Source organism: Colletotrichum abscissum (genome assembly GCF_030869225.1).
Source record: "Colletotrichum abscissum strain IMI 504890 chromosome Unknown Scaffold_6.1, whole genome shotgun sequence".
Lineage (NCBI taxonomy): Eukaryota > Fungi > Ascomycota > Sordariomycetes > Glomerellales > Glomerellaceae > Colletotrichum > Colletotrichum abscissum.
In genome coordinates, this window is record NW_026850503.1 from 520,733 (window position 1) to 642,314 (window position 121,582).

Genomic DNA, 121,582 nt, shown 5'->3' on the forward strand with positions numbered 1-121,582 from the left:
CCACCTCCGCCACGTTGATTAGATTAATGAGAACAGACATCGAGCGACCAGACAAGACCCTTCTTCTTAAGCCTCTTCTCTTCCCTGCCCGGGCGACTGCTTGGTGGAAACGTCTTGTCTTTCCTACCGAGGGATATGTTTTACGGCGCGAGGATGATCTAACGCATACTTATTCTCGATATTCTCAATAGGCGATGCCTAGGACGTCATGTCGGGAGTAACGGCCGAGACATGTTGAACAAATTTACCGTAAATCGGATGACACCCCCCAAAAAGGGTGTTCATCTTCGTATATGCCGATTGTCTTACAGGACAATTAGTAAGCGGCCGGCGTACATGCAGCAAGGAGATACATCGATGTCAACTTCCTCCGTGATCGCTCGTTGATAGTGACCCTTTGCCTTTACGAGCATGAACAAGTCCTCAAACGTCCTTCATTGGCGGCGGTCAGTCTCCTCCTGATCAGCTAGCCAATCCGATCGTTGGAAGACCTTGCAGCCGGTGAGCGAAAGAAGAAATATGGACTCTCAGTCGGTGTCCAGTCAACTGAATCAAACATGCATTGCTTTTCGACGGGAGGCGAAGAATCCGCGAAGCTGGGTAATGCAAGGAACAGGGCCTCAATCGAGAGTTGAAGTGAGACGAAAGGCTGCGCCTCAGAAATCCATGGCTCAAACCACAGATTTATAGCCGTATCGTGGGTTTCTTCTTATGACTTGCTCAATGTATATTCAGTAGACAGCGGGTCGAAGACCTTTAATTTGAATAACACCTCTCTCTGCCCCCCAATACCTTTGTGTGTTACTGACCGCTACTGACGCGGCCCTTTCCGAGATGTCGAAATATGATAGATTGAGTGGATTTGAGACCAGCAGTCGACCTCTTGCAGTCGATACTGCCGTGTTGGTTTGTCTTTAAGTCTTCCCAAAAGCAATGCTGCGTCTCAGGCATTATCTTGGCCGATGCCGGTATCAAGAGGAGCGTCATGATGCGAGAGTACACATGATGGCACATACGACAACAAACTCGGCACTATTCAATGGAGCACAGTCGTTGAAACATGCAATCCATGTGTTCAAAGGTGTTCGTTGGTACAGTGGATGTGGTTCCTGAGACAGCAGACGTAGTCGTCAACATTCACAGCAAGATGGGTTTCTGCCGGTCGACCTCATGGGGTCAGTGGTGCCATGGTATAGTTGTAGCAGAGACATAGGTGGCACCAGAGATCAATACAACAAGTCATCGGTAATGTGAGATGAGAAGCCGAACTTTGTCATTCTGCTCTGGCCTTTGCTCAGCAGAGGCATACTTTCGAAAAACACATAGTTGCGAGTCGACGGATATTCAGGTCTCGATATATAACAAGTAGCTGAAGAAAATTTGTGGCGTTGGTAATTGAAATCTCGGGCATTCAAGAAAAGACCAAAGACCAAAGACCAGAGGCTAGAGATCATAGTCCAAAGTATGATTATATAATTAGAGTAAGTATCTGGCTGAGCTGGGGACATGATACAAAGCCTCGAGGCTGTGATGCGCATGCTGTGACAGTAAAGTCAAAAGCCATCTCGTATGGCAGAGGTATCAGAACGCATTAGATAGGAAATGTATGCCGACTTATCGACGATGTAAGCTTCAAATAGGTGAGCTTTCCTGAAATTGGGTCATTTTTGAGAAACTCAAGAAGCTCAGGTGCCTTAGCTTGTTGGGACCCAGGTTCATCTATCACAGAAAGTTATTTCAGCCCAAGTCAAGTAAATCTTTTGGAGGACAATGTGGCCCACTTCTTTCATCTCATTTTGATGATGAGATATCGTGTACGACACAGTAAAGGAGCCAGAGAATTGCGTGTCGAGGATGAAACGCAAGAAGTAATTAGCCAACTTGGTAGAGAATCGAGTTTTCATGGCGAAACTTCTTTAACGCCGTTGACTCGTGTCTTTGCGAGTGCGTGGCCCGATGAAAATCTATGGACGATGACACTGACAGACCTAAAGAGACATCTCTCCAAGAAGACAGAAATTGGGGGCTTCAAACGAGAACAAGGGTCAGGCCAGAAGAATCGCGTCACAGATGGCAATGTATTCGTTCCTTCAGCTACTTGCAAGGTCATGGATGTAATGAATCATCCTGGATGGAGTTTAGGTAACTGTAGCAGTGTAGGATCCCCAGCCAAGACCGAACGGTTGATATAGCTCTTCTCTTTTGACCAGACGATGCCAAGCAGAGGGAGCACTTTGACCATTCGGTCATAAAATCATCCTATAGAGTCAATGTGAGAGGCTGCTGCCATGTCACAGACAAAGCACTTCAAGCTCAGTTCTGCTCATTCGCGTCGATCCCGCTACATGCAAAACTGACGATGATAGCTAATAGTTGAGACAAGATCTATGGTTTTAAGCCATTCTTGTTCCATCAAGGTAAAGCTATGAGCAAAGGAGGCAGTCGTTGCGTTTGGTAACTTGTCTGGATTAAAAAGCCATGGCTGAGGTCCTTGGCAATGAACTTTAACAGAATAGATATGAGGCGAATAGGGCTGAGGAGTATGAACACCGTACTAGCTGCATCAAAGTTTTTGGGCGCATTAATAGGTAGGCAATCGCCAGATTTGCGGCGCAATAAAGTAGTAGGTTTGAGGTCTGACGGCGGCCACGATTGCGGCGGCAGCGCCGTTGAGTTGGTGGCGCTCATGCGAGCTTGCGGTCTATATTGTCTCTCATTTTCCTGTGTGGATGCAGACCACTTGGGATTCAACAAGGACTTCTCGCTCTCAGAGACCGAGAGGCATGGCATTTAGTATTGTCGACGTAGGTGGCAGAGTTGACTATGCCATGGTCAACTGCGTGACTGGCACGAATGGATATGATGGTGTTGGATAGCTTCATGAGAGAGGCGATTGTGATCAGGGCAAGGGGGGAGAGGTGTGAGCAGTTGAAAACCGCATTGGGTAATTCTCCGATAGACAGGCACGGGAAGGTAGAGTGGATGGTCTTTGATGGGACGAACAATCAGGGCAAAGCAAGGGAGGTTAGCTTGTTGGTGCTAAGGGGATTGAATGAGGTCGAAACACGTACGGGCGGCCTGAGTGTGCTGGAATGGGCGATGGCAGACGGGATGGGGTGGATCGCGGCGAAGCTGACCGAGCGGCTTAGGTCGTCTGGTGGAGTGTAAAAGGCAAAAGCCGTTTCTGCGTTGGGCCAAGTTTGATGAAAGCAAACGCTTCACGGATAGTTCCTGTAACCTGCAAGGTAAGGTTGTTTTCACTCGTTAGTCGTTGGTCATGGTAGGCGATTTTGTGATCCATCCATTGCGTGACCTTCAGCCTGAGGCGCCGTGCTCACTCAACCCGACAGCTGGGTCACTAGCGGAGTTGGCCCGGGAAAGGTGCAACCTCAAGATGAGATGGCAGGCGGCCGCCGCAGCACGGGGCGTCAGGAGGCGTCGGATCCTCGAGGGGTCCAATGGCTCGGGTCGAGTGGCTTGCTTCAGCGTCTGCCCTCCGGAAAGTGACAGTCTAATGTCAGAACCAGCTCTTTCTATCTAAGGCAAGAAGACCCATTTAGTCCGGTCCAACGGTAGCCTCTCTTGGAAAGGTATGGCGAGGAGCGAGAAGCGGGGGGGGGGGGGGGGGGCCGCGGGGAAAGGGTTTTTCACCCCGGGGGGGGGGCTCCCTGGGGGGGGGGGGAAGGGGAGGGGGGAAAAAAGGGGGTAAGAGAAAAAAAGACAGGCGGAAAAAACAAAAAAAAGGGGGGGGGGAGGGGGGGGGGGGGGGGGGGGGGGGGGGGGGGGGGGGGGGGGGCCTCGGGCAATGAGCTATTCACTCCTGGTGCGGGCGTCTCCTTGGATGGTCAGAAAGGAGAGGATGAACAAAACGGTACTAGACTATAGATCAGCAGGCAAAACGCAACAAGTACGGGTAGGCATTGGCTGATGTAGGCGTAGGATTCGCGTTGGGCGGGACCGGACCCTGAGATGATGGCGGGCTGGCAGTTTTGCCATGTATCCGTAAAAGGTGTCGATGAGTGGCCGCCCGCAAATGCCAAATTGGCCTGCGTCAGTGCGGCCTACCGGGTCATGGAAGCCGGAGGTTTGTGCAGTGCATTTCAGGAGGTTAGGTTGGGCCTCCTTTCTGGCTCAATGAGACAATTACGGGCGCTTGTGGTCAGTATGAGTGAATTGGGACTGGAAGGGGGGGAGTAAGTGAAAGAGTGAAAGAGGAAACGCAAACAAACGTGATGGAAGCCAAGGTGAAGAGCCATCGATGATTGAGGAGGGTTTTGCCTGCCCCAGACATGGCGCCCAGATGAATGGTCAAAGAAAGGACCTCCTGTCACAGGTGATGCTGGACGGGGAGTGGGCCGGGGTTTTCCATGCTCGGATTTAGAGTTGAAGCCATGACTCCTGGTTCGTCTGGACTGCCCCACAAGCACGCCCTTCCTTGCCTTGGGCAGTGGGCGCTGAGTGGTGCCTTCCGTGCTTGCCTCCATCCGTTGGGTACGAACTTACCTTGAGATACCTGAGGTACGTCCTCCGGATTGCCTTATGTAAGAAGTCGTGATCTGATACGAACCCTTCCAATGGGATGGGTTGAGGATGTTTGAGGGCAATGGAAGATTCCCGCCTCACGGAGTACCTTACTCAAATGCCTCCTTACCTACCTATGCTGCAGGTGCACGCTTCCATTCCGGGTGCGGCTTGCCTGGGCCACTGAGCCAGTACCTTATTGATCTTCAGGTTGACCTCGACCTTCTTCAAACACTTGCTTGAGGCGCGACCTATTCTGTTTCTTTCCCACCTCCCTGCCCGTGCCTCATCGGTGGAGAAACCGCCTCTTGGGTTGAACCGCCTCCAACATGATGGCACATTTGCATCAATGGCTTGTTGACCGTTGCAGCCTCGACCAAACTCTCGGATCTCGATTCCATCCGCCTGGATAGTGTACCCTGGCAAGTCTGCCTTTCAATCGCCCCCAACTCAACTCTATCAAGCCTCCGACCACCATTCTTGAGCTTGTTCTGCCCTCCACATTGTGACACGCATCGACTGGCCACCACATCCATGCGACACGACACCCTTCACGGAGTACTGATCAGGAACCTCGTTGTTAAAGATTCCCTTCGTCTACCCGAGGAGACAGCATTACCTAGGTACTCCTGTCCACGCCATGGTTCCCGGGAGGGATTAGTCAGCCCTCTGTTCTGAATGAGCATCAACTCATCGTAGCAGTCAGGTCGTCTGTTAACTTACGCCATGCCAAGATCCCACACGTTCGATATGACAAAATCGTTCCCGATCTCGTCCGTCCCGCGTCTGGTCAAGCGTCACGACTTGCTGTAGCTGAAAGAAGTCTGCCGCCCAACCAGTAATCACCTGCCACTACCCGACGGCCCTGATCTGTCGCACTCGCCGATAACTCGCAGCAAATATTGCAGCTGCTATTCCAAGCTACCAGGTGTACCACGTACCAAGTACACACCACCTTGACGCTTAACTATCGTCTTTGCCAGCCCGGTCGAGACCCCCCGGCTTTCCGGTAACGCAGGCTACGTCCTATCACACCTCGCGTCTTGGCCTGGTTTGCATCCTGCTTCCGATACCAACCCACTCGCTTCTGCCATCCGGCCACGGCTTTGCCTTTCCACTGGTCATTATTCAGAGGAATGCCGCGCAGCCAGGTTGTCACGGAGCTAGCCCAGAAGCCATCCCGTTTGACCCCTGGAAAACGCCATCCTTGAGCACGGTCTATCGGGCGTCCTTGGTGGCGTTGATCCTCCACCCGCGAAGCCGAACCGCCTCCCAGGCGCCGCATCTTATTCTGCGTCTGTGGCCTGCGACTTTGCAGCCTACATGCTCCGCTATCCAACACTCAGTCTTTGTTGCGGCCGAAAACAGCTTGAACGGCTCTCTGTCATACCAGGAAACATTTCCAGTTGTCGCCAACCGCCTACATCACCCAGCAGTCAGTCTTCTATGCACATCGACACGCAGGGGGCACAAAACGTCCGATACACAGTGTTCGTATGTGCAAGGTCAAGAGCAAAACAAGAACCATTCAATGGGTGCCCGAAAGGTCGGGAACCCTCTCATGGCATCCCCTGCCTGTGGCAGCTCGGAACCGCCATACGCCCGTATCCCTGATGGGTGGTTGCCTACAGGTCAATGGCACCTCCCGCCAGGGTCTACCCCTTCAACTGGATACGCCCACGCCCGACTTGAATCGTCTAATTCTCGCCCGCTTGGGTGCCCTCGTTTCTATAATGTAGCATCTGTTGTACAGGCGTCTCTCAGCAGCAGTCGTGAACACACAAAGGATCGAGATCATGAAACTGGTTTCGTAGCCGTCACGAAGTTTACCAATCTTCAGAACATGTGGACCACAGCCTTGGTCTACCTAGAGCTCTGCGCCTTGGACGACCAACAGCCAGCGCCTGAAAGATCCATGGCATATCACAACGCCCGTTCTAGATTAGTCGGATGAGCGACGCGAGTCTCAATCTCCCGCTTCATTCCCCGAATACGCCGTCTGTTCGAGGTTGCCGGCTGACAAGTCGATCCGAGAGACTGGTCCGAGCAATCATCACTCGAATTTTCAGATGCTGTCCCGCAGACCTGCACATCATCCCAAACCACTTTGCCTTCTTTCAGAAAAAGAAGAATTCGACAGCTTCGAAGGCTTCGGGCTGCTCAGTTGCTCTTTCGAAAGCGATTGCCACAAGTCTCACATTTTCTTTTCGCCTCTCAACCTCGGAGCGGTGAGAAGTTCGCTAGAAGACACTCCCATGCCGCTCTTGGAGGCTCAGCCAAAGTAAACTCTTGCAGGATAAGGGGTTGGCTTCTTGACCCGGTACACTAGGTATTGCTCCAAGCAAGGAAGCAGACCTCTTGGACGTGGCGCCCATCGCGGAGCGGTTGGTGGCGGATGGATTCCGCAGACTAGGACGCCGCGAAAGTGATAGGGATCATTAGCCTCACGGTCATGACGATCAGCTTGGTCTCAGAGTTGGTGTGGCTCTCTTTTGAGAATCGAAACCCTGCCTCTCGAGCCATGACGGCCAGGAAGTTGTCAGTACTGATTTGCAGCCTTGTCGATCTGCATAGAATCCACCAAATGCATTGTTTCAGGCTCAACGCGTTGGCGCCAGATCATGGCACCAGATGATGGAACTCCGCCTTCCGGAGTTCTTGATGCGACAACAGGTATTGCGGGAATCGCAGGTGCAAGCTGGCCAGACAGCAAGTTTCCCTCGTGACTACCCTTCAGCTTTGCACAGAACAGAATTTTGCGGGCTTGAGTGACCTATCGACGATAATGTGCGGAAGATGAAGCGCGGCTTTGACCTCATTCGTCGTCTCGCCCGTCCATCCCGTTCAGCATGCTGTCCAACTGGCATCCGAGCCTGGGTTACACAAGACGGGGCACCAGACCAAAGTAACAAGATGGTTTGCTGCTGGTAGGTAGAAGGATTCCCAGGATCAGTCTACATCAGCATTACGCTAAAATTGGAAACAACACCGATATATCGACTGCAATATCGGCTTTGAAGGTGCTATCAAACGAAGCTCAACCAGTGCCGGCTTTTGCGGTGATCTTCGCATGTTCGGATACACAACCTAACATGAGAATGCCTAGCAGGCAATTCTTATGGCTCGTCAAAAATTCCCGAATAAAGTCAAGGCCATAGTCCGGCTCGAGACTAAGTACGATTTGGGACTAGGCTTCGAATACGCGACTTGCAATGGTTGATAATCTACTAGCTTGACGAGACGTGGGGAGTTGAGCATGGAGAGGAGGAAAAAGCGTGAAAAGCACGCGGCGCCGTGGCAGCCCCAGTGCGGAACTGACACCCTGCACATGCAACCCCCGTCTCCCTCCCGTCTGGGAGAGCAGTGCGACTGGGAAGCTGGTCCAGGGATGATGCATGAGCCTGCCTTGCACAACCCACTGGCGCCACGCCGCGCGCGTGAAAAGCTAGGGACGAGTGAGAATCCCGATGACAGTGAGATGTTGACGCCTCCCGCTTTGGATCTGCGGTAACATCGACGAGGTTTTATAGCTTCAAATAGGGCATGCGAGATGATGGCATACAGCGCGCTTGGTGATGCTCAAGCACAAGGAAAGACTTGGAAAGTATTAGCAACGGCGTTTTCGAGTATATTGTCTCGGAAGAGCGACTTCTGCTTCAGAGAATCACAACGACCTGAGGAGCAACCCCTGCATACTGGGCAACGGGCTGCAGGCATAATCTGAGCCTCGAGTACTGGCTGATGACTGGTCAACTCGCTTTTAGACCGACCACGGCACAGTTAAGGTATGGACTGTCGGTTGGTGCAGGCCCGAAGCATGCATTCAATGGACCGCTTACGCAACCTCCTTCTTTGTTCTCGAGACGCTTCCTGATGGAGGGCGTGATACATCGTAAGTATGTTCCAAACAAGATCATCACACAGGTCCCCCTCGGAACGGAAGCATATCGATAGAATCCCATTCCCGGCTGGCACGACAAGGTGAGGTCTCGCCCTGGCATGCCCTACACAGCAGTCACAGACACGCAGACGCTGTTCCCCCTTCCGCTGGCATCGTGGCACCGTGGCACATCCTTCAAAATGCTAAGCTGTATGCGTTCCCATGCAGCCGGACCATGCAGTAGTGGCGTACTTAGGTATCGGCTAGTGGATGCACCTGGAAGAGAGGCTAGCGGAGCGAGACACGGCTGGACCCAGTGCAAGGAGATCCCTGGACGCTGCCAATGGAGCGCAGCACTCGCATCTTCGAAAGAGTTGCAGTGAAATGGTTGATGGTTCAGCTGAGGGGTATGGCGGTCTGGGACGCAATGGGCGGTCACCCTCTGGCACGGCTTGGCTTCAGAGAAATCGACGAATTGACCTAACCGAGTCGAAAGGAAGAAGAACAAGAAATTCTAACAGACAAGCGACGACCACGTTTTGGGAGGAAAGCTCAATGCAACCCAGGTCCAAGGGCAGAGAGGGAGATAACAGCTTGGCCCAACACAGCACAGCACAGCACGTCAAACAATATCCAGCAGATGACATCGGTTGGGTCTGGACGGCAGCAGAACAAGCACGAGCAAGTTTGGCGGCAGGTAACAAATGTCGGGGAGGAAATTCGTCGAGGGCAAATAATAAGGAAGTGGTGAGGTTGTAAGGATTGCAACCGAAAGTCTAGACCGACAATCCCACAGCTCAGCCTTCCTCTAGTATCCGAACTCTTTCTTTTTCCGATTTTGGCAAATGAAGCCAGCGTCTGTGCCAATCGGCAGTCGTTGAAGAGGTGTTTACAGATACCTAGTTGCTCAACTGGGTGCGAATGCAGACACCAAGCAGCACAGGAGAGACTACTGCGTAACTTGGGCCCTATATCACACGCGACGGTGCATGGAACACATTGCGCGTCGTGCCATTGCGGTGGAAAGAGTGAAAAAGCTGCAGCTCGCAGCGGGTGAACGGGCTTGACAACCTGTCATGGACACATGTACATGGCCACGAGCCATTGCGCGCCCAGATCAGATGGCACCGGACTGGGGGTTCGTAAGAATTGTCCGAGCTCTCGATCAGGAACGGAACTGTGGGCCATCTTCGACCCTTGGGAACGGCGAACTTGGGTCACTGGGGACTGGGTGAGCAACCCATAAGAAACTAAACAGACCAGAGATCCGACTCTAGGTGTTCCTACGCGCACAACGGATGGGCACTGGGCAGGTAGCATGGGCAAACAAGCCTGGTACCCTGGCGCGAGCGCCCTGGAAGATTCTTAGATGTTTGGTACGCAGCATTCGTACGGATACAGAGCCGGGGGTTCGAGGCAAGGATGCTCTTGCACAATGCACAGGATTGCTGCTAGACCTCGTCCCCGGCACGTTGGCGGGGAATTTGATTAACCACGGCTTCAATGGAGGTACGGATACGGACTCACAGATACGGAGTCTCTGACAGGACCCGTATCACTTCCGCGCCGGTCTGCTCGGTGCTCGTCAATAGCCAAGTGCGTGAACGGATACACTCTCCCCATTCATTGGTAAGTCAGGTCAGTTAGGCTGGTGCTGGGATTGCCTGCATAGAGATGATGTATGGGGGTTTGTCACACGGCACGAACACATTAGACCAGTCGGAATGTCATGCTACTGACAACTCTGTGCACAAGCTTCCTTCTTCACGAAGACTGGCTCCCAGCAGCGATGAGCCTGTCCGAGATACTCGTTGAAGCCCAGCAGTATACAGGTACGACACCCTTCATGCTCTCCTCCCCCCTCACCTCTCTACAGATAGATGAAAGGGAGATTTTCCCCTCACGTCACGCGCCCTGAAAACCTATCATGAACAAGCAAGCCATTGGACTGCGATGTCCAAATTGGAGGGACGCTGGACCACAAGCAAGTAGAGCACATCCGTACACCCATGCACCAGAGTTTGGATGATCATTTCATGTTGGTCCCAGCCGCACGGACGATCTTCAGCGTCACAGACTCCATAACCGCGTCTCAACGGCGTCCTTCCCCGGAGGCCCTTTCGTGGCCATCTGCAAGAAGCACAGATGGCATTTTGAAGACGTGCCTGGGCGTTCGCCATGCCAAGTGCAGCAAGGTTCATCGTCCGTCGTGTCAATTCATACCGTCTCTTCTGGTGGTGGGGGCTCACGGGGGGCTCGCATATGGGACTGTTGCCCATTGACAAGTACACGAGATCGTGGCGGACAGCATCTAGAGTCTCGACTTGCCGCCAAGATGGCCCTCATCGGGTAGCACGCTACTACGCTCGGAATGCACACACACACACACACACAGACAAAGAAAAGCTCATTCACTCAGTCGGGAACCAGTAAGCATTGCATGAATTTCTGGGGGTGGGAGGGGGGGAAAGCAGTGGGATACTAACGGGAGAGCAACGCCGCAGTACAGATAGGCATCTGTTGGAGGCAAGCATCAACCACTGATCTCAAGTGGTAGGTATTCTGGTGGAGGGAATAAAAGGGTTGAGCTGATGCAGGACCAGGGTTTGAGCTAGCCCTGAGAAAGATGAGAGCGAGCACACAGTTTCGAGTACTCAATCCACACCCCCCTTGCCATGTCCGAGCTCTTTCATACTGCAGTAGAGAGAGAGAGAGAGGAAGACAGACGCACGCTATTCGTACACACCCGAACAGACCCAACACTGGGCTGGGCTGACTATATCCTTGTTCGAAGCAGAAAAGCACATACGTACCGTACTATATGCACTGGCGAACCCGCGCAGACACGACACCACGCTCCTCTTGGATGGTCGCGCGCCCGGAGACAATAGCTCAGGGTGGAGCCCTGCCATAACATGAGCCCAAAGTGCGAATAAGCTGGAGGAGCCGCCGGAACAGCAACAACAGGGTTGTGCTGAGTCCTGACCGTAGCTGACGGGGTTTCCCTCCCAGCTCTCGCCAACCCACAGTTCGGCACGAGGGTACAGCTACCGCTCACTTATTGCTTATGCATAAGCTGCGCAAAGGGGACAGCTCACCTAGAAGAGTGAGGGAAGGGAGGTCTCGGCACCGGGATCAAGGAACCCTCTGGCGAGCGACAAACCATTTGGATGAGAATTGCGAGTCCTAACCAAACGAACGCGACGTCGTCGCGATTCTGCGAACCGTGGATCCGTCCCGCAAGGCCGACGTCAGTGCCAATCTCCAGCAGATCATCCCAAGTCTAGCGGTTCCCGGGGGAGAGGGTAAGAACCAGAAAGGTTCGGCTGAAGCACTTCGTCCTGAAAGGATAGGTCCAAGCATTACGTCGCTTGGACAGGATAGACTAACCTCACTATCCTTAATCTGGCCCGCCGCGGGATGGGGTGTGGGTGAGCAAGGACCAGAAGCAGATGGTAGCAGGCAAGCCAAATCTTCCAAGCAAAGCAGGCAGGGCAACGAAAAGCACATGCGACTCGTTGTTGCTCGACTTGGGAAGAAGCCAATCTCAGGGGACAAGGAACACGGGACCCAAGTGTCTGGTGCTGGTGCAAGGATGGAGATGGGATAGGATGGGATGGAGTGCGGTTTGGGGACTCTCACCTGTGCAGCAACGGAGGAAGAACCAGACAGAGAGACGGGCCAGACAGGGTTCCAGCCTCTAGCCAAGTAGCCTCCCCGTTTCTGTATCTCTCATCCTCTTTCAGTTTCTCGCTCTCACAGTTCTCACTCACTTCAGTCTTCCAGTGTCTCTCTGAGTTCTGTCTCTCCGTCTCGGGGCTCTGTCTCTCAATTCACTGCCTCACCCGCCCTGACTACTTGGTACCTGGAACTGTCTCCAAGGCATACCTACCATACCTACATCATCCGTCGTCTCTCTTTCGCCCACGCCACCAATTGCTTCTTTCATCGTTTCTTTTCCGGCTGGCAGGTTGGCCCCTCCTCTCTGTCCTCCTGTCCTTTCCACCCCCTAAGCTGGTTGAAAAATGGCCGACTGAACGATGACAGACCTGGCTGGAACACCAGACGACTTCTCACCCCCAATCGCCATCCCCAATCCAGCTCGGGCTTCTACGCTTATGACCACACCCACGCCCCTGGATCGAGGATTTCTCTGTTTCTCTGCCCACTCATCTTCCCTCACACCCTCACCCCCTTCTTGTCCTCACACCTCCTCGTCTGTGTGTTTCCCCAAAGCAAGGAGCCTCGCGCGCTCCTGATACCTACTTGATCCACGCCGGCAAGAGAGGCTGCTGTCTTCAGTCTGGCTCATCCATCAATGAAGTAGGTATTGACTTTTAATCTCCAGAGAGGAGAGAGCGAGGGAGCCAGCCAGCGGCTACCTTTGAGCACCCGCACCCCCTTCTTCAGGAGCCCCAAGCTCACCCGTCCCGGCAGCCTGCTTGTGTTCCTTGGACCTTTAACGCCCAGACCTCGTTGTCCCAAGCCCCAGGAGGGACAGTCAAAAGACGCCACTGTTGCCCTTCTCCCAGGCAGGGTAAGACCCTACAGTACATGCTCGGGGTACCTCAACTATCTCACTGCCTTACAGACAAACCAAGTGAGCGAGCGAGCGAGTGACTACTGCTCTCCTCTTCTGCATCTTAACTCTTCTTCCGGCTGGGACTTGACGAAAGTCGGGCGGGTACGGACTGGCACAGAGACAACAGAGAGAAGACAGAGACAGGCTCTCAGGAGAGACACTGGAAGCACGAGTTTCTGTCACATCTCCCATCCTGCTTCTTTCTCTCACACTCACACACTATCTCGAGACCGACCGTCTCTACTCCCTTTTGGCTCATCAGACATTCCAACAGAGTCACTCTTGTTGCAACTAGCAGCATAGCAGAGCAAAGAGGAGCAGCAGACCAGACAGGACAGGACAGGACGGGGACGGTTCAACCTGAGCATCCATCTGTCCATTCTCGCCGTGTCGTAGGGCAGGCGCTACTCCGTACTTCATAGACCATCTCTTCTCCTGGATTGTCAGACACACAACCCACCCCCGGTACTTGGAGCTGAGGCGCCCAGGGTCCTCCGGTAGCATTTGGTGTTGGACTTTACCCATTCACAAGCCCCCTTCAGCCCTCCCGAGCTAGAGGGCTGGCTGGCCTTGACCTAAGCGCACCTGGTCTAGTGTCCCAAGTCCAAGTCCCGCACCATCAACGAGCTACATATATTCGACAGCCGCCTCTCCACACTGGCAAGGTAGACGGGACTGGACTGGCAACTAAGGCGATCGACGCACGATAACTCCTTTCGACATCTCGCTCGAAGGATAGCTTAAAACCTGCACACAAAGCCTCCTTCCGACCCCGTCCGCCGGGCCTGCCATCTATTTACTCCGAACCCAATCCACCTTTTCCATCAAGCCTTACTCCCAGGGCAGCGTTCCTCTCCTCATCTCAGGGCCCGACAGTCCGTACAATACTTGTATACCTGACACTACCTTTCCTGGTTACCTACCTATCCACCTTACCTACCTACCTTGGCTACCTGAGCCGTCCTTCTCACTTTCGTCAGCTTTGTCTAGTCTTGTCTTGTCTTGCCTTCTTCTCTCATTCCTGCCCCCAAGCCCAAGGTCACGACATTCCATCACCCACCAAATTCAGACACCTGATTGCGCCGTGTTGGACTGTCACCGGTCATCATCGTTGTCGAATCCAGTAGCGGCGGAAGCCTCTCATCTGTGGCATTCCTAAACACCGCGTTGAAGTTCCAGCTTTTTTCAGCTCCGACGCCGCATCCCTAGAACGGGACCCGCCAACAGCAGCTGTTTCCGAGCTGTCTTGAGAAGGACAGAAAGAGAGAGAGAAGAGAAAAAGAGACCCGGGTGCCTTACTTTGCTTGACATCCGCCGCGCCCCATTACCGTCAAGGTTGGTAGCTCAGTCACGTCACTTCAGACTCTGTGCTCCCGCTTCTCCTGCTCCTGCCGCTCCTGCTCCACCAATCTTCCGGTCAGGCACAAGTACCGACAGGTCCAGTGTGCCTGCTGGATTAGTCCGCCCGGCAGCAACTATCCAAAAACAACCAGTCAAAAAAGCAAGAGCTCGCCCGTGGCAGGAAAGAACGAGGAGGATTCGAAAAATCACCAAAACCTCAAACACCGCAACCCCCTACCCAAAATGGCAATGGAGACTTCTTCGAGCTTCACGGCTCGAAGACAAGCAACACAGGCTTTGCCCCCATTCCATCTTCCGTCGACAAACCAAGATATACCGAGTATGAGTAGACATTCTCATCAGTACCCTTTCAGTTTTCACAATCAGCCTCTGCAGTCGCCATCATCGTGGCAAGCCCCCGCGATGGCTACGCCGTCGGCTCCCTCCTCCTCCTCCGCTGCCTCAAATACTCAACATTCTCCTGTAACCGCCAGCTCTGGTCTAACATCGCCTTCAGGAGTGCCAGGTGAAGGGCTTAGCCCGCTCTCTTCCGGTGTCAACACCACGAGTTCCCAGAGCTCCTACTATCCTGGAGGTAACGGCCACGGATCATGGCCCACACCCTCGAGTTCCTACCAGCTCAGCTCTGGGACACCCCAGGGGCTCGTTCAGACCTCTCAGTATGCCTCCCGCGGGAGCACCTACGATCAGCAATCTCCAATGTCCTACTCTCGCACTTCGCAATCACCCGCAACTGGCGAGGGTCTTCCTCCACCGCCCTATGGGCAAACGCACCAGTCCTTCCAGGCTTATTCTCATGGAGGAGCGGGATCTACACCAGTCAGTTTGCCATCTCAAGGCCCACCAACACCTCAGGGTGGTATTCTTGGATCTCACGGTGCTGTCTCGACGCAACCTCCAACGCCTGGCGGTCTACACTCCCATCTTGATTCCTACACCCAGTCACGACCACCAGCGACACCCGGCTACTACTCCACATCATCGGCCCCCCAGCAATCGTTCAACAGCTACCAACAATCCCACACATCGCCCACCGCTCCTTCTCCGACGACTTCGGCGGGTCCAGGGAGAGGACTTGCTGCGCTCCAGCACCCTTCCGCGATGGCACCCCCTGGCTCTTACCGCTACCCCGGTTATCATGTTCCATCGATGGGAGGACCGATCATGTCCAACCTTACTTCCCCTGGGCACCAGATGTCACTCGTGACTGGTATGGGTGTCCCCAGCGGTTATGGAGCACACCATCTTGCACCGTCAATGTACGGCCACACCCACGGGGGGCAGCCCAACCCGCAGGCCGAACGGCCGTTCAAGTGTGATCAGTGCCCACAGTCATTCAACCGAAACCACGACCTGAAGAGACATAAGAGAATTCATCTTGCAGTCAAGCCCTTCCCTTGCAACTTCTGCGATAAGAGTTTCTCTCGCAAGGACGCGTTGAAGGTCGGTTCCTAACACCCCGAGACAGTTGCACGGCAGATCTTTTGGGAGATGAACAATAGCTGACGAACATCACAGAGGCACCGACTAGTCAAGGGCTGTGGTTCAAAGGAGGGTGATGGCCAGAACGAGAACGGACGACGCTCCTCGCAAGATCACTCTGACGACGGAACTCCTCCACTCAAGCGAGAGTAGATGGTCACAGATTGCCGCTCACGACCTTCAATATTCGACTCGCTTTATCGAATATACGGCTTAGATCATCTGCGGTCTCTTGGACATCCCGAGGGTGGTCATCGTCAACTTAGGTAGCCAGGCGTCAACGTGGCTTACGACCGCGATGACAATACCTCTGCACATGAAACCGCCAAAACCACAACATGGGGGATCCACGGACGTAACGAAAATTCGAAAGACACGGTTGGCATTCGAGGAAGAATGCCTAGCAACAGACGCTTCGGAGAAAACCTTTCTTGAAAACTTATTTTTAATTCGATCACCGGCCGTACATCGTATCATTTCTTTTCTACACGCACGGTTATACACGAAAACCCCGGCGTTATACTGACACCACGGAACATTAATGGAAAGAGACTACCAGGGTCATAGAGGGGGCCAGTTGGGACTGTGGTCACTTTCGTTCCCAAAGCTTTCGTTCGCTACATGCTTTTTCGGGAAAATCACTCGTGGGCACGAGGACCAGTTGGACAGGACACACGGGGTCGGGTTTGTTTTTACGGCGAATGGTTGCGGCATCGTCCTCGCTACACACGGATGCGGGATAGGGCGATGCCAAATTGGGTACGGCTCCACGGAACACCTATATATCGGGAAAATGGAAACTGGCGCAGGCACTCACGAATCGAATGGGTCACGATGACGGAGGATGGCCTAAAACGACAGTCAAGGTTGAGTCATTGATTCTGTCAAAGTTTGGACGGGCATCTGGAACGGTCGGGTTTTGTACGCAAGAGGTCGCAGGTTATCAAGGTGGTATAGTGGAGTTGGGCATCAGGGACTGCTTTGGGAGATACCAAGATTATCAAAGAGACAGGTGACTGTACATTATTACAAACGCAAGAGAGCGTTCCCTGGGTAATCGACCCGATATGAAAATTTCGAGAGAAATGAGTAATGCTCTACACATATATCGAAGTCTCGCGAACGGTAATGGGCCCGTTGCTTCATACAGTGTCATAACGGTACTCCAGAGCTACGAGAGAAGCACAATAATGACAATTGATTGGCATGTGAAGGACAATGAATCTTCGCCCCTATTCTCAAAGATCTAAGCTCGATCGATAATATTGACCGTAGTGGTGTTTAGGATGGTTCACGGAGGAACATCCTAGAATAGTAGACATCCGCACAGCATGGCATCTCTACACTCTCGACCGGAGAATTCCAGAGACTGAACCGGCAAGAAATCACCATTTGAGACAGAGCTGTATGAATCCATCGAAACAGAAGTCTATAGATGCTCGAAACTGGTCGAATCACTTTCTCATCCTTTTCCTCCTCCTCATCCGAACCAAAGGCAGATTAGAGCCAGAGCCTAGCGATGATTACGTGCAGAGACTAGCGGATAGGAAAGGATGGCGTGAACGGAACGGACAAGGCTGGCGGGCAGGGCGTATGGGGGTGTACATTATAGTTTTTGGCTTTTTTTTGGGGCTGCTTCTCCTCCTCACCTCTCGTTTTGCTCTTGGGGAGCTTGGGGCTTTGGGCGTAAGGGAACGTGCTGGCGTGCGTGAACGGCCGCATGAGATCAGTGCGAGGGGGGGGGGGGGGGGGGGGGGGAGGGGGGGGTTGCGTTTTGGGGTTTTCCCCTTTTCGGGAGAAAAAAAAAAAAAGTAAAAAAAGGGGCCTGGGGCGCCGCCCCCCGCCCCCAAACCAAAAACCACAAAGGCGGTGGGGGGGGGGGCAGGGTGGTGGGGGGGGGGGGGGGGGGGGGGGAGGATGGGATGGCAGGTGTCTGTCTGTCGGTCTTCTCGCTCTCTGCAGGAAAACAAAACAGATGAAAAAAGAGGCGCTGGGCGCCGCCGCCGCGCGCCATACTCAAAACATCAGATGGCATTGGGGGGAGGAACATAACACGCAGTAAATCAGACTTGCCCACCCTCACCCCCCTTCCATGCTCTTTTGGGCCAAGTTTGCTCTTCGGGAGTCTCCTCCTTCAAAGGGGATTGAGAAAGATGGGATGCTTCTGACGAAAGAAGGACGTTGCTTGTGTGACCGCGTTGGGGATTCCTTAGTCGATCGCCGGGGAAGCAAACCACATGTTCGTCAGCCAGCCCTCTGCTTCTGTATTAACCTCGTTCCGGCAAGAGAAAAAAAAAACTGTCCGAGGAGAGGCTGTTAAGTTGGAATGGATAGAAGGGGAAACACGGTGCGGTTGTGATACGAGCAGCCTCTGCAACTTTTTTCTTCCTTTCGTATGTCATGTCGCACATGAGTCGCCCACCGTATTCCAAGACTGCAGTCACGAAGCTTAAGTCAGTATCTTAATAACAGTGGGTATAGGTGTACAGTGATCAGAGCGTCGTAGACGATGATCATTTCACTGACCCGGTGAGCGGAGAGTCCGTGAGAGTTCGCTACGCGTTATCCCGCTGCTGGACAGCACGCTGGGGATTCGTCAAAGATACGCGAAGTTGATCAAGAAGCGATATGCGATCAATACGGAAGAGTCTAGACTCCCTTGCATGTCGGTTATCTGCGGAGAGTGTGCAGCTTGATGGGCTCGGCCCCATCGCGCAAACGAAGATTCAATGTACCAGAGAGGTCGCCCCAGTCCGGAGCTGGTAAGGTCTTCGTCTGGTCATACACAGCCGTGATGGCCAGTTCGAAATGCTCCGGTCTGATGGAGAACAAAGCCAAGCCAGCGGGGGGGGGAGGATAGAGTAGCGGGGCAAGTGAAAGCGATCCGGCTGCGGAGCTGAATCGAGAACCTGACGTGAGCTGAGACACACACACGCGAGAGGGTGGAATGAGAAGGGGGGGAGAGGGAAAAGCTAGAGTAAGGTAGGTGGTAGGGCGGAGACCAACCCATGGACAAGCATTCCTGTCACTCCCACGCGATGGGCTGGCGAAGGTGTGCGAGGCGCCTCCTCCCGGGGAACCTCTAGCCCTTCCCCTTTTCCCCCTTTCTCTCAGAGCCGGCGGCACCACTAGTGTATGGGTCTGAGAAGCCATGCCATTTTGAGCGTGCGGATTCGACAAGAGTCGGTCGTCGAGCTGCAGCTGGGTAACACACCTGAGAGCACTGGTTACCCTTATGGAGTGCACAGATTGTTTGACAATGCCTGGCATCAACGCTACTGAAGATAGACCATCAATTCATTTGACGCTTTGGAGAGGGTGGGAAACACCCCTCAACGGAAACTGTTGGATCGGAAGTGGCAAGGACTCTCGCCGACCAACCGCATTGACTCTTTCTACCTTGTCTTGTCGTACTCACCAAGAAACGTGAGGGTGGGTGTACGGGATGACATAGGCATCATCTTGCCCAGCTTCCAGTGATCTGACCATATGACTGGCCCAGCTTGTTATCCCATATGTGCGTTTTCCTTGGCAATTGAGTCACTTGCTTCATTGCACCAAAGACGCAAGCATCATTCAGCCGTAGATAATTTCTCCACTCGGATAGAGATAGAGGGGAAGAGAGTCGGTAAGTCAAAGCCGTTCAGCATGTCGGTAGGATGGCGCACGTTGATGGCGTAAGTTCTTCGTGCTTTCTTCAATCGTTCTTTCGCCCATCAATGTAGAAGAATAAAAGGCTTGTCTTCGTCGGCTGCAACGAAATTCGACAGAGTGGGATGAACCAGGGCGTTGTCAGCCTTCTTGGTAAAGAGGGCATGTCTAGCCGCGCCACGTAAGCAATGCTCATGTGGTAGGATGTAAATAGGAGGAGGTATCAGCGGGCTGAGGTGTAATCTCGTTTCCAATGGTCCCAAGATGGTTGTTCTTTTGAATGCTCCTGTGCAGATCAGCGCCCGAGCAGGAAGCCTCAAGGCTGGTCCTCCGGTTCCTCTTCGAGCCTAGCGGCAGCCTCGAAGCGGCAGCGGCTGAACGTCTGGACGCAAACTAACGAATCCCACGACGACAATCTTACATACCGGTTTGCAGACACAATATGTCGCTTTCCTAATCTTGTCAATGGTTGGTCAGAAGAAGTTGATCTGGGGTCATTGGAATGATGAGAAAATATCGTTGTGGAGTCTTTTAAACGAGGGTTCGGGGTGAAAAGGTTGTGCAATAAGTCTTAATCTGACACCTCGAGATCGTTTGATGTTGACGTCCCTACCATGAGTGGCATCCATCGTAAAGGCGGAAGGCGACATCTACTGTGCCTCTGGTCCAGAATTCGACTCTTGTACTATGGTTTGACTTGTAGGTTGATCATGCGAAAAACTATACTGAGGTAAAGACCCATATACCTGGGCTCGTGCCGATTCGCGGAAGAGAACGCGGTTGCTGCAAGAACGTTGCCGTTAATGTTACGCGACATTGAGTACATATGTATCATTGCCAGGCCCCTGGATCCAAAAGTAGGATAAATGCTCGGCGTCTATGCTGCGCAGACAACAGACACAGTGTCGAAGTAGCCTCACTGATCAAAGCTTGCGCCGGTGCTTTTGCCGTCGGCAATGGTCAAGGTCGTCTGGAATCATGTACTAGATGGTCGAGCTCCGTGCGAACTCATGCGACCGAAGGCAACCATGCTCAAGCAGGTGAGCCAGACACAACATGAGCTATATTTGTTCTTCAGTTCAAATATCTCGAATTGCTGCAGGCGCAGGTAGATTAGCGGTTGCCATTGCTGGACGTTTCTGACGTCACCTGTTTTTGCTAAACGTTTCCACGGTGAAGCGTGATTGCGAGTGTAGAATGCCGTTGGTCAGAGGTCAGCTCCTGATTGCTAGGTTGCGATTGATAACAAGGCAGACGCGTACTTTGGATGAGTTAGCAAGGTCGTTCGTTGTAAGTCGTCGAATTAGGCTCGGCAAGATGCGAAGTCGCCCCTTGATCCCGGTCCGGCCCCGCGATTTGGGTTGGATGCAGCTTAGGGAATGCCCTGTGTTCTGTCCCGGACCAACCTTGCCATCAACCATTCAATTCCCGTGGATGGTTCTGCGGCTTGTTGCAGATCATTTCCCCTTGGCCAGGGGCAGATAGCCACGGAAGCGCCCAACCGAAGCATACCAGCCAGTCCGCATGTCGGCCAGGCCTCGAAATCAACTTAGGCCGTAAACTTGGCGAGACATATCTCAGCGTTTGCTGGAATCGTCAGACGCTCACGGGCAGCTGCATGCTATCGGGGGACATGAACGCATATCCTCGAAGGAGAAATAGGCGCAATTCAAAGTAATCAGTGCTGGCGAGCGAGAACCATGGCAAGACTTCAACTAATCTCAGTGTCGCTAGGGTTGCATCAGACTCGGGTCACTGATCACCGGTGATCCCTGCCTGTGAAGTTGCGGTCTCCACGCGTCCCCGCAGTTCTCATGTTCGGGCAAGCGTTCAAAGAATCAAGGATAGAACTGAGCGAAGCCTCTCTCTCTCTCTCCGCGATTCTGTCTCCGGGGAGTACAGGCTGGTATTCAGGGCTTGCTCGAAAACTAGCCTGGACCCAAGCGCTCGAAATCAAGCGTGTGCGATTTCTTCTATCATCATCCGAGACTCGGGCTGCGACCATGCCGACATCATCAAATAGACAAGACTTGAGGCGTAAGCAATTGCTCTTGCGCTGGTAGCAAATCAGCTGGACAGAGTGTCTGTATATATCAGAAGCTTCCTTGGTCCAGGAAAAGCAATCTCTGTGGTAAAGTCGAAGCTTCATGAACGTGCTAATTGCCACCATTTGAACTAAAAAAACTCGAACATTTCCGAGAACCTTGGTTGCATTTAAACCCCAATATAGCAGATTGGAACAATGCAGACAGTTGCGTAGTGCGAAAACCTGGCAATTCCCGTTGTCACATAGTGGCGCGGTCTACCTTGAAGTGACAGCGGGAGGCGGTTGAGTTGTGTTCAGACTTTTCACACACCCTCTCCTCTGAGACGCAACTCTCGGATCTCCAGGCTCGAAAGCATTGACATCCTGACAGACGTCGTCCATGCCAAGGATCATTGCAGATCAACCCGCGAGTCGCCGCCTAGATTTGTGCCTGACATCAATGGCAATGTATAGAAGCAGGCCGCCCCCAGGAGAAAGCCTTTGCGGGAAACCGCAATCCCCTAACATCCATTGTGTGCTGGCGATGCCGTGTTTTATGTCGTCGTGAGTTTCTGTTCCGTTTGTCAAACACTCGACGAATCATTTCATTGAGGACGGAATAATCTGTGAACGAACTCTCGGATTCGTAAGCGTTACTGAGCTGATTCGCCAGTCAATCAAGTTTTCAGAACGTCGGGCCATGCTAATTTTTGGCCTCTAGGAATTCTTTGGTTCATCACAAATCAGTCAATGCAGCATCTACACGGGGGCATCGACGTTTGACGGGGCTGGCTTACTGAAGATGACTCAAGGCTCCCGGAACTCGGCCGAATAGTGGTGGACTCGGAAGAATCGTCGGTCATCGTTCTCAGGGAGCGGTAGGGACATAATCGCACGCGAGAAGTGGGGCGTGACGGTGTGTCGGGGCGATGATGCGTAGGTTGAGCGCCAAACGTGCTCGCCCATCGGTGGATCAACCACATTTTAGGAGACGGAAGAGCAGAGATCGAAAGGCTGTGATTGCGATTGGCGGGCTTAGGGCGAGATTGTGGGACGAGCTCCCCTGGTGGTGCTTTGGGATGGCCGAGAATAGGGTGGCCCGAGACTTCGGACGAATGTGATGAAATACCAAACTCTGGGCTCGGCAGCGACATTTGAGACAGCGTATCAGCTCTTGTGAACAACGTAGGCCGTATGAGTCGTTTCGAACAGTCTTGGAGGCGTATGGGGCTGAAGTCTTTTCTACCAAGCACCATAGTTGAAGTGGTCGGCAAGGAGCTCCAGACCGTCGAACCATCAACCCCTGTTCAGGAACTGCGATTGATAGCAGAGCCACGGCTGGCCTGGAACTTTCTCCCTAAGTGGCCCATGCTGCTGTCTCCAAATAATTACAGATATTTTGTCGTAGAGCTATATTTGGAAATAGAGGCGTGAGGCTGTCATAGAATTTCGTGCTGGTATGGCTGAAGGTTCGATTGACGGACATAACGTCCAGATAAGGTAGGAAATTGCATTGGGCACAGGGTAGCCAATAAACAACGTTCAACTCAACAACATCATTTCTTCTTTCGTCTCGTGATTCATTCGAAGTTTTGTGGGAGACCGATGAAAAAAAAGGCGAGCAACGGGGGAGAAAATGGCCGATGTCGAGACACGCCGTGAGCAGTTTGTTTGAGAGCAGAATGGATGGAGGTTGAGTTTGGGTGTGACGGTGTCACTAGAGAAAAGAATTGTTAGCAGGAGAAGGTATCGGTACTTCTTGCTCTTTTAGGCTACCGAAGCTAAGAGGGCCCACAAGCCAATGAGAACGAACATAGTGGAGAAGACCCCGCCTTGGCATCGTCGCAAACTCCACCCATGCGCAAGTTGCCGAAGGGGCGTTCCCTGATATTCCGTATCAGCTCCTTCTCCTGGCCTTAGCAGAATGCCTCGCGTGATACCGCAACCTTCTGCTAACGCAGTCTTAGGCCAGAATGTGGCCGGTTGCCCGTCTCACCAGGGTGTAACCAGGCTTTCAGGCCCTCCGGAAGGCGCAACAAAAAGTCACGGCCGTCCCCCTCCTACACCTTGGCACGAGCCAAGTCTACTTCCCATTCATGCACAACATGCTCTCGTTTCGCCGCAGTATCGCGAAGACTTATTCGTAACACCCTCCCTGCTTGAAGCGTCTGAAGATCCCACGCAAACCTTCTCGCTGCCTGTCTATAACATCGCCCGTGCCGCCTTGATCCCCTCATCTTGGCAAATCCATCTGAAGGACCAGGACGCTCTATCTCTCACTTCCCATCTTAAATAATAACTGACTCCACGGCCGGGACTGGAGCCTGGTAAAACCGTACATAATACACACCGTCACTCTCTTAATATTCGATTGTTTACCAGTTCTCGTACGCCAGCGTCGACCGCTTCGCCACGATATTCGCAAAAATGGACAGCTTTCTCATGGCAAGACACGGTGGCGATGACCACGGAGCGACAGGAACAGCAACTGCTTCGGATGCTATGCCGGGAATGGATATGGGATCCGGCACGATGAACGATACCCACGGCTCGACTGGCTCAAGCATGAGCATGATGATGATGACCATCTTCCAGACCAGTCTGAAGACTCCTCTCTACACCGAGGCCTGGACCCCGAACAGCGTTGGCACTTACGCCGCCACGTGCATCTTCCTCATCTTCTTGGCCTTCGGTCTTCGCAGCATGCTCGCTCTCAAGTCTATTCAGGAGAAGCGATGGTTGGACAAGGACTTCAAGCGCCGCTACGTGAGCGTTAACGGCAAGCTCGGCATGGCAGGAAAGATGTCAACGGACAGCATGGCAAAGCAAATGGTACTTTCCGAGAACGGCCTCGAGGAGAACGTCACTGTCGTTCAGAAGGGACATGGCATTTGGAGGCCCTGGAGATTCTCCGTTGACCCTGTTCGTGCTGTGATTGACACTGCCATTGCCGGAGTTGGGTATCTTCTGTACGTGTTCTTTTTCTCGCTGCTTACTTTTGAAACATCTACTAACAATTCATAGGATGTTGGCTGTCATGACAATGAACGTTGGTTACTTGCTGTCAGTTCTCGGCGGCGTCTTCCTGGGCAGTCTCGCTGTTGGCCGTTTTGCCACTATGGGCGAGCACTAGTGAATTATCAGCAGCAGTTATGGAGACAATACCGACTAGAACGATCTCCTCAATTCACTTGCTGTTGTATGATGCGGTGACTCTAGTGATGGACGGATGCTGGATCATGGCAAATAGACACGAGGAATGCGACCACGACGGAATGGACACCGCGACAATCAACAAACTTTTTTTTTTCTGTCCTTTTTTTTTCTTCTTCTTTTTTTGGAACCGCATGCGAAGGAAACTACCAGGCTACTTCCGGCTGGAGATTACGCTCGCTGTGTTGTGCTGCACGAAGCAACGTTTGTACACTCAGTGGCAGCCTGCGGTTGTCAAACTCAAGCAGCTACGATCGATAGTAGTGAAGCTATGTGTACAGATTCGGTACTCAATATGGGGTTCCCTCCTTCTCGTCTCTTGTGGTCTCGTGGTGATAGCGCGGCAAGTACATATACAAGGGTGCCTAGTGCCGTTCCTGGCTCGTGCAGAAACCTTCTCAAACTCCCTCAGCCCGTCGCCTCCGTCCCCCGCTTCCTGCGAGGTTCAAGTGAGACATACCAAGCCACCAAGCAAGTCTTCCTTACCGTCGCTGCCTTCGTTGCTGTGCCACATCACCTAAGCCGTCTACTCGACCTCTTCCCCTTTCGTCCAAGTCAAGCCTTCGAATACCAAATGAGTCGAGCCCAAAAGGAGCCGCATGTCGACCTGTCCGCCACGCTCGGCCAGAGATGCAACTGGAGGTGGCTATAGCCTATCAGCCCTCAGATTCTACCCCTACGAAAGTGTATCACTAAGCAGCCAGACAGGCTCACATGCTGGCAGGGTCCAATTCGAGGGGATGCAACCCAGGACGAACGATAAGATCAGCAGCCCGACCATGTTTTCTGGGACTGCACCAATAGTCGACTGTACACCCAATCACATGTTTTGCGAGTACGGATACGTTCTTATTGTTGATCAACAGGCATCCTCCCTTCGCGCCCTGGCGTCTCGAGTCGCGGTGCCAGATGCGACGTCACCCAGCGTGGCATGGCAGCCCTGAGCATGTGGAGTGTTTGCCCCAATTCCGCACTCTTCGAAGAACCCGTCCTTCCACGAAGCTTGTTTCTGCCCGTTTCATCTGAACAGCTCCCCTCCAGACTGACCTCGAAGTTTCACTGCTCCGATGCTCCGTTCCAGTCAAATTTGGTTCCTGGCCATCTTGCAGAGGGGTACGGCAACTTCCACATGGGACGGACAAAATGAATCGATGCTCTACCTCGACGAACTCTTCTCTACAGCAGAGCTTTGAATGGCCAAGACAATGACGAGGTTGCCGCATGTCCACCGGCGTTACTAGCACCAGTGTCAGAAACCGAGAGACAAGCAAGATATATTTGCACCACCAACTCCGACTGAAGGCTGTGTTTGGATGTCACAACACAAACTTGAATTGTCCGATACAACATAAGTCAGTTGAACCCTGCCATCCGTTGCATCTTAACCACCACGCTCCAATCGGGTCATGATTCACTACAAAGACGACAACAGACGACGGGAGCGCCGTGGCTGTGCGGGGCTTTCGCTTTACCCGGAGTCCACGATATCTGTGCCTGAACCCGGAGATGGGGAATCATTAGCAAGGAGACGCGGCTCAACTCCGAGCACTGTGCAATACAAAGCGACCATCCTCGAGCCTCGGGACTTTGTGGGTGTCACTTCTTTCTGAACGTCTCGAAGAGGAGTAGTTAGGACGATGTAAAGTTCTTGATTGTCCGGACTAACGAGAGCTCAGCCTAGGCTCACTACCAGAGGACGAGTACTATCAAGAACGGGACTCCGAGTAGAGGAGGGCGCGGAGACAATCCTGGACACCATTTTCTCAAACGCCAGCAGAATCAGTCCATCATTTGCAGTGTCCGACGATACCACAGAGCCCTAGACCACCAGGAAACGAACGTGGCGAGTCCATATATCAGCCGGAAGCTTGCCACACCTCTTACTGGCCCAACCGCCGGCGAAGTCTCCCGTAATCCTGGAAATGACCTCGGGACCGGCATCCAGTCCAGTCGAGGTAACGGGCCCTTGGGACTCGGCATTCAACCCTGTATGCAGCGTCCTAGAGGTCGCCGACCCTGTCAATTCAAAATCAATCTCTTCCTCGTCCATCCTTGTCGACGGACTACAGAGACAGAGGGCTGGGCTGATATCCAAGTTTGACCCATGTACAGCCTTCTGTGCCGTTGCCGAGATTACGGAGACGATCAAGCCAGTTGCATAGCTGCTCGGCCAAGGTCGCAAGAGCTTCAGAAAATGGTCTACCTAAATCTAGATCCGATCACGTCTGACCACATTGAAACCGCAGCGGACCGGTTCGCCGCAAATCCCGTTAAGGTCGCCAGTCCCAAAAAGGCAACGAGCTGTCCCTGCTCACGTCCAAATCTAGACAGGACCTTCTCCACCAAAAACAACAGAGATACATTTGCCGGAAAACCTCACAGCTAGATACGCGTCTTTCCAAATATGTCAACTTTACCCCGCTGTAAAAAGGTCAAAAGAAAAGAGTTGAAGCACGCAGATGCGCATGTGACACATCAAAGACTTGATGAGTCTCACTCTCCCGATCAGTCGAATACAACTCCTCCGATCGACCCCGCTAGTTGCACACTGTATCCCCAGAAACGATTCAAGTCAAGTTTGCCAGATGAGAGAGACCGACAACGATGATGAGATGACTGTGAACCTCATCTTCATCAACAGTCCAGCCAAGAGGGTTGTGCATCGTCCTTCGTGCCAAGTCTACGGGCTGCTCTCCTCTTCGACTCCCCGCTGGACCCCCGCTACTGGCGCTGTCGCCAAAGCCGCGCTGAGGACGTGCACCACCTTATTAGTAACAACGAGCGGAACATGAGGGCGGGCAATGCAGGCAGTACCCGTAGGTCCACAACCACTGTCAGTCCGCGCCCAGCAGTTAGGTTGCGCCGGCCGTGCCACGGGCGGGTCTATCGTTCACCGAATCACAACACGCGAGAAGGCCAAAAGCAGCATACAAATCTCTCACTCTGCCCCTTGCATCCCGAGTTCCCGCCATCCATGAGTCTGCAGTGAGTTTAGTCGCCCGTGAATGGAACCAGAGATCCGCTGTTCGACCTAATCAGGCAAAAGTTGTCGGCGGGCTATTTCAACCGCATACCAATGCGACGACAACATCCACAGTTTTGCAATGACAAGAACAAGAATAAGAGAGTGCATGTCGACAAATTAACCTCTGTCAATCAAGTGCGGTCTGGAACCTACTACCCTACATCTTCCACCCCTCCCCTCGGACGTCAAACTGTCAACAAGTTTACCAAGCAAGCAAGCAACCGGACGGTAGGGGTTGGCTCGTTCGTACTCGATGCCTGCCCGAGCTTGAATTAATTAGGAAATTCCAAGGAGAAATGACACAACCATTTGTATGGACAGGACAGAAGCCAAAATCTGTTGCGAAAACCTTGCCCACCGCTTGACAACCAAGCTTCGCGCGACCTTATGCTGTCGGGCAGCTGTCAAAAAACGACCCGGGCTTTCTTCCTCCCCCCCCCCCCCCCCCCTTCCTCCTCACCACCACCATCGTGGTAGGTAGTGTAGCTTGTTTGCCAGCGCCTCTTTATGCCTGTTTTTTTTTTTTTTTGTCTTTCTCCTTCTTTCGTGTGTCTCGCATTCCAGCTTTAGAGTTCAGTCACTTGTCATGTCACCATGACGGCACACCACACACTTTTACGTATGCCGCCACGGACAACTGCGCACTGCCGAACCAAACCAAACCAAAGCCGAGTCTAAATTTTTGTTTGCTTGTTCGAGTCCGCAAACGGAATCGTTCGAGGACGGACGGACGGACGCGGGGAACGGAGGAAGGAAAAGTCGAAAGATCTGAAAATGTGTAAGCAACGGACAGGAAAAGTCTCTCCTGGTCTCGACGGAAACAACCCACCACCTTTCACTTCGGATCAATCCTCGCATGATTGGTCAATAGTACGACGACCTATCTGCGCCTTCTCCTTCGACTACCTAGGATTCGATGCTCTAGGAGTATAGTGCATAGATATTGTAGACCTTTCAGATAAGCATCACTTCACAGAACTCGGCGCGTAAATTACAATTCTTCTTATAACGTTTTCACAACATTAGCAATTCGTCAGGTCCTGTCTTTCTAGTCGTGGTGATTTCTGGTACGAAGACGGGGGGGAAGGAGGAGGAATAATAATCGCAAAAGGGGGGCGCGCACGCGGATATAACTATCATACAAGGTGTATAGAGACATTTCATCCTCTCCATATTCTTAAAACTCATCTTGCGTTCTTCATCACTTCCTTTTCCCCATGAATCGGTGCATCCCCGGGCTCTCGGTGCCTGCTTATTCCCCTATATCCCAGACTGAGACCGCGCCTGACAACAACGACAACGATGACAGCGAACAGGAACGGAAAGTGTACGGTGTGAATGTAGCTTTTTGTTGATTTGCCCAGGGCCGGGGGGTATCGTGCCGAGTCCTACGGAGAAAAAGAGCCCAAAAGACATTTCCTCGCAGAGCAGCGTAGTGAGAGATTACGGGTTCTGGAGCGGACCGAGTTGGTCGCGCGACGTCTCTCTGTTCCCTCGTTGATCCTCGACTTTAATGAAATCATCACAGTCCATTCCAAAAAGATGTGCCTGCCCCAGCCGTGAGAATGTCGTGCTCTCGTGCTGAAAAAGGACCTTCCCCCTCCCGCGCCGGAAATTCCCCCACCCTGCTTCCGCAAGACATAGCTTTCTCCAACCACACAACTCTCCCCTACCGCCACTGGAGAAGAAGGAAAAAAGAACGAAAACGATAAATGGCCAACGATGCCATACAAACTCGCGTCCACAGACGGCAAGCCGCCTGTCGCGAGGCACAGACGTGTCGCGCTCAATGAGACCGCCGCCGTCGTAATGCCACCCATACCCCATGTCTCCTGATCGCATGCTCCTCAGTGTCTCCATGTCTCTCGTTATGTTCCCCCGTGTTTTCCCCAGCTAGACAGCATTAAAATCCGCTCCGCGATAACGGTATCGCACAATAACTGTTTTCCTTGAAAATTAAATTCCAAGGACGGCCAAGTTGTGAGATGCCGGCGGAGTCGTAATAGCAAAAGGGAAATTGGGATCAAGAGAAATAAAAAGAAAACGTAGTGGAACGAGATGCAGCAATTATTCACACCGAATTGTAACGCCAAACTACCAGAGCCTCATCGCCGGGTGAAGAAATGACGAATGCCGGCGACTGAGGTCTGGGAGATGCAGGATGTGTGTCTGGTATCAACGGGAAATGCAAAAGTCACGATGAACTTGGCGATCATGACTGATGCGACGTGTGCTGGGGAAGACCAGACTGCGGCGGCATAGCGTAGCCACCACCCCGTTGTTGTTGCTGGACGTAACTCTGGTAGGCGAGCGCCTGAGAAGGGTCCATGCCGACGTTGGACATGTAGTTAGGAGGCATGTGAGGTTGAGGCATACCCTGGCGTCCAGCCTGAGGGGGCAGGTGCTGTTGAGGAGGCTCTTCGGGCGAGTCAACCTGGTTCGAGTCGTCGACGCCGTTCTCGCCGCCTTGGGATGGCTCGGGTGCATTCAGGCATGCCTGTATCGAGAGTCAGAATTGTCTTTTTTTCTTTTCCTTTGTAATTTTGCGTTGGTTGAAGCAGAAAGCGCATACCTGAATCAAGTTCTTGCCCTCAGCCTTAGTGACAAGAGGTTGCAACTTTGGTGTCGTGAAGGTGTAGACGAGACCTGTCTCGGAAACAACGAGGAGGAGCACTTGGGTGCCAGTGAGGACAGAAAGCTCATAAGCCTAGTGGACATTCTGGTCAGCATTTTGAACAAGTGAAAATCGGGCTGGTGCAGGCAGCAGCAAGTTTCCGTGGAGGATTGCTTCGACTCGGTTGGAGATAGAGGAACGATTGGAATTGTCAACGTACCTTCTTCATGATACCAGCCTTGCGCTTGGAAAATGTAATGTGACGACGAGACTTGTCGTTGATGAACTTAATCTCAATCTTGCGACGCTCGCGGCCGCCCTTCTCGTCATCATCATCGTCGTCGTCGGCGGTGCTGGGACGTTGGCGCTTGACGCCTCTGTTCTCGGCGACGCTGCCGTTGCCAACCTGCGACTCGTCGAGGTCGGTAGGCGAGGTCTGGTCGTGTTGATCGGTGATGTCGGCCATTGTGGACAAGTGCGCGGGTGTTGGATGGTATCACAAGGCAGTAAAAGGTAAAAAAACGGTGGAGAAACTGCTTTGAGCGTGGTGCCGATTGATCTATACTTGATCAGGGTGGATGAGCTCTTGCTGTGTGTAGCTTGAATGTTGTCGCAGAAGGAGGCAGGTCGGAACGGGAGGTAACCTGTATTGAGTCTGGTGCGGAGCGGATGCGGTGCCTTGCGTGTGGTGGAGGTGGGAAGGCAGGTAAGGTTGACTGATTGAGAAAGATGGCAGGTAGGAGAGTTGAGTTGGTAGGGTAGGTGGTAGGTAGGTGGTAGGTAGGTGGGTAGGTTACGCGGGCGACTGATAGCGCGGTTGCGTGTGTAGTAGTACCTTTTTTGTTTTTTTTTTCCCCTGCCGACCAACGGAAGCGAGGAATTTGCTGATTTAATTTTTTATTTGCTTTGTTTGACTTTTGGAGCTTCCGTGCCTGACATGCACTTGTTGCTTGTCGGTAGCCACAGCGGATAGCGGACAGGCTGAATGAAGATTTGTCCCAAATAGTCAATAGTCGACGGCGACTATTTTTTTTGACAGGCGGCGCGGGCGCGGTGGATGGATGGTTTGGTGGTAGAAGGAAGCTGGTCTTTTTTGGAGACAAGCACAAGGTAGCGTGGCGGCAGCAGGTGGGTGGTGGTGGTGGTGGTGGTTGTGGTTTGTTCGCAGCGGAAAGCGGGAAGGCTTGGCCTGGCGAAACGAACTGGCTGCGGTGCGGGTTATGAGCCGAGCGGATTTGTGTAGGTATTTCTGCGGAGATGCGTGGTGCGATGGGGTGGCCGCGCAGAAAAAGGAAAAAACGCGACTCGAGTGAGAAACTTGGGTCGGGGGTAGTGGGAGAAAGAGTCGAGGTCACTCGGCGGTTTTTGGGGGGATCCCTTTTTTGACGGGGGGAGAAGGCCGAGAAGAGAGACTGGGGGTAACCTGAGAGGGGGGGGGGGGGCAGGAGGGAAAGGTAAGGCCGAGAGTCCAGAGCCAGAGAGAGACGTTGGACCAAGGGTCAGTTGTCAGGCAAGACCGGGTCAGGTCAGGTACCGAGTGGATGAGGGTGAGGGTGAAGGGTGAGATGGTTGGGATGTCGTATCTCTCTCGTCCGGATTTCAATGGAATCCACGGAGCCGAAGAACGGGTTCTTGGACGCCCCCCAGAAAAGAAAAGAAGAAGAAAAGAAGGGGATAAGAGGAGACGGGTATGGGTATGGATACAGATAGGTTCTCGATGAGGTATCGGGGCGGCTTGACGTACGTCGTTGGTGGTTCAAGCGATTTCCCCTGCTCTCGAAAACAAGCAACAAGTGTCAGTTGGGGAAAAGCAGCTCGATTGAGGATAAGGTGAAAGGGAACTGCGGAGTGAATGAAAAGAGGATAGCGAGGTGGTAGCACGGGCTGCGGCCATAACCAGACAGTTTAAGGAAAAACGAAAGGCGGGGGGTGGCGGTCTTGGGCTGCCCTCTTCTACTCGAGTACATAGTACGGACTTCTCAGAGACGCGACGGGGGCCCTTGGGGGTGCGACCAGGGTGTCAAGTGCTAGCTGGGTTGTAGAGTACAGTGCGCGCTACAAAGATACAAAGATACCTTTCCATCTTTTCTAACCTCGACTTCCATTCCCGGGGCATGCCGCTATGGAGCGAAGGGGGGAGGAAGAGGGAGAAGAAGAAGAAGACGAAGAAGGATGACCGGGGTGTAGAGGTACCTTTGAGGGGGTGTGTGCGTGGTTGGTGGGTGGGAGTGCCAATGTCGCGGTGCGCGTACGGAGTATGGTAGGTACGGATTACCAAAGGTGCCTACGGATACCTCAGTTGTTTGGAGCTCTGAAATGTGAGGTGTTCCATGGATGGATGCCGACGGAGACTCCCTCAGGTGGAGCGGAGAGAGAAAAAGCAGATATGTGGGCTATTCTCTTGGGATTCTACTCTGAACGGAACATCAATTGATGATATCTGGTTGTGCGGGTACCCGAGTAAATTGATACGCGCTCTCTTTTTCTGCCTCTCCCAATGGAAGGCAGGATGCAAGTGCTGATGCCTTTCTTACATTTCGATGAGAAAATTTGACCAAGTGGAATAAAGGGTGTGGATGTATGCCAAGGTACTTCATTACATCTTACATAGTATGTGCGTGTGTGTGTGAGAGAGAGTTGTCGAGAGGAAAGAGCACAAAAGTTAAACGGGCGGGTGAAGAATAGACAGGCAGCGGGAAGACTGGACGGGAACTGTGTTGACGGAAGTCAAGCATGAGGCGACAACCAACGACACCGGTTTGTACCATAGACGCCTCAGGAAGAGAAGTCCCACCAAGGTACCTTATCTTACATCTCTCGGAAACCCGAGTTACATTGCAAGAACGATGGTCCACGGGGACAGAAAGAAACAATCACACTCCAGAGGAAGTCCATAGGAAGGAACGAGGAACAACGGGGTTAGCAATCACAGGCAGGCACAGGCTTCCGCAACTACCTTGCTCTTTCCATCGGCGGGGTTGGTCCACTGACTTCTGGTTTCCTTCCTGCTCAAGATGTGAGCCTGGTGGTGACTGCTAAAGTGAGGTGGTGGGTGGTGCCTGTTCGAAGAGGAGGAAAGTGGAGCCGTCCAAAGTGACTTCCACCCTCTCCTTCTGTTTCCCTTCCTCCTCCTTCTTGGTCCTGCCCCAAAACCTCATTTCTATCTTTCCCTCTCTCTCTTCCTCTCTCCATCTGATTACCTCATGTAACGTACCTTACCTTCCCATTCAATACTCCCAAGGTCACGTAAGCGCAATTGAACCCGGGCAACATGCTCGCCCCTTCCTTCGTTTTTCTCTCTTCTTGCTTCATATCACCCTTCTACGGAACTTGTACCATGATGCCCGAAAAAGGCGCAGAGTGACGACAATTAGAGGATCCAATCCCCTTTCCATGTACTCCTAGGACCCCCAGTAGATAACTAAGGCACACGAGATGAGAAAGATATACTAGCACACACCCACCTGCAGCCGACCAGGGAAGAAGGTTTGGCTTCCAGCAGCACAAGCGCAACTACGGATACACTACGACGCTTGCACCATCCTCGACCTCCGCCATACCATTGGGAGATGAGAGGTACATATCCCGATACCTTGCCTACCTTACCTTGAGGTACCCAAGTATTACCGACTGCATCAACCCTCCCCGCCCATCTACTCAATGACCTTGACAGGCTTCCCCTTCTCTCAGCAACATGCCATCGTTCATCGCCATCGTCCACCCTCTAGCTCCTCTATCTGTACATGTGAACAGGAGACTTGGATATCGTCCACTAGGACAATGCTAGCGACAGATATCCTTTTACGCCAAGAGATAGCCCTGCTTGCAAGCCATACTGCTAGGTTGCGTCCCGCCCACGGCCATGGGTCCTGTCGGTCAGGACGCGGCCGACCGGACCAGTCCAGTCCAGTCCAGTGAGAACCTGGACTGCCATGCCTCGAGAGCTACAGTATGTGAGCCTGTAAGGTCTACGGCGGCGCGGCCTGCCAGCTCTTCCAATCCCATGGTTAGTTTCTGCACCTCGTGACTTGACTTTGCCAGTATCTCCATGTCTCTCCTCAAGCCCTCTTCCCTCGGTACGTACACTCGACAAATGTCGGGCTACGGCGGCTTTGCATCGTTGTGATGACTACCTAGCATGCGACACTGCAGAAGTGCAGATTGACATCTCTCTTCTTGGGTCCTGGCTTGCCTGTGTAATAACGGGTAGGCGATCCAGAACCAGGGCCAACATCGACGCCGTTGTCGTAGCCATTGCCGCAATAACCAACCGCCTGGTTCAATTGCTGAATCTGCTGGCGATCCCTTCTCTCTTCAATCTCGCGCCAAAACGTCTGCAGCTCATGTACCTGACTTGTCCGGTTTGGGATACGCTGCTGTTCCCTACCGACGGCTCGTTGGATTGTTCTTTCGAGGGCCGAGCTAACGCATAGCAGAGCCTAGGCGTCGCCGTGGACGTCCTGTCAGAACTTAGAACCTTCGCACCGACGCTGTCAAAGCCTTCTTCGCTGCCTTCGATCGCTTGCGGCTTGGTTCTCACGGCTTTGGGGCTTGAGCCATTGCGTTCCTCCTCCTCCTCATGCCTCGGGTGCACACACTGCTGCCTTCATCTGGCGACTATCAGCCTTTCTGGGCCAGTCCCTGCAGAATGAAGAATCATGTCAGCAAACACCAGCCATTTCTTTGGACCCTCGATTGCTAACGCCTTTCCTTTTCTCACTGCACTGTGCCCCTCAATTTTAGCTCCCTCATCCTAGGTCCGGGCTGCCAGTGGAATCCATGGGAAATAAGCGATCCAGGTATTCCACATTGTAGCACAGTCGGCGGCGCCATGGCTGTCTAAACGGTGGTCAAAGCATCGTGGTTTGCGGCTTTCGGCTGCATTGCGAGATAGGGCGGGAGGAGAAGCAGGGGAAAAGGGGCGAAATGTTGCTTACAACGTGCCAAACGACGGGACTCAGGGAGAGCCTAGGAAAGACCCTCTTTCGACATGAACTCCCGCCCTCGATTGTCAAGACACGAGAAAGCACCACGCGTGCTGCGTGCAGCGTGCAATATTGAATGAGCGCGCCAACGAAAAATAATTAATGATTCTTGGGTCCTGTGGGGTGGCTCCTGCCTTGATGATTGGGACCCGTGGAGAATTGAGGGATCGGGAAAAGCGCCCAGTGCGACGAGTGTGCAGGGTACAAGATCGAATCCCTGCTGCTTACCGCGACTAGCGGTATCAAGGACCTCGGCTGGTCTTGGTTCTGTCTCCCGTCGCTTTTTGGCATCTTCGATCGGCCCGCCTGTTGTTTGGCTGCGTTCAGCTGGTGAAGATACCTACGGTGCCGGCTCATCGATGAGAATGAATGCCAACGTCGAGTTGTCATGCCCACAGTCAGCCGGCCTGTCGAACTACAACCTGCGCGTAAGGCTTCCGAGCGGCCCTTGGTGCAGCTGGCAACGACGCTGGAGTCGTTGAAATACGCAGTACACAACGCTTGCGCTGCACTGCACTCGGTTTGGAGGCGGGAGCATGTGGAACATTGCGACGCGGTTTGGCTTAGCGTCTTCCTGCTGCGCTCGGTGTAGGGGTGTTCCTAGATGGCCGCTGGAAGCTGATTTCCTGGTTTGGAGAGCTGCAAGCCTGCGAATCGACCGAGCTCATCTACGCCCATTCTTGAGCAGCGCTCTAGAAGCCTGCCTCAATCAGCACTGGCATGCCGTCCATAAAAGGAAAGTAGCTCATAGTTCTTTGACCTCAAGACAGACCGTCACGCGCGCGCCCGAGAGAGGTTGCTGCTCAGCGGCGACGGCACCGTGAAGCGCAGCATAGTACATTAGCCGAGTGAGAGATGACAACTCAAGCAACCGTGAGGTCTCGCAGGATCTCAATAGACTATTGACGTCGATTGCTACCCCCCAAGGCTGGCCTCCTGTGAGTACTGGCCACAAAGACATCCGATGCGCGCCATGAGACGACTTTCATCATCTACCTAAGTTAGCAGTGCAAGGCCAACCTGACCAATCAGTGATTGGCGGAAATTGGCAATGGATTGGTATTGTGTGCGTGTATTACTCGACGGTGGGCTTCCATTCTCCTGGAAATCGATAGTGCTGGCCAGACCCAGCCGCGACTGGGACTTGGGGACTTCGATGTGGTTGTCCTGTCTCTCTTTCTCTCTGGACAGGTGGGTGTTCGTTCGTTCGCTTGCTCGGTCCAGGTGGATGCCCCACGCCGTCGCCGACCGAAATCAAACGACACGACACGGCGCGGGCATGGTAGTTGGGACAAGGGTCTGGTTGGTGGTTTGCTGGGAGGTGGATGGCAAAAAGACGCCGTCACGCTGCGGCACAGCACACAGTGCTTCAGGCGCAGGCGTTCAATATGGGACGTGCTGTTGAGAACGTGGCCCCAGAGCGGAGACACACAGGGCAAGCTAAGGATGGATAGCGTGTGATTGCAGCGGCCACGGGTACGGAGCAAATGTCGTGAGCGTGGAGTCGAGGGTACTTTGTAGACTGTATCCGTCCATACTGCGGAGGATAGAAAGTACGAGCAGATATGTTACAGTCCCTGTCTGCTTGTTGATGGCTGCAACTCGAGACAAGAAAACACTGGGTCGATGCTGGTAGAGATTTCGGGGCTTCGGAGCGGATCTTGGAGGAGCACATGTTTGATGGGCAGACCGGGTTGTCAGGGCAGGCAAATGACAGGTCGAAGATGCGATTCTTTGCTCTGCTGCCGCGGCTATTGTACGGGTCCAAAGTGTTTCTTTGTACAAAGTCTAGTGGCACTGGAGCTTTGTGCCCGCCTCAAGTTGGAGAGCGGCGATTCCGTTGTGTATGTCTCGGAGTCGGAGAAGAGCGTATTAAGGTATTCGTGAGGTTGCATTGCGTTGCGCTGGGTCACGGACCTGAAGGCGGCAGCCGAGACAGGCGTGAGAACGAGAGCCGCGATTCTTTCCTGGAAGATGGATGGATCAACTGCCGTCGCAGACGTACGAGACAACGCGTGCTTATTCACACGTGGAGAGTATTCGGTAGGCATTCAGCTCGAATTGGTTGACGACAAAGAGATCTCAAAGCAACGCCCCAAGATGGCCAAGAGTCGAGCGGTGGGGAGAAAAGAAACGATGGCAGACGGGTTGAATCTTGATATGCGAGCTTTGACAGGGGCCGTCGTTCACCGGTCTGGCTCCCTGCTTGGGGCCTGGGGCAGGCCGCAGGGTGGTGGGATACGGCTGCTGGACATGGTCTCGTAATACATTGCTGTCCGTCGTCGTTCTTGACGAAAGGCGAAGTACGCGGCCATTGTTGAGTCTAGAATGCCGAGGTGCGAAGTCAAATCTCGGTACTAATCAAGCCTTTTTTCGACGTTGGATTGGAGTTGAAGAGGCTGACACGGGAAAGAAATCCAAGGAGGTCAAGACCAAGAACAAGGTGGGATGTCAGGCCTGACAAGGAAAGGCGCGCTGAAATTGACTTTTGTGCTCCCGAAGGAGAGATCTGGACGTTGCTCGATTCGTCCTGACAGCTTTGATGACAGCCTTTGGAGGACCAAGGACCTGGGGCAGATGGCTGGGCTTGCAAGGCTCGGCGGCGCGTGCTATGCTGGACGCGGCTTGGGCTGGGCTGAGCTGGGTCGGATTTACCGGTTTGCCGGGGGCCCATGACGAATGGAAGGTGATGGGGGGATTGGGACGCGGAGGGCCGGTGCGTCGTGCTCGAAGCCGTCCATTCAGAGTCAAGCCTACCACGCTTTGGTCCATGACTTGAGAAGTTGTAACCTTGGACTCTTCGAGTGTCAAGACTCCAAAAGTCGATGTAAAAAAGAGTGCAGCTGCAGGCTGCAGCAGCGGGCGAGCCCCTCCCCTTCCCCTCCGCTCTCCCATGTTCCAATGTGCCCCCATGAAGTGTGGGGCTGTGGAACGAAGCGGGGAGCAAGGGGGCCGAGATTGGTCCAAACCCATCCAAAAGAGCAGAGAAATCGATACGGACGGGGACATGGAGACACAAGCGTGGTCCGGAACAGGGGATATACGTATCTTTACCTACCTGACTGGGCAGGCAGGAGCTGCGGGTTTGCACGAAGAAAGGCAAGTGTCCACGGGAGGAGCAAGGCAGTGGCAGGGTACGTATCCGCCACCTCGCACTTAAGGTACCTATGGTTCATCGTGCAACTCCGGGCTCACTCTCACTCATGGCGACATCAGGTCGGATACAAGGTACATTTTAACCCCCATGAGGTCGATGGCGTTTTGAACACGCGATGAGAAGCTGGGCAACACGACAATCGGCCATGGGTCTACACTACGGGCTACGGATAATGTGGCTACCCAATTGGCTGTCATTACCTTTTCCCAGGACTCGACTAATACTACATAGTCAGTAATTGCTCATGAGCATTTGCTGGAGGATCGAGTACCTCAGGTAGAGCGAAGCAAGAGTGGACGCTATTCCCTATAAGGAAGTTAAGTCTAGATGTCTCCACACAGTGTACAGTGTCTCAGAGGGTACTTCGTCAGCTACCCGTACGGGTACCCGAGCGAGACGAGGAAAAAATGCAGGGTAAATGAGAGAATCAATGTTCAATGTATTGTGTGCCGGGCTGCAGTCTGCATGTAAGGTATCGCTCGCTCTGCCTGCAGATGCATGCGGGCTAAGCTACTGGATTGATTCGCCTTTGCGACTTACCATGGAACTTACCGTCATAGCCCATCAGTAAGGTGAGAGCAGAGGCCACCAACATGTTTGGGAAAATGACATTCGAAGGGATGCCTCAAGACATGGCCAGATTATTTCCTTCACTAACAGCAGAGTCTCTATGAACACAATCTGCCAGGATCACGAGCAGGAGCTGCTTGCTCTTCCTGTTGCTTTCTTCTACCCCTGGCACATCACACGCGAGCATGCTGACTTGGTCCACTGGATCGGTTTCTTTGATCAAACGAACTCGGACTCCGGAGCGAGCAACAGAAGATGCGTGTTTGGTGTCAAGTCAGGGGGGACTTGGTCTGCTCCGTGGCCCGTTCATCATCGGGCCCGTTTCTTATCGAAAGTTGTTGTTCTGCAGCATCTCGCGGCAGTACGACTTCACACAAGACAAGCAAGCCCTAGGTACACTGGGAAGCCACACAAGATGAAGAGGAGCGGTGGTGGCGGCGGCGGCGGCGGCGGCGGCAACACAGCATCGTGCAGAAAACGAATAATGTACTTCTCGGTCGTTGTCAACGATTTCCTTTCTCTTTCACGAAGCATCGCGACAGCAGACACCAGAACATGCGCACGGAGTACCATGCAGCTTAGATGCCTCACGCCCAGCATCGGCGTCAGTCAGCAATGGAAATGCCAGAGTGAGAGTCAGATCCAGGTCCCGGAGAGAACTGGCGAGCGGTTGCCGATCGAAGAACGCCTCCCCTTACCCTACCGCTCCTTCCCTGCAATTCCCCAGTCATAGTAAGTCTGTGTCTCTATGTCGCACCCCGTTGAGCCCAGTTCAACCGGATCTTTTCCGTGCACGTGACGATATGATCCTCCACCCCGGTCTAACACTTGTCAGAGAAAACGGTGGCTCTTGCTTCGCCTGATTCACTCACCACTTGCCTGCGGCCTGCCTGCTTTCCAGACTCCAGTATCCTCTTTCCCTTCCTGCACCGTGTATGTTCGTGGTTTCCGAGGCTTCGACCGACCTTGCCTGCTCCACACCACCAAACCGCTCTGCCCGATGCACTCGGGGAGTCGGGGCTGCAACTGACACGGCGTTTCGTTTCGTTCGACAAATTATCTGACCTCAACCGTCTTTCCTACCGACCTGTTGGCGCTTGTCGCTCAAGTCCGGCTCTACCCTCTTCTTTGTACTCTCGCAAGCGGATAACCCGTACGTACTCGTTCGCATCCCGCCAGACTTGTCCGCAGGACGTTAGAGACCGTGCGTGTGTGATGAGTTCGCGGCGCCTCGAACCGCGGTTCACACCCTCAACAACCTGGGGCACATGGGATCACTGCCGCTTTCGGTCTCCACGCAATATGACGGGATGGTTCGCAAGAGTCGCGTTCAACGGGGCAAGCGATACAGTCCAGCCTTGCGCTCGGTCGATGCTCTGAGCCCAAGTCAAGTTCGTTTCCGAATTCAGTGTACCTAAATGGGCGCGACTTTTATTGGTGTCGCTCGGAAGTCAACGGCTTGACGTAAATTGTATTTTGAGGGGTCGCACTCAAGTCTTTCAAGCCTGTTAGTCTGCGTAGACCAGATCTCGCAGCATTCCTCGGCCAAGGAATGGCTCTTGGTCTCTAGACTATCAAGGGCCAAATTCGGGAGGTAGCAGGCGGCTTCCATGGCGGATTCTCGTTTTCCCGCCTGGCAGTCGATGCAAGAGGAAGTCGTCCAGAAGCAGAAGCTATTCGACGGCATGCCATCTCGCCGGTACCCCGGCCATAGATGGGACGGTAGCTTCGTAACGACATGCTGACCATGTTGTGCCTAGGCTCCTACGATTCGCCGTTCCATGTACAAAACGGCTTGAACCAACAGTTCCCGGTTGAAGCAAATGCAATGGGATTTGGATTCCCATGTGATATTTCCAAGCAGTCAAGTGAATTGGAAAATGAAGGGGACTAAACTGATAGCACTGAAGAAAAGTGTCAGTGCAGTTTCCGGGGGCTTCACCGTTGTTGTTTCCCATCTAGAAGGACAACATCCCTTCTACTTCGTTTCCAGAGTATTACTCCATGATTGCAACGCGAACACGGCTGAGAGCTCCACGGGGGTAGTGAAAACGATAACGCCTATAATGCAGATCTCATCCAGCCGCAATACGACATCGTCAGAATTTCATAGGCGTGCTAGACGTGTTGGGCTGCCAAAGCTAGGCGACAAGAGTTTCGAGGGCATTTACTACTAGACCGGATACTAGGCATGGGTTCCGTATTGCTCTCGAATTCGACTCTGGAGCTCGACAAATCCAAGCGGCCGATGAGCCCCGCGAAGCATCGCCATCCACTGACCATTGGATGATTTCTGCCCAGCGATGACGCTCTCGATGTCGTTGATTGCACAGCGTCCAATTCCAAAATGGTTAGTGGCCGATCTCACGAGCCCGGAATTCAGCGTTTATCGGCCGAACCACGTTCTTCGGCTCTAGCAAGTTCAAGCTTGGCATTCTGCCCTGTCAAACGTCTTTTGACTCCAAGGCTAGACGTCTTTGGGAAGCAGAGTGGAAGAGCTAGTAAAGTGTGTGCACTGTCGTCCTCGAGAGCTTGCTACTAGCGAGGGTGCCCCAAAAAAGGGATGTCAGCAAGGATATGCTATTTTTCTTTCTTTTCAAGAATGCCATGCTGCTTGTAATAAAAAACCGACTCGGACAGTCCTCCTCATTACAGTCCATGGGTATGAACGACTGTTCGGCGAAATTACCGCGGTATCTAGACCAATCTTCGCAGGAACGACGAAGTGGGATTGTAATTCTGGGCATCTAGATCGCTGCCACCATCATACATAGCCCACATCACGAAGCACGTCCTGTCACCCCGGCTGTCTAGGGACGAACAGCGCCCGCTCCACAAAGCTTCCTTCCTGCTCCAGCCTCCGAGCTTCAGCAGCCCCTCTCTCCTCTGAGTTCCCGCCCGCCCCGGTGTGACAAGAGAGATCCTGCTCAAGCTGCACCATATCACAAAGCCTTGGCTCGGCCTTCGCCTTCCGGCTTGCGGAGGTAAAATTGCCGCGAAGAAGTGAAAAGGCCGGCTGGTTCCACGTCCACGTCCATGTTCTACGTGCTGACAAACGTGATTTTGCTGGTTGGAAGGGGAGCTTTTTTGGCTTTCAGGGGAGAGGGGCCGGCCCACGGTTGGTGCTGGGACTAGAGGAAGACGCGTTTCTTTCGTGAAGTTGCTTAAACGCGCTTCGCGTCGCGTCAGGATTTCCTACAGCAAAGCCCAAGCCGATCTGAGGATATTCTGTCTGGACGTGGATTATCTACTAGATGAAGCCGTTGTAGAAGTAATGGTAAGAACTTGCGAGGCAGAAGAGGCATTGGATTTGGGGAGTCGCTTTATTGGTCTTGTCTTGCGGCCACTTTGGGGGGAAATATCGAATCAATCATTCCGGAATTGCCATTCTGCTCAGACACATAAATGCCTTTGAGCTACCCTCTCTTGTTGTCATTATAGTCACCTTAGTTCTCACCGGTCTTGCCAAACTCATCCTACTTGCAGTGACAGTCTACTTCGGATTCGAGACCAGGCAGACTGTGATGAAGATTTGACTCGGGGCAGCAACACATCCTCCCCTCCCAATTGCCCCAGAATGCTACAATGTCATCGGTGTCTCTCAGAAACGCATGAGAAGTGCGGTCCAGACTCCAGGGGGGCGACATGGTATCCTCGAGCCAGATCTCCCCGGGCTGATGCCCCTCGTTCCCGGCGTCAGTCTTTGAGTTTGACCTAGTTCCGCCTCGGATCCAACGTCAAATCCGAGGAACACCGCGGATCGCGTGTGCCGGGGACAGGAGAGACTTCGCCACGCGGTATGCTGTTTGACTTTTCCATGGTGTGATGTCGCTGGATGTATGTTGTCGACTATCATTTTTCTTTGTCTTTGTTGCCCTTTTTCTCCGGTTGAGAGAGGTGCCCTCTTGCGGACTCGATATAGTTCAATCTCGCTCGGGACGAACCGTTCGTACATGTATGCATTCAGCTGTCGGCCTCACACACATCCTTGACTGGAGCCAAGTCGGGTGGGATAACCCGCAGTCTAGGGATTGGAAACAAGTGCGCGTGGGAAGACTTAGTAATACTACGGTATATACGACTTGTGGTATTTGGCGCTCCAATGAGAATTTTCCTTTCATCTACCGGAAGATCCTGAGTTTGCATATTCAAGTGGGAATAAAGTCAAATCTCGAACCTTCTTGGTAACCTTATTTGAGTGCCATCGACCTATCCCCCACATGTGGTGCGAAGAACAAGGTAATCCTAAGCGGCGAGTGATTCCGATTACAGCTCATGAGAGTTGAGCATTATGAGATATACAAAAACTGTTTACTCAAAGGCTGTGGGTGATGTGTCGATTTGCTTGGCCAATATTCTGAGGGCTGCCAGCCTTCGGATTCTCTCGTGTACAGTCTCTCGTCGAGTCTAACAGTATGGCAGAGACGTGTCAGAGCAGCTCCCAGCAATGAACTTCTGGTCGACCTTGGGCTTATCTGCTTCAAAGAGTTGCGCCGATGGATCAAGAACACGATTGATGATATGAACGACGCCCTAGGACCCAAACTCCCGTTAGCACGATTGGTTCCGAACAGTTCGAATCGACACAAGTTGGAGATCTTGTTTCTTTTTGCAGAAAAACAGAACGCACATTGGTAACCCTCAAATCTCCCTCCGTCACCGCCGCAACATCGTTCAACCACACCTGTCCATCCTTGACCTGCATGCCAACGTACAAGTACGACCCCGTCTGGATCCTGGTCGCAGTCTCGTTGAAGACGCTCGTGAGAAGCTGCGAATTGGGCACGTAGTGGTGCTGCACCAGATTGCCGAGCCACCACTTACCCTTTGGCGTCGGCAAAAAGGTGTTGAAGTACTGTCCCGTGTTTTTCTCAAAGGCGGCGTTCGAGGGCGCGAAGAAGGTGAAGTTCCAGGTGGGGACGGTGTCGAACGCTTCCGTGAAGCCCGCGGATTCGTCGAGAACCTCGGCGAGCGTTGTCAGGTCGCTCCTAGATTTGATAAAGTCTAGGAGCGTTGTCGTGTCGGAGGTCTTTGGGGGCACGTAGGTACCCGCCGGTTTGGATATGTAAGAGAGCGGTTTCCTCTCTGCGGCGGTCACCGCTGATATCGTTCCGAGAGTGAAGATTCTCAACAAATTGATAAGCTTCATGTTTTATGTGAATAACAAGGTTTGTCAAAGTAGTGCCGGGAGGAAAAGAAGTAAGATTCAACGACATGGGAAGTGGCAGTCTTTTACCGGCAGATTCACATGGACCAATATACCATGCTAAGTGGACTACAACACTCGTTGTATTCAATTCATTCCAAGTTCACCGCGACTAACCAATGGTCACCGGGTCAGTCTCCCGGGCCGGATCCATGCCCCGATAGTTGTCCCGGAATGCGGGGAACACGATGGAAAGATGATCCCCCGCAGATCGGGTCTTTCCCGGACGGGAAAGCTGCAGCGGAAATATCCTCCGGATGAAGTCGTATCTCTCTAGATGACAAGAGTTCATCGTTTTCTCGAAAGGCCCCTCATGAGTGTAGACCTTGGTTTAAAAGGGAGACATAGCTTCCATGGCGTCTTGATTCAGTCAACGTGCATGGATCCCATACTTCCCTACGAGAGTCCACACCATGCGATTTTTGACGTTCCTCGCTATCTTTACCGCAGTTCCCTCTACCCTAGGGGCCAGCAAGCCACAAATGGGTGAGAAAATTACCCGTCTCATAGAACTTGCAATCCAAAACTCAAAGTCAATGTCCTACTCACTTACATGTCCTCTGTTCCGAGATAGGTTGGAACTCGTGGAACACGTTCAAGCAGAATATCAACCAAACCCTGATTGAAGACACAGCAACAGCAATGGTAGAAAAGGGCCTAGCAAAGGCGGGATACAGCTACGTCGTCATGGATGAGGGCTGGCAGGCTCTCGAACGAGACGTCGAGGGCCGGCAGCAGCATAATGCTACCCGCTTCCCGTCTGGTATCTCGACACTCGCGGAGCACGTTCATACCCTAGACCTCAAGATTGGTCTCTACAGGTACTGTTCTTACTTCCATGGATGCTTCTCACTCTGCCTCCCTCTACTGCTTCTTTCCACTGGAAGAGGTCGAGCTGAAGAGCAGAAAGCGACTCGCGAAAACGAATGCTAACGAAAACCTAGTGACTCGGGGATCTTTGGCTGCGGCTTTACACCCGGCTCCTGGGGCTACGAAGAGCTCGATGCCCAAACCTACGCCGCCTGGGGCATCGACTATCTAAAGTACGACAACTGCGGCGGCTTCCACGCGGGCACGCACACCCAGCAGGAACGCTTCCAGACAATGTCGTCCGCCCTCCTGGCAACCGGTCACAAAATACTCTACAGTCTATGCCAGTGGGGCCACCAGTTCCCCTGGTACTGGGCGGACCAGGTCGGCGCTGCCTCATACCGTATGTCCGGCGACATTCACGCGCGGTTCGCGGAGGACAAGGCCAATATCTGCAAGACGGCGTACTGTCTTAACACCGGGTACGCCGGGGTGAGCGTGCTGACTATGATCCGGAAGATGAGAGAGATCTCGCCGTTCCAGGCAAAGGAGAGGGGTAGTTGGGCGGACATGGATATGTTGGAAGTAGGAGTCGGGTATAATCTCAGCGGAAAGATCGTGTACATGTCCGAGGTGGAGGAGCAGACGCACTTTTCGTTTTGGGCGGCGCTCAAGTCACCTCTCATCATCGGTGCCGACGTCACGAAGATTCGGGATTCATCGTTAAGGATTCTACTCAATGAGGACATCATCGCCATCTCTCAGGATGAGAGGGGCGAAGCTGTGAAGTACTTGCCTAGGTTGTCGAGGGAGGACGAGGTGCAGGTATGGGGAGGCGCCATCGAGACGGGAGCGTACCGGTACGTTGTCCTCGCCTTGAACTATGGGAGGAACAAGACGAGCATCGAGGTGCCATGGAAGGAGGTTGAAGGGTTGGAGGAGTGTCCCGGTGGAGGGTTGAAAGTGAAGGATGTATGGGCTGATGAGGATTCGGGGATCGTCAAGGAGAAGATCACTTTGGAAGGGGTGGCGGTCGGGCAGACCAAGGTTCTCTTGCTGTCTTGCTAGATATGCAGGAGGGTATCCTGGTAATTACATATCCGGCAGAGCTGCAACCAGTCCAAAATGAGCATCTGTGAGCCAACTCGTAGTTTAAACAATTAGATGGAGGTCTTCGGATGGGGCTTCATAGAAAGGAACAGAGTGTAAGTTTCTCATGTGTGTCTAGCCTTATTGATGCTTGTTTCATGTCTATATCTCGCTTGGACCGGATTGTCTTGAACTTGATAAAATCTAAGGCTTACAAGAAACAAACCAATCTCGAAGGTTGATGGAAAGAGGCGTGATCACAGACGGGTGAAAAAAATCAGATTGAATTTGGTGACTGTATTAATCTCATGGTAGTAAGTCCCAGCCATGATCTTTGGTCTCCATGGAGAAAGCCTCAGTAATCGGCTTCCAACATGTTCGGGGAGCTAGAGGCCGAGAAACGGCTATAGGACTGGCATCAGCGGCAAGCCTCAGTGTCTATTTCGTGGAACATTACACTAGTCTTTGTGTAATCCAATAGATTGATCCTTCCAAGCGAGGTCCTCGTTCATCCTTGCATCCCGGGTGGCTCGGCACTCTCAACTCTCCTATACCGGAGTGCGGAGCAAGTTCCGGACAATCCTCCGGCATCATCAACACAACGCAGAACATCCCACCGAGCACAACAAACCGCTTTTCATCAATAGGCTATGCGGCCCGAAAGCTCTACCGCCGGGAGCCGATGGGTGGTCTGTCAACTTGCGAGCCCATGTTTCTATTGGGAAGGTTTGTCCGCGGGGACGTATCCCATGACTAAGGCGTCGTGTCTCTTGGCCGTAATTCCCATGGAGCCAGAGGTCTGGGAGGCGAATAGGATGAATAGGAAAGTGATTACTTGAATGCGGTGCCCCAAAAGATGAGTTCCTAGTGAGTACGTTCCATCAGTCTCTTATGTCCTTTGAGAAAGCGGGCACTACAACTTGCTATCGATTACTCCAAGCCTGCCCACTTCGAAAGGAATCACAGGACAGAAAAACTTCAACCAAGTCAGAACTAGCAACATGACTCCTGAAGCCATCATAACAGAGAAAGTCCCAGTCACGAACAGCCTCAATAAGAGGTTAGTTGACGATGGCACGGACTTCAAGATGGGCGGCAACGCTTGTGTAAGTAAAATCGTGCTCTTAGTGCTCTTAACGCCCTCATCACTATCGTCACCACCGCGGCCCCTCCATGCTAACGCAGAGTGTTTTCACCTCAACAACAGAAGCGCAGCAAACACTGCCAGGAGAATATGGAAACAGTAGCCGGTCTCACGACTCCTCCGTTCTCTTCAGCAGAGATCATCAAGCAGGGAGAAAAGTCTCTGGCGGCCTCGCTCTTCTCCCCCAAGGTCACAGCCAAGATCTGGGGCGTGGCAAAACAAAGCTTCTCATCGGTATGAGCAACTCCCCTATGAGCTGCCGTAAGAATAGAAAGCTCCTTCATCTGCTAACAAATTTTTTTTTTCGGTGCAAAGTCTTCGCCACCGACCCTTTTCCCGGAGTACACCAAACCAGGCGGCACAAAGTACGTCTACCGCGAACTGGACTTTTAGACCTCGGGCTTCTTCCCCGGGTGTCTCTATCTCCTCCTCGAGCGAAGGCGTAGGCACCCCCATCTCTTGAAACGGCTAGGCTGGTCAGCAGAGGATGAGCCCAACTTACTACATCTCGAGTAACTCCCCCAGATGCCAATATTCCAAAACTTCAATCGACTGACCCGTGCACCAAGGTTCGCCTGTAAGTGGTGGACAGAAACCCTCCACCCCAACGCAGAGCTCAAGACGACACATGACCTGGGCTTCATGATCTTTCCCTGGGCACGACCCGCGTGGGAGCTTTCGGGTGACCGCAGATCCTTCGAGACGGCTTTAACGGCAGCTAGGTCGCTGTATAGCCGGTTTGACGCCACCGTGGGATCCATCCGGTCGTGGGACATCTGTGTAACGAAGCGATACAAGTTCCTGGACCCGAGTAAAGACTTTCTCGTGATCATTGTAAGCACCACCTCGCGACTACAGTCAACACTCTGTGAATTATATTATTAAACGGAAGCCAGGACAACATGATGAACCTCGACGTGATCTTCTGGGCTGCTTCCCAGCTTGGAGACGATGACATGTGGAACGCGGCTGTCAAGCACGCCGAAACGACGAGGGAGCACCACATTCGCCCGGACTCTTCCACCTTCCACGTTGTCAACTTTGACCAGGCGACCGGCGTGCCAAAGGAAAAGATTACAAATCAGGGATATTCTGACACGTCCTCATGGTCGAGGGGACAGGCGTGGGCTGTCGCCGGATTCGCGCAGACTTATGGCTGGACACGGGACACATCTTTCCTCGATACAGCCATCTCGTGTGCGGACTATTTTCTTGAGCAGCTCCCTTCGAGCGGGATCCCGCCGTGGGACTTTGCTGCGCCCAAAGACATGGCACAACCTCCGGATGTCAGTGCCTCCATGATTGCGGCGTATGGCATGTTGCTCATTCACGAGGCTCTGACGGCGCTTGGAAGGCCATCAACGTACCTGAGAAGCGCTATCGGTCTCACTCGCGCTACCTGTAACAACCACATCAATAGTGGCGGATTCTATGTGAAGTCTCAAAGGTCGATCGATACGGTCGAGCACGGCACGGTGGTTGAAGAAGTAGGTTGGGAAGTGGAAATGGGGGATGAGCCGGAGACCATATTGAATGGGGCAACCATCAACAACTACGAATTTGCGCCGCGAAGGTGGGCAAACCACGGACTGGTGTATGCTGACTACTTCTTTCTGCTGGTGGGGAACAAGCTTCTGGAAATGGGCGTCCCAGAGTTGTTTGACGAGAACCGGTCTTGAGCATTTGAACGCAGAGAATGACTGAAGTATATTTAGAGAGTCTTGTCTGATGAATTATTCGTAAATGATGTAAATATGCATCTTTAAGTCTGAGCTTATAGAGCCAATGGATTATGTTTATCGTCATCATTCGCCTGCAGATGCGTTAACTACTCTTTCTCTGCTGCCCCCGAGAACATACTGATTCGCTGGTTCGGCAAGAAGGAGTAGTCCAAGTAAGCGTTGAGATCCTCAAAATCTCCAACTGGGTGATGTATGTTGTCATGGTTATTTACAACGCCGACGTCGAAGTGATCGTATCCATTCGCGTGGCTTGGCATTATCGCACCGCCAGGCACTGGTGACGGCATGGCCGTCGGGCCTCTGCTCGTACTTTGCGCATGGAACGCTATCGGAAGCGGAGGAAATGCCAGAGATATACTGTCAGGGGATGCCTCTTGTTCAAAGTCCATGGTAGAAGTTCCAAGGCCGCCGACGAAGGACTCTTGGCCGGTGCCTTGACTCGGCGAGAATGCAATATCTCGATGATTCGATCTAACACGAGACACCCCAGGAGTCCTTGGGTTATCTCCAGTCGGCAGGGAGATTGTGTCTGGACGGGCATCATCCGAGTAGACTGCCTGCCGTATGTCGAGCATTCCCCTGCCCTGATGCCGCGCTTGAACCAGCCGGCCGGCAAATTTGGATGCTAGGTTGTCGGACACATCGCCAAGACCGTTCCATCTTTGAGCTATGATGTTAAGACTGTTTACTAGTGAATCAAAGCCATCCGGAAGAGCAACGTTGTAGTAGGTTGAATGGGCCAGAAACATTCGTCCACAGATGAAGAGGCAAAACGCGAATTGTGGGCTGATGACTTGCTGCGAATCTTGTAGAAATTTCTCTGCAATGATAGCCACCTCTGTTGCGGCAGCCATGCACGTTTCGGCACTAGATGCTGAAGGTAGTCGTATTCCAGTAGCTTGCCATTCGGGCAATGGATAGGCGACGCCCTGATGAAGCAGCACTACGCTCGAATTGTGCGTCAGGTGAGCGAGAGTGAGATTGGGGTCCATGATGCCGTCCACGTTGAGAACGCATGCCTCCCGCCACTGTTCGGGAAGGAATATTTTCCACCTGTAGGGTGTCAGTGTCTCTCTCGAAATCAATGATTACTGGAAGACTCACTGTACGAGACGCAAGTCAAGTTGTTTGAACTTCATCAACCAGACTTGAATCTCGTGTGGCTTGGAGACATCAATAGCTTGCTGAAGAAAGAAGGACGTCACCAGACTAAGACTCTCGGTGGCTTCGATGCAATACGCAAAACCTCCGAGTGAATCCTGAGCTGCCTCTTCTAAACGCGCGGTAGGAAGGGTTCCACTGGAACCGCTGGACTGATCAGCTACACCGAAATATGGTGTTGGGGTTTGGAGCGGTTCTCCATTCTCCCAAAGCGCCCCTTCGCAGGGTAGACGTCGTTTCACGTCCGCGCTGGTGAGAGAAAAGTTCCAACCTGTTGCGACACTGCAGAACCTGTCCATCAGAAAGATATTCCAGAAAACTCGACGCCTCTCTTCTCGTTCGCTCCAGCTTCGACATAGCGGCAGGAATGCCATACGCTTTATGAGATGCTTCGCAGCCGGTGGTTGGTCTTCATCTTCGACACTGAGCTGTAGCTGCTCAACTGTTCGGGTCATGCTACCAACGATAGACTAGCAACACGTAAGTATGGACCAAATGTGAGGCGACGTGCCACTAACCCAAGCGGATGGACCTCTGCCACTGCCGATCTGTGTTCATTGATCAGCTAAGTTATTTGAACTTAACTTGAATACATATTCGGGACTGTACTCACGGTGTCAAAGGCAATTATTGTCAGAGCTTGAAGATTCTCCACTGAGAAGGACTCCATGCTGTTCAGTATCACAAATTGCCGACATCTTCGTGCCCTGCGTGTCTTTTCCTCATGCAGCCCTAGGCGGGGATCTTGGGAGAACCTTGCACACAAAGAAACTATGGCATGAAAGATGGTGTTGAGATGGGGACGTTGGGCTGGGTCCTGCATCCTCTCCCGAAATTGGCGCACGTGAAGCATAGGAATCCAGGGGTGAATGTTGGAAAAGTAAATATCGACAAGAGCGTCCATGAGGTCCAGCTCTGGCAGTAGGTCTGCTTCGATCATGGGATCGAAATTGAGACTTGTTCGCGCTGGCTTTTCCGTCGCCTTTTCCGGAGTGGCAGTGTCTTTCGTCGGAATGGTTGCAAGTGTTGTCAACGCAGGCTCTCCACCTTCGGCCAGGGTTGCGAGAGTGTTTTTGAGCGCAGTCGTTCTCTCGTTGAGCGACACATTCGAAGAGTCGTCTTGGCTCGGACTGGGGGCATTACGGCTGGCTGCCGAATTCAAGCAGTTGAAGACCTGTTGCCACAGGACTCCTTGACCTAGGAACATGTTTTCGAGCGTGGCTTTAAGCAGATATCAGCTTCATGATAACATTTCTAAAGACTCGCCAGACGCATACCGACTCTCTGGCTGAGGTTCTCAACGGCACCAGTGCGCAGTCCCGGTTTTGATCTTCTGTCATCGTATACACATTCTACATCTGGATATGGAATTAGGTGAGCTCCTCATTGGCGTCAGAGCAGAGACTGACTGTATCGTACACATGCCGAGCAAGGCTGCCGCCTTGAGCATCTAGCCTTCTTCTTTCGACAGGATTGACAGCTTAAGACGTCGTATCAGCATGAATTGGTCGATTGCGCCGTGGTCAATTCGGGGAGTATCTCACGCGGGGCCTTCAGTATCCACGCCATTCGCTTGCGCACTTGAGTTTGTCCGCCTCTTCTTGGGTCGGGGCTGGCTGTCTTCCTCGCCGCCTGAGCGACCGGACAGCACCTCGTCGTCGTCTTCGAAGACCATCGCGCATGCAGGAACCGCGGAAGGAAAAAAGAGTCAAGAATGAGGAGGGAAATTGAAGGATGCAACGACGGGAATTTCCTTCCCTCACATTCTTTTCCAGATCATGGCAGGAGCTATCTAATTGATTCGTCCATCTCCCGTCACTATCCAAACCAAGCGAAAACGCCGCTGTCGCAAGCCACTTTTGGGGATCATGTCGGGGTAAGACCTGAACGTGGAGAAGGTGCATGCGGGGAAGAACTAGGCATCCCTCACAATAACATGCCACTGGACCGCTAAAAGAAGCCACTATGGAGGGGATCCTTGACTTGCGAGCCTGTTGATCGTCGCTGTAACCGTTACTTTTCCTCGTCTGAACGCTTCTGAGACTGTGATACTACAGCCGTAGAGGCCGGATGAACGACTTGACCATGAGCATTTGAGGGTTTGAAAGAGACATTATATCCTTAGATCTTGACTCTAGCTTCACATGGTATGAATTGTCCTTTTTCAGATCAAAATTTCTCACTTAATTCTCATGGTAGTAACAGCAATTGACCGGGAGTCAACATAGGCGCGAGGTATGGAAGATGCCTCCTTAAAAAGACGGATAAGCAAGTAATCTCGATAACCTCGGATAGTCAAAATGACAAGAGGAGGCCGGGGAGCTTAGCGTAACCCCGAATCTTGATCTGTCTAGTCTCAATCAGAGCCTTCTGCCCTTACACTAATGCATAGCAACGCCCCCGGTCTCTGAACTGACGATCTGCCCGCCAACCCCAGCTCCGGGCGCGGGCGAGGTCCCGGAGACTGCCCCGAGGAGACATTCCGCCCGCAACATTTGCCCCGGATCACCATCAGTCCACGTTTTTGTTCTCTAGGAGCGTCTCTGACTCCGTCGTTCCGGGCTCGTGAAAGCTGGGGTCCCCAGAGTTTCAATATTGGTTGCATATAGAGGCTTACGATCCAGGGAAATCCGGGGTAAGCCATGAGACAATATCAAGCAGCCTCAGTTACAATAGGTCTGAAGAAGAACAACTCCATTGCACTGCAGCAACCTGAGCGCCGTACATCATGAAGCAGGGTCATACCGACAAGGAAAGTGGCGACAATGCCATCGCGCCGGCACCTTCTCATGTGGCTTATGAGCACCAGGAGGGAGACAAGTCGGTGAGTTTACTCCTTCAGTATCGCAGAACCATGGCTCAGTCGTAGAAGAGGAGGGTTGAAGGTGACGTAGGGGTTGGGGAGCTTTCGACTACCATGCATTTCATATGGAGATAGTATTCGGCTAATACACCCCACAGGCCAACGGATATGCTGATGCTCAAGCGATCTATGTTGACGACAAGACAAGCAAGGAGCTTTTCTGGACGATTAACAGACGAATCCTGGCTTGTATGCTGGGCACATACTTCTGCCAGTCCCTCGACAAAGGCACCCTTGGCTTTGCCTCCATCATGAACATCAAACAAGATGCCAACCTCGTGGGCCAACAGTTCAGGTAAAACAATACCTTCTATCCGTAACCGGGAAAAGAAGGTTTCGAAGAGCAACAGCTTACTTTCTGTTAACTAGCTGGCTCGGAACCATTCTGTATATGGGTGTTCTCGTTGGAGAGTACCCGACCAATTTGCTTCTGCAGAAACTCCCCGTCGCAAAATATCTCGCCGCCAATGTTTTCTGCTGGGGCATTGTAATTGCATGCTCGGCTGCCGCCAAGAACTTCACAGCCTTGATGATTGTCAGATTCCTGCTCGGAGTATTTGAGTCTTGCGTTCAGCCGGCTTTCATCATCATGTTTGTCAACCCTAGCCGCCTGAATGGTAGACAATCCTGCTGACACAAAACTTATAGGACTTCAATGTGGGTATGTAGTTACCCTGTCTCTAGCTCCAGTATTCCTCCTGTCTTGCTAACAAAGAAACTGCAATTTAGTACACAAAAAGAGAACAGTCAATTCTGACTTCCCTGTGGTACTGTATGAGCGGAGTCCAACTAATGGCACGTCTACATCCTTCCAAAGGCCTGAAGCCTCCACAACACTCGACTAACACAAGCAACGTAGATCGGTGGCATCATCGCCTGGGGAGCCTCTCACTACAACGGTCATGAGATCAAGTCATGGCAGCTTTTGTTCCTCGTCCTTGGCGTGGCGACCTGCGCCTGGGGCCTCTTCATTGGCTGGTGGCTGCCCGACTCGCCCATGGCGGCCAAGTGCTTCAACGAGGACCAGAAGCGCCTCATGGTTGAGCGTGTGCGGGCCAACGAGACGGGCATTCAGAACAAGACGTACAAGCGCTACCAGATGATCGAGACCGTCACCGACCCCGTCGTGTGGTGCTACGTCATGCTTCAGGTCACTTCCACCCTCATCATTGGCGGGCTTGGCGTCTTCTCCAACCTCATCATCTCCTCGTTCGGATTCACGTACCTGCAGACGCAGCTCTTGAACATTGCACAGGGTGCCGTCACCATCATTGTCATGGTTGGCAGCGCGACCTTGGCTACTTGGTCGAGACAGACTGCCTGGGTCATGCATGTGAGTAAAAGCCAAGAATTACTGACTGTAAAGAGACGAAGCTAACCCTTCTCGCATGCAGGGATGCACAATGTTAGTAAATAACCGTTCGAAAGGAAATACGACGCAATATGCTAACATCTAGAATAAAGTCCCGCCATCATCGGCACGGCCATCATCTACAGCATCCCACCCAGCACTAGCAATCGCATCGGTCTCCTCATCGCCTTCTACTGCACCCAATTCTATCTGGCCGAGGGCAACCTCATCTTCTCCCTCATCTCGCGCAATGTCGCGGGCCAGACCAAGAAGTCGACGACGCTGGCCATGACCTTCATCGGCTGGGCCGCGGGTAACATGACGGCGCCCCAAATCTTCCAGGCCGCCGACGCCCCCCGCTACCGCAAGGGCTTCACGGCTCATTTCTGCCTCTACGTCCTCTTCAACATCTTCCTCGTCCTCCTGCGCTTCCTCCTCGTCCGTCGCAATATGGCCAAGCGCAAGGCCGCTGCTGCCGCGGACCCGGCGAACATGGCGGCCGAGGAAGTTGAACAGGACGTCGGCAAGGCCGGGGCTGTCGGGGCTAATGACGAGAAAATTGAGCACTCGAACGCGTTTGCTGATATGACGGATAAGGAGAACCCTGACTTCAGATATGACTTCTGAGCAGTGTATCTAGGCTTGAGTGATCTGGCCTTACATCGGCCTTAGTTCCGGATGGCATGGTGCAGTTGAGGAGAATACCGTAAAGTGCGTGGTTCGAGACGCAAAAGCGTGTGGAGGTGTGGTGGATTGCACAATGATTTGCCATTTAATATATAACTCTCATTTCTACTACTGCTACCATAGCCATGTTGGCTTTCCCATTAGCTTAAGGTATTTCGCTCTCTATATTTCCTCAAATACCATCCTTTGAGAGGTTTTGTAATGGGACAACTGATGTAGTAATTATAAGGACGACGATTGTGTGTTGACCGACAACCTATTCTTCCAGCTTAGCTGGTTAAGATGTGTTGACACGGGGCAGACAACGCTGGCATTGCGGACTTGATGCTCAGTGTTCAATATTAGTCACCCAGTTAGATAAATTACAAAATAGTCATATCTATCTACATCCAATGCAACTCGTAGTTGAAGCGCCACAAGCCGTTGAAATGTCTCACCATCGGTTCCCGCTTTTTGCGCCTCATCACACCCCTGTCTCGTGTCAGTTGCCCTTAGTCGAGAAAATATCGCGGCCCTCCACACCTCACCCACGAACTTGAGCACAATTTCCGCCACCGCTCACATCCAAGGACATCCACTTGGAATACGATCTGCCCTGATGGTCTAGCGGTATGATTCTCCCTTAGGGTCTTTACGACACGTCTGGGAGAGGTCCCAGGTTCGAATCCTGGTTAGGGCCCAATCCTTTTGCCGATTTGAGAACGACGCTTTTTGTAGTGACGGAAATCGAAGAGAGGGCATTTGGGACAATTTTGGCAACGTTGTGGTTGTCGGTGTGTGACCGGAAGTGGTACGTGCGCATGCTGTTGTTGACTTTTGAACTCCTTTCCCCCTGGATTTCTTCGGATTATCGGATTACATCTGAGTCTTGTTTGCTTATCATCTAAGCACAACGTATCGAAGTGCCGGGCTGCGCCGCTGAAGAACATGAAGATTTCCCAGTTTCAGGGCGCGGTGATAATCTGGGTGTTGGTTGTATAGATCGGCAATCTCAGCTCGCTGCACAACTTGCGTCTCATCTATCCATGCTGCCTCAAGAACCACGGGGAATATGATCGCCTGGTAGCGAACCGTGTCATCGAAACACTCCGGAACAATCAACAAACAAAGTCCACAAACACGAGAATTAGAGGCATTTCAATTGACGAATGCAAGTACCGGCTCAGAAGTTGCCGGATGATGAAAGTGGAAATGGGACTGCACGCTGTTTCCAGGCTCGTCGTGCGCACGTTTCCTGTTGATTGCACCATGAATCGAAAATGAAATACCAGACGACGCAAAAACGGAACGGAACGGCATCGCACCGCAGGATGGACGAAACGACAGGCATCGAACATCCACGGTAATGCTTTCCACTCGGATAGCACGCCTTCTCAGTGGGTGGAACCCGGGCTCTTTTGTCGAAAGGCCAACAAGACCAGACTGTCTGAGGTTTGCACTGTCCCTCGTTCAAAGGGTTGGGGGGTTCTCTCTTGACAGGTCTGGGCGTCCAAACCAGCGGGAATTCTGAAGAAGAAAAGTCCGAGAGTTCTTCCATGCGATCCAGAGGTGCATTGCGGGTATACGTTGATATGTTAGGGATGCATATGCAGTCTCTATACTACGTACGCATACAAAAATGCGTAAAGAGACAGAGCCTCATTACGGATGCTCTAGGCAATCATTCATGTGAAAATGGTAATTCGACACTGATTATGGTTATCAAACTCTGGTGAAAGACAGAGGAAAGAAAAATAAGGGAGGGTCCGAGTCGCTAGCGCCCCAAGATCCCTGGCGTCGTTCCCGAGGAACCACAACTGTCTGTTCACAAGCATCGGCGACCACCAGTCTTTTTAGTCGCACATCTCCGGATTACCTTATCACGGAAAGCGTTGGTGGGGAAGCGTTGAAGCGCCAGACATGGTTCGGCAGGTGAGCCAAGAGGTTGGAAATTGGGCGGTAATGTGGTGCCACCGTACCACCGCAGTCTTGAGTCTATGAAAGAGGCGAGACCATCGGGCTGAAATCTAACGGGATCGTGCCACGACGAGGGGAAGGGGGGCTCCTGTCAAATTCGAATTTCGCTGGCAGGGAGGGCTCATGGCCTCGGGCGGCGGGCCTGAAAGTGAAGTGTACACGGTAAGGGAAGGATTCTGAATCGGTAGAGTGCTCCGCGGTGCCCGGAGCTTACCTTGAGCAGCACGCTTTCGTACGAGTGCCAAGTGGGAGCCGGCCGACCTATCCTTTGAACAGGACATCTATCCGTAGTATACTCCGTACTCCGGAAGATAATTATCACTACGTAGTAGTAACGACTGTATTCGAACTCTGTACGGAGTAAGTTGTCGGGCTAGCCGGCACAGATTGTAGACACAAGAGGCCGTCGACGCGTGTTATAGTGGTATTCGCTATCGAGGGTTGTGACATGTCTCGCGTTGCCGCGTCCACTTGGTGAGCATTTGAGCCCTTGGGGTGGTTCCTGGATTCGTCCCCTGTTTGATGATGTAAGTCGAGGAGGCTTGAGTGTCTCGAGGTCTTGGGAGGACAAACCGTTGGGCCGCTGAAGTAAGCGTAACAATAAGGTGCTTTTTCCGCGAGGTACCTGGGTGTGGCAGGCATGAGCCATGCTTCACCACGTGAAGATGGAAGGGAAGAAAATGCTACGTAATGTAGCGTTCCAGCGTAGGGTTGGTGGGTGGTGACTTCTCTCAGCGTTCCAACCTGCAAGTTCTCTGGGTGTCTGGCAAGGGCCAAGCAAGGGCCAAGCCAGGTACCGAAAAGTGACCAAGCCTCCAAGGAAGGTACGCGCAGCCCTAAGCCATTGGCTCAAACGGACGACCACCCCAATCTGGCGACTCTTGGACGATTCTGGTGTTGTGATTGGCCACGATCCCAGTCACCAGCGCCTGCACGGCTTCTCGATTGGTGCGTGCCACAGCCGCCTGCATGAGGACGCCCCTCGATCCTGAAACGCAGTCCGTCAGGGAGTCGGATTCATCGCGACCTCCCTCAGCCCTCTTCTCCCCCCTTCACAGTTTCTTCTCTGCTGTTGTCTCGATCTCTTCACACGGCTCCCTCTTGCTGGCTCACTGGGAGCAACAAGGCCCCCAAGGCACAGTGTGGACGAGCAATGGGCTGGTCCCAAGGTGTTTCTGGTGCGTTTCTCATCCTCGCGTCTGCTGTTCGAGCCTTCCAAGACGGACGAGGGGCCCTGACCGCCCGCCAATAAGGTACCTAAGGTAAGACTAATGTACGGATACGTAACCAAGTAACCGCTCTCTCTCGAGTAGTCTCGAGTCTCGATACAGCGCCCCCTCGCCTGACTGATTGAATCTGGCGATTCTCCTCTGGGGTCTCCCTTGCCTGCGCAGGTCTCGTCCGAGACAGTATTGTGGACCCCCTTACCGGCTGCTCTCCCGCTCCACCGCCCACGTCCCATTCTCCCATGGACCCAGTGGAGAGAGAGAGACTCAGACCTCGTCTCTGTTGCACTACGAGGCATCTCTTCTCCTCTCCTCCCACTCCTCAGTGCTGTAGTCGGGTTTTTTCATCTGGAGGGTGATTTTCGGTCCATCTTCACGTTCTTCTGTACAATCGTTCACTCCAACCTTATTCCCTTCTTCGCGACGGCTTCGTCGACTTCTCTCTTTTCAAAAACCCTTCCTTCTCGTGTGCTCGTCCCCGCTGGGTGGTGGAGGTTCCGTTACATTTTTGCTGGTCGAAGACAGTCCTTACCCACCGACACCAGCGATACTGACGACACCGACGAACGCATACCCGCCGATTTTTTCCCTATCGATCACCAAATTCTAGACACAAAGAGACGCCGGACGTCAAAATCAAACATCAATCTCTAAATCGCAAAATCTAAAAACTATTTCCAACAAAGAGGAGGATTCTTCGGAAGAAAAAAGAGGAGGAATTGCAGCACGAAGGAGCAGCCAAGTCTCTCCGAGCGACATCTTGGTTCTCGGGTCTCTAGGCTGCTCGGTTTCATCGAAAAGCTTCAGCCATGGCGAACAAAGTGCTCATGACCTTCGTGGTCGCCGACATCGTCTTCGTCATCACCGGCGCTCTGCTTCTGGGTTTCACCCTCATCAACCAGAACCTCATCAAGGAGGCGCCCACGGAAGGAACCGAGGCTGTTATGCGCTTGCTCACGGCTCAATTCCCACTGACAGGTACGACGACAATCCAAGAGGATGTCACTTACGTGACGGAAGTGGGCAAGGGAACATATCGAACATCGTGACTGACTTGACTTATAGCCGGTATTGCCAATGCCGTTTTCATCTTCGTCACCTTCCTCTCCACCATCCCCGGCATGATCACGCCGACTCGTGGCTGGCTCAAGATCTCGGGCTACCTGACCACCTTCTGCGGTCTCTTCAGTCTGATTCTTGGTGTTTACCTCTGGGTTCTCACTCTCACCACCAAGAACGACTTTGGCAAGACGTGGAACGTCCAGGACCCTCGTGTTCAGGAGCTCATGCAGACTGCTGTAAGTGACCTTTCTTCTACTCTCAAGTATCGTCACCAATGATTGACGCTCGACATCAGTTTAAATGCTGCGGATACTTCAACAGCACTTCGCCCGCCTTCGTCACCGACGCCCAGTGCCCGAGTCCCGCCGCCGCCGCCCTGCAACGCGGCTGCGCAACCCCGATTACGAGTTTCGCCAACATCTTCGTCGACAACATCTTCACTGCCGTCTTCGGTATGGTCGGTATCGACGCCATGCTCATTGTCACCATCGCCATGCTGCTCAAGGATCGCAAGGAGCGCGAACGTTACCGCCACATTGACGAGAAGGCTGGTTACCGCGGTTTCTAAGCCGGCGGCCCAGCTTTGGTTGTTCAGGGCAAAAGAAAAGCCGCTGGCTCGAGTTGGCGCCAATTTTTGTCGTCTCTCTCTCTCGCTCGGGAAGCCAGCCTCTTCTCGAGAACTCCTTTTCTCTTGAACGTGCGGCAAATCTGGAGCGAGCAACTGTTCGTGGTCTCCTTTCTCCTGGACCGGGGAAAAGACTGAATCGCCTCACCCCCGCCGCGGCCATTGATTGGTCTTAATCTTGTTCCGATTTTCTTTAGACAAAGTGGACAGGCAGAATCAATAACTTGACCCCCCCCCCCCCCCTTTTTTTTTCTGCGTTCCGCAGAAGCCCCTCGGTCTTCTTCTCTGTTACGAGGAGATACCGGGGTGGTGTACGAATCTAAACGCATGAAAACGAATTTTCGGACGGAGATAGTCGAAGCGACAGGTCTTTTTTTGTGTGACGGCCAACATCTCTCTTACCTCTTTCTCTCTCGCTCAAAGCCTTCCTTGCCGACGAACCCCTTATTTCTTGTTTGTGCGGACACCATATATAGATTTTTAGTGTTGATTATCTCTGTTCTGTAAAAAAGGGGGGAACTTGCCCTGAAAGCAGTACCTGTTTTTTCAAACTTTCTCTTCTTTCGCTCGATGATTAGTGACTGGTGACTGAACATGTGGATTCGAGTGAAGTCGATGGGAGGGCGTGAGGTGTGTAAGAATAGGGGGAGGCTCAGCTCCTCATGTCGGCAAGGACGGTTTATGCTGTGGTTATATTCCAGGACGGAGGGAGATGCGTGTGTGCATATATATAACAAGTTCGGTAGTTCATTCTAGTGTGAGCACGCCACTACGCGCCGGATCTATTTGTGACATGAACGACCTTGTATATTGAGATGGGCCAGGGCCCCAATCTATTTGTTTGCAGCCCCCGCGGATTCAAATAAACAAGATTGCCGATCATGGTTGGTGAACCACAGATGGCATGTGCCAGGTTGACTAGCCTACGGACAGAGTGTCGTACGGAGACGGGGGATCGGAGGAGCCGGAAATAGAAGAACTCTCGAGATGTATAGTGTAAACACGCCAAGCGAAACCCTGTTGAGAGATGATTGGGAGGCAACCGGAGCTCGTACGGCGGAGGAAGGGAAAGAGGCCGGTTGAGGATTTTTTGGGAGGTAGTTTTGAATGGGAGTAATCACCTGGCCAAGGTTGACGGACGAGAGACACTATGATGGACGGGAGGGAGGGCAGAGAAGGGCGGACGTAATGCGCTGGGTGACCCCACAATGTAGATGGAACGAGATAAACGAGCTGGACCATCTACCCGGATCAACGGCGGGTAGGGGGGGCGACGGCCACGACCTTCAACGACACCGGTTTACAACTCTGACTCAGCGTGGAGTACCGCGTCACCCGTCAACATCTATCTCGATGACACGCGGCTTGGGGTGATGTTTTTGTCTGTCTATTGCTGTGAAGCCGAGTATCCGAGTTTTGTATCCGTATGAATGAGAGAACGGGCGCGGTGAGTACTCGTGATGCATGATGTCTATGGAAATGTCGTGTCAAGTGGAGCCGACCCGGTCTGCTCCTCTTTCTCTCTCTCTCGCGCGCGCGCGCGCTGAGTGAATTTCTCATCTCATTTGACGCTGGAGCAGCAAGCAGACAGATCGGTCCACGGCATGGACTTCAACTGTAATTCGCGTACAAGGAAGAATAAAAGAGGTCCCGTTTTTGAATAGGTGTGGCACTTTATCGGAACCTCGCCGGATGCTGGAGACCTACCTCGGTTTTCTTTTTCTTCTTCTTTTTTTCTTCTTTTTCTTTACATATGTTCATCGGAATCAAATAGAGTATTCATCTCAACAACTTTTATTGAATCGCCTCCTGTCGACTGTTCTCACACAAAGTGGCGACGATAGTTATCTAATATCTCCCAACAGACAGGTTAAGACCCCCCCCCCCCCCCCCCCCCCCCCCCCCCCAAACAACACACCCAACCGGGGCGGGGGGGGGAGGGCCACAAAAACACCAACCCCAACGAAAAAAAAAAAAAAAAAAAGACACACCCCCCCCTCCCCCCCTGCCGACTTTTCTCACACACAGGGCGCCCAAAATTTTCTAAACTCCCCCCACAAGCGAGGTCAAACCCCCCCCCCCCCCCCGGGCCAAATGACGTTAAAAGTCTCCGAGTCAGGATGGGATGGTCCAAGAGTACTATACAACAAGCCGCTAGAAAGAAAAGAAAGTTTACCTGCACCGTCGCTCTCCCGTCAATCAAGTGCGATAAATATAGTGGCTCTCTGACTCGGACAGTACATGGACGAGAATGAGCCCATGTTCTCTCTCCATTCAGACCAGATCGAGAAAGGCCGATGACAGGCTCGCGGATGTTGCGTTATGGCGCATTCGTTGGTCCTGAAATCTATGTGGTGTTGACGTGAACGACGCCCACGGCCCACGACCATAATGATCCCGTGTCTAACTGTCCAAGAAGAAAGAGAGAACGAACAAAGGTTCAGTTTTGTACCACCACTTACATTGACCGTGCACCTAAAACATGACAGCTGTCTTTTGTTGTCCTTCATCCACTTCTCTACATTCTTGGAGATAATCTCAACACTCTGGACAGGACGCTCATCAGACAAAGACAGAAAGATAAAAGCGAATGGAAAAAAATAACCAAGACAAAGTGTCTGCTCGTAGTAGACAGCTGACCTCCAAAAAAAAAGCAAAAGCATGTTTTGACCAAAGTCAGCTTCGACCATCCGATGAACCTGTCTCTATGACCTCTCTGTGCTGAACGAGGTCATTGACCAAGACACGTTGACGACAGGTGCTCCCGTCAACTATATCAGACAAGCCGATCATTCAAGAATCAGATATAACTCGTACTGCTGGCAATTGTCACATGTCTAAGTAATCGCTATTATGCTCACATAAAGAAGCAACGGGGTCTCTTGATAGAAAAAGGAAAGAAGATGTTTAAAAAGGGAATAATGACGTGACAAGTGTTCCGATACTCATACAGGCGAATCATCATTCGGCTGCCGGTCCCGCCCCCTATCCTGGGACCCGTCGCGTCCGTCATTGCCTCCACTACCACCAATATCCCTCTCCCCTTCCCCTTGCCCCGTCGTCGGCGGAGGCTCGTCTCGGAATGCAGGCCACACACTGCCGCTCCCGCTGCTACCCGGTGGATTGCTCGCGCCGTCGTCTCCTCTGTCAGGTCGCCACCACTTGAGCTTCCATATGCCGCCCAACGCCTCTTGTAGTGTGGGCTGACTGCTGCTCTGACTCTTGCGCCGACGGCGGGCTGTGAAGCCCGGAAATCCCGTGGATTTACGTCGCCTCCTACCCGGGCCGGGCCGGCGTGACGAAAGGGACTCGGAGCTGGGTCCCGCTTCTGAGGACGAAAAGAGAGGATTACCGCTACCGCTACTTACGCCACGGCGGTGCGGTAATAGAGAGGTAGATTCGGTGAGCTCGCCAGGCATAGTGCTGGAGCGCCGGCGCGAGATGGGCGGGCTGGACGTGTCGCGGTCTTCGAGCTCGCCCCAAATTTCGGCGCGCTCTTGCCATCTCCTGCCCGTCTTCTTCCGCTTCGGTGTCGGTGTCAGCGGCGTTGTCTCGCCACTGGCCACGTTAAATGTTGAGTAGGTTGTAGCTGGTAATGGGTCATCTTCTTCGTGGAGGCTGTAAAGATCATCGCCGCCCAGAAGGGACTCTTCTTCATCTTCTGTGTCCTCCACGAGGCCAAGTCCTGGTGCCAAGGATGACTGGCCCACGCCCGGCGTGTGCTGTTCGTCGCTGAGTCGCCATGACAATGCCAGCACACCGGCAAGTAGGATGACTGTCCCCAGTGCAATGAGACATGCTCGTAAGGGGTTGATCTGGTCCGTCTGCTTAAAGTATATCAAACCGTCCAGGATCGCAATGATGTTGTAGATGCAGAAAACCATGGGGTATAAAACCGAGGTCGAGACGAGCTTCAGGCCACGGTGTAGGTAGTATAATTGACTCAAAGCCAGGGTGACCAGCGCCAGCACGAGGACCCACGCCTGCCAGTGAATAAACTGGTTATTGCCGTCCGCGATCGTCTTAATGATCAGCTCAACAGCCGACTTGGCAACCAACAGCGAATGCGCCGAGAGGATACCACTTATGGCTCCGTAGGCGAGGCCGCGGACGAAGCGGAATCTCGAGTTGAGTGACAGGCTCGTGAAGTGGTCGAGGCAGTCCACACTGATGGCTATTGATAGGACGAGGAAGGCCTGCATGATCATCCATACCACGAAAGGCTTCCGACCGAGGAGCTCGAGCAGCTCCTGGAGGTTGTGTGCAGGCGCGGGAATGGCACCAAAGATGGCGATCAGCACGGCGCCGGTGCAGACGAGCAGTGTGCCCCATAGCGACCACCTCGTGAAGGGTTCGTTAAGTATAAGGGTAGCGCATATCGAGTTGAAGACGAGGCCAGAGGCCTGCAGGGTTGAGAGTACAGGGAGAGGAAGGGTCGAGATCTGGACGGAGCTACCGAGCAGGTTTGCGGCGATGAACATTCCCATCCCCAGCTGCCATTTCCCTCTCCGATACGGTGGCCGACGTATTTCGTGGGGGCCCTTTTCGTCTTCGAGAATGTGTGATTTTCGTTGGAGCGTGAGACCCAGGCTCTGGACGCTCGTGGACAAGAGACCAACGATGATTCCTATCTGCGCGAGGGGCAAAATACAACGTTAGCGACGGCTTTTTGGTCGTTCAGCGAGCGACAGAGGCGCAAAAGGGAGGCAGATGCGTACGGCGATTGTCCCCCCAGGGGAGATGCCGCCGAGGGACCCCATTGCACGCGCAAGGAGCTAGCCGTCGGTCATCTGGCAGCGGTCGAAGTTGAAGCAGCGGCGGTCGGTCTCATGGATTTATTGTCGTCCGTTGTTTTCTGTATCCGCGCAGCCGTGTGTGTCGTCCCGCCGGTATCCTAGCGGCACGTTCGTTAAATGTGCAGCGTCTCTTTTCGCAATGAGGACCAGATGAAATCGACTCCGGCGGCGGGACGGAGGGAGGGGGAATCGAACGCTTCGGCAGGATGGAGAGGGCGGGACAGGTACCGGTGCAAACGAGGCGTCTGCGGTTTGCTTCGACGTTGAAGATTGGAGATGGCGTGGTTAGGTAAAGTTGTCCGACGGGTTGTGTCTCGCCACGCTTGCGAAAATGGTGACTTTGGTGTCGCTTCCCTCCAATAGCCGCCAAGAGAGAGCTTGCAGATGGGTTTCAAGTTCGGATGCGCGTCTAAATGGAAGCGACAAAGTCGGAACGTCAGAAGGTAGGTGCTCCGTCTTCCAGGCCGGCTATCCTCTCCGAGAAATTGCTGGTTGCGTAAACCTGACCAATGCAGCGTTATAAAATACCGAGTTTCCACATGGCCGGAGTCGGTGAACAGGTCTCTGGTGTTAGATGATGGCTCAGCTCGAAACACCAGACAGACGTACGTTCGCTATGCACCGACGCAATGGCCGCTCTCTGTTCCCATCGGTGTAGGAGAGGGTCGGGGTGGTCTGGCCAGGACGGAACTAGGAAGGGGGAGATGCCGACTGCACCAAGCAACCAAGTCACCAAGCACAAGGTACGGTCAAGCACAATAGTGCAGCAGCAGCAACCCACATCACACATCCCAGTGATCTCAAGGTAGGTACCTCGCCCGCAGCAACCAAGCAGCAAGGGACTCCCGCCGCTCTCCACCTCTCCAGGTGCTGCCTGCATTGCATTATTCAGTTCAGGTACTCCGCGTCTAGCCCCTTTGCACCTTTGCCATGCGCTATTTTGGTAGGCGGTGAGGTAGCTCAGCTGGGTGCATGACTGTGGTGGGTGAGGCAGCTGTTCCTCGGGCAATCGTCACCTGACGTGACCGGATTATCTTATCGCTCCTTTCCCTTCACCTGCCCGATTCCATGGCGGAAGGTGAGGTCTGGTGGGCCTTGGGGCTGATAGGCCTCGCCAGCCTGCGTGATGTCACAGCTTGAGAAGGAAACGTGGCTGGAGAAGTGGACAAATGCCACCAGTATCTTAGCAGCCGCACAGACCAGATGTGGCACAGGTGCAATCTGAGCCCCTTCCCGTATCGCACCCACCCAGCCAAGCAAGCAATCTGTGGCTGACGGGACGGATGGATACCTGCTATGTGGTTCCTGAAGCTGGGGGGGCCGAACGCCCAGTGATGCGCTTGCTGCGCGGCTCAGAGCACCTCAGGTAGTCGTAGTAGGCCTCGTCAAACAACAGCTTCATTCAACCACCGCAATCCGATCCCGATTCTCCCCCTCCCCCCATCGCGAGACTTCCTCCCGACGGGCTCCCCACCAGCTGCTCTCTACATCCCACGCGATATCATCATCGCCCGTCGTCCTTTCGTCTCCGATAAACCTAATTGATCCAACAAAAGTCGCTCACGCAGCCGCCCCCCCAAAAACCGCCCATCATGTCTCACCAACCGTTGACGGACGACCAAGTAAGCCCCTTCCCCGTCCACGCCTCACATCGCAAACATCGTAGGGGCTCAAACCGAATATCCCGATGTACACGAACGCACACGAGAATGAGGGGGAGATGGAGATAAATATGGACAGACGCAGCCCGGCTAACCAGACATGGCGTGCACCAAACAGGTCGGTCAGGAGCTCCGCAAGATGACCGCCTTCATAAAGCAAGAAGCAATGGAAAAGGCCCGCGAGATCGAAATCAAGGCCAACGAAGAGTTCGCAATCGAAAAGTCCAAGCTCGTCCGCCAGGAGACGGACTCCATCGACGGCCAGTACGAGAAGAAGTTCAAGCAGGCCCAAATGTCCCAGCAAATCACCCGCTCCACCGTCTCCAACAAGACGCGGCTCAAGGTCCTCGGTGCCCGCCAGGAGCTCCTCGACAACATCTTTGAGGACGCCCGCAAGAAGCTCGCCAACGCCACCAAGGACAAGGGCAAGTACCAGGCCACTCTCAAGAACCTGATCCTCGAGGGCCTCTACGCCCTCTCCGAGCCCGAGGTCGTCGTCCGCGCACGGAAAGCCGACTTTGATGCCGTCAAGAAGGCCATCGACGAGGCTACCAAGGAGTACAAGAAGGAGGTTGGCAAGGACACCACGGCCAAGCTCGACGAGTCGGACCCCCTGTCCGCAGAGAGGTACGTGATATTCAAACGAGAATCGGGCAGACATATCACGATGACGTATCATGGTGCTAACAAACGAGGTAGCGCTGGAGGTGTTTTCGTCATCGGTGGAAAGGGCAAGATTGAAATCAACAACACATTCGAGGAGCGTCTAAACCTCCTCCAGGAGACCGGTCTGCCGGCCGTCCGAGAGACTCTGTTTGGCAAGAACCCCAACCGCAGATTCACTGACTAAACCACCACCCTTTTCCCATAAGTGCGCCTTGCAAAAACCCTGTATAGCCCTTTTTATCTCCCTTGGGGCTGGACACACTAAACGCTGCATGAAGGATTCCCCGGCGCCTACCCTGTTTCAAACTCCTTCCTGTGGTGTATCTTAGATGCTGTATGATGGTGGCCAACCCTTGGCGTATTAGGTAGTTATCGTTGCAACTACGAGTTCGTTATCATCTTAACCTATTGCCGTAACGAAAGTCTCATCCTCGCTTGAAGCTGACTCGACGTTGGTATCTATCTCGGACGGCTTGTTCTTCCGAGAATGCACGAATCTTTGCAGAAACTCTTGTTGGCGCCTCTTCTTGGCCGACGACGGACCCTGATCTCCGAATATGCTCTGTGTCGGCGGGCGTTTGGTTCTCACCGAGTATGTCAGACGCTCTCCAACCCATTCGAGCACGCTCTTGGCCTCTGTGCGGGCCAAGTTCGCAGCTCCCGTGTCGTTGATGCCTCGCCAGATGGCCTTGAGACGTTTCGCCAGATCGTCAATGTTACTGTTGAACTCCTTTTCGTAGTCCGAGTCCTCGTTATCATGCGCGAAAGCCCCATCATCCACTGCCATGTCGAGGAGCTGGACCAGAGCCTTCAAGTTCACATAGTCAGTCTTGTTGTTGATCTTGAAGTCACTGTCCTTGACCCGGGCAATGACGAGGCGAAGGCTAATGACATCGTCGGGGTGCTCGTTTGCTAGAGCAGCGTCTCGAAGGAAGAAGGCGACTGCTAGGCGTCTGCGCAGCTCGTGCAGCTTCCGCGAAGTGACAGGCATGCAGATGAGCGGCAACATTCGCAGCGAGGTCTTGTCGAATCCATGATAAAGAGACGAGCAGGTCTCGGCGCACTATGACAGGCCATATTAGCAACAGCATCAACTTGACACCAGGGGGATATACTTACAAACTCATCCCAGGCACTATCCTCGACAGTATCGACCAAGGCTGCCAAGGCATCCTGATGGCGCGTGAGAACATCCACATTCTCGAGGATCACCTTGTCAGCTGCCATGCGCAAGAGCATCTTGACAGCGTACGCAACTGTTGCATAACTAAGATGATGTGCCACATAGGAAACCCATTCCAAAAACGACTGAAGAGGTTCCCATTCGTAATCGGCGTAGATATCTCGGCTTTCTCGCACCGGTCGTAGTACCTCGTCTCCTACATGGTCCGCTGCGCCCAATCTCTTCAAGCACTCTTCGAACTTCTGAGACGTGATCAGACGCTTGACCTGTTTGCCATTGGCAGTGACGATCTTGCTGTATTCCTCCCGAAGAACACCAACTCTCTCAACAGCAACCATATCCAAGATCCAGAGATATAATTCGTCCGGAAACCTGACATTAATGGCAAGATTGTTCGGCATCCCCGACATGATGTGTCGGTCTCTGGTACCAGGTTTATCGAGAAAAGACCAAGGACCCTTCGCAAATTTCTTCGGGAACGGAGGAGGTTCATCTAGGCCGTGAATGTCCTTTTTGAAAAAGTACCATCTGGTCCTCGAGGCACCGGCATCCGTTCGTTCCATGGCCCGGAGAGCCTTGTCCGCATCTTCCTCAGTCTTGACACCAGCAATCTCGATCAGCTTCTGGCGAGCTTTGCTGGGACTTTCTTCAACATCCACCATGATCTCATCCTTAGGTGCGGGCTCAGCCGGTCGTCGCGGGCTGTCGAACAGCACATCGTGCCTCCTCGAATGGGCGTCCAGCGTCTTGAAGTCGAATTTGTGCTTCGGCTGGATGGTGAGAGGTGACTTGTGAACCATCCTGGCCCGTCTCTTGGCCTTTGGCGTGCCATCAGGCCTGGGTTTGGTGGGGCCAAGCATGTCGAGATCCGGAAAGGAGTCATCGGACAAAGAACCGTCGTCGTCCTCGTCATCGGACCCTTTGATAACTGCATCCCTCGTGAGAGTCGGACGCTTGTTCGCAGTCGGGGGTGAAGATGGAAGGGCCGGGGAGCTGGGTAGACTTGGAAGTGACGGCAAGCTGTTGGGGGTTCCATCGACTTTCGGATCCCCTGATATATCGCGCTTCGGCGTGCGTTGCAACTTACCTTTCTGCAATGAGGGTAGCTCGGGCAGATCACCGGCTGGAGGGGAACCTGTTGGGCTCTCGCTGGCTGTCTTCCTGCCTGGACTCTGACCAAAGAGCAGCCTTCGTGGGGTTGTTGGCTCCTCAGGCTCAAGAGAGACCCGAGGAGACGATGGTAGCGATGAGAAGCGGACCTTACGCGGCGAGCCGGTACTTCGACCTGACCGTAGTATTTTGGGAGTTGAAACCCCCTTCGGCGTGCCAGATCGTGACCGCTGTGATCTTTGCCGTAGTGGCGTTAGGCGAATGACACGCCGCATGGCTGGAGACAGAACTGGGGTATCTTGAAGTTCGGATAAGGATGACATGGAGGCATTGAGATCTGATGCCGTGAGGGCAGGCCGTTGGCCGGCTGATGAGTTTGCACCTTTGCCAGGAGAAATTTTGGCGATCTTGAGATTTTTGTTCTCATCGAAGTCTCTGTTTGGCGGGGGATTCTTGCTCATGACCGTTTTCACATCTCGGGCAGGAGCGTGGGTGGGCAGGAGCTCCTGGGTTGCTGCCGAGAATTGAGATGCAGAATTTTGAGAGGCCTGTGAGGAGGAAACGGCAGGTGCGGCCTTCGTAACAGCGCGGCCGGCACCAAAAAAGCTTCTGATATCGCGATTCTTGTTCGCATCTGCCTGGGCGGTGTTGGCCGATTTGCGAGCCATGGCGGATGAGAGCAGGCGCCTGCAGCCTTGTGCACAAATCTGACCACGCAAGTGTCTGTTAACCCAGGCTACTAAGAAACCAGCGGGCTAAAGACGAACGTGCCTTTCAGGATGTGTGGAGAGTCGTGATAGAATATTGGTTTACATAATTCACTGAGGTCGGATACAGCTGTAGTTGGGAGGCTCGGGAGTCCGACGCGTGGGTGACGCTTTTCGCGTTGGGCGTGGTTCAAGGAGCATTTAGTGGAGACCACTTTAGGTGTCGTCTTATCTTATCAACCCTTATGTCATCAGAGCACCCCTTTGGAGAGAGGCTCTCTAGAACAATGGAACGTGTGCGGCCATTCTCGACTCCAGGAACATGGATTTCAATAGGTACAAAGCATCAGTTTGGTATTGAGAAAGAAACTCGATGATTCATTCCCCCCCCTCATACTCTCGTTAGGACGGGATCATTCCCTTTTGACTACTGCGTTCATACTCATGGTAGAGGGGTTGGCGTCTCAAACCGCTCGCACTTGGGCAAGCGATGTATGTAGCTGCGACGTTGCTTGTTGATTTTGGTGAGATATTGAACGAACAGTCAACGGTTGACACCTACCAGCAAGCATCCGGGTACCAAAGTGGCAGTCCACGTTTTGTTGCTTCTTTTCTCTGCCAAAGCTCACCTTGGCTGCGGCACATGTGAGGCCCGGCGATGACTCGACTCGGGTTAGTGTCGGACGAACAGAGGTTCGGCAACCGTGGGGCGGCGGAGATGATTGCGACGGCGGAAGCTACGGATAACGGGAGTAAAAGGATTTCGGAGGTGCATCAAAAACGGATTTGATCATTCATCACCGCGCAGGAACGCGGGCAGCGGACTGCTCAGCAGTCCACAACCCCGGGCTCTCAATGAAGAGCGGCCAAGAGGACGACCCCGACGATCCCCAGCGCGAACCGTTGGAGACCGCATCCATCCCTCGAGATTTTTTTTTCGCGGTTTCAGGGGCCGAAAAGGACTCCGGAATAGGGGCCATTATGGTCCTGGGATATCGTTGCGGTACATGACTGCTTAGTTTAGGAGTTCCTGGGCGACGTGAACAGGTAGACGTTTGCCGTGTCCCGTCCCTCATTCCCCCTCTTTTTCTCGCACATCCACGATAGCCAGTAAAGGTCCTGGCCCTGCAGACAGTCCTTGGCCACGCTGCCCAGACGCTTGGAGCACACTCGAAAACTTGCTGAGTTTGTCATCAGACCAAAAGTTGCTCAGGGAACCCATCTGTAAAGGTAGTGGTCCGGGTCAAAGGTGCATCGTTGAACCTGTTCCAGGACCTTGGGCCGCGATCAAAGCGATCATCCTAGAAGGTTAAATCAGCCTGCGTCCCGTGTAAGCCGTCTGGCCTCCGCTTGCACGTTTGAGAAGGGCTTGCAGAGGGGGCGTGGGGATTCCAGCACGAAGCCACATTCTGTCTCCCGCCTCCCATCTATTGTCCTCCGTCCGTTTCCTTGCGGGAAAAGACTGAATCCCAGAGAGGTCCTGGATTGGATGAGAACAACCTAGTGTTAATCGACGTAGGTACGAAATCTGGGTGTTGGCTTCAGCGGGTTCCGCATCTGATTTTGAGTCGCACAGAATTCTTAAGGCAGAATCTGCGCGACAAACGCGGCTTAGAAGAGAAGATCCTCCGTAGCCACAGCTGCTAACAACTGTTCTGCCCTTTGATGCCCAAACAAAAGCCCACCTGTCGAGCTGCTCATGGTGTGGTGCTTGGCGCGTTTTCTTGGGGTACATTGTGATACTTTCTACTCGTGCCATTCAAGGGCGGCGTCCGCTTGTGAGAACGGCGCGCGAGAGTCTCACTCGTCCCACTCTCGTCATCCTCGGCATCAAAATGGGCTCCGTCCGCGCCGTGAATGCGTGGCTATTTAGTGCGTCCTGCAAGTCCCGCGCCCCCCCCCCCCCCCCCCCCCCCCCCCCCCCCCCCCACCCCCCCCCCCCCCCCCCCCCCCCCCCCCCCCCCCCCCCCCCCCCTCCCTCCTCCCCCTACCCAGGTTTTGCGGTGGTGCGTGTCCCCTCACTGCAATCAGCCCCCCCCCCCCCCCCCCCGTCCTACCTCCGAATGGACATATCGCAAGCCCCGAAGGCCCGACTCTGCATACGTCCCTCCACTCTCTGACTATATCCCAATTGAGATGTATGCGGTAGTAGTACGCTCATTGCTAGTAAATGCGGCAGTATGCCCCCTTGGAATGAACCCCTTCAAGTGGAGTCTCCTTCGGAGATAGAACTGCTTGATGCAAATGGCTGGACTGATCAATGGTGCTGACGAGGAGGAGCCTAGAAGGTGAGGCTAGCTGACTGATGTGACGGCTACCTAATGCTCGCCGGCCTGGGTTTAACGACTCTGTTGGCTTGGAATCAGCGTTGACAACGTCGATGTTCCTTGGTGAGCGCTGAGTAGTTCATTCTAGCATTATCTTCCCTGCATCGCAATAGAAGAACACGGACAGATCTGTGAGCAGAGGCGATCCCAGAAGAGGCTGCCAAGGTCTGGAGCAAAGAAGGTTGCCCCTGCCAAAGGTATCAAAGGGGCGCCGAGTGAATGATTGCGTGCCTTCGCAGCGGCTGTAGATTTGTTTCAAGATGCCATTCCCGTGTGGCTAGGACGGTTTGGTTGAGCGGTGCGATCGAGACGGGATCGCCTCCTCGAGGATCTCCTCTCAATGGGTGTTCAGCCTCATGCTTGCCCGCGAACGGTTGATGTTGATGTGTGTTTGTATGTGACTTTTTGCTTCTTCCATGCCATTGATGTACCGCTGTCTTGCGCCGTTGTAGTGGTGGTCTGCTACGAATCCCGCGCGAAGGAATTGAGCTCGGCTGGCGAGTTGTTTTCTGTAACTTGACACGACATAGGTACTGAAAAAGCTTGGCTCAGGTGAGGAGCACTAGCAGGCCTGCCCGAGCGCGCATCTCAATCCCGCATGCCTAACAGGCCCTAGTGCCACAGGCGCAAAGATTCGCGATCCGTCCGGGCGCCGTGGGTACGATGCAACCCTGAGACCCGTCGACCTCCCACTTCCATCACGGGGGGCCTGGCCGATGGAGTGTCGTCGCTTGCTATTTGAGGTGTAAATGAGATGGGATATGGAGCACACGGCGACCCGGAGCCAGTGAGCCCGGGATGGCATCGGTGGCTCGTAAATGAGGCGTCAGTTCTGGTGCTCCGCCAGTCATCAAGACAAGACTTGAACTGCCCCTCTGGGGGCCATCTGCGTGCTCCCCCCTGGCTGGCACATTCTTGGCCAATTTCTCCTTCGGTGGGCAGTTGACAGCCAAGTATGGGTCATTGTCAGAACCAGCATCTCTAATTTCTGGCGAGAAGCGATACCTGCGCCTGGAACGGGTCCATCTTTTAAGTCCCTGTTAATACGCAGGAGAACGGGCAGTGGATGGGCCAGGGTGACGACGATTGCTTCCCGTAATAAACGCGCCAACTGCTCAGCCTCAGAGCAATTGGAGGTAACAGGGCAATACTGTGACGCAGCAAATTGGTTTTGGTTGATCCCGGGCCGCTGGCTGGGAAGTGGCCCAGAGGAATCGTCCTGTATCTGTAGGTGACCGCCTCGAGGTCGGGATTGGCCTGGTTGCGAGGAAGGAATGCTGACTGGAGCTCATCCGAGTGAACCAGTAACCGCCGTGGTTGCTCTTGAGATCTGCCTGTGGTCAGTGTGTAGCGTTGCCAGCACACAGTTGACGGCCGGATCGATGTCAACGAGCAGCAGCAGTGGCTGGGCTGTGCAACAAGACATCCATGCCTTTTCTTCCTTTGGTGCTTCTCTCTGCCCAATTGCCCACCACATATTATCCATGTTCTTCCATCAAATTTCGGCGAAAGCGGTAGACGAAAAGGGAGAAGAAGCCTGGCGGGGGAAGAAACGAAAGTTGTGCTATGCAGACACGGGAAGCCGGTAGTCAGTACACGTGAGCGCTAATACGCAGTGCGCAGACGGGCGTGACGCATCCGGAAGCAGAATAGACGGCGGATAATGGGTGCTGAGTGTTCGTATTAGTTGACGCATGAGAAGAATGGCAAGCAGACTCTGGAGTGCTTGAAGACGAGGTGAATTGGGTTGGGTCGGATCCGGGTCGATTGGACGACTGGATGTGGTCGCAAACCTTGAAGGAGAGTGTATTTTGCTTCATTAGGTTGTTGATGCAGCATTGCAGACAGAAAAAGAAGAGACAACCGTTCGCTGGGAAGGGCGAGCACAAGGATGACCATGGCATTCGTTGTCGTTCTTTACCAGATATCGCCGATCAGGTAAGCATCTTCATTCGGCGTGATTAGACAGGAAGGAGCTGTGGCTGGCGGGAGGCAGAAATGGCGAGGTACGTATTCCGTATAGGTACCTACCTTACCTTAGGAACCCGCTAGCTGGAAGCTGCTGACATGATCAACATGAACCATGTTCCTCTCCAGCATATTGACACGGACGGGTACTTCTGGTCCGCGCCCAGGGCTTAGGTATCATCGTGACGAAGGAACTAGAATTACCAGACGGGAATTACCAGACCTGGGCTCACTGGTTTGACAGTAGGGCGTTGCATTACAAGCCCAAGGCCCTATGGCCACGGCCCGTTCTGTGCCCGTTTGGCCTGGTCTCGTTGTGTTCGTGCTTGTTGGTCATGAACCCCAACCATCATCAAATGGCCAATTGATTAAGCTATGCGTACCTAGGTAGACGTAAAATGGGGGGCAATGTGTCGTGACGAGTGAGGTCAGATAGGTATGTAGACACTGCAGTTCTCATCTCCTCACTGGCTGGCTGTGTTTGGACGACGACTATGGAAGCATGGGGTGAAGAGGTCCCGGACGACTGCTTGCTTTCCTTTTTCTCTTTCTCATGCACGTCTCGCAGTTGCAGGCACATCAAGGAGGAGTCTTACGACGAAGTTACGAGGTAAGGTACGGTGTACTGCGGTGGTTGTCAAGTTGTCCACATGGCCTTGTATACGTACGGATACTTTGTACGGATACCTGATAGCGGTCGGGTATTATATCAAAAACGGGGTGGGAAAAAGAGGGCGAGGCCTGGCACTCAGTGGGCACATTGCAGGGTAGGTTGCATGGGAAATGGAAATCTCTAGAGCCGATGCTAGTGCATAGGAGAAAACATGGACAGAGTGTCAATGTCCATGGCGGGTTCCATGCTTCAAGTCTTCTCGAATCTCCTGTCGCCGTGGTAGCGAGAGTGAGGGAGGCAGGACAGGACTGGGCCATTGGCCAGGCTGGCGGGTGATTACCAATTGCACGCACCCATCAACCTCCATCGTCCGCCGAGCAGCCGACTAGCGTCAAGGTCGCGACTTGTATTTGTAGCCTGTAGGGTATCCATAGGTAGGTGGTTCATGATTGCTCATCGACTGTACAGAGTACATGGCCATGCTTACAGAGACAGAAGCGCGGCTTCGATCTGTCGTACAAGGCAGACTAAGCGGGAATCGTCCTCTTCGCCGTGCTTGCTTAAGCACGAAAAGATGGTAATTGTCGCCTTACGCTTCCCTTGAGCAGTTTCTGCTACCAACGTTAGCCCAGTCGTCTGCAGGAGCACTGGAGCAGAGACGGACGTGGAGTCTTGCTAGTCCCCGGGCCATCCGGGCGGGCGGCCACTTGACGCGCCCATCCCTTGGTACTCTGCCATGTACCTGCGGCGCCACAACTCTGTGGGAGGGTGGTGTGCATCGGTGACGCGAGTGACCACTTGACGGGCAGAGAGGTACCTGAGGGACCCGACGGGGCCGTCTGGGTTTTACGGAGGAGTCGTGATCATGGTGGTGCATTCTTGCTTGTCGCTTGTTGGTTGTGGTGGTGGTGGTGGTGGTGGTGCCGCCATTCTGAGGTGCATCTACAACACTCCATCTGCGGGAAGGGAAAGAAAAAGAGGTGTGAGTGAGGTGGGGGGGAAATGGAAGCTGGGAACTGGCCCGGCCGACACGGCACCCGCACCACGGGCTCGCGCGTTCGGTTGCTTGGTTGCTGCTTGCTTGGTTGGATGGATTGCTCCTCTCTCCGATTCCTCTCTCTCCTCCGTCTTGCTCTCCTTCCTTTCCGCCCTTTCCCACTGTTCTCGAGCGTCCAACTCCGTCTGTCTCCCTTCCTTTCTCCGCCTTTCCGCTTCTACCTTATTCGTGCATCCCTCTCTGTGCCTTTCTCCCTCCGACTTATCTCCAGTGGTGCAGCGTGCCCTGAGAAATTTGTTAGAAACGTGGAACTCGACCCTTTGCACATATCTGAGCCATCAAGCCTTTTAGGGGGACGGGAGTCAGAAGAAAAAGCACGATACAAGGGCAATTACAGACAGTACCTGTTCTGGTCTGGTCAAGGTCCGTACCTAGTTAGGCTGTTTCTGCTACAGTCCCCCACTCTAACGGTAGGGCGAGATACTTCCACCGCCGTGCTCCCTCCAAGTACCTCCGATACGTACACTTGCTTACCCCTGCGCCATTGCACAGAGTGAGAGTGGGAGTGAGATCCATAAGGTGAGGTGAGGTACTTTATCCAAGCGTGGATAACTTCCATGTCTTGTCTCTCCTCTCCCCCCTCTCAGTCTTCTCCGAGTCCTCCCCCCGTGCCTCACAAACCCGTCCTGGCCGTCTAAATGGCCGAAGCACTGGCCAATTCATCTACTGCTATGCCGCCTGCATTCTGCACAAACTGACTGCGCGCACCGCTGCTCCCAGACACACTGAAGGGGGTGACTCGAGGTACCTGACCTTCGCCTACCTACCCACCCCCGTCTGCCCCGGTACCCAGCTGCACTCTGCACTCTGCACTCCCCCCCCTTCACAGCGGGTTTATGGACAACGCTGTCATCAAACACCGCGACAGCGCCTCCCGGCCCCTTCAGCCAAAATAATTCTTGCCCCCTTCCGACCACTCCCTTTCAATTCTGCTACTCCCTCGCACGAACCACACATCTCGCCCAAGTTCCAACCAACACCACCACAACACAACCTCGGACGGACATCGACGACAACGACGACGACGTTACGCTGAACACTCACGGTCGCTCGTTTTCCCTCTCACAATTCATTCGACAACAACCTGCTTTATTTCGACTTCCGCAATCGATTACCCCGTCCTGGAATACCACGCAACACATCGTCTCCCTTCCCCGTCTGGGACCAACGTTGCGGCCGGACGTGGCCATACTGGAGGACCACTCGGGTTGATCGGGCTGCTCGCCCGTACACCAAGAGACCACGATGGCGCCCACGAACGAAGAAGGGCCCAACGCGGCCCTTGATCCTGCTAACGATCCCGCCAACGATCCCGAGGGTCCCGCGCTGACAACTTTGAGGACGAGATGGGCTACCCGCAAGATGACGATAAAGAGCAGCAACAAGAAGAGGCTTTCCATCATGCACCGCGCCGGCCACAAGAAACATAACAGCGAGAAGAGTCGTAACTCCGGCGGCACCGAATCTTTACAAACCGAGGCCAACACGGCCACTGATCCCGAGGAAGGAAATGGTGGCAGGAAAATGTTCTTCAACCTCCCTTTGCCCGCGGAGCTTCTAGACGAGGAAGGTCACCCAAGTCAGCATTTTCCGAGAAACAAGATCCGCACAGCAAAGTATACGCCCATAAGTTTCGTTCCCAAGAATTTGTGGTTTCAATTCCAGAATATCGCAAACATCTTTTTCCTTTTCCTCGTCATCCTGGTGGTAAGTCGGACTCGAGGTCTTCCCCAATGCATGTTTGAACTAGTTCCAACCCTTTGTAGTTCTTCCCCATTTTCGGCGGTACGAATCCAGGCCTCAACTCGGTACCTTTGATTTTCATCGTCACTGTCACGGCAATCAAGGATGCCATCGAAGATTACCGTCGCACCATTCTGGATATCGAGCTCAACAACGCCCCCGTTCATCGCCTGCGCGGCTGGAACAACGTCAACGTCGAGGATGATAACATTTCTCTGTGGAGGCGCATTAAGAAGGCCAACAGTCGCTTCTTTGGCCTTGTCTGGCACACAATCGAAAGCATTTGGTCCAAGAAGGCTAGGAAGGAATTGGCAGTGCGCAAGAACCCAGAAGCGTACGCCGATGCGCCGCGACCCTCGGTTGAGACCCACATCCCCCGAGACTCTTTCAACCAACCCCGATCCAATCGAGACTCGTTTGTATCCGCCCGAGAGGATATCCAGATGACACCGGTTCCCTCTCCACTTCCCCGTCAGACTCTCGAGGTCCCTCAAGAAGATGACCACAAGCGCGTCAGAGAGTTGATGCAACGAAAGGGAGACGTGGTGAACCGCAGTGTACCGGTCAAAGGTGACGCCCGATTTCACAAGGATCACTGGAAAGACTTGAGAGTTGGCGACTTTGTGCGAATTTACAACGACGACGAACTGCCAGCTGACATTATCGTACTGTCCACGTCTGACCCAGATGGCGCCTGCTACGTCGAAACCAAAAACTTGGACGGCGAGACGAACTTGAAGGTCCGACAAGCGCTGAGGTGTGGTAGGTCGCTGAAGCATGCCAGGGACTGCGAACGAGCCCAGTTCTGGATCGAGAGTGAACCGCCGCAGCCCAATCTCTACAAGTATAACGGTGCCATTCGTTGGCACCAAACCTTCGAAGACTCATCCGAGCCCGACTTGATGACTGAGCCCATTACGATCGACAACTTGCTTCTCCGTGGTTGCAATCTGAGAAACACGGAATGGGCCCTTGGAGTCGTCGCCTTCACGGGACATGACACCAAAATCATGATCAACTCTGGTATCACGCCCAGTAAGCGTCCCAGAATCGCCAGGGAAATGAACTTCAATGTCATTTACAACTTCGGCATTCTCTTTATTCTCTGCGTCTTGACCGGCATCGTCAACGGTGTCGCATGGGCGAAAACGGACGCATCTTTACACTTCTTTGACTTTGGATCCATCGGAGGAACGGCACCCATGTCCGGCTTCATCACATTCTGGGCCGCTCTTATTGTGTTCCAGAACTTGATTCCCATTGCTCTCTACATCACTCTTGAAATTGTCCGCCTATTGCAGGCAATTTTCATCTACAGCGACGTTGAGATGTACTACGAACCCCTGGACCAACCCTGTATCCCAAAGTCGTGGAATATTTCCGACGACCTTGGCCAGATCGAGTATATCTTCTCCGACAAGACCGGTACATTGACACAAAACGTCATGGAGTTCAAGAAAGCAACTATCAACGGACAGCCGTATGGCGAAGCATACACGGAAGCTCAAGCTGGCATGCAGAAACGCCTCGGTGTCGACGTGGAGAAGGAGGCAGCCGAAGCCAGAGCCGAAATTGCGGATGCCAAAATACGTGCGATCGACGGTCTCAGAAATATTCACGACAACCCTTACTTGCATGACTCCGACCTGACTTTCATTGCGCCTGACTATGTCTCTGACTTGGCGGGTGACTCTGGTGATGAACAGCAAGTGGCGAATGAGCACTTCATGCTCTGCCTCGCCCTGTGCCATACTGTCATCGCCGAGAAGATACCCGGATCACCGCCAAAGATGCTGTTCAAGGCACAGTCACCTGACGAGGCGGCTCTTGTCGCAACAGCCCGCGACATGGGTTTCACGGTGCTTGGCAGCTCTCAGGAGGGCATCAACCTGAATGTCATGGGCGAGGATCGATTCTACCCGATATTGAACACAATCGAGTTCAACTCGAGCAGGAAGCGTATGAGCGCAATTGTCCGGATGCCTGACAACCGCATTCTGCTCATCTGCAAGGGAGCGGACAGTATCATCTATTCGCGTCTGAAGCGGGGCGAGCAGCAAGAGCTTCGCAAACTCACGGCCGAGCACTTGGAAATGTTTGCCCGCGAAGGTTTGAGAACGCTCTGTATTGCGCAGCGAGAACTCACCGAGGACCAATACGCCACCTGGCGCAAGGAGTACGACGCGGCTGCAGCGGCTCTTGAACATCGAGAAGAGAAGATGGAGGAGGTCGCAGATCACCTTGAGCGCGAATTGACACTACTTGGAGGCACCGCTATTGAAGACAGACTGCAAGATGGCGTTCCCGATACCATCGCTCTGCTGGGCGACGCTGGCATAAAGCTTTGGGTTCTCACTGGCGACAAGGTCGAGACTGCTATCAACATTGGTTTCTCCTGCAACCTTCTGAACAACGACATGGAGCTTATCCACCTGAAAGTTGACGAAGACGAAACTGGCGAGACACCCGACGAACATTTCCTCAATATCTTGGAGCAGGAGCTCGACAAGTACTTACAGGACTTCGGTCTGAAGGGCGACAACGACGACTTGGCCAAGGCCAGGAAGAACCACGAACCACCTGGCCCAACCCACGGCCTGGTTATTGACGGTTTCTCTCTGAAGTGGGTTCTTCACGATGCATTGAAGCAGAAGTTCCTGCTTCTCTGCAAGCAGTGCAAGTCGGTTCTTTGCTGCCGAGTCAGTCCTGCTCAGAAGGCCGCCGTAGTCAACATGGTTAAGAACGGTCTGGATGTCATGACTCTCGCCATTGGAGACGGCGCCAACGATGTTGCCATGATTCAAGAGGCAGATGTCGGCGTTGGTATCGCTGGTGAGGAGGGTCGACAGGCGGTCATGTCTTCAGACTACGCGATCGCCCAGTTCCGCTTCCTATCGCGGCTAGTGCTCGTACACGGTCGGTGGTCGTACCGTCGTCTCGCCGAGACGGTGGCCAACTTCTTCTACAAAAACGTGGTATGGGTGTTTGGTATCTTCTGGTACCAAATCTACTGCGACTTCGACGTCACGTATATCTACGAGTACACGTACATCTTGTTGTTCAACCTCCTTTTCACTTCGGTTCCGGTCGTCGTTATGGGTGTTCTTGACCAGGATGTTTCGGACAAGGTCTCTCTGGCTGTACCGCAGCTTTATCGCCGTGGTATCGAACGGTTGGAATGGACACAGACCAAATTCTGGTACGTATGGTCACAGCAGTGGCCCTGATGCGATGCTAACTAGGTTCCAGGCTTTACATGCTTGACGGCGTCTACCAATCGGTCATGGTCTTCTACATTCCGTACTTGGCAGTGAGCAGCACAAGCTTCGTGACGAAGAACGGTCTGAATATCGAAGACCGAACGCGACTTGGCGCTTACATTGCACACCCCGCTGTCTTCGTCATCAACGCGTATATCCTCATCAACACGTACCGATGGGACTGGATCATGATCTTGATTGTAGTCCTCAGCGACCTCATGATTTTCATCGTTACCGGCATCTACACAGCCACCGAAGGGTCAGTGTTTTTCTATCAAGCCGCCCCGCAGGTATACGCCCAAGCATCTTTTTGGGCGGTCTTCTTCATTGTACCGGTCATCAGTCTCTTTCCCCGGTTCGCGATCAAGGCGATTCAGAAGGTCTACTTCCCATACGACGTCGACATCATCCGCGAGCAAGAGCGGCAAGGAAAATTTTCTCGTCTCACGCAGGGCGACGACGCGACGGTTATTGGGGAGCAGACGGCGAGTAAGACCCCGTCGAACTCGTCGGTCAGCTCGCGCAAGGGTAAGCATATACACTATGCCAGTGTGGATGAGGACAGAAGGCCAATCTATCCACCTTCAGTTGCAACACACACGACGCACAACCCGCGCAGCCAAAATGGCAGCGATGGCACCAACTACACGGGCCACCGGCAATCGATGGACATGATGCAAACGCAGTCCCTCGACATGACCCCTCCGATGCGATCCTCCTTCGAACGACCCCGTCCCTCCTACGATCGAGCCCGACCATCCTACGATCGAATGCGAGCTTCGATGGACCGCACACGGGCCAGTTTCGAGGCCAGTAACGACTTTACCTCGGCCGCTCGCCTCTCTCGGATAGAGTCTAGCCAGTCTTACAGCGACCGTTTCCATCCCAGACGACTACGGGGTCTGTCATTGACGAAGAGCGCCAACATGTAGCGGCTGCTCCAGACCCTCGACCGAATCGAATCGAATTCTCCTTGTACTATATCCGGCCTGGCCCTCCCGACGGGGCCGTATTGTTTCTTTTTGCTGTTTTGTTGATATCCCCCGATGCATCACGATCTGCATGAGCGATCTACGACATTCCACCTCTCGCACGCCAGCGACTCGATGCTTTGTCACCCACATACACACACTCACACACACGCTCCGTCACTACTTTTTCTGTTTGGTTCCGAATTCATTATGTTATGTTGGTAGTTTTATCGTATAGGGATTCCTACTGCGACGGCGTTTTAGGAGGACAAAGGAACGGAAGTCTCGGAAGGCATTTTTGTGCAAGCTTTGGTGTGCATCCTAGAATTGAGAGGGGGGCGCCAGGAACCAGTCCATGCTGAGGGTGCTGGATGTTCTTCGTCAGACCCTCGGGCGTTGTGAGTCTGGGCGGACCAAACTATGTGACGGCGCACAGCTCTCGCGCTGTTGACGCTTTTTGTACATACGCGCGAGCATGAGAAGGGAAAAGATGCAAAAAAAACAAAACATAATAGGGGGAAAGCTTGAAGATGAGCCACAGAGACAGAAGCCAAGTGGTATTTGAATTGTTAACAAGACCCATTTCAACTTTGAGTTCCTTGAGTGTTAAACTTGTGATTCCCCTTAATCAATTGACAGGATGAAGACGAGAAGATTGCGGTGATAATATTTTTTTAGACAGTAAAGTTCTCAGGCAACACGCCTTGCTCGGGGCCTAACACTGTTCTCCATGAGTCCAGTAGGAACTTGACTGGGACACTGGGAAAGTTCAGGTACCGAATGTGTTGCGCCCTACCTGCTGTGCCTGTCACCCCTGCAGCTAGCCCCTGCCCAATGCCAGATGCAAGTCCCACCACAGCGAGGGCCCTGGCAAGGAACCAGACCGGGGCAAGCTCCCCCGAGCTCTGCTGATTTTTGACCAAGAACATCCGATGCACCGCGACCTCATAGATGGATCCGCTTGGAGGGGGCTCGGTGTTTGAACATAGCATCTTCATGGTCTCAGTGCCCACGACGGCAATTGCAGAATCTCTCCATAACAAGCACTCTGGAGATACACAATTTGACCCGGGCAAAATTCATCATGGACGCACAGCTCTTGGATGAGGTCGCCGACAAGTTCAACGCGTATCTCGACGCCGTTCCGTAAGCTACTGCCACCCGAAAGTGGCATCACAGTTGTGCTCAAGACCTAAAGACTAACTCGACATGCTCGCAATAGGGCCGGAATTCCTCAGTATGTTCTGGCTGCGGCTGCTATTGTGATCAGTATTTTTATCTTGCGGCTGGCACAGAGCTGTAACGAGGACAAGGCCGTCTCATACACCGTCCCGCCGCCGAAGATTCCCGACGAGCACTCCATTGTCGAAGAGACGAGTGTGAAGGTATGGCATACTACGTTGGCTAGACCTCCACCCCTTTCTCAAGCTTGAATCAATGGCTGACCGGGCTGTACAATTCAGATCTCCGGCACAACCGCAGTCCAATGCTACGCCCCGGCCACGGGGCAGTTTCTCGGCTTCATCAACCCCTCCACCCCGGCCTCCATTGACCGCGCCGTCGACGCTGCCCATGCGGCGCAGGCGAAATGGAAGAATACTAGCTTTCGCGAGCGCCGTCAAGTGCTTCGAACGATGCTACAACACGTCCTCGATAACCAGGAAGCCATCTGCCGCGCCGCCTGTCTCGACTCGGGCAAGACGATGGTAGACGCACAGCTTGGCGAGATTCTCGTGACCGTCGAAAAGCTCACATGGACACTGAACCATGGCGAGAAGGCCCTCCGCCCCAGCCCGCGACCTACGAATCTCCTCATGGCATACAAACGAAACGAAGTGCGGTACGAACCACTCGGTGTTGTCGGTGCCCTGGTCAGTTGGAATTACCCGTTCCACAACCTTATCGGACCCATCATTTCGAGTATCTTCGCCGGTAATGGTGTGCTAGTCAAGGTCTCTGAACAGACGGCTTGGAGTTCCCAATACTTTACGAGTATCGCGAGAGGGGCTCTCATCGCCCACGGCTACGATCCCGCCCTAATTCAGACGGTTGTGTGTTGGCCGCAGACGGCGAACCACATCACCTCTCACCCCAAGATCTCCCACTTGACTTTCATTGGCTCGCGCCCTGTATGCCTGAAGGTCGCTGCCTCAGCTGCCAAGTCTCTCACACCTCTGATCGCGGAATTGGGTGGCAAGGATCCCTCCATCGTCCTCGACTCCGCCGCCAGGGATTTGAAGCGCATCGTTGAAATCCTCATGCGAGGTACGTTCCAAGCTTCTGGACAAAATTGCATTGGAATTGAGCGCATCATTGCTACGCCGAAGCTTTACGACCAGCTCGTGGTAACTCTAGCGCCAAAGGTCCAAGGTCTTCGCCTGGGACCGACTGCAGACGTGGGCGCCATGATCTCAGATGCCGCGTTTGACCGCCTCGAATCCCTCGTTGAGAAGGCAGTCAAGCAAGGAGCCCGCTTGCTGGCAGGTGGCAAACGATACATCCACCCAGAGCACCCCAAGGGCCACTACTTCGTCCCGACTCTCCTTGTCGATGTTACCCCTGAAATGGAAATCGCCAACGAAGAGTGCTTCGGCCCCGTCATGACCATCATGCGCGCTCCTGGCCCCGACGCAGACTCAGTTCTATCAGTAGCCAACGCGCCAGAATTCGGACTCGGCGCTTCCATCTTCGGCGGCGACAACGACCCCGTTCTCCGCGCCGTCGTCGATTGCCTCAACACCGGCATGGTAGCCGTCAACGACTTTGGCGCAACCTACGCCGTCCAGCTCCCCTTTGGTGGCGTCGGCGGCTCAGGCTACGGCCGGTTCGCCGGCGAGGAAGGACTCAGGGGTCTCTGTAATATCAAGAGCATCTGCGTCGACCGCTTTGGCTGGTTGGGCGTTCGCACCGCCATCCCCCCGCCCGTGAAATATCCCGTTCCGGATCAGGAGCGGAGCTGGCGGTTTACTAGAGGTGTTGTTGGCGTGGGGTATGCGCAGAGTCTGGCAGGCAAATTCAGGGGCATTCTCGACATAATGAAGAATGCCTAGTTCACCTTTAATAGCCCTTACGAATATAGAAATGAAAATGGAGGAGCTTGACTGCTCTGGCTTGCTAGATCTTGCATCATAGGAATAATGGGAGAGGGAAAAGTGAGAGTTTAGAGGCATATATATCAACTTAATCAAAAGTATCATGAAGTTTTCATTCATGCCCAGCTTCATTCCTATCTATTTTTATCACTCTGTAAGCCTAAATATCTGCTATACATGTGTCACAGAATCAGTCAACCATATAAACAAGGCCGGCTGTCTTGCTTTCTTTCTCCTGATGGATGTTGTCAGCCAAGGACTTGATTCTGGAGCATCGGACACTTCAAAGTTGGACTCCCAAGCGCATTAACAGTCTGGAGGCGCGAGATTTGGTATCAAGAGATAAAATGATTCATTAGCTGCGATCCTATTCCATTCTGGCAAACTCCATCAAAGCATTCCGAATAGACCGCCCCAACTTCTCTCATCTATCCCATCTTATGGTCGACATACCCCGCAAAGAACCCAAACTTTGCCTCTGGAAATGCAGAAGGTATTATCTAATTACCAAGAACCACCACCGCCAGAAGAAGCGCCCCAAGCGGGAGCGGCCTCGGGCTCCTCCTGCTTGGTATCGTTACCAGCAGAATCGCCGCCACCACCCCAGCCAGAATCGCCTCCAGTAGCGCCCCAGGAGCCATCGCCTCCAGCATCGCCACCGCCGCCTTCGTTGGACCAGCCGCCGCCCTCGCCGCCAAGGTGAGCAATGCCGGCCTCCTCGGGGTCGAAGTCGCTCTCAGTCTCGAACTTGAGGTTCTCAAGGCCCTTGCCAGTGGGCTTGAAAGCCTCGAGGAAGTCAGGAATCTCCTGCTTAGTCTCCAAGAGGGTGCGAACGAGAACGCTAGCCATGGGCTCATCGCGGTCAGTGTAGAAAGAAGTCGCAATGCCACGCTGACCCATACGACCGGTGCGGCCTGATAATTGGTTACGTTAGTAACGGTTCAAAATCGCGAGAGAAAAGGCGCAATGCCATTTTTGATGCGCAGATGAAAACATGCAAGAAAGAGCTCTGCTTACCGATTCTATGGGTGTACTCCTCAATGCCACCATGATCCAAGCTAGGCAGGTCGAAGTTGATGACGTGGTTGACATTCTTCACGTCAATGCCGCGAGCGCTGATGCCAGTGGCAATAAGGATGGGAGACTTTCCAGCACGGAAAGCGCGCATAGAAGCCTCACGCTCAAGCTGAGTGCGATCAGCATGCATCGAGGTGCAAGGGAAGCCAAGGTTGAATAAGAAGTCGTCCAAGTCATCGCAAGTACGCTTGTGGTTGACGAAGATGATGGTGCGGCAGGCAGGAAGAGAGTTGATCTGATCCTTGAGAGCCTCCTTCTTCTCGAAGGCGTCGAACTTGAAGACGCGCTGGAGAATGTTGGTGTGGGTGCTTCCAATGCGACCGATATTGATGCGGACGCTGGAGGAAGACAGGTTCTCCTTCGCGAGATCGCGGAGCGGCTTGGGAAAGGTAGCCGAGAACAGCATGTACTTGATATTTCCCTCCTGCTGTTCTTGAAAAAAGGTTTAGTGGAGGTTCGAGACAAGAACAGTGAACGGATAGAGCTTACCACCGCCAGTCATGATGACATCCATCTCCTCGCGCCAGTCATCATGCAGCATCTCATCGGCCTCGTCGAAGACCATGTATCTCAAGCGCTTGAGCGAGAGAGTGTCTGGCCGCTGGATGAAGTCGACAAGACGACCAGGGGAAGCGATGAGAACATCACAGCCCTTTCCAAGCTGCTGAATCTGGTCCCTCAAGGGACCACCGCCATAGGCGACACACGGGCGAAGCATAGTTCTGTAACAGAACTTGCGGGCCTCATTGAAGATTTGAATAGCCAGCTCGCGAGTTGGACAAACGATGACCACCAGAGGCTCTGCACGAACCCACTGCTGTCCAAGAGCAATCTCGGCAGGGTTGGGGCGAGGTGCAGCGAGCTTCTTGGCCTTGCCCATGAGCTTGTTCAAGATGGGAATAAGGTAAGCCGCGGTCTTGCCGGAACCTTTTTGAATACATTAGAAATAGTAAACAAGATGCAAACAGAGGGAAACTTGCCGGTCTGAGCAATAGCCACAACATCGAGACCCTTGTGAATGGCGGGAAGGGTGTACTTCTGGATGGGGGTCGGGGCCTCATAGCCGCAAAGATCGATGTTCTCCAGCATGACAGGGTGCAAGCCGGCGTCCTTGTAGGAGTGGACAGGCTCAACACGGATCTCACCCTCCTGGGTAACCTCGACAGAAGAGATGCTACAAGCTATCAGTCTTATTCAATTCATTGCCAAAAGGGAACCTACACAGAGAAGTCGAGGCCAGAGTTAGAGGCAATGCGGGAGTTGGAATCACCGAAGAGAGCGAGCTCGAGGTCGGGGAACTTCGGGCCAACGTCGCCAAACTCCTCATCCCACTCGTAAACGGCACCGTTGCCAGCCCACTCAGTCGCAACCTCGGGACCCTGCTGGGCAAGCTCGTCGTAGTTGTAGGGCAGAGGCTCAGCCCATTTTGTACCATCGCTGTTGACAGCAGCGGCAGGGGCCTTCTTGCCATCGGCAGAAAGAGCCGACTGCATATCGGCAGTGTCGAAGGCAGACATCTCGGCGGGAGGAAGTCTGCTGATGTTGATTAGGTTTTGGTTTTTTGGTCAGTCGGGGTAATGCGGCTCGTGGTACTTACCTTGGTTTGCTTGATCGAAGGATGCTGCGAAAATTGCAAGGAAGACTACACGGGGCGAGAGCCTTGGTGCTGGATAGTTTGTCGATGAGTTAGTACAGCGCAAAGAAAGAAGAAGGAAGCCAGATTTGTGTGAGAGAAAACAATGAAGCCACTGAAACCCGAAATCGGTTGGTGTGGTTACAACGAGGAAGGAAAGACCGGAAGACTGTCAATTTCCGAGGTGAAAACTGGCAGGAGCCTTGAAGAAGGGATGTTCTCGAGAAACTGCAGTCTCCGATGGAGCAAGCAGGTCGGGATCAAGGGCTGGGAATATCAATGCGAAGTTGATTGCAAAGTGAAAACAACTTGGGGGATTGAAGCCAAGAATTTGGCGCTCGTCAACACGTTCCACGATCGAAGTTGAAGACGGCAGAATCCGTCGATGAATGATGACGGGGATTGATGGAAAAATAAATGGGAATGATGAATTCGCTGATCAAACAATGTGGAAAGTACTTACCTCTCAGACGAAGAATGAAGTCAGAAACTGATCTCCTGCTGGTGATCCTTTCTCAACGATCTGTGACGGGTGCGGAGGAAAAGAGGGAAGAGGAAGAAGTTGGGCAGCAGCAGATGAGATATAAACATCCGTGATGAGAGGACTTCGGAAGGCTGGAAGACGGTAGGTCGGTCTGTAGAGGGCAAAAGGGCTGGAGGCCGAGGGCAGGCACCGCCCTTAGAGGAAGGAAGACACAATGAACGAAGTAGGTGGGTAGGACGACTAAGCGGGCATGAGTGTTGAAGTGTGACTGCCTCGTGAGGCATTACAATCGGGTGGGAGAGCACCATTCAGGACTTGACCTTCTGCCTCATTTCTGAAGGCTCCATCGGAACTTGAAAACACTGGACGAAATCTCATCGAAGCTTCGGACGAGAGGAAAGGTCAGACGAAGAGAAGACCTCTCCTTTGACAGCGCTCATTTGACATGACACTAACTTCTTGTCTCGACGAGGTCCTTCGAGTTAGCTACCTACAGCAAGGCAGAACATGAAAAGAGAGAGAAGTAACCCGGGTAGAGGTTCAATAATATACGAGTGATCCCGTAAAGACAAAGGCAGCTGAAAGGCCTTGAAGATACAAAGTATTCTGCGTATCTCACCTTTGTGTCTGAAGTCGAGTCAACTTGAATACTTCCCTATGGAGCATCTAACAAACAAATCAGGCATGTAAGATGCTGCCTGATGGCAGCTTCGTGTCAAGAGTAAAGCTAAAAGAAGACAATTGAGGAGCTTCCAATCTAATCGGCTCACCACATGACACCAAAGGACAGTCATTCACCTGAGAGATGTCTCTTCGTCTCTGATTTCGGAGTAACTACATTTTTTAGACAACAGGAATCTCACCGAGGTGAGATGGGTATCATTAATATATCCATCTATGAATGCTACATGATGAGGTAGCGGATGGCGACGCTCTTGGGACTTATTGAGCGGCTTGAACAGCACTTCGCCCCGTCCACCAATTCGAATAAACCAAACGTCTATCGCGATAAAGCCTAGAGTCATTCTATCTCGCAAGAAACCCTCCGGCTCTTTACTTTGCCCCAACAGGCAGGACGTAGCTGCTCGGGCACTGACCTTCAGCGGCAGTGACTGGAACCTCCAATACTGCGGGGGAGAGGTTGATACGAGCAGGAAATCTTGTCGGGCAGGTTCCTGAGACCGCCAAAGATTATAGATCATTGTAGATTTGCGGGGCCACATACTTCACCACAGATCAAGGAGATCTTGAGGCTCAACAGCAGACGTCGCCTCGTACCCGCTCATACCTTCGGTCAAGGCCTGATCCAATGCAACGGCCGAACGACCGATGGTACCGCCCTCTTTCTTAGACTGCTCCACGCCTCGCTGGAACGAATCCATGAACCTCCTGTGGAAAACCCGTTGCCGTGACTCGCGGTCATTATACATCTCCGCTTCCTCGTCCCGGCGGGTCCCAAAAAGGTTGAGGTACGCAAAAGGATTCGGCGTCCGGGGCACCCGGTACATATTGTCCGCATAGGCGTTGGGGTTACTCGGCCCCGCAACCTCGGGCTTGAGTCCGGCCTGCATAAACCTAGCCAGCACGGCGACCTGCCTCGCGTGCGACTGTGCGTCCTTTGTGCGGAGACCCGTCTTGGGGGCGGTCGACCACCCCGAGCTCGTCTTCACGGTCCAGCCCATCAGCGCGCAGAAGCTGTTGAGAGTCTTGACCCAACCGCCGGGGCAGCTGACGGTCTCGTCTTCCGCGACATCCAGGAGCCACTCGAGAACGGATAGTGAGTCGTTGCTGATGTCGGCAGAGAGGTGAGTCATTCCTGCGCGGGTGTACATGATGCACTTTTCGGCGTGATGCTTGACCTCTGCCTCGGGCAGGGCCCGGAACAGCTTCAGCAGCTGGCTGCGAACAGGACCTGAGGCGTCTGAGATCAGGGGCAGGAGTTTGCTTAGCACCGTTGCGGTTCCGACGGGGTTATTTTCTGCCAGCACCTGGCTTGTCAAATGGGCCAGAGATTCTTTGCGCTGCTTATCTGCTCTTGATGTAGAGGCTAATGAGAGGTTGTGCTTGAATTGAGTAGCGTTATCGGGGGCTTCAGTTGAGAGCTTCTGGTGGCCCATAGCAATGGACTTTGCCTTGAAACTTGTGTCTGTGAAGTTGGTAGGCTTGGCCTTGGCCTTTCCGACCTTGAACTTTGGTTTCTGTAGGAGCATATCAGTATTGATGCGAGGTCTCATGAGAGGCAGCGTCACTGAGGTGTTCATACCGCAAAGTCCTTGGCCTTTTCCTTCTTCTTTCTCGTGCTAGAACCCATGATGTCTTATTTATCGGATATTCTCTCCTAAATTTGAATTGATTTATTTGTGAATCTTATGGCTGTGAGACTGAATTTTTGTAGAATTTTCCGAGTGTTGAGCAATGAAGTCTTCGTCACTTTTCACATGAGATGGCTGGCTCATTGAAGGTTAGGACCCCTGCAAAGTCTGGAGCCAGAACTTTTCGGCGGTCAGGTGCGGCAGAATCTGGTCAAGCTCCTGGTCCCCTCGCAACTCAGCCCCACCACAACGTTGAGACGCTGTTACCCGGTGAATCCTAGCTCCAATTATTGGGCACTTTAGCTTCCAACCCAGCCTTACAGACGAGACCCAACCCAGCTTTCGGGGGCATTCATTTGTTTCCACGATTCAACGACACTCGATTCTTTTGCGAAGTTTCGGTACAATTTGAGACGCTCTCAGAAGCAGCGTCGCCCGTACCTGTCTCTTGTTTGTTCAACTCTCAGTCTATCAAATATGGCCGACGCAACACCCGTGAGCGACCTCGACCCCTCCTGCTCTTCAGCAATGGCGTCATAGCTAAACAAAGAATGTGTCCCCTCGCAGACCAACGGACCAGACGCGCTGGATGAGACCCTCAAGCGCCTCTCGAATAAACCCGGCGTCAAAGCCACCGTCATCCTCGACCGAGTCACCGGCGCGATACTACGAACGAGCGGTCAGCTGTCGTCCTTCAACGCAGCAACCCTACAGACATCCGGAGGAGGCTCCTTCTCGGGCGAAGGCGCCGCGGCGCAGCAGCAGCAGAATGGCGAGGAGCAACCGCAAGGCTTGGAGGACTTTGCCGCAAAGGTTTGGAACTGGGTGAATGCGTCGGGCACCCTGGTGTTGGACCTGGATACCGAGGTAAGAGGAGTGACACGTCTGTCCCTAGAGCGACTGCGGAACGAATCTTCACCCCTGAAGGGAAGGCCGAGGCTAATTATTTGGAACAGGATGAGCTGAAGCTACTGAGGCTACGAACGAAGAAACAGGAGCTGGTCATTGTACCAGATCCGAAGTACCTCCTCATCGTAGTACATGACACACCGCCGGCTTGAAGAATCTAGAGGTCTGACTCACGATGTTGGCATCGATCGGCGTTTCACGGACTTATCGCTATTGGCTTCACCGAGCGGACATCCTTCAGGAGGATTTGCGTTCGCCAAGCTGGAAGGGCAAAGGGTCAGGATTGACATGCTCATTGGTCGACTCCAAGACCATCGTATTTACAAATACGCAGGAAAGGGAAACTGGGGAACCCTCCTTCAAGCTGCCAAGCTGCAAGCTCTACGCACATACACACACATGGAGAACAAACAAGGGGGGGAAGAGAGATAGATAGCTGCTCTCGGCATGGACGGTCGAGGCGGGCGCGATTACGAATGATACCCTGATATTACCATCCGCCACGACCCTCCAGCATATACGTCCGGAATGAAGCCGGGGCGGGTGTTCCGCGGGCGATCGCGGCCAGGGCCGCGGCCCTGCTGGATAGCTCGAGATGAATGCAAGAAATGATGGACAAGTGCAAACTCAAAATGATGTTCGAAGCCATCATCGTTTCGTGATATAGGACAAGGCGGACAGCCTAGCCAGCCCAGCCCAGGCCCCCCGCGGAAGCCATACCCGTCAGCTCCGGAAGCTGGGCATTTCCCTGCCTTCCGCGACAAACCGTCCGAGCCGAGACGTCCGCTTCTCCCCTGCCTGGTTCAAAAAAAAAAATTAACATTAGCATTCTGACACTTCCAGCTCTGAAGCTAAAATAGCTAGCCTCGCAAACCAGGTGTGGCACCACGGACATGAGCTCTATGTCATCCGGGAAGCTCAGTGGCTCGCAAACATGTTGGTAAGCTCCCCCCCCAGAGCTTGGTTGGGGCTTTGGGTGCGCCTAGAAACGTGGCGCGACACCGAGTGAACGGGAAGTGGGCTAGAACTAGGCCGGGATGAGGCGCCGGTTCGGATTTGGGAAAGTCGAAGTTCAAAACGTTGACGGGCAGAGGTTGCAACCACACACCCCTTGCCCCCCCAAACACCTGGGAATTAAATTAAAGGCCCTTCCCCTTGAGGAAACCACCAGTTTACCACCACCACCCACGTCGCTTTCTCGCTTCAGTGTCGCTTCGGGCTTGTCGACCAGTCGGCGGTCGAGGATTTGCTACGTTGGCGACAATCCCAGTGGATGCCGGCGAGGAATTTGGCCCGGCCATACTCCGAACTTTTTTCTCTCTCTCTCTTTGCTAGCGCACTTTTATGTATGAGCCTTGCCTGTTGTTTTGGAAATCTTTCCTCCTCTCGTTTCAGTAACTTGTGGCGAGGTCCTGCCGAGACTCCGGGGGGCTTACTAGGCTCGCTTGCTCACGCCCTCGTCCTCTTCCGTTCTGGCCCTTCTCGTGTAAACTTGTCATAAAGGGGAGATTGGGGCTCCTTTAGAGTTTCCTTTAGCCTTTTTCTTGCGTCCTTCTGGACGTTCTCGCTTCTACAGTAGCATGTCAATGTCAATATGTCTACGGCGTACGCAACGCACCAGGGCCAGCTCTGTTGCAACTCGTTGGTGTAACCCGTTCCGTTTGGAAGTCACCTCGGCGGTGGGCTTTTATTTGAACTCTGTTAGGGATGCGAACTGGTGTTATAGTCAGGGTTCAGAATTAGTCCGCGGGACGCAGCTCTCTGCTTCCCGAACTTGTCAACTTTGTCAAGAGACCTTTCTGATGATATGCCTTGCTTCCCCTTTCCGGCTTGCTGGAGGAACCTGACCTTCGGCTGAGAATAATACAACCTCCTTTCTTCTCCGTTCTCTTCCTCCTGCCTCCTGTCCCCCTTGCTCCAGTGGTATGAGACGAAGATGTTCGAGAACAATGGAGAGAAGCCCAGCACTGCTCCCTTCGTTGTTCACGTCGCGCCCACACTCACCCCCGTGACATGTCGTCTCATGTCCACAGTCCAGGTAGATCCAGGCCCACCAGCTGCCCAGTGCTCATGCTCTCCGGCGGAGACCTTCTCCCAAGCCACGACGACGGAGGCCCCCCCTTGTCAAAGAAAGTATGTCCCATGTTCCGTTCGGTCCTGGCGGGAAGGGTAGAGCAGAGCTTGTCGTTTTGCCGCGTGAGGCAAGCTTCCCGTTGTCTTCGTTTCGGAAATCGTGCTTGAAATAGTCCCATGAATGTTTTTCAATACTAGACCCTCTCTATCTAGATTTCAGAATGGTCTCGAGGGGGAGGCAAATTGGGCTGTAAAGTTCAAGCTAGAGCTTCAAAGCCAGAAGTTCAAGGTCATCCTTGCGTTCAGGGACTCGGTTCCAATTAAATCCCGCCATTTCATGGTCGGCTCGGCGGCATTCGAAATGCTGGTTTCCTTTGCTAGACGTTCGAGAAGAACAGCCGAAGGGAAGATCTTTAATGCCAAGGGGAGGCGGGCGGGAAGAAGTTCAAGGTCTTCAAGGTCTCCAAGCCACACGCAAATAAGACGCGACATGGTACCTCCGTAATACGCTATTTCTCTGCCGTTCGGCCCTAAAACCCATTGGTGGCACAATGCGTGCTTCGGCTTGCAAAGGAAAGTGATGTGCGACGACTGGGCCCGGCAAATGGGTTTTGGTTTACTGACGATGGTGGCGTCCAAGTTCTGCAAGAAATGTCAAATTACACCATCTTTGCCGCACAAGCGTGGTCCTTGCTAATTCGAACCTGGCCCTGCCCAGAATTCTTTTGCACTGCCTGTACGGAGTACGGAGTACTCGATTTTTGACCTTTTAGCGGCATATACGAATTTCGTGGTATTCTTGCTTTTTGGCCCTTCTCTTCAATGATGCGGTATGTGCATTCTTTTTCTTTTCTTCCGGTATTGCCCAACCGTATCCGGCATGAGTGAGGGTCTTTCGGGGTCAGAATCCCACGATTCCGGTGAGTATTGAAATCAAGGCTTTCCGAGAAGAGCAGACAACGCAACATCAACCAGAGAAGAAGCCCACCGCAGCTGCAACATGAAATCCAATGAGACAGACACCTTGATCCATCGTCAATCCTCCCCTCCTCCCCTCTCTGGCTTCCCACTGCCCAAAGGAGGTGGAGAGGAGCGATGTTGTGTGGGCTTGCGGATCCCCGAAACTACCTAATCAGAGATCTTCCCCAAAAAGACGAACGAGACCCTGTCTCGGAGGGCCGCGAGCTGGCGAGCATCGTAGCGGCTCAAGGCAAGTTGGGTGGATTTCACATGCACTTTTCGATGAGCGAGAAGGCTAGACCTAGGCCAGCTGGTTTTACGGATACCTGCAGTGTAGTGTGATTTTCAGCTTCCTGAATCTGGCCTGTTGCAGATGTTTTTGCGTTTCGTAACTTCCTTCGTCTCTTTTTCCTCGACCCCATTACTTCCCACGAAATGGCTTTTCTTCATGATTTCTTATTCTTTCTTCATCACCGAGCCCATCTAGAAGAAACTCCACCTGTTTGTCGATGACGAGAGAGGGGGCCCCTAAAATGGTGTTTTGTCGCGGCCGTGATCATGGATCTCCTTTCCCTTTACCCGCTGCGGCTGTCTGATGTGTGAGAGAGAGAGAGAGAGTGTGTGTGTCTGCGAATCTTTTTCTCTTGCCTCATGTACCCCTGTCGAGTCCTCAGTGGACATCTCTCGTTGGTGATGGACCTGCCGGAGACAATGCAAGACCGAAAAAGATGAGCGGCGGGCAGAACGCACGCTATCATGCAATCTGACATTAGCACCACTGCAATGACGAGGTGAGGGAGGGTATAATTCGGTTGGCGTTATACGGGATAAGATGAAGAGAAAAAAAGCACAAGCCGCCAATTTCAAAATCTGACATTCCTCTCCTCAGTCCGCGCAGTGCGACATTTTAGAATTGCCATTCGAGCTGGTCGTCATCTTGTTGATCTCTTCTTTTTTTTTCCCGCCTCGCTGCTTTATCATCATTACACCATGGCAATTCCAAGGCCACGGCAACGCGAGAATGGCGAAGCCGGCCGCCACGCGGGAGTCCGGGTGGAGCCCCTAAGATATCCTAGAGGTTTACATGGAACTGGGCTCCTGGTTTTCTTGCTGGGCTGAGCACTCCCCGATGAAGTCACAACGCAGCAAGTTACACGACGAGGGATGGGAGACAGAAAGAGTGCAAAAACACACACACACACACACACACACACATAAAGTCCATGCCATGCCTGCCAGACGCGGAACGCCCACTCTGGCACTCACACCCCTCCCCCCCCTGGTCCATCTGGATTATGGGGTGGGAGAATGACGAACGAACGGGAAGCTGAAGCTCGCTCTGCTTCCATAGGGCGTTCTTTTTTCGTCTCTTCCCTAATCTTGTAATCTTGCTGATCTCCCTTTCGGTGCTTTTTCCTCTCTGCTCGTCCCTGTCTCTCTACCTTTTTTTTCTCACTCGACATGGGAGCATTGAAGATCTGAGACTGCCGTTCGTTCTGCCCTCCCTTTTCTTCTCTTAGCCCGGGGTGGGAGGGGGAGGGGGGCTCATCTTCCTCGCTTCCCTCCACCCCCAGAGCTCTCTATCCCAGGGTATGCAGCTATATTCAGATACGTGAAAAGTAATAGGCACGAGGACGCTTTTCCCTCTCTCTGTTTTTCTCGCTCTCCTTGCCGTAGCGGACTAGACAGCCAGATCCCCTCCCCCCGGTGCCTTGTTGCATGTCGCCTGCGGCTAGGACGAGGGGTACACCAACAAAGTGGATATGGCTTCTTCTGCGGCCCCCCTCGTCGTGTCCTATCCCGTGGATGTCTTATCCCGTTACTGTCCACTGGTCCAGTCAGAAGGGGACCCCCTTCGTCGAAAGAGTCGAGCCCAAAGTGCCCCAGGCCCAGCCCAACAAATGGACTGAGTGAGTGGGAGGCAGAGAGCGTGTCCAGCAGCGCAAAGAGGGGAGTGAGGAAAGCAAAAGAAAGAGAGAGAGAGAGAGAGAGAGAAATAGTGGATGATAACAGATAGAGAGAGATACGGATACAGAAAGTGTTGTTCTTGTTGTCACTCCCCTCCAAGTCCAAGTCCACCCCTGCCTTGGCAGACCATCGGCCGTGTGTGTCTGTCTGTCTCTGTTATTGATTCGCATTCATTTCTTGTTTTAACATCCTGCCGCCTTGCCTCTCATTTGCTGTAAGACTGCATCTCCCACTTCTTTACTTCTGATTCTCATCTTACAAGACTTGCCCCCCATCCCCTTCCTCCTTTACTTCGTCTCGATTTTTTCCCCCTGTTTATTATCTTACCTGTCTACGGCCTTTCGACGCTTGCCTGCCTATCGTTTACTCGGGCCTGCGTCCACTTACATTGCTTGCAACAAGACTCGGACTCAACACCGCAACTCGGGGTTTCACTGCGACATTTGAAAGGTTACCTTGCAGAAACCTGAACTTGCATCATTCCCGTCGGCGATAAGACGTCGGGGCTTTCCCTCCACCACCATCGCCATCACCACCAGCTCCTCACACGACGCCACTTTGGATCAGCCACCTTGGAGGATCAGGATTACGCGGTTGAAAGCTTGTCGAAAGAGCAGAAGAACTGCAAGTTGCAAGAGAGTGGGAAAGATTCTGAGAAAACAAAGACGAGAAAGAGACTGGAGACTTTACTTTACCTTAGGGGAAGAACAGGGACGAAATCGAGACGAATGAGACGAACACGACGGCAAACTTCGTCCCAACCCACGACTAACACAATCCGCGACTGGTATCTGTAGCAGAAGCAGCAGCAGCAAATATGCCGTCGTTATCACTCCTCAGACGAGGATCCAAGGCACACGACCAGCGGCCGTTATCCCCTTCGAAGCGCCAGCCACGACAACAACAAGAAGCCCGACCACCGCTTTCGCCGCCACAGGAGAATGGAAGGGAGGCGCCGGCGGGCGGCTTGGGGATCGGAACGGGCGAGGCGGAGCGGGAGCGCAAGTTCTCCAAACGGGATCTTTTTGGAGGGCTGTTGAGTCGCAGCAAAGGCCGGAGTGTCAGCAGCAGCGCATCGACGCCGGCTTCGTCAACAAAGTCTGGACGGGGTCCCGGTGCCGAGTCACCGACGAAGTTGCCCGTAAGTTTGCCTTTCTTCGTATCTATATGCGTTGTTGTCTGTGATTCCTTTCTACACCAAACAGTCGGCTCCCTTCAGAAAGTCTTAGCTTCCCACATTTCGATCGATACTTCGATCTCGTCAGATCGCCAGCGTCTTCGTCGTTCTATTTTCCACCTTTTTTATGGTCCTGTACCCCAGTCTGTCTTCTCAGGCAAGGTCCCTGAGATGAGGTGCTTCGAGTCCACCTAGTCCGACGTCCCCGATGTCCCCGGTGCCGAAAACTGGAAGATGAGGAAGTTCCTCAGAATAGCAGCAAGGCCGTACCGGGAAGATGCACGCAACGCAGCAATGCTGCTTGGACACAAACTTGCTTGCGCATAGCTTACATGCTTTACCCATATCACACGCACCTTTCCCTCACTACCACCCACCATAACCCCCCCCCCCCCCCTTTCCCTCCGTGCTGTCTCCCCCGCACTCTCAGACCAGGTCCGGTTCCCGCGTCGGTGTCGGTGGGTTTGTCTTGGCCAAGGCTGGACATTCCGTGCGCCGCAGACGGAGATGAAAACACAGACAGTGGAAGAGGAGCATCTGCACAAAAGTGAAAGTGGCAGTGGCAGGTCCCTGCCTGTGCTTCTCGGGTACTCTACTGTGTATACTCGGTAGCTTCCTAAGGTAGTTCCAAGCTCCCTCTCTGTCCCCACCTCACCGGGCTGCGGCTGCATCTTGAGTTCTTAGGTGAGGATACCTTACCTTGTTCTAGGTACCTTACGTAAGGCTCGGAAACGGTGGCAGTGACGGTACTGCGTAAGGTGAGGTAGACGGCGCCACAGTCTGCAGCACAACGCACCACAACTGCACCACGACCTCATTCCCCTCTCCACCGTGTCACTCCCCCGCCATCGTCCTATGCAATCCATCAAATGGGAGCTGCATCAGGCCACTTCTGGTCTGCCCTGTCTTGCAATCTCTGCTTTGCCCATCCATCATCTCACTGCCCATCAGTCTGCTTGCTTGGCCATCAGCTTAGGTTGCTTGCAGTGACGTCCTTCGAGATGTTCATCCGCTGTTCCAGTGTTCCTTTAATTCTTACTTAATACCTTCTTCCCAAGTTTCCAAGCCTCCGTACCTACCCCGTTGCTCAGACTCTGACGATCTATACCTCCGTTGCTCCCTTGCATAACCCGTCCCTTCTCTGCCGCGTGATCAGCTTCCGAGACTCCAATTCCTGTCCCCTCTTTACTTTAGTCAATGTTACTTGTATAACACACCCCTTTCTGTCTTTCTCCTCGTCGACAGTCTTTCTTTCTCCAAGTCTACAGTTTCTTTTGCAGTCCATTGCTGCCATCATCAGCCACGTCTTTCCAACGGTTGAAGACAAAGACGTCGTCTCCCGTTTACCCGCAGAGAAAGCAGACCATCATACCAACCCAACCCAACCATCTTGTCCTTTCCAGTGTCAAAACCTAACACCAGCTCTTCTAATTACCCCAATTGGGCCGCGTCTCTTTGTTCAACCGTTGTAAAAGCCGTTGTGTCTCACCAGCAAACCCCAGGTTTCCCCTCCGCAAAGCAGTGCCGAGTCCCGTTCCTCTCGATCGCCGCCCCCTCTCAACCCCAATAAGCCACTGCCTTCCCCGCCTCCCTTCGTCTTCGACAGCGCCGACCAGAAAGCCAATGGCCCTTCCGCCAAACCAGTTCTGAAACTGACGAAAATCATGGCAACTCTCAGCGACGACGACGTTGAGAAGCTCTTCTCTGGAGCTCCTCAGTACTTTGCTCGCTCCGAGGGCCATTACACCGGCGCTCCCCACCCATCTGTCGCCTTTCCCTGGGACGAGTCGCTTGAGATCCGCGACCTGACCGACCATGTCCAGATCGAGGACGCCGCCTGGAGCTGCATCACAGCCTGGCCTCATATCACGAGGGACATGAACTCCAATCCTGCTGCTATACGGTGCGCCAAGGAAAGGAAGCGAGCCCATTTCTACCCCCGATGCCGAGAACGGCCTAATATGCTGAGTATGCAAGGCTTGGAGAAGGGCACAATGGGGTACCAGGCGGCTCTGGAGATGCCTGTTGGTGATGCGCTTCAGGAAGAGCAGTTCGGCTTCGACAGCATTGGGTCCAAGGCCAAAGCTATCGTCGAACAGCGCCAGAGAATGTTGGCTTCCAAAGACGGACTTCGCCGTTTGGAGGAATCGTCCATTTTGGATCAGCTCATTAAGAATGGCGCCAGGTACAAGGAGAACAAGGTCCACAGAAAGATCCACAACACCCTGTACAACGAGCTATTCCTGGGCATCCTGCATCCGCCAACCCGCGTCATCGACCACCATGACCCCTACAGCCTGTCTGTACAGATCTCGGCGCTTGTCAAAGTCCTTGCTGCACCCAATGTTTGGATCGACTTCTCCCACGTGGAATGGAGAATCAGACTGGGTCAGATCCTCTGGGGTTCCTTCGAAGGCGACGAGCTCGAAACGGACGTCGAGATCGACGACGCTGACAGCAACGAGGAGCGCAAAGAGGAGAGATACTGGTTGTTGCTTCAGATTCTCCTGGCGTGCGAGCTGCTCATTAGGCTAGATGCCATTACAGAAGGCGAAGAGCTCGGTATCGAGAGCATTAGACCCACCGAGATTAAGCGCTTTGAAAAGGATGCAAACTCAACAGTCAAGTGGTCATTGCACTTGGCACGCGCCTGGCTGGAGAACATTGAAATCATTGAGCGAAAGGTCGATCCAGCGAATACTCAAAAGCGCAACTCTGGCGGATGGCTGGCATCTTTGACTGGGAAGATGAGCCTTCACCCAAATAGCCATGCTCATTCTCACGGCGACGTCTCCGTGTACACCATTCAGGGACGGTACAGCGAAAGACAAGTCAATGGCTTGACGAATTTTGCAAGAAAGCTTCGCTGGCCCGATATCGAATCAGACACATACGCCGAGCAGATTTCCGAGACAGTCAACAAGGTATCAGAAGCAACGCCGATTCACACGCCTGCGGAGACACCAATGAGCATCGACACAAAGAGATCATCTTATTTCGGTGGCGGTCGGACAGAAGCGAGCGTTACTCGACACCCGTCCGGGAAGCACAAGATCTCGGCAGCTTTACACCCGTCGGGATGGTTATCCAAGTCTTACGTGTCCGGCCTTATGCTTCCAGGCGAAGGACTGTACCACTTGATCATGACCACTCTCTTGGAGAACGACAAGGAGGCAATGTCCAAATTGGGCCCGATGGCGAACTTATGCGGTGGTTTCGTGTATCGCGGAAAGAGTTTCTGGAGCACGGCTTGCATCATTGGCCGCGTTCTTGCTGCTGGCGCTGGCTCTGCTCAATGTATGGGATGGATCTCGAGCGATATCACTCCCCAAGGACATGGTGACGGCTGGGTCAATATTGATGTTGCCGAAGTCTGTGGTAAGTGACTCTCTAATCAGCTCTCCATTGACGTAGACTAAACATCGTTGGCAGATGACATGAAAAAGACAGGCAAGCAAGCCCGGTTGTGGGGTAAGACTCACGTCGAGCGCGAGTCTTGTGTTCTGGGTGATGCGGATCCCAGCTCGGTACTCCCCGCGGATTTCATCATCCCTTATGAGAATAACTATTCGGAGCCGCCTCCGAGCCTGAGCATTTCCTTGACGTCGCTCAATCTATCTGCGCCCGTGGACTCAACCCGCACCACTCCGACTGAGGAGACGGTGATGACCCCATTCTCGGACGTGACCCGAGCTCACGAACTCTACACATATCCGGCCTCCATCTCCTTTTCTGTCGGTCCCAATGGCGGCGAAGCAAAGGAGCACCAATTTTCACTGATGAAGGACATCCATTTTGTTACGGCTCATCCTTGCCACCCGTCCTCCCACGTCAGGGTCTTAAGGTCCCCTTCAAGCCCCACTATCCAGCAGATCGACGTGGACGGCAGCGGCATCGGCGGTGTGAGCTCAAAGCCGGCCACCATCACGGGTAAGAAGAAGCAACTCCTCCTGAGATAGCCACACAAACTGACCATCATCTAGGACATCCCCTGCACAAATTCTTCACATATACCGTTATCCACCTTTCAGAGCTTCTTGAGAAGCCAGACGCCTCCCTGGATACTTTACTCCTCAACACGTCATCCGTCCGGCGTCCATCTCTCACTCCCACCATGAACACCACACCTCGTGTTCTGGTCATTGACTGTATCACCGGCTTCAAGCGTCAGGCCCCGACGCAAGAGACTCCCACGTCTCCCATTCTCGAACGTACCGCCAACGGTGCCAGCCTTGCGACGACCAATATGCACCTCGAGTCCCGGCGCCGCCAGTTCGGAAGTGACATGGAGGTCCTGGTGAGAGCCTTCTGCGCAGAGAAGGGCTGGAATGCCATCATCTCGAGACGCCGGCGGGGTTGCCTTGCATGCGCCATCAGAGAGGCCGGCGCCCTGGCTTGGAAGGTCATCATCCGCGTTGACTAGACGCTTTTCTTTCTTTCTACTTTGTCTTGAGACCGTATAACCCTTTCTTGTGTGTACATAGTTGTGGACGATCGACGGAGATCAAGTCATCATTTCTGGCGTCGGGGTTATTTTTCGATAAGGGATACCAGGGGTACACACGCACACGTGCACACACGAGAGGCATGCATAGCGTTTGATTTTGTTCGCGGGAACGACTGAAAAGGGGGAAAGGAGAAAGAGATGGACTACCTAGGGTGCCTGCATTATTACGTCTGCGAGCTGTAGTGCTAGATACCCCCAAACCCTGATATAATACGCTGTAATGATGCATCCGCCCCTCCACAGCCCGTTTGCTATTATGTGACTTGGTTCTCAAGGTTCGCAGTCTTTAAGTGCGCACATATAGTGTGCATGCATGATGGTTTAGCTTCAGCAGTCTGCGTGTCTCGCGTAGCTACCGTAAGTACTTCAAAGAACCAAATTTTCGTCTAAATGACATTGCCGATTTGGGCAAAACTGGCATGTAACTAGTCATCAAGTAACCGACCCGAAAATGCATGACAAACTAGCAAGCCCCTTTGAGGCCTTTGGGGTCTGGCCTTGTAAATGGTATCATGCAAAGAGAAAAAGGATTGGATCCCTCCCGTACGCAAAACATCAACTACCTGATTACTGCAGGCGTCATCCTATTCAACACACATTCAAAGGTCCTTGCCATCAAACCAGCTGTTGACGCTCCACTCCTTCCAGCCGCGCTTCTCACCAGGGAGCTCGATGGACTCGTACTCCTCCTTAGTGACCTTTTGCCACTCCTCGAGGGGGATCCAGCCAATGTAGGCGCGGTCACCGAAGCCGCCGATCCAGTAGACGGACGTGACGACGAAGCGAACCCACTCTGACTCGTGGACGGGGCTGCCGGGAAGCCAGTACTTGGAGTCCGGGTGCTTGTTGACGAAGCAGTGGGCGAGCTTGAGGGACGAGACGGGGTCGGCGGGGATCTTCTCGAGGTAGCCGAGGAGAGAGAAGCGGGGGAGGTTGGCGGCGGAGTAGGGGACCGTGTCGGGGAGGGCGGTGGCCGCGGCGTCGGCGTCGGAGGAGGAGCCAAAGATTCTGTTCTTGAGCGAGGAGAAGAGGGAGATGCGCTTCGCGGGCGGGAAGGGCGGGACCCAGTGCATGGAGAGGGAGATGTTGGAGCCGGCGCGGACATTCTTGAAGGACGTGGCGATGGTGATGGCCAGGATGGTGGGGTTGCCCTCGTCCTCGCAGTCGGCGACGTAGTCCATGAGACCGATGGGCATGCCGGAGAGGTCACCGCCCGAGGCAGAGTGGGCGCCTGCTGGGAAGACGGTCGCGAGCTCGGCCAGCTTGGTCACGGCGAGAATGCGGCGGCCCATGACTGCGGACTCATATGAGGTCGGAATGCGGTTTGCGTCGGCACCGCCCTCGGGGTTGGAGAGGAGGTGCTGCGGCATGCCTGGCTCGAGGACAGCGGTGGCAGCGGAGGCAGCTAGGCCGGCGAGGATGGCGGATGTCTTCATCTTGTTCTCAAGTTGGACAAGGCCGAGAAGAGGAGATCTGGGACTGGTTTAACGGTAGGCGGGAGAGAGGGTGCAGTAGGAGGAGGATCTGTCGGGAAACGGGCGTGTGCGAGGTTTTGTAGCAAAGTCCTCACTTGAGGTGCGTGTGTGTGTGATCGGTCGGTCGGTCGGTCGGAAAGGGTGGGATGGATCGGATCGTACGAGCTGCTCGTGGTGTGAGGCGGTCTCGGAAGGGTTAGGACGTAGGGCCAAGATATTTGGGAGGGAACTATTGAGCGCGAGTACGGCGGGGACGGTGTCTTCTTTGGGGAGGATTCTTCGGCGTTGGGGGATGGATTGAAGAACAAAGAGGATGGAATGGATCCGCCTGGGCAAACACGAGTACCAACAACGTTGGTAACAGTCAGAAGAACGAGTCGGGTTTCGTAACGGGCGAGGACGGGGAGGTCGGTCTGCAACGGTGGTGGGCTGGGGTCAGTCAGAAGGTTAGGTTACCTCAAGTTGGGTTTAGCTGGGCAACTCCGCAAGAGAGGAGATGGGCGCATGTGATGTCTGGGATGAGACGCTTGGAAAGTGGCCCGGGGTTAGATCTGATAAGCCAAACGGCGTTTAGCGCGACAACGACCCAAGCCTGACTCTATCCACTCCGAGCCATGCGAGCATGGGGCAGGGCTGCTGGCGGCTGTACGCAGTACGGATACGCAAGGTGAAATTTCTAGGTCTTTTTCCCGAAATTGTGGGCTGGCGAAAAGCTGTCTTGTCCGTCTGCCTGCAGGTATCTGGGTTGCATGATCATCTCCGGCGTCTAGATGAGCAAATGCTGTTGGTGTACCTTATGTATCTGCAATCCCAAGACCGGGCAGAAGGTGAAGGCACGGGATGAACAGCCGCCAGTGTCTTCGGTTCCATTCGGTCCAGTGTTCCATGGCTATCAGCTTATCAGGAGGAGGGGGAAACAGTGCATAAATCGGTTTTTGAATGATTTATGCCTCCAAATACACACTGTACTGGCTTTTCTGAGGTGGGGGGAAGGAGCGGAGAGCCAGAGGGGTTTTGGGTGAGGAAGGCACTGACGGTACACGATTAGATGGCAGAAGGCGCCCACTTATGCTAGGAATTTTCCAGGAAGGAAGTACTGGTCACTCCAAAAGGGTCTTCTCATTGCCAAGTGCTGATTGGTGCGCGCAACTTGTCCGTTCGCACCTCAAGTCAAGTCTTTTCAGGGAAAGGCGTAGGTCACCTCACAAAGACCACCAAAGACAACAACTGAGGTACCTGACCTACAACACCAGTCAAGAAAGACTCAAGCCCTTCGACTGACAGGTAGCAGCAGAAAAAAAAAAGAAGGCGCGCCTTTTTGCACACAAATTCAGCACATACTCAGGGCCCTTCACCCAAGACGAGGCATTTCATTTGCCCCTCAGTCACTCGATTATCCAGTGTCGACTTGAACAAGGGTATATGGTGAGCCCAGTCTCCATTCTTGCCCCGCTGAAAATTCACTCTCAACTTCCTTAGCATTGAGGGACTTGGGCGTCCACAGGTGAGACTGATCAGCTAGGGTCCTTCAACACCAACGTGCTTACAGTACCTGTCTAACGCCGACTTCACACTAGGCCTCACAGCTGATTGCCATGGAAGAGGAGACCAACATGGCAACTTGGAATGGTTTGCCTGTCGAGCTCAAGGGCCTCATTCTCGAGCACCTCGCCTACGGAGCCGTCGCCGAGAGACGCTCAAAAACATCAAAGTCAAAGAGCAAGCGTCATGACATGGGCAGCTATGCAGTCGTCTGTCAACAATGGCAGAGATTCATAGAAAAGATCAACTTCAACAATCTCGAGATCAACTCCGCCAAGGATCTCTCCCGCTTCGACGAGATTCTCCAGGACCCCATCCGTCGCTCTTATCTGCGCCGTATCTCACTTCACATTGAGCTGCCTCGCTATAACAGCAAGCTGGCCAAGGTTCCCGAGACAGACACTGAGCAGAATGAAAATGAGATCAAATTCACTCAGGGAATCTGGAATCTTTTCGACATCCTCAGTAAATGGACCCCTTCAGGCCAGAGTGTCGAGTTGGAGCTCAGCGCCGCTTCGCCCAGTGATAAAAACAAGCTGTTTGGTGAGCTGGGCTTGGATCAGGACGGCAACTCACGCTTCTTCGACCACGACCTAGACTTCTGCTTCATCACTGCCGGCTGCGAGCAGGTCGGACGACATGGTCTCCCCGAGGTCTCAATCATCAATAGCTGCCAGATTCTTCGACGCAACCATCGCAACATCTCATCTCGAGCATTGCTCAGCATCATCTCGAGTCTGCCTAAGCTCGAGGAAGTCCGATTCGAGCCTTGGCATCAGGTCGACTTGGAAGCACAGCTCGAAGTCGACTCTGGTATGCCCCTTTTGTCTCACCACCCACAGACCTAATACTGACTGACATTCTCAGATTATGCCCGTACTTTCCCTTTCTGGCCTTCCCACATTAAGCGAATTAGCATTTTTGAGCATTTCGATGCTTTCAACGATGGCCCGGAAGCCGAATGGGAGGATGCTGAGTCTGTCGACGACAATGACGCCGACCCAACCGGTGGAGACATCGCTCTCCCCATACCCCCCGACGGTGCGGAAGAAGGAGGCGACGTTGCCCGAACCTCATGCCCCAGCCTTGGTCACAATTTGGGCTTCCTCAGCTTGCAGGCCGAGGAGATGGCCGTCTCGAATGTCTCTGACGCGACCGCCTTCTTTCAAGGCCTCCTCGCGCGCAAGCCCGTCTGGAACAACCTCCGCCGACTTGCGCTTACCTCCCACACGATGATTGACGGTATCGACCACGAAACCGTTAATGGCATTCTGCGTTCGATCGCCAGTGCCGCGAAGCACATGCCGGCATTGCAGGTGCTGGAAATTTACAAGACCGACCAATTTGGAGGTGCCGTCTTCCGCTACTCCGTCGAGATATTGTCGACAACGGCATCGTGGGAGAGCACCTGGGACTTTCACATTGGAGCCGATGTGAAGGCTGCGTGGGCTGAGGTCGCTAAGAAGAACACTCCTCACAATATTACCTTCCTTCCCGAGATTCGCCAGAGCGACTACCGAGGCCCCTACGTATTCTTGGACGAGAACCTGAAGACGAAGGATCTGATCATCCACCCGGCATCGTTGGAAGATATGCTGTCCAAGAAGTTGGATAAGTGCTTGGCCTGCAATGGATACTGCGCCGACCCCAAGAGCGAAGAACAGATGTGGGGTTCTTCGGGACTCAACAATGCTTGAGCAATTGAGAAAGATCCGATATATACACACGAGAACATGTCTAGATACCCTGTAGAGTACGAATGTTGGACGGCTGCGAAGATGGATAACGGAAAAGTTGGCGTAAGGGGAAAGCGAACATCATCAAACATTGGTTGATTAGCACAATAGATCCTTCTATCAGTCATAGCGGAAACACAACTGGCATCCTGAGTCACCGTGGTCAGTCATGTCTCCTAGCTACTCATGTCCACCAGTGTTACCTACAGGCTACGACGAACGTTGTTCAGCTGGCGTTGCTCGCCGATGATTCATCTCGCCAGCGCCACTGTAAGAGCTCAGACCACCGAGTGCTGAGCGTGGCTCATGTTGTTGTGTTGATAACCCCTAAGGCCGAATTTTCCGCCCGGACCACCTCTTCCGGATTGGGGCGGAGGCAAATGAAGGAAGGTGACTGGCTGAGTACAAAAAAGAAGGCAAGCCCCCTCGCCCGCCCTGTTCCTTCTCCACTCACTACACGTGACGCACAGAATTACGAACCGAACCCCCAAAATTGTCCAGGCCCGCAAACCTCCCACGCAATCCGACGCCCATTGCCCGCGCAGAAGACGACAAGCCCGCTTCTCGATTGCATCGACAACCAACTCACCGAAACACCACAGCAGCAACTCAAACCGCCACAATGGGAAAGGTTCACGGATCGTTGGCGCGTGCCGGAAAGGTCAAGTCTCAGACGTAAGTCTTTTTTCTTATCCGCGAGAACAGAAAATACCCCCCGTGCATCTGGGAATCGAGGGTGGCAAACCGACGAAAACTTTGGTCACCACGGACGACGATGAGGGGGAATGCCGGTCGGGAAAGAGAAGGGACAACAACACTACTCATTCGACGATCTACGACGGGGGGGTTTGATCTCCATCGAAACGACGACCGACCGGGAGACGGACCGTGTTATTTTTAATGATGAAATGTCGAACCGTGATCGCTGACCACTGCAATAGCCCCAAGGTTGAGCCTCAGGAGAAGAAGAAGACCCCCAAGGGCCGCGCGAAGAAGAGACTCACATACACCCGCCGTTTCGTCAACGTCACCCTCACCGGAGGCAAGCGCAAGGTACGATTTTGATAACGAGTCCCATCTCTCTCGATGACCCCAGATGACTAACTATGGCTGCTTTGCAGATGAACCCCAACCCTACCTCCTAAGCGCCTTCCTCTTCCCACATGCATTCGATACGACTCTAGGAACGTCTGGGCCACTGGCATGAGGGTGGAATCGACGGGACAATCAAGTTCAAGGGTGGTTGGCGAAAATGGTGAAATTTGGGACAAAATGCCGTCGTGGTTTCGGAAATCTTATCACGCCCCTCATATCCCTCCGGTTTCCCTCCGCCTGACGACGGCTTGAGGAATCCCCTACCGGTGTGGTTTACTTGAGTCCGTCTGTGTGTAGATTGATCTCTCCCGACCCGACGAAAGCATAAGAGACAAACGAATGCGTATTGCAGAATTCGTAAAAACTATTTGGTTTTTTTCTGGCATTCAAATCGGAAATGGGGAATACTCGCTTTATCTTTGAACTTGTCTTTTGTCAAACTTTGATGAGCGCTCGCCCATGCTTGGGGAGAAATACACGGATTTCTTCTGCCAACTCTATGACTTGTGCTCAAGAACTGCTGTGATGACATGCTGCACAACATTTCTCCTCGGCAATTTCCACGAGCGGAATGTTTTGCCCATATGCTGAGAGATAATATAGCACCGGACCGGAGGTATTAGCTTGGCTGCTATCCAAATTTACTGCACTCGATTGGGTTATCTGTATCGCGATATTATCCGCGGCCTATCTGTAGAAGACCTACCTGTCATGATTGACTCGCGCCAGAGGCATGACAGCGTGGTGACCTTCGCCAATTGTATGATATGCCAGGATGGAACGGAGTGCTAGCCATGCATGCATACTTGACGAGGCAAAGCTCGGGGCGCCAACCCGAATTCCAGGTCGCTACAGATTGTCCGTATCACCAATACATGGGAAACATCCGCACCTGAATAGTGCTAGTCCGGCAAGCCCCTCTTGCTGGGCAGATACCTTTACTCAGACCTATCTTTGGAACACGGCATTAGAAGCAGACGAAACCGTAGAGAGCCATGACTATCCGCCAAACTCTGGCTTATAAGAGCCAGAAATTCCAGGCTGTTCCGGACAGGGTGACCATGACCTGCTCGGCTTTTGATGGGAAACGGAGGCATTTCTCTTCGCTGTATGGGCCTCAGGACGGTAGATTTATTGTTTCTACATCATGACGCGCATTGTGTGAGGTCCCCTTGTGTGTCCCCTTCTCGATGGCCGATGGTGGAGAGTGCGGACTTGGCTGCGGACTTGGGAGGCACGAACATCCTGGCGTGTAGGCATGAGAGGATGCCGATAAACGATGAGTTTGCGTCTCAAGCGGTGTTTTTGGGGTATAGTATAGCATGCTGATGTTGAGCCGGCGAGAGAACCGGGGGTTGGAAGGGGCAGTGCTGAACTTTGATGTATCTATCCCATCTCAGTAAAGCATGACAGTCAAGCCTACGAGATAATCTTCAGCCAAGTACACTTCCATACCGGAACTTCTGTGCAGTGTCCTCATAGAGTTCATCCAACATACACTCTTTGCGGATTTCCCTTCTTCTGTGCGAGATGACGAGGCGGACTTCGTCGAGCATTTATACGCAGTCCATGCCAGGACTAAGCCAGGGAAGCATGTGTTCAACAGGTGAAAATCAAGCGGGGACGGCGCCTCGGGATATGTTCTCGATGCGTTGGAAATCGAATGATAGACCTTGAGCTTGTTCATTGCGCAGTCTGGGTCAGTTCGTATGACTTCAGCTTCGATTTTCGGGGATGAAGATACCGTGGCGAGAAGCTAACGAGCGGGACTTGAAGTGATCGTATCGCATGTCCTGCGCATTGACATAGCCTCAAGACCCTTGGGATATCTGTGACTGTAATACGGAATTCTGAACCTTGTCCTGTGCAAATAAAGTATGGGCTACCCTCGGTGTGAGATGCTGTGACAGATGCCTCCGGCGTTAGTTATGGGAGCGCCAACTTCGAGACTATAGACGTCTTTCAATCCATGTTCATGATAAGTCGTTCCTCATAATGTATTATTTATGGAATCAGGACTGCGTTGTAGCTACCTACCCACGTTGGCGGTGTCATGTCAAACTTCCGTCCATCTCTCCAGCATGTGGCTATTCACGAAACTTAACACTCGTCCGTCTTCACTTTTTATGGATACTCAGCCCTTCCCGTACCAGGAGAGAAGATGTAGTGAGTCTTATTTGAAATAACATTCACTGCAGAATACTACAGATGCCTTGATTGGGCTTGCAGATTACAAAGCCCTCTAAGCAGGATAACCATATCTTCCAGCATCGTGGCTTTGAGACAAACTCATCCAGCCGAAAGGTCACTTTACAAGGTGAACACGCCGCCGTTGATTCAATCAACAATGTCCTCGAATCCGTCAATATAGTCACACCAATCCGCGTCGTAGTATATCTCGCAACGACACTCTCTTTGAATAACAGCCGGAAGCCAGCTGATACGCACAATAGGCTAGGACAAGTTACACCGCGAGCCAAACGGTGGAATCTTTGCCACGGAGTAGGTCGAACCATACTCGAGGAACTCGCCCACATTCAGGCCACCAAACTCAGCCAACGTACTTAAACGTTTCCTCCGCCCATCGAGGTGCCCGTTCAAGTGTCGTCAACCCGCCCGGAACGACGCACGTGCCCCCACTCGGCCCCCAAGACGTCCCCGGGGCCGTGGAATGCGGGGCCACATAGACGCCTACCGCACCATCACCTGTGAGCTTGGGCGAAGGACACATCCCGAGTTGCTGTAGATAAAGTACTTCTGTCACTTGTGAGCTCATGGAGTCAGATACATTTTCTAGAGGCACATAGGATGTTTCTCAGATCATTCGTCACATACAATGAGGTTACTATAATCAATCGGTGAAATACATGTGGCTGCTACCGCTATGCCTGCTCCATAAACACCATCCCATGCCATTGATCATCCGTTCGAGTTAAACTTGCGTCACCCACTATTTCAGCAACACCGCCGTGTTGCCAGAAAATTTCCAATATTCCAAAAGATATACAAGCCAAGTAATGTCGAGATAAGTACATTGCAGAAAGTTATGACAAATCCGAGCTCCCAGCCCGCGAAGGTCGCCCTGCTGCCCCCGAGCCAAGGTCATGTAACAGGCTCCGTAAACTCTCGACCAAGGGCGGTAAAGGCTCCGAAACCACAGGGAAATTGTTCCGGAAAATGTCTCTCGCGATAGAGAGAACCACGCTCGGATTTGAAAGCGATTTCACGCCATCGGCAGGGTTTCCGTTGATGGTGATGCCAGGTACTCCGCGGTCAAGCTGGAGAAAAGCTCTGGTGTCCCGGTTTTCGTCCGAATCCATCAGCGTGTATCCCGACGTAGACCTGCTAGTGCTCATGCCGTTGCTAATTTCTTGGTCGGAACCATGTCTAGATGCCGAACATGATAGCAACCCATATGCCCATAGCGTGAGACATGCGTAGTACACGGCGATGGCGTTGAATTCACGTAGCGACGCAGGTGGAAGCTGGCGAGCATGGTGAAAAATCTGACCAGCATGCCATATCGCGTAACGTGCCTCGGACGTCCTTACCCAGCTGTCTTCCAGGCTGGTATACGTCCTACGGGCCTCGTCCTCTCCCGATTTGCCAGCAAACGTCTGCAAGATGTCGGGAGAGACGTGTAGGAGCATCATGAGAAGCTCTGACATGACTGCAAGTTGAGCTGTGGGCCGCTTTGATGTGAGGATCATGGTTGAAAAGTCGTTCAAATCTCGGTAGAGCTCCTGATACTGTGTTTTGAGCCACAGGCGGTGGGTCGCATTCCTCTTGCTCGAGAGACCATCGGCATAGAACTTGATGGCTTCACGATATGCCGCTATTTGACCCCAGTAGCCATGCAGCAAGGCCATGTAACACAATTCTGTATCGACCAGTTGGTCGAATTCGTCCAGAATTTCAGTGCAGTGCATCACTTCTGATACACGTGGGATGATGCGGTCTGGGGCTGCGTTTGTTTTGGCGACATACACGTTCCTCCATTGCTCAGCGGATCGTGCTCTCCATAGATCTCGAGAAGCAGGAAGGCTGAAGTTGAGTTCGGTGTAAGACATTAGTGGGTTTTTGCAGAACCCGATAGAAGTCTGAATATCGTGAAAGAACATATGCAAAACAAGGCGTTTATAGGATTCACGCTTCGCAAATTTGCGCCACTTCGAGTCCAGGACCTCGGGGGAGTCTGTCATCATCGGGATCATAGCCGAAGAGTCTGGTGGGGCCGAGAAGTTTCCTGCACGTCTGAGCATGGTCATCGGGGGCTGCAGGAAGCTCTCCGCAATTTCCATCTTCCGCTTGAAGCCACTCCAGATGCCAATATCTAGGTTGAGCATGAATGCTTGGAGAGCCGCCAGTTCTCGCGTGAATGAGTTTGAGCCTTCGAACTAGGCAATATTAACAAGATAATTTGCTGCAAGGCGGATGGTCAAAGGGGCTATCGACTTACCAAATCTGCCAGCCCAAGCCGGAGCACTTCATGTAGCGAGAACCCGAACTGCCACACAGCAGGAATGGAAATATATGTAGCACCGCTGGACAGAATACCAGCAAGTAGTTCTGGAATAGCAGCAGCAGCATCAAACGTCGCCAGATGAATCCAACTGTCGCTCTGGTGCTCATCGTGGATGAAATGGGCTTGCACGAGGTAATTCAGGAGATCCAAAGAAGGGAAAGATGGTGTACGTGTGCGACCGCCTTTCGAGACTGTGCTAGCTACCACCATGGCCAGAAGACTGTCTCTTGAGAGGGAAGTCATCTTTAGCTTCGTGCCCGGAGTATTGATGAGCTTATCGAAAGCGGGGGAATTAGCAAAGGTGCCGTTGTCAAGAATGAGCTGCTCCTTGTCCTGCGGTGACGCGTGATGCAGCGCGTAATCCTTTGGCCCCGGCTCCCACAGCCAAGGCGACCGTTTGAAGGCCGCGTGTGCCTTTGACGCATTTCTTGTGTTTGATTTTGACCGGCTGGTTGTAGTGGACTCGGGGGTTTGGTTGATCTCAGGTTGTGGGATGGTTATGGCGTCAAAGTTCAGGTCCCATGAGGAAAAGTCCATGTCCTGGAAGTACGTGTGTACTGGATTGAAGTTGACAATATCGTCCATCACCATGTCCATGACAGGGTTCGAAAAGCCATCGTCCATGTAAGAGGATGCGTCCAGATCATGGCTCATATCGGGGTTTGGTGGCATCATGACCAGTTTGGAGGCCGTATAAACGGAACCTGTGTCCATGCTGCCGTTCATGTCGACGCTCATATGCAGTGTTGATGTCTCGGAAGGGCTGGAGGCGCCATCGATTGACGTCCGGTGAGGATGCGTACGCTTCGAGGGGACTTCGCATGGTAAATTCTTGGATCGACAGCGAGAGCATGGCTTGGCATCCTACAAGTGTATCAGCCTACTGGTGCTTTTGGGCAGGACTATAGTTTTTCCCGGAGGAAAGGGGGGGGGGGGGTACCTCGCATTTTGACTTGGAAGCGGCACAATTCAGGCACGCCTCGGCAGCCCGATCGCTCCTCCGTATGAAGGTTCTACCCTTGCCTGTATTATCTCGGTCGTGGGTTGTCTCATGACGGGTGAGGAGGTCGGCTCTATTGAATCGCTTGGGACAGCGGGAGCACTGGTAGGGACGAGCATTCTCATGAGAGCGTAGATGTCTCGTCAGATGATCGGCCCGCTCGTAGACACGCTTGCATATATGACATACATGTGTCGAAGAGGGAGAGGTGTCGGATGTGCTCAGTTTGCGTTTCCCGGGCTGTTGGGGTAAAGGTTGGGCCGATTGTTTCGGCAGTTCCGGCGGGGAATAGAGGGGGTTCAGCATGTCAGAGCCGGCGGCATCGCAAAGGATGTCGATGCCGTTCATGATATGTTTGGCGAACGGTGGGCGGGAGGGAGGAGGAAGATGTAGATGGGGCCGGAGGTTAGATTGAGTTAGGTAGAATTGATGATGAGCTGCAGAGGCTCTTCGCGCAAGTCTTGCGACGGCAGCGGCATCAGGGAATTGGGCACCGGGAAGTGGCGGGGAAGTTTACCTCAGGACGGCAGCAAAGTGGAGCAGTCGAGCTCATATTCTGGGGGAAGGCCCGCGGTGGGCAGGGCAAGAAACACTGAGCGGGCATGGCCGCACTGCGGGCACGGTAATTGGCATGTCACGGCGGCCGGGGAAAGGTAACTCCACGCACATATTTGTATGGAAGGGTACTTTGCCCAACCTCGACGCTCATCTGTACCTTTTTGCGGGGTTTTAGGCCCAAACCTAAGACAGCCTGGATAGTGGAAGGGGGGAAATACATAAATACCCAGCGCCAATGGGGACCAGAGCCGTTGGATTTTGCCTTGCCGTGGTTGGCTGCGGAACCGGAGCAGATGTCCAGGCTGGAGGACGACAAGACGGGACGGGAGCGTAATGTCGATGCTCGATTCGCTCACACGTTGTCGAGAGTCTAAATCTGACTGACGGTTCGTTGCAACTCGTTGCACTCGAGGACCTTGCACACCATTTCGTGTCGAGTCGGCCCATGGCTGTTTCTTCCTTGTGGGGTCGACAAGCCTTGTTCATGAATACGAGGCGGTTGAGACAGGAATAAGGAACAATTCGAGAACAAATACCTGGGACTCTCTGAGAATAATGGAACTGAAAGCCCTCCGATTGACGTCTCTGCTGCATTGCTGGGCATCGAAGACTAAATGTCATCATGGCGGACCAAGTTCAAGAAGAAACAATTCCTTTGATAGGGACAAACTCAACCAAAACGAGCCGCAATGACAACCTTTACGGAGCGACGACATCCTAGAGCACTAGGATAGGTCAAGTACTAGCTCCACAACGGTCTATTGACGACTCCCACCCTCGCTACACTTTAGTAAGAGTAGACCGGTAGTGATGATGATGACATTTACGTGAGATTGGTGGCCCGGATTGATGACTTGCTCCTGCTGGTCATCTGTCCTCTATTGCTTTTCTTCGGGTCAAGAACTTTCCATGACTGAAACCCATTCTGAGTCTTGGGTTCTCCTGTTTGACAGTGAGTGCTAAGATTATCACAGAGAGGACCCATAGATCCACAGGTACTGTCCCGTCCAGAGTGTCCGGTTGCGGACCGGAACGATAAGGTTTGCATATCTGATTAAGATACAGCAGGACCCTGGAGGAGATGCACTCCGTTGCCATAAATAAAGGTGATTTGGGGGGGGGGGGGGGGGGTAAATGAGATATTTGTCAGGGTCCTGGGTCCTGGGTCACATCTAAGTGCGAATTGTCATTATTCCTTGAGGTATTCTGACTTCAAATTGTGTCGGGGCTCTCTGTCGTGCGTGATTTCCCCATGGCCCGCTGGCAGGCAATATGATTCTCAGGTACGGATAGAAGGAGCGGATTCCCGTACTCCGTACTTCGTATCCACCCAGTTTCGACAACTCACGTGAATGAATCCTGCTCACAATTCACAACTCACTTGAAGAATGAATGAAGAAGTTGCGATTGAGAGTGAGGCAGGCAGGTGGGGACCAGTGCTTCAGATCGGAAAGTGAGGGAGGAGCGCATTCGAGACGCGAGCCAATCAGGCAGTTGACACAACAGACAGCAGGTGCCATCGAGGAAGTTGTCAATTCTCAACTTCTCAACCCAACGCAGCCTCAATCCATCCTTGCTTTTTCTTCCCTTTCTTTCACCAGCTCTGGCCGCCATTTCTTCTGTCACTTTTCCACTCCTTCATCCTCTTTGCAACGGAACTTCACAGTGCTGAAGCTTGACGTCCCTCCGAAACTAACGGTGAACACTGCCAAGCATCGTCTCTTCACACCGGTGTAGTAGCTACCCTTCCTTTCCTCCTTTTCCTCGTCCAACTCAGCTTGCCGACCCCTGAACAAATCACCAGCGCTTGCAGACATACCCTGTCTCGTCATATGATGCGTCCAACCAATACCTTACTCTACTCATCGCTGCGATTCAGTATACCGATTCGATCTTCGCACAGCCTGGCGCTATCCAACCTGGAGGGAATCCTCACCGCGCGGCAAATCCATGACATCTGGGCCAGGACCACCCGTGCTGTCACTTATGACGGTTTTGCATGTCTTACGATGAGAGACATGACCGCCCATACAATTCTCATCTTTCCCTTGCCAACCCGGGCACTGGCATCTCCCGCAAGGCGGCTTCTCAGGACCCCGTCACGATCCGTCACGATCTGTCAGAGACCCGGCAACCCACACTCTCTGACTCTTGCCATGTCGCCCAAAGTCATTCCTGAGAGCAAGACGTGCTGGGACGCTACGAAGCTAGGGACATGGACCTGGATCTCAGCTGGAATGCACCTTCCTGGATGCCGGCCCTGCTTTTTGACAGGCCTCTGAACTCCCTGTCGAGTATTGCAGGACGTCCATTCGTGCGTCCTGCACGCCGTTTGGTGTAACGAGTCTGACCCAGCTGGCAACTCCAAGCTACCTTACAGCTGTGTGTGTCAGTGGAACCGTGGGATCGGGACCGATTGGGCTGATAGGGGACCTGATCGCAACACAACCACCTGAACCCACGCAAGCCCGAGGTCCGCCATGCATCACCGCTGTTTCCGTCCTCCACGCCGACCTCCCATCCCCGTTATAGCCCGTCGGTCCGCAGCTACAGACACAGCTACGAAGCCCCGCGCCGCAATCCAGAAACGACTTGTCATCACTCCAAGGCCTGCACAAGATGCAGCTCGCAACCTTATGCTGAATATGGTCATTAGAATCGCCATCACCTGCCAGGTTTCCATCCAACGCGATACTCTCTTCAGAGAGACTGCTACCTTAATCCGCACTTGATATCCAGTGCCAAAGTGCCTCTTTGCTTTTCGACTCATCGTCTCTTTCCCCTTTCCAACTGCGATACCACCTCGATCTTGAGCGATACACACATCAGGGGATCGGGTTTTCCCCCATGCAACGACAGGCATTGCTGTGCCCATTCGTCGCAAAAACGGGCTCAGCACCAGCCAATACCACACCCCCGGTGTTATCTCCGAGCAAGCCACAACCCGCGTCCCGTCCGGCACTGTCGCGATCGGGGCCATGCGATGTGCTCCGGTCCATACAGGTGTCGTCTGCCTGCATCTGAATACTCCGTTCTTGGTCCCAAGATCGAGGGTGGAACCTGCACAAAGGTACACACCACTCGAGTCCCGTCGCCGTATCCATACCTCTGACATCAATTCCGATTCGAAACAGTCAAGGTTCAAACAAGTTGCGAAAACGAATAAAGAACCTGTATGGTGTCTGATTGAAGCAAGTATGCCGAAAGCGGCTACCATTACATTTCCAAACTCCCCCTCCAGGCCCAAGCCCAAGCGCCAGTTGGTTTGCCCATGTTGTTCTTACCCCTCTGCTCACCCATCTCCCGCCCATTCTACCCCTCCGACTGTACATTCCGATCTGAAAATCGGACAGACATGGCTCGTTAACATTACAGGGCCAGTACCCAGATTGGCCCACCCATCGATTTTGATCTGCCCCCTTTTTTCCCATTCCCTCCAATGAACCCAAAAAAATGACGGAAGAAAAAAAAGAGGATGAAAAGAATTCCTCGTACTCGAACAAGCACAACCCCCTTTGGTCATCTCATTCTTGCTCGCACACAACCCCTCAATCTATAGCCCTTGTGTGTCGCCGTTCGCCGTTGTCCCGGGGTATCGTAATTGTTTTAGTGGTTCCCAATATCGCATCGCAGTCCCAGCTATATGACTCTTGATCGGGGGATTTCAGCGCTGTACAAGAGTCAGCCTCACCGCCACATCTTTGCAATGACGCGGGAAGAAGTTGGAGAACTCACATGAGCTGTCTTAGCCGCAGGGGGTGCCGCAGTAGCCGCACTCTTTTCCGGGTAGTACCCACACCTCTTTACCTGAGGCATGGCACGTAGGGCAGCGAATGCCTGGGAGAAGGTGCTGAGAAAAGAGAGTTAGTTCGGGCCCTGTGTGGACGTGGGGTGCAGCCATGCACACTCACCTGTTTCGAGCCGCTCTTGGAGGACGACGATGGCTTCTGTTGGTTTCGGAAAGCGGTGTTGTCGACCTGGCAGTGGTTTGAGCAGACCATGTTGGCGAGATGTGATGGCGAACTTGGTTGGTTGAAGGTGGTTCTGGTTCGTGGGATTTGGATTCGAAAAGGTGTGGTGGGGGTTTTGTTGGTTGGGGTTGGACTCGAAGTCGATGTGTTGTTGATGGAGGTTGAAGTTTGGCTGCGTCAAGTTGATGTTCCTTTGAACCTGTAAAATGTCCGATGATGGTGATCTGGACAAGGCGAGAGAACTCCAGGCGGCAACCGTCGATACTTATAGTTTGGCAGATTCCTTTGAAATCGCACGACAAGGACAAAGCACTCGCTAGCTGGGCCGTCGAGACGGGCAAGGACCAGGTCGGCACAGCGAGGGAGACTTCGCTCCAGGCGGGAGCGGGTGTTCCAAGTCCCTGTTCTGGTTACTAGTGCAAGAAGAAAATATGGCAGTGCCATCTGATAATAATCAAATCGGCGAGCAACCGGCGGAAGGCCGCCAGCAGAAAAGTAGCAAGCAGCAAAAGAAACCAAACAGGCCGGTAGACCGGTACAGTGCAGAACATGGCACATATCACATTCTGGTGCGGGACTAGCAGAGACCCCCCCAGAGGCGTAGGTATCAGTGGCAGTTCAGCGATGAACGACGGTGGCGCGAACCAGGTTGCCAGGATAGGCATGGGTACAAGGATCTGAACGATGGGGGATGTGGATGGATACCTTGGGATCACTCTACTTTGTTCGAGGGGGGGAGCAAGGTGGGGTGGAACCAGGCCCCATGGTGATGGCTGAAGAATTGTTCATCGGGAACGACCGTAAGGTACGGTACATACACGCTTCGTTTGTGTGTGTGTGTGTGTGCGTGGTGTGCCGTGGGCGTGGGCTGCGTGTGTGAGCGTAGGTAGTTGCGTGTACATGCATCCTGGTGTGTCTCTTGTTTCCTTCTTGCTTTTGGCCTGTCTGTCTGTATGTATGTTTCCTTGGCTTGGCACGACTAGGTCGAGCTAGCTCTTGGGTTTCTTGTCTATGGGGAGGGGTGGAGGGGGTAAGTAGAAGAAGAAGGCGAAGGCGAAGGCGAAGACGAAGAAGAAGATGAAGAAGTGATTGGGAGTTTGTGCGAGGATGGTACTTTGGTCTACGGGAAAACCAAGAAGTCCATTCTTTTACTTGTATTTTCATTCTTTCCTTTGTGGGTATCGTAGACTCGTGGGTAAGACAAGACAGACAGACGCCGGACCAGCTCAAGCCGTGAAAGCCATGAGGTGCCCTCTCTGAGTCTCCAAACGGGAGACACGGCTCGGCTGGCGGCGGCTCCTCTGGCGGCCTGGCCTGAGGGATGGACGGAGGTTGGTTGATTGGTTTTTGTTCTCTTGTTTTGTTTTACCGTGTTTTTTTCTTCGTTTTTTTATATCCCCGAATCCTCCTTGTTTGGAATTAGATACCATCATACCAGGGCATCACCACGCGGTAAGAAGTATTAGAAAGCAAAGGTGAGGGCAGAGGCGCTAGCTGCCTAGGTAGTCCTCATTATTCTCTACCCCACACACCTCTCTCTCTCTCTCTCTTTCCCTCATTCTCTTTCTCTCTTTTTTCTTTCTTAAACCATGTAAATCCGGATGCTCCCCCCCTTCTCCCCAATCCCAATCCCCCCATGCCCATGCGGCCATGGCCCCCCGGGGTTGCTCATTGGCCCCTGGCGGGCAGTCGATCGCGAGGCTAGTGCAGGCAGGGGTGTATTCGAACAGGGAGCGAGCAGAAGAATAACCCAGATGAGTGGATGTTCCAGAGCTCTGTTCGATCTGCCCCGGGATTCCGCGCCGGGGAATTCCTTTCTCTGTGACTGTGTGACTTTGCAGCAAAGAAAAGAGAGGGGGAAGTCCATTACTGTGTATGTAGTTCAAGTACTGCGTAGCCATTGAATCATGGCAAGGTTAAGGTATCTTTCGCGAAAGAACCCCCCCTGGTACGCCCCCCTCCCCTCCCCATATCTAGGTATTCTCTCGCTGTTTACTCCGTACTTCTCCCAGTAACGCACGTATGAACGGAGAAAGAAAAGACTTTGGGAAACTCTGTAATAGTGTATCCGTACTACACTTCGTACAATGACCCATGTTGTCCCATGTTGTCCCATGGAGCAGACCCTCCCCGTGGATTCCTCTACTCTGAACTGCATGTATCCGGTAGCCAACAGGAAAAACCCTGCAGAATCGTCACAACCACCCCCCTAGAACCGACGTGGAGGCTCAAACGGCTCTCTGTCCCCCCCCCTCTCTTCCCATGGTTCTTCTTCTTACCCTAGCGCTTCCTTTTTGGGGGGTGGTTTAGAGGGGGGAAGATCGGTTTATAGACTCCACATCGCGGATGGGTATGACGAAACACCAACGAAAGCGACAACACGATACTTTTTGGCTGGCACTAAGATAGCTCGGACAATATTTCAAATCGGCTTATTTTTTCGCCTTTGGTAGAGTCGAGGAAAACATGGCAAGTGTAGGTAAGGGAGGGGGTGGCGGCGGAAAAGGAAAAAAAAAAAAAAAGGGCTTGTTAAGTGCCTTTGGGTCCATCGCAAATACTATCGCGTGCCCGTTTGCTTTGGTAAACGCCCCCAACGGGGACTAGCTTACTAGAGTGAGAGAGGGAGGAGGGGGAACGGGATGTGGCTGGAATAATTCAACCACGACGAAAGGGGGCCTCGTAATCCTCTGCAACAAGAGCCACGGAAGTTGCAGTCGCAATGCAGATTGCCAACGAAGGCACAATAGAGTTTGGAGAATGTCTGGATTGGACGTTGGTGGGATAATCTGATGGGCATGGCGAAATGCACGTAATAAGTCCAACCTACCTAGTTCCTGTGTTTAGCGGGTGCGAACTACTGCGCAGAGATGAATAAGGTAATGGAGATCCAATAAGAGACGACATATAGGTAGTTTCTGTTGTTTGCGTGTGTCAGTGAGTGAACGAGTGTGTACGTGTGTGTGTAAGTAAGCCTGTAAGGCGAAAAAGGCCGAACGGTAGTGTCAAACGCCCACGAGGGAAGATGCTTGCCGGGGAAGGGTTTGTATGGCTACCCGTTCGGAGCACTGACTCCTAAGGACTCCTCTTCATGGGCACCAGGTGATGACAAGCCCGGGAGGAAGCTGTACCGTAAACTCTGTTTGCCCAGGCTTCAGCCTAAAAAAAGAGGTGACGGCAGAAGTGTGTGTGTGTGTGTGTGTGTGTGTGATAGAACCTCGTTCATCTCTCCTCCGAGAACGAGGGGGGCGCGCAAAATGCAAAACGAAGGAGAATTTAGTTGTTGCTTTCCAAGTCCCAACAAAGTCGATTATGTTCCTTTTCTGCAAGCCGGGATATTTGGATTCCTGGGATGGGGTTTGTGAGCAGTCGTAAAAACAAATAATGATTAGTATGGATAGCCTGTCGCAGAATAAAAAAAGATAGCCCAGACATTTGC

The 121,582-nt window shown here is 53.2% G+C and overlaps 32 protein-coding genes across 32 annotated transcripts; 16 read left to right on the plus strand and 16 right to left on the minus strand.

Moving 5' to 3' along the window:
* Window positions 1-8,671: 8,671 nt before the first annotated feature.
* On the plus strand, window positions 8,672-9,160 carry CABS01_03194 (uncharacterized protein; the record flags this gene model as incomplete). The annotated part of the gene is made up of 1 exon (XM_060536571.1): window positions 8,672-9,160. One exon carries the CDS (start codon window positions 8,672-8,674, stop codon window positions 9,158-9,160), a length of 489 nt encoding a protein of 162 aa, XP_060392490.1.
* Window positions 9,161-14,567: 5,407 nt separating this feature from the next.
* On the plus strand, window positions 14,568-15,980 carry CABS01_03195 (uncharacterized protein; the record flags this gene model as incomplete). Its single annotated transcript, XM_060536572.1, has 2 exons — window positions 14,568-15,788; window positions 15,864-15,980. The coding sequence occupies 2 exons, from the start codon at window positions 14,568-14,570 to the stop codon at window positions 15,978-15,980; spliced, it is 1,338 nt and encodes a 445-aa protein (XP_060392491.1).
* Window positions 15,981-21,961: 5,981 nt separating this feature from the next.
* Window positions 21,962-22,760, minus strand: CABS01_03196 (uncharacterized protein; the record flags this gene model as incomplete). Its single annotated transcript, XM_060536573.1, has 2 exons — window positions 21,962-22,165; window positions 22,302-22,760. 2 exons carry the CDS (start codon window positions 22,758-22,760, stop codon window positions 21,962-21,964), a joined length of 663 nt encoding a protein of 220 aa, XP_060392492.1.
* Window positions 22,761-23,931: 1,171 nt separating this feature from the next.
* Window positions 23,932-24,637, plus strand: CABS01_03197 (ctr copper transporter; the record flags this gene model as incomplete). The annotated part of the gene is made up of 2 exons (XM_060536574.1): window positions 23,932-24,473; window positions 24,529-24,637. 2 exons carry the CDS (start codon window positions 23,932-23,934, stop codon window positions 24,635-24,637), a joined length of 651 nt encoding a protein of 216 aa, XP_060392493.1.
* Window positions 24,638-26,821: 2,184 nt separating this feature from the next.
* On the plus strand, window positions 26,822-27,103 carry CABS01_03198 (uncharacterized protein; the record flags this gene model as incomplete). The annotated part of the gene is made up of 1 exon (XM_060536575.1): window positions 26,822-27,103. The coding sequence occupies one exon, from the start codon at window positions 26,822-26,824 to the stop codon at window positions 27,101-27,103; it is 282 nt and encodes a 93-aa protein (XP_060392494.1).
* A 2,027-nt stretch (window positions 27,104-29,130) lies between these two features.
* On the minus strand, window positions 29,131-29,265 carry CABS01_03199 (uncharacterized protein; the record flags this gene model as incomplete). The annotated part of the gene is made up of 1 exon (XM_060536576.1): window positions 29,131-29,265. One exon carries the CDS (start codon window positions 29,263-29,265, stop codon window positions 29,131-29,133), a length of 135 nt encoding a protein of 44 aa, XP_060392495.1.
* Window positions 29,266-29,954: 689 nt separating this feature from the next.
* Window positions 29,955-30,822, minus strand: CABS01_03200 (SRF-type transcription factor; the record flags this gene model as incomplete). Its single annotated transcript, XM_060536577.1, has 3 exons — window positions 29,955-30,239; window positions 30,315-30,449; window positions 30,577-30,822. The coding sequence occupies 3 exons, from the start codon at window positions 30,820-30,822 to the stop codon at window positions 29,955-29,957; spliced, it is 666 nt and encodes a 221-aa protein (XP_060392496.1).
* A 5,055-nt stretch (window positions 30,823-35,877) lies between these two features.
* CABS01_03201 (uncharacterized protein) lies at window positions 35,878-36,165 on the plus strand (the record flags this gene model as incomplete). The annotated part of the gene is made up of 1 exon (XM_060536578.1): window positions 35,878-36,165. The coding sequence occupies one exon, from the start codon at window positions 35,878-35,880 to the stop codon at window positions 36,163-36,165; it is 288 nt and encodes a 95-aa protein (XP_060392497.1).
* Window positions 36,166-39,483: 3,318 nt separating this feature from the next.
* CABS01_03202 (uncharacterized protein) lies at window positions 39,484-39,801 on the plus strand (the record flags this gene model as incomplete). Its single annotated transcript, XM_060536579.1, has 1 exon — window positions 39,484-39,801. The coding sequence occupies one exon, from the start codon at window positions 39,484-39,486 to the stop codon at window positions 39,799-39,801; it is 318 nt and encodes a 105-aa protein (XP_060392498.1).
* Window positions 39,802-43,475: 3,674 nt separating this feature from the next.
* CABS01_03203 (uncharacterized protein) lies at window positions 43,476-44,217 on the minus strand (the record flags this gene model as incomplete). The annotated part of the gene is made up of 2 exons (XM_060536580.1): window positions 43,476-43,601; window positions 43,699-44,217. The coding sequence occupies 2 exons, from the start codon at window positions 44,215-44,217 to the stop codon at window positions 43,476-43,478; spliced, it is 645 nt and encodes a 214-aa protein (XP_060392499.1).
* A 470-nt stretch (window positions 44,218-44,687) lies between these two features.
* On the plus strand, window positions 44,688-48,996 carry CABS01_03204 (unsaturated glucuronyl hydrolase; the record flags this gene model as incomplete). Its single annotated transcript, XM_060536581.1, has 9 exons — window positions 44,688-44,760; window positions 44,849-45,095; window positions 45,219-46,131; window positions 46,655-46,899; window positions 47,165-47,279; window positions 47,381-47,551; window positions 47,633-47,682; window positions 47,887-48,151; window positions 48,214-48,996. The coding sequence occupies 9 exons, from the start codon at window positions 44,688-44,690 to the stop codon at window positions 48,994-48,996; spliced, it is 2,862 nt and encodes a 953-aa protein (XP_060392500.1).
* Window positions 48,997-49,145: 149 nt separating this feature from the next.
* CABS01_03205 (uncharacterized protein) lies at window positions 49,146-51,895 on the minus strand (the record flags this gene model as incomplete). The annotated part of the gene is made up of 7 exons (XM_060536582.1): window positions 49,146-50,112; window positions 50,164-50,690; window positions 50,739-50,768; window positions 50,834-51,441; window positions 51,498-51,578; window positions 51,642-51,700; window positions 51,765-51,895. 7 exons carry the CDS (start codon window positions 51,893-51,895, stop codon window positions 49,146-49,148), a joined length of 2,403 nt encoding a protein of 800 aa, XP_060392501.1.
* A 1,053-nt stretch (window positions 51,896-52,948) lies between these two features.
* Window positions 52,949-55,061, plus strand: CABS01_03206 (allantoate permease; the record flags this gene model as incomplete). Its single annotated transcript, XM_060536583.1, has 7 exons — window positions 52,949-53,044; window positions 53,182-53,378; window positions 53,453-53,674; window positions 53,732-53,744; window positions 53,943-54,416; window positions 54,478-54,488; window positions 54,548-55,061. 7 exons carry the CDS (start codon window positions 52,949-52,951, stop codon window positions 55,059-55,061), a joined length of 1,527 nt encoding a protein of 508 aa, XP_060392502.1.
* Window positions 55,062-59,112: 4,051 nt separating this feature from the next.
* CABS01_03207 (tetraspanin) lies at window positions 59,113-59,933 on the plus strand (the record flags this gene model as incomplete). The annotated part of the gene is made up of 3 exons (XM_060536584.1): window positions 59,113-59,281; window positions 59,369-59,601; window positions 59,661-59,933. 3 exons carry the CDS (start codon window positions 59,113-59,115, stop codon window positions 59,931-59,933), a joined length of 675 nt encoding a protein of 224 aa, XP_060392503.1.
* Window positions 59,934-62,935: 3,002 nt separating this feature from the next.
* Window positions 62,936-64,750, minus strand: CABS01_03208 (uncharacterized protein; the record flags this gene model as incomplete). Its single annotated transcript, XM_060536585.1, has 2 exons — window positions 62,936-64,621; window positions 64,709-64,750. 2 exons carry the CDS (start codon window positions 64,748-64,750, stop codon window positions 62,936-62,938), a joined length of 1,728 nt encoding a protein of 575 aa, XP_060392504.1.
* Window positions 64,751-66,378: 1,628 nt separating this feature from the next.
* CABS01_03209 (V-type proton ATPase subunit E) lies at window positions 66,379-67,297 on the plus strand (the record flags this gene model as incomplete). The annotated part of the gene is made up of 3 exons (XM_060536586.1): window positions 66,379-66,408; window positions 66,566-67,074; window positions 67,147-67,297. 3 exons carry the CDS (start codon window positions 66,379-66,381, stop codon window positions 67,295-67,297), a joined length of 690 nt encoding a protein of 229 aa, XP_060392505.1.
* Window positions 67,298-67,513: 216 nt separating this feature from the next.
* CABS01_03210 (uncharacterized protein) lies at window positions 67,514-70,074 on the minus strand (the record flags this gene model as incomplete). Its single annotated transcript, XM_060536587.1, has 2 exons — window positions 67,514-68,176; window positions 68,233-70,074. The coding sequence occupies 2 exons, from the start codon at window positions 70,072-70,074 to the stop codon at window positions 67,514-67,516; spliced, it is 2,505 nt and encodes an 834-aa protein (XP_060392506.1).
* Window positions 70,075-77,323: 7,249 nt separating this feature from the next.
* CABS01_03211 (phospholipid-translocating P-type ATPase) lies at window positions 77,324-82,013 on the plus strand (the record flags this gene model as incomplete). Its single annotated transcript, XM_060536588.1, has 3 exons — window positions 77,324-77,785; window positions 77,845-81,020; window positions 81,071-82,013. 3 exons carry the CDS (start codon window positions 77,324-77,326, stop codon window positions 82,011-82,013), a joined length of 4,581 nt encoding a protein of 1,526 aa, XP_060392507.1.
* A 1,123-nt stretch (window positions 82,014-83,136) lies between these two features.
* On the plus strand, window positions 83,137-85,102 carry CABS01_03212 (aldehyde dehydrogenase; the record flags this gene model as incomplete). The annotated part of the gene is made up of 3 exons (XM_060536589.1): window positions 83,137-83,198; window positions 83,275-83,437; window positions 83,516-85,102. The coding sequence occupies 3 exons, from the start codon at window positions 83,137-83,139 to the stop codon at window positions 85,100-85,102; spliced, it is 1,812 nt and encodes a 603-aa protein (XP_060392508.1).
* A 546-nt stretch (window positions 85,103-85,648) lies between these two features.
* CABS01_03213 (DEAD/DEAH box helicase) lies at window positions 85,649-87,738 on the minus strand (the record flags this gene model as incomplete). Its single annotated transcript, XM_060536590.1, has 5 exons — window positions 85,649-86,058; window positions 86,162-86,653; window positions 86,711-87,148; window positions 87,232-87,395; window positions 87,443-87,738. The coding sequence occupies 5 exons, from the start codon at window positions 87,736-87,738 to the stop codon at window positions 85,649-85,651; spliced, it is 1,800 nt and encodes a 599-aa protein (XP_060392509.1).
* A 1,826-nt stretch (window positions 87,739-89,564) lies between these two features.
* Window positions 89,565-90,649, minus strand: CABS01_03214 (pre-rRNA-processing protein IPI1; the record flags this gene model as incomplete). The annotated part of the gene is made up of 2 exons (XM_060536591.1): window positions 89,565-90,536; window positions 90,602-90,649. The coding sequence occupies 2 exons, from the start codon at window positions 90,647-90,649 to the stop codon at window positions 89,565-89,567; spliced, it is 1,020 nt and encodes a 339-aa protein (XP_060392510.1).
* A 478-nt stretch (window positions 90,650-91,127) lies between these two features.
* On the plus strand, window positions 91,128-91,711 carry CABS01_03215 (uncharacterized protein; the record flags this gene model as incomplete). Its single annotated transcript, XM_060536592.1, has 3 exons — window positions 91,128-91,145; window positions 91,218-91,517; window positions 91,607-91,711. 3 exons carry the CDS (start codon window positions 91,128-91,130, stop codon window positions 91,709-91,711), a joined length of 423 nt encoding a protein of 140 aa, XP_060392511.1.
* Window positions 91,712-95,120: 3,409 nt separating this feature from the next.
* Window positions 95,121-95,468, minus strand: CABS01_03216 (uncharacterized protein; the record flags this gene model as incomplete). Its single annotated transcript, XM_060536593.1, has 1 exon — window positions 95,121-95,468. A coding segment is annotated over one exon (348 nt), but the record flags the coding sequence as incomplete, so codon positions are not given.
* A 1,909-nt stretch (window positions 95,469-97,377) lies between these two features.
* CABS01_03217 (uncharacterized protein) lies at window positions 97,378-102,160 on the plus strand (the record flags this gene model as incomplete). The annotated part of the gene is made up of 4 exons (XM_060536594.1): window positions 97,378-97,701; window positions 99,240-101,115; window positions 101,170-101,667; window positions 101,721-102,160. 4 exons carry the CDS (start codon window positions 97,378-97,380, stop codon window positions 102,158-102,160), a joined length of 3,138 nt encoding a protein of 1,045 aa, XP_060392513.1.
* A 683-nt stretch (window positions 102,161-102,843) lies between these two features.
* Window positions 102,844-103,680, minus strand: CABS01_03218 (uncharacterized protein; the record flags this gene model as incomplete). Its single annotated transcript, XM_060536595.1, has 1 exon — window positions 102,844-103,680. One exon carries the CDS (start codon window positions 103,678-103,680, stop codon window positions 102,844-102,846), a length of 837 nt encoding a protein of 278 aa, XP_060392514.1.
* A 1,634-nt stretch (window positions 103,681-105,314) lies between these two features.
* Window positions 105,315-106,958, plus strand: CABS01_03219 (uncharacterized protein; the record flags this gene model as incomplete). The annotated part of the gene is made up of 2 exons (XM_060536596.1): window positions 105,315-106,074; window positions 106,129-106,958. 2 exons carry the CDS (start codon window positions 105,315-105,317, stop codon window positions 106,956-106,958), a joined length of 1,590 nt encoding a protein of 529 aa, XP_060392515.1.
* Window positions 106,959-107,619: 661 nt separating this feature from the next.
* On the plus strand, window positions 107,620-108,142 carry CABS01_03220 (40S ribosomal protein S30; the record flags this gene model as incomplete). The annotated part of the gene is made up of 3 exons (XM_060536597.1): window positions 107,620-107,672; window positions 107,939-108,050; window positions 108,119-108,142. 3 exons carry the CDS (start codon window positions 107,620-107,622, stop codon window positions 108,140-108,142), a joined length of 189 nt encoding a protein of 62 aa, XP_060392516.1.
* A 2,139-nt stretch (window positions 108,143-110,281) lies between these two features.
* CABS01_03221 (uncharacterized protein) lies at window positions 110,282-110,629 on the minus strand (the record flags this gene model as incomplete). The annotated part of the gene is made up of 1 exon (XM_060536598.1): window positions 110,282-110,629. The coding sequence occupies one exon, from the start codon at window positions 110,627-110,629 to the stop codon at window positions 110,282-110,284; it is 348 nt and encodes a 115-aa protein (XP_060392517.1).
* Window positions 110,630-111,136: 507 nt separating this feature from the next.
* On the minus strand, window positions 111,137-113,965 carry CABS01_03222 (uncharacterized protein; the record flags this gene model as incomplete). The annotated part of the gene is made up of 3 exons (XM_060536599.1): window positions 111,137-112,489; window positions 112,552-113,481; window positions 113,807-113,965. The coding sequence occupies 3 exons, from the start codon at window positions 113,963-113,965 to the stop codon at window positions 111,137-111,139; spliced, it is 2,442 nt and encodes an 813-aa protein (XP_060392518.1).
* A 1,033-nt stretch (window positions 113,966-114,998) lies between these two features.
* On the minus strand, window positions 114,999-115,223 carry CABS01_03223 (uncharacterized protein; the record flags this gene model as incomplete). The annotated part of the gene is made up of 1 exon (XM_060536600.1): window positions 114,999-115,223. One exon carries the CDS (start codon window positions 115,221-115,223, stop codon window positions 114,999-115,001), a length of 225 nt encoding a protein of 74 aa, XP_060392519.1.
* Window positions 115,224-116,660: 1,437 nt separating this feature from the next.
* CABS01_03224 (uncharacterized protein) lies at window positions 116,661-117,392 on the minus strand (the record flags this gene model as incomplete). The annotated part of the gene is made up of 1 exon (XM_060536601.1): window positions 116,661-117,392. One exon carries the CDS (start codon window positions 117,390-117,392, stop codon window positions 116,661-116,663), a length of 732 nt encoding a protein of 243 aa, XP_060392520.1.
* A 528-nt stretch (window positions 117,393-117,920) lies between these two features.
* On the minus strand, window positions 117,921-118,176 carry CABS01_03225 (uncharacterized protein; the record flags this gene model as incomplete). The annotated part of the gene is made up of 2 exons (XM_060536602.1): window positions 117,921-118,025; window positions 118,087-118,176. 2 exons carry the CDS (start codon window positions 118,174-118,176, stop codon window positions 117,921-117,923), a joined length of 195 nt encoding a protein of 64 aa, XP_060392521.1.
* Window positions 118,177-121,582: the final 3,406 nt, after the last annotated feature.